The sequence below is a fragment of the Xenopus tropicalis genome, chromosome 5 (genome assembly GCF_000004195.4).
Source record: "Xenopus tropicalis strain Nigerian chromosome 5, UCB_Xtro_10.0, whole genome shotgun sequence".
Lineage (NCBI taxonomy): Eukaryota > Metazoa > Chordata > Amphibia > Anura > Pipidae > Xenopus > Xenopus tropicalis.
Window position 1 is genome coordinate 16,393,647 of NC_030681.2, and position 144,179 is coordinate 16,537,825.

The 144,179-nt window shown below is 40.5% G+C and overlaps 1 protein-coding gene across 2 annotated transcripts; it reads left to right on the forward strand.

The window, feature by feature from the left end:
- Positions 1-22,797: 22,797 nt before the first annotated feature.
- Positions 22,798-69,546, forward strand: pkdcc.2 (protein kinase domain containing, cytoplasmic). Of its 2 annotated transcripts, NM_001127116.1 has the most exon segments (8): positions 23,053-23,583; positions 49,458-49,580; positions 51,107-51,378; positions 54,578-54,657; positions 55,811-55,918; positions 66,097-66,270; positions 67,712-68,712; positions 69,197-69,546. In NM_001127116.1, coding segments are annotated over 7 exon segments (885 nt in total). In that variant the 5' UTR covers positions 23,053-23,541; the 3' UTR covers positions 67,798-68,712; positions 69,197-69,546.
- The last annotated feature ends 74,633 nt before the right edge of the window (positions 69,547-144,179 follow it).

Genomic DNA, 144,179 nt, shown 5'->3' on the forward strand with positions numbered 1-144,179 from the left:
TCTCCATTGAATTGGAAAATTTGACCAACAGCGATGAGGTTAATATTTAAAAACAGGGACAATATTTGCTCCAGCTCCAATAATAGTTGGCTTCGTTGCTTTGTTATTTGAAGGCAAACGTCCCATTGGCTACTGAAGGTTGCTTGGCCTGGAACAGAGTGTGTAGCTATGTTTTATCACATCTGGGATTTTGTGATATTATTGGAAGGGTTATAAATAAGAAATGTATTGAGAGAATGTCAATAACGTGCAAAGTTCAGAGGCTTCTTGTTCTAATAGGAACATGCCAAGCCCAAGCTTAGCTGTCATCAGTTTCTGTGTGGGCCTATCAGCCCCTGACATTAGCCTATGTGCTCTTTGCCCTGGCAACTATTTGCCTACATGTCAGTCTGTTCTTTGCACACCAGTCTTTGCTTGCATCAAACCTTACCATTCTCCAATAATGTCAGTCATTATGTCAGTCACTGGCATGTCCATCTGTGCACACAAACCTACATGGCCAGTCTTTGTGCAGCGGCTCATACACTGCCAGTAGCCACATGCATTTGCCTGGCAATCCCTTGCACAAACATGAGGCACAGTGATTGTGTTCCACAGCCTTTAATATGTACAACCAAGCAACAGACCCCCCTCCCCATAGGGTTCTCAATGCATAACTTGGGGGGTAACAAGAAAGCTAGTTAGGGTGAAATACAGGGTGATTTATTTACTACCTTTAATATCCTTGGAACTACAGCAGATGTTATGTCCATATTTCGGTAGCCATGTTATGAGCTAACAGTCTTTCTTAGCAAACTTTTTTCCTCATACAGCCCCTCTGTAGGTTTTGGGGCCTATTTTCTAAATGATCAGGTTTGTAATATTAAAGTTAAGCTAATTCTTTAGCAAGCGTATGGAGGAGAGCCAACTCAACAAACAACCTGAGAATAACATTAGTCTAAACCAGGGGTCCCCAACCACCGGGGTGGTGACTGGTGCTGGGCCGTAGGCTGTGCAGAACCAGGCCACCTCTGGTCCCAATTACAACAACAACAGCTATGCGAGGCCCTAGAAGCTATCTTCTGATCGTGACTAGTGATGAGCGAATCTGTCCCAAAATGTGAAATATCCATGAAATGTGTTTGTGGTGCAAATTTTTTGTCACGCAACAAACTCTCTGGTCTCCCACTGATTTTGTATTATGATGAGCCGTATTATATTGCTAATGTTATTTCAACGCCATATGCTGGAAGTGACAAAATGTCCAATCCAAAAATGTTAGCTACAACTTCCACCCAATTTGTGAAAACGTTCTCAACTAATTGTGTTTATTTTGACATATCAGCCATAATAGTAGCAGGTACAACTTTCTGCACAACTGCAATTACACAAGAATTCTGGGGAAAATGCTGCATTGTGGGTAAATAAACAATTTATTGTTTTGCCCTAGGTAGGCATATCAGGAGAAAGATCTGTTTGTGTGGTGACCTTGCCAAATGAGCGAATCTTATGCTATAATTAAGTCTTCTGTGGACGTCAACCAGCTCTCCCATATCTTGTGTAAGCTCCCCGGGACCTTGTACATATGCTCAGAAGTCTTTGGGAGCTTTTTTTTTTTTTTTCTACAGTTGTTTCCATTTTATCCATTTTAAGGTGAGGAAGAAGCTATCAAACATTTCTCTTTTAGTCACAGCTCCTATAATGATCCTGCTGGAGTCACTGGTCCTTCAGATGTGGGTAGTTAAGATGATGGAACCTGCTATTGTTATTAACCATTAGCGATGAGCAAATTTTTTCGCCAGGCATGGATTCGCAGTGAAATTCCACATTTTGCCATTGGCCAATAGGACATGAGAATTTTTGTAGGTTGGTGCCCTTTCAGATGAAATTTATATAACCCTCCCTATTCCGGAACCGACCAATATCCATGTTCTATGGATATTGGTTGGGCTCAGTGGGGCACCATACATGTACCAATAATTGTACTTTTTGTCATGAAACTTCTGCAAAATTTTGCTGCAGAAAATTTGCAGTCGCATCAAAAAAGGCGCAGGTGTGTCACAAAATGGAGTGCATGCATCAAAAAAGGCATGGGCATGTCAAAAAAGGGTGCGGCCGCATAAAAAAGGGCGTGGTCATATAAAAAAAGAGGGGCAGGTTGTGGCAAAAAAAGGCAGAGTCACATCACAAATGTTGTGCCCATCAAAAAAGTCACAAGGTATCTGCATTTCGCAAATTTTTTGCCATTTTGGAAATTTTGCCAGCAAACTGGGACAGATTCCCTCATCACTATTGACCATCTATAGATGCCATTAAGGTCCCCATACACGGGCCGATTGTAGCTGCCAATATCGGTCCCTTAGACAGATTCGGCAGCTTATTGGCCTGTGTATGGGCAGGAACGAGGGGCCTGTCCAACCGATATCTGGCCTGAAATCGGCCAGATATCGATCGGGCAGGTTAAAAGATTTGGTCGGATCGGGGATCGCATCGGCTCGTTGATACGGTCCCCGAACCAATTGCCGCCAATATAATTCGATCTTTTGGCCCCAGGGCCCAACGATCGAATTAGCCTACATTTTCCCCAATATCGCCAAGCGAGCGGATCTTCGCGTGTATGGCCAAACTTTTACCAGGTATCAAAACATGGTATGAGTTCTCTTTCAAGACACATGTGGATCTTCTTAAATGTTAGTTCCTGCCACTTGTAATTATAATTAAATACTGCTTCAGACAAGACGTATATTTTGTTAACGCTTAAAGTCAAATCTATATCGTGAGATAATTTACTCTTCTACATAAAAACAGAGCCCTGTGCTATGTGGCTAAATTCTTCAATGTCCATAGAGGTTAGTGAGATAGATGAACTCACGTTATGCACAACCTCTTCTTACGGAAACACAACCTCTGGTTTGAGGATCAGGTTAACTGACTCCTATAATCAGGTTACCTAATGTTTTTCTGTCATATTTTCTTGTTTACGCATGAAGCCAAATCTAATCCAGGGCTGACAAGGTCAGGAAAATTAAGCTACTTTCTAAGATCTAGAGACTTCAAACAAAAATGCCTGACAAATGTTTGCCTATGGTAAGGGCTTCATTGTGTGCTCAGCGTAAGGAACACAAGCTTATCTACGATTAATGCTAGAAGAAACCAGGGAAACAGCTATCAGAAACCACACGATTTGTCTTAGCTGCTTCATGTAAACTTGATGAATTCAAAAAGGTGATTGGGTTAATCCCGTTATGGTGTAGTTTGCTTAGTAACCTTGAGAGATAAGTATGTTTCTAATGGGAATTCAGCATACTGTTTAGAAACAAATAAATATTCAAGTCATTGTTTGTCCATCCGGGCCTACTGTCGCATCTCTAGACCCCCCAGTAGCTTGGGTTGTGCAAAGAAAACAACAAAGTGTTGAAAATAATATTGTGGTTGTCAGTGAAGAGTTGGAGAAAAGTTGGGAGATTCTATGCTCTATTAATTTATACAGGTATGGGATCGCTTATCCGGAAACCCGTTATCCGGAAAGCTCCGAATTACGGAAAGCCTGTCTCCCATAGACTCCATTTTAATCAAATAATTCAGAATTTTAAAACTGATTCCCTTTTCTCTGTAATAATAAAACAGTACCTGTACTTGATCCCAACTAAGATATAATTACCCCTTATTGGGGGCAGAACAGCCCTATTGGGTTTATTTCATGGTTAAATGATTCCCTTTTCTCTGTAATAATAAAACAGTACCTGTACTTGATCCCAACTAAGATATAATTACCCCTTATTGGGGCAGAACAGCCCTATTGGGTTTATTTAATGGTTAAATGATTCCCTTTTCTCTGTAATAATAAAACAGTACCTGTACTTGATCCCAACTAAGATGTAAATAATTCTTAACTGATGCAAAACAATCCTATTGGGTTTAATTAATGTTTTATTGATTTTTTAGTAGACTTAAGGTATGGAAATCCAAACTATGGAAAGACCCCTTATCCGGAATACCCTTGGTCCCGAGCATTCTGGATAATGGGTCCTATACCTGTACTTGTAACTGTAATTTTTCATTAAATTTTTCATTTATCCAAATTAACGTAACATTACACTGTGTAATAGTTCATGCCCAGTTAAACCTGCCATGCACATACCAATAATATCGCACATAAAAAGTACAATTACTGGTACATGTATAGTGCCCCACCGAGCCCAACCAATATCCATAGAACATGGATATTGGTCGGTTCTGGAATAGGGACGGTTATACAAATTTAATCTGAAAGGGCACGGACCAACAAAAATTCTCATGTCCTATTGGTTTAGATGACCATGGATGTGCCCATACATATGGCTTCTCATGCTGCCATCCAAGGTGGCCATTGTATGGAGCCAAAGCTGTATGATATCTGACTCAATTGGATGCAAAATTTATTTTGATTGACGTGTTTACATAGGACCCCTGTTTTTTGGCTTAAACCAAACAATCAAATCAACCCTACCCGGTCCTTTACTTGGTCCAACTTGGTCAAGCTGAGCAAAGATCAACTAAGTGGACATCCTTCTTTCATCTCCTGTCAAGAAAATGCGTTCAGGTGGTTGCCATCCAAACTCAATGGGGGCATTCTTTCTTCCACCCATTGAGTTACCGAATGCTCTAACGACAAAATACTCAAGATCAATCCATGTGCCATTGCACTAAAGCAACAGTAATTGCGCTGAGTCCTGTCTGGGACATTGCTACCATTTTCTTTTCAAGCTCCTGTTTCAGCAATGCGTCCGCTGGGGAAATACCATTTACGGTCACTTTTCTTTTAATTCTAAACAGTGATGTGTTAGTCACAGATCAAATGTCAAAGAGGCAGAGAGCAATGGAAACGACAGTGGTGCAGCCATCTAAGCGTAGCTTTTTAAATTGGATTTCCCATTTGCAACCGCTGAAACACAAGTTTGTCTTACTCCGGCAGCTACCAAGGAAAGCTTTGATTCATGAAGCACTGGAGATATCCCCAAAGGAGCAGTCAGGAGTTTGCCACAATCTTTATCTTGTTTAGGGAAGAAGCATGGTTTTAATACATCTTTGTTTGATCTTCTTCCACCTCCTTTTCCATGAAATGTCTAGAACTACTGACAGCAGGAACATGGGTCAGATAGATTTCTTTTACATAGCTGGTAATATCCACCTTGTTTCCATTACACAGAGGTGATTTAAAGCAGCTTTGTATGTGACAGGAGCATGGATGATCCCAAACAGTCACAAGAAAAAGTGTTTGTGGTTTTAGTCCCGTGAATTCCATATATTGTAGAATTCCGTCTATTTTTATTTTCCTCCTCCTCCTCCACCTCTTTCACTCTCTCTCTCAGGTGAAGAAAGCTTGGAGGGGAAAAGAAAATTGCTAAGAGAATGGAAAGAGGTTAATAATACCTCGAATGAGTAGAAGGGTGGCCAGCATTAAATAGGTATATCATGGCTGACACTGAACAGTGACAAACATCTACCAAGTTAAAGCTTTTGCTCTAATAACTACTGGCTAGCTTTAAGCTGATCCAGAGGCAGGCGAAATACCCCAGTTTGAAGCTGTTTCCAATTTGCCTAAAATCCTGCTTGTGCAATGACTGAACTAGTCCCTGGATGAACGCTGTATTGTGGAGTGTTATTATTAGTAGCCTTGCATTGTCACTTGCCAAAAAGCCATCCAACCCTTGCCTCCTGTACCTGCCAATAATGGTGAGCGAATCTGTTCCGTTTCGCTTCGCCGAAAAAATTGCGAATCTTTCAAAAGATCTGTGAAACGGCGAAAAATTCGCGAAACGTCGAAAATGTTGTGTGACAAAAAAAATTGTCGCATGCGGCTATTATTTTGTCACGCGGCTATTCTTTCCTAGCCCGCGGCTATTATTTAGTCGCGCGGCTATTGATTCGTCGCCCTTGGCTATTATTTCGTTGCGCGGCTATTGTTTTGTCGCCCGCGGCTATTGTTTCGTCGCCCGCGGCTATTATTTTGTCGCGCGGCTATTGTTTCGTCGCCTGCGGCTATTATTTTGTCGTGCGGCTATTCTTTTGACGCCGCTACTATTCTTTTTAGACGCCGGCGACAATTTTTGGACGTGCAGCGAATTTTTCCGCTGCGAATTTTTTCATCCGTTTCGCAAAACAATCCGCTAATGGCGAAACGCGGAAATTCGCCGCAAATCCATGCCTGCCGCAACATTTCGCCCATCACTACCTGCCAATAGAACCAAAAAAGGGAAAGTTGTGCTCACCACTAAATTTTAAACCACAGGAGGGGGGGGGGGTGTGCAATGGGGCTGTAACAACATTCTTACACAGACAAGAGGCCCTCTGCATTCACTCATTATCAATATATGTATTAATAAGACATTCTGTGCATTAAGCTACTAAAAAACGCCCTGCCTTTTAAAGAGCAAGGAAAGGCTTCTACTATAGCCCCTAATATATTGTAGAGCCCCCTTCCCTGTAGCAAATCGCCACCTTTATTTTTTAAAATAATGCAAACTTCTCCCCCAAATTGCCTTTACAGTATTTGCAGTCTGACACGGCCACCATCTTGGATTTCCCCCGCTCGGTTCTACTGTCCAGTCAGTTGCCTTCCCACCCTGTGCCAGCCTCGTACTGCTCTGTCACTCTGTGTTACTCGGTGTCACCCCCCCGCGCCGCTACCCGCAGCGCTCGCCTGTTGTTCTTCGGCTACTGCTTCCTCCATGTCACAGGGGCCAGTGAAGAGGAGGGGAGAAGAGGGGAGAAGAGGGGAGCACGCTTGCTTCTCTTCTGTCTCTAAAAATGAGCATTGCGCATGGGCCGCCTACAGTCCCAAGTTGCCAAGTCTGGGAAGGAGCGTTGCATTATGGGAATCTTCTCTACCCAGCTCAGCGTTTTTTCTCTGTGTTTGGCTTCAGATCTTCTGAACAGGTGAAATATGGGGAGACTTAAGGGCACTATTGAGAGAACTGAAGGCATGACTGCAGCTTGAGATTAACTCTTTATTAGCCTTTCCTTCTCCTTTAAAGAACAGGCATTATTAGTCTATAGTTTGTAATATATACAAGCTGGCCAATACGCCAAAATCATCTCTGGTCTGGCTAGTCCTACACTCAATTTTACTCAATTTATTAGGAATTCTACTGTGGCTTAATGCACAAAATGTCTTAATGTCCTATATGTATTGATAATGGGTGAGTGCAGAGGGGCTCTTGTCTCTGTATGCAGCTCTAGAAGAGAATTCTGTTACCATCACAGTTATCAGTATGATCGGTGGAACCCTTTCCAGAAGGTGAAACCTCCTTCTTTTCTAATCTTAAGGGATACCCTCATATATATGAGAATTGCCAATTTTATTATGAATAGAGATCAGATCCCCTATCTGGTTTCCAACCAGAGGTGCAGATAAACAGGGCCCACACTTCTTCAAAAATACCATGGTTTACCCCATCTGGAGTTGTGTAACCAACCTGGCCAGCCAAACAGCAATTCTCCATATCCTTTATTTACTCATTTAAATAATTCTTTAGGGTTTTATCAAGGTTCTTCTTGCATCAATACTTTTAGGAGCTCAGCAAGGCAACATGTGTACCCTTGTGGCGCTTTATAAATAAAGTTATACATACATACATACAGTACATACTATGAACATGTATAATTTCAGTCATTAATTTAACATTGTCTATACTCCACGTCAGGGAACCCCAACCTTTTTTATTTGTGAGCCACACTCAGATGTAAAATGTGTTGTTGGGGAGCCACACAAGCATGAAAAAAGTTCTTTGGGGATGACAAAAGTGCTGTGATTGGCTATTTGGTAGCCCCATGGGGACTGCTGGCCTGCAGGAGGCTCTACTTGGAGTAAAACTGTGTCTCTGGGCTTCCAAAACTTGCCTCCAAGCCAGAAATGTAAAAATGGCACCTACTTTGAGATCAGTGGGAGCAACATCCAAGGGGTTGGTGAGCAACATGTTGCCACCGAGCCACTGGTTGGGGATCACTGCTCTACGTGATCCAACCCAAACAAAAAGCTTTATTTTTTGTCTGCCATTTAAGCAGGATGGGTTTTAGCACCCTCCTCTAGATCAGTGCTGTCCAACATCATACATGTAATGGTCCAATTATGTCCCATAGAGCATGTTTGAGGGCTCGATTAAATTAAAATCATCATATAGTGAAGTCTATGGAGCCTCCGAGCAGACTTGGATCCATAAAAACCCTTTGAAGGGCCACATTTGGTCTCCACTTGGACAGCCCTACTCTAAATCAACTACTGTAGTTTTCACTTGGACAAACATGTTGAACAATATGGATATGGAGTCTTTTTTTTCAACCTTATCTACATTGTTCTAAGTAAAGCTGGCCATACACGGGCAGATCCGCTCGCTTGGCAATGTTGCCAAGTGAGTGGATCTTCACCCGATACCCCCACCTACGGGTGGGCGATATCGGGGAGGTATGGAGGCGAATTCGATCGTTTGGTCCTGGGGCCAAACGATCTAATTCTACATGTGGCAATGGGGCAGTCGGTTCGGGGACCTCATCAATGAGCCGATGCGGTCCCCAATCCGACTGGATTTTCTAAAAGTCCCCATACACGGGCCGATTATAGCTGCCGATATCGGTCCCTTGGACCGATTCGGCAGCTTATCGCCCCGTGTAGGGGCAGAACTGAGGGGCCTGGCCGACCAATATCTGGCCTGAAATTGGCCAGATATCGATCAGCCAGGTTAGAAAATCTAGTCGGATCAGGGACCGCATTGACTCGTTGATGATGTCCCCGAACCGACTGCCCCATTGCCGCGTGTAGAATTTGATTGTTTGGCCCCAGGGCCAAACGATCGAATTCGCCTACATGCCTCCCCAATATCGCCCACCTGTAGGTGGGGATATCGGGTGAAGATCCGCTCGCTTGGCGACATCGCCCGTGTATGGACAGCTTAACCTGGCCGATAGATATCTGGCCAATTTCAGGCCAGATATCGGTCGGCAAGACCCCTCGGTTCTGCCCCTACACGGGCCAATAAGCTGCTGAATTGCTCCAAGGGACCAATATCGGCAGCTATAATCGGCCCGTGTATGGGGACTTTAACACTGATCATGCTTAGTTTTCTTCTATAGAATTTTCTCCTAAATTCCTAAACCCATAGAATGAATGTACATAGGCAAATAGAAAAGGCGGCTTATGTATACCTTTATTTGGAACCAATATAAAAATGTCAACTATTTCCAAGGATGGCAGCCTCTTAATTGTGTTTAAAATAGTATTATTCTCATAAATTCTAATTTTTAGGTTGATCTTGGATGAAAATGTGATGAATAAACCTCGCTGTGTGAGAATGAGTGTTGCTAGTGAGTAATGATGTTGTTGTACATACAATGGCTTTGCAAATGACACGTCCCCCATCAATCACAGGGGGAGTGGATCCTATCATTCAGTCTTTAGCTTTACTGTTTACAAAATGTGACCTTTACCACAACATCAATTTAGGGAAGGATCTAACCCAATTTAGTGATGCCTTGCTGAGGGGAATGGTTTAATCTTCCAGGGGCGCAGTACAGTGAAAACTTCCTGATTAAATTAGGCTTCATTAAATTGCACAATTGTGAGTACCACAGGCTTCGGATTTGTGCTGCACTCATTTAGATTTGCTCATATGGAGCAACCATTAAAGCTATGATATGATTTTTGGACGTATAATGTATCGGATGATATTCTTGGGTGACCTACAGTGCATTTGCGAGACGTCACTTTCGTACCACTGGTGTCTCCCAATAATTTTATGCTCAGAACATCCTCCAATGTGTTATTCCCAGAGGCTATTATCCCCTCACTGCTACTATAGGCACCATCTCTCCCTACTATACCTGCTATCCCACAGCCCCAGTCCCTTCCCAGAGGCTATTATCCCCTGACTGCTACTATAGGCACCATCTCTCCCTACTATACCTGCTATCCCACAGCCCCAGTCCCTTCCCAGAGGCTATTATCCCCCCACTGCTACTATAGGCACCATCTCTCCCTACTATACCTGCTATCCCACAGCCCCAGTCCCTTCCCAGAGGCTATTATCCCCCCACTGCTACTATAGGCACCATCTCTCCCTACTATACCTGCTATCCCACAGCCCCAGTCCCTTCCCAGAGGCTATTATCCCCCACTGCTACTATAGGCACCATCTCTCCCTACTATACCTGCTATCCCAAACCCCCAGTCCCTTCCCAGAGGCTATTATCCCCCCACTGTTACTATAGGCACCATCTCTCCCTACTATACCTGCTATACCACAGCCCCAGTCCCTTCCCAGAGGCTATTATCCCCTGACTGCTACTATAGGCACCATCTCTCCCTACTATACCTGCTATCCCACAGCCCCAGTCCCTTCCCAGAGGCTATTATCCCACTGCTACTATAGGCACCATCTCCTCCTACTACGCCTACTATTGCACAGCCACAATCCATTCCCAGAGGTTAGTTCCTAGGATAGTGGCCTTTGCTATAGCCCCAAAGGTGTTATGAGCATAGGATCCCAAACAGAGATGTTGCACCCCAGAGATCCCCAAAGCAAAACCCATCTCACTAAATAAAATTCTTGCCTTGTACCCAAACTCTACAGCTCTACACGGTAGCCATCAGAAACTTCCACTGGGGAACAGTATAAATGTAACATTTGAAGCCAATATACTAAATGTTAGGGCGGGACCCTACAACTGTATCCCCTGCACCCCTACTTGCTGCTATGTGCAACAATATACTGTATCACCATTTAACTCTGTGATGACCAATGAGGATAGAAAGTTGGGAAAGTGGTCATGGGTAATGTAAGGTAGCACAGTCTTTGTGGATCCACTGAGCCATGAATGAAACATTTACGGGGCACAAAAACACACACATCTGTTCTTCCACCGCTGTCAAACAGTGAGTGATTGGGGACTTTACTGGATGGATCCTGTCCTCTGTCTCCCAGGGCTTCTCAGTAAGAATTCACAGAAATGCAGGAAACAAAACAACAAAATAAACAAAAAACAACCTGAAAAAAAGTCTTTATTTATAGGATGGCCCGGTGAGATATATATATACTGTATATCTCATTAGCACTGATAGAGAAAAGAAAGACTCATTTTCTACACCCGGCGGGGGGGAGAGCGAACACATCAGACTTTTCACAGAACTAGCTGTTTGGCATTCCTCAAAGTCTAATCCCAAACCACCCACAGGTAAAATTGTAATGTAAAGTACCTGTGTTAATTGAAGTGCCTCTTGACTTTCTTTCTCTTAAATACAGTACGGCTTTGGGCTATTGTCTGACAAAGCCCTCCAGAGGGGAGGCTACACAGAGAGGCCTGCATTGTATTGGTCCCTTGCCATAGACAATAATCCCCTGCTAATGACTTCCAAAATGAAATTGTTGAAATGTAAACAGTAGTTAGATGGCGGTAAACAAAGACTTATCCAGTAGGGTGCAAAGCCTTCAGTTTTAATTACAGCCTCGGGAAAAAGTTAAATTAAAGTGATTATTAGGCAGCATTGTTCTTCTCTTTTATCCTTGAAAGGATGTTATAATTAATAAACAAAAATCAAAAGTCTGCAAATCATTTGGTAAAAATGTATCTATTTTCTTCTTTTTCAGTAAAATAACTACAGGTATGGGATCAGTTATCCGGAAACCAGATATCCAGAAAGTTCCGACTTGCGGAAAGCCTGTGTCCCATAGACTCCATTGTAATCAATTAATTCAGATTTTTAAAATTGATTTCCTTTTTCTCTGTAAAAATAAAACACTGCTTTGTATTTAATCCCAACTAAGATATAATTAATCCTTTCTGGATGCAAAATAATCCTATTGGGTTTAATTCATGTTTTATTGATTTTTTAGTAGACTTAAGGTAGGAGATCCAAATTATCTGGCATACCCTTGGTCCCGAGCATTCTGGATAATGGGTCCTATACCTGTATTGGTTTTATTTTCTCATTTGTATGTTGTTTTATGTGACCCAACTACCAGTGCATAGAGCCAGATTAGTGGATAATAGTAGTCATAAGTGGGGGGCTTTGGTGTTTGTGGGGTTGTTGGGGGGCAGGAAACTGCCCACTCCAAAGCTCCAGTTTTATGACCTTTTCACAACTGTGGGACTATGGATTGATAAGTTGGGCCTCGACTGTCAAAAAAAATTGTTCTATCATATTTGGTTGAAATATCTGCTAATAATGGTTACAGATTGCATTTATTAATAATAATAATAATAATAATATATATAAAGAAAGATAGGAGGGAGAAAGAGTATTGAACCTGAATTTAAATGGGACTAAAAGCAAAAATCTTTAATTTTCCCACTACCAACACATAAAAATGATTTTAAAATGTACATACCCCATAAAAACAAAGCAGCAATAGTAAAAGGAGGGGGCCCCTCCATGTTGTATTAATAAGCAGTGTAATATGCATATATATCCTTGTAGATTGTAAGCTCTTTTGGGCAGGGCTCTCTTCACCTCTTGTATCGTTTATTGATTGCTTTATATGTTACTCTGTATGTCCAATGTATGAAACCCACTTATTGTACAGCGCTGCGGAATATGTTGGCGCTTTATAAATAAATGTTAATGTAATGTAATGTAATAGCACATCAGTAAACATGTATAACGTATAATTATAACAAGATAACATGCCCCAAATTATAGCATATGTATATGATAGTTACTTATGGTGTTAGACTGGGCAAAGTATCAAAAATGTCCAAAGAAAAAAAGATGTGTATCAGTGCCGAAATCTAAATGGGCTATAATTTGTCCATAAAGAGGTTATTGTTGTATTAGACACCCAATATGGTGCCTGTCCGTCTTAATTATTTCAAATGTTAATAAAAGTTCCAAAGCAGTTTTTTTCCCACAATTCAATGGAACAATGAGTTAGGGCTCTGGCACACGGGGGAGATTAGTCGCCCGCGACAAAACTCCGTTCGTGGGCGACTAATCTCCCTGAGTTGCCATGACCCGCCATCCCGCCGGCGAACATGTAAGTCGCCGGCGGGATGGCACACGCGGCGGGGCGATTTGCACGAAATCGCGCCGCCGCGTCTGCCATCCCGCCGGCGACTTACATGTTCGCTGGTGGGATGGCAGGGGTAGGCAACTCAGGGAGATTAGTCACCCGCGAACAGGGAGTTTTGTCGCGGGCGACTAATCTCCCCCGTGTGCCAGAGCCCTTAATAGTATCATGTGGCTGCTCCATAAGCGCTATTGCAATCCGATTGCTTGAGATTATTATTATATCCTCTCAGTATCAACATACATACATGTCCAATCAAGGATATGCAATATAAATCTCAGATTGGGGATTGAAGAATTATTTGTGCATTTATATTTATACAACAATTATACTTATAATTTCCACTTCTAAAGTCAATGTAGATGACCACCATTTTAGGTATCCACTATGCAATCACACGTGGGTTTGTTTGGAACTGGTACGGAATATCCAAATGAATCATCGTACTGCACACAGCGCCAGCAAGACACCGGGACGGACCAGGACCAGAAAAGCGAGTGTCTTCAAAGAAGGAGGCCTCCAACCTTCAGGACTTGCCACCAAACACCTCGAAGACTGTTTCGACCGAGGGAGAAGGAGTGTAACGTTCTAGTTAGATAGGAACAAGGTACTTGAACCAATGACAGAAATCTGACTCTTCCATAAGTAGGGGATACCCAACCAATCCCAGTGTTCACCGCCCTTTAAATGTTGGTGGGCCGCCATACATGGGGCATCCTTTTGGGCCACCATACATTGGGCATTCCTTTGCTTAATCATTAACTTTTGGGAGTTACAGATCATCGCTTAAGGTGGCCATACACGGGCCTATTGTAGCTGCCGATTCGACAGCTTATCGGCCCGTGTAGGGGAAGCAACGACTGGCCTGCCCGACCAATATCTGGCCTAAAATTGCCCAGATATCGATGGGGCAGGTTAAAAGATTTAGGCGGATCAGGGACCGCATTGGCTCGTTGATGTGGCCCCTGAACCGACTGCGCCCTTAACAGTCGTTCTAATTCGATTGTTTGACCCCAGGACCAAACGACTGAATTAGCCTAACCCGTAGGTGGGGATATCGGGAGAAGATCCACTCGCTTGGTGACCTCGCCAACCTTTAGGGTTAATGGCAGACACATTGGATCCTTCGCATTTTCTGCCATCGGAGAAACTTCAGTGGTTGCCAGATACTTCCCCCGCCTCCCGCCATTCGTCAGAGTTCCCACACTTTTGGGAAATTGAACAAAAAAATCTGTATACAAAGCTCATAATACTCTGGAAAGAAACCAGTTCTTTATGCTGAATGTTGTGGGGTCTGTTATTTATCAGGGGTTTCTGGATGCGGAGATTACGGGACGAAATAACGTTACATTTAGCAAAGGATGGAACTTATTTGCCTTAAATTAGATTCAATTTTGCCAGTAAATTGGATACTATTTTGTGCAAAGGTTTGGGAGCCAAGGGGCTTTGATAAAAGCAGAACCCTAGAGCCTCATTGCGAATTGTACAAATTTACCTTTATAAGTATGTACACACACGCTATAACATAATATGCCTGAGGTTTCCGAGCCCGCGCAAAACTGGTACTGGTACAAAAAAGCAGCTACTTTATTTGATCTTTTTATGATTGCTCCAAAATGTATATTTTTCTTGTTGGAAAAAAAAACATTTAGCCTTAGCTTACCCTTTAATTAGTCTTAGCAAGCAAATATGAAAAGTATTGCATAAAAACACATATAGACGAAATGTTGCCAGCCAAACCCCCACTTGTTTGTTCTATCCCCGGCCCCTGCTTACTCGCTGGAAGAGATCAGGAGTTGAAACTCCAAACTGCCCCCAGGTCATCCCCGATTTTTACAACTGGAGAGTAAATAATAGCTACTCATTAAGCCGCCCCTGTCATAAAATGTAATTAATAACGGGTCATAAATAGGCTGTAAATAAATGCTTATCTCTTCTGGGGAAGCTGTGAAAGACCTGCTGTGTATTTGGTGGTATTTGGTGTAGAGCGGTGTGCGTTGGGGGTGGAAGGGTCGCCAAGACCTGTAAATCAGCAGAATCAGCTTTACAGCGTATAAAGGGTCATTTTCAAAAGTAAAGTGCAAAGTACAGTTTTTGGATGCAAACCGCCATAATCCAGAGTTTTCCCCTAGAATTCATAGTGTAATTATGGCTATGAAGGAGTTGCGCCCCCGGCAACCGCGCCCAACGCGTGACTGCGCAGTTATGTGTTTGTGGGGGGGAATGCGCCATTTCTGGTGCGCTGCCCTAAAACACATTCATATGATTACCATAAGGTACTGCTAACGAATAGGATCGAAAGCACAACATTTTTGCCAACTTTAGTGCGACTGGGTCATTTGTGAGAGCAGCTACAAGCGGGGTTGTGATAAAATAGGTGCATTTATTAAGGCAAGTGTACAATTTAGGATGCAAATTGACATATATTTTTACCTATAATGCATTGTTTTCCCCATATTTCTAGCATAATGTAGGACATATAGGGTACCAACCCTGATAATTTCATAAGAAAGTTATGTAATGCCTTATATATTTGTATTATTTGTGAAGGGCAAATAGCACTTAGTTTATAAAAATACATGTATGGGATCTGTTATCCGGAAAACTGTTATCCAGAATGCTCCAAATTACAGGAAGGCGATCTCCCACAGACTCCATTTTAATCAAATAATTCATATTTTTAAAAAGGATTTCCTTTTTCTCTGTAATAATAAAACAGAACCTTGTACTTGATCCCAACTAAGATATAATTACCCCTTATTGGGGGCAGAACAGTCCTATTGGGTTTATTTAATGTTTACATTATTTTTTAGTAGACATACAGATATGGGACCTGTTATCCAGAATGCTCAGGACCCGGGGTTTTCCGAATAAGGGACCTTTCCATAATTTGGATCTCCATAACTTAGGACTGTTCGTAATTATATCTTAGTTGGGATCAAGTACAGGTACTGTTTTATTATTACAGAGAAAAGGGAATCATTTAACCATGAAATAAACCCAATAGGGCTGTTCTGCCCCCAATAAGGGGTAATTATATCTTAGTTGGGATCAAGTACAGGTACTGTTTTATTATTACAGAGAAAAGGGAATCATTTAACCATGAAATAAACCCAATAGGGCTGTTCTGCCCCCAATAAGGGGTAATTATATCTTAGTTGGGATCAAGTACAGGTACTGTTTTATTATTACAGAGAAAAGGGAATCATTTAACCATTAAATAAACCCAATAGGGCTGTTCTGCCCCCAATAAGGGGTAATTATATCTTAGTTGGGATCAAGTACAGGTAATGTTTTATTATTACAGAGAAAAGGGAATCATTTAACCATTAAATAAACCAAATAGGACTGTTCTGCCCCCAATAAGGGGTAATTATATCATAAGGTGGCCATACACGTGGCGATCCGACGATGTTTCGTACGACCATCGGTCGCACGAAACATCGTAAGATCCGCCACACACCATTCAGGGCTGAATCGGCAGGTAAGGAGGTAGAAACAATAGGATTTCTACCTCCTTCTGCCGATTCAGCTCTGAAGGGAGAATTTTGGTCAGGCGCCTTCTATGGCGCCCGATCAAAATTTTCAAACTTGTCCGATCGGCGAGTCGTCCGATATCGGCAGCTTCCTGCGATATCGGTCGACTCGCCGACATGCCATACACGCACCGATAATATCGGTGCGTGTATGGCCACCTTTAGTTGGGATCAAGTACAGGTACTGTTTTATTATTACAGAGAAAGGGAATCATTTAACCATTAAATAAACCCAATAGGGCTGTTCTGCCCCCAATAAAGGGTAATTATATCTTAGTTGGGATCAAGTACAGGTACTGTTTTATTATTACAGAGAAAGGGAATCATTTAACCATTAAATAAACCCAATAGGGTTGTTCTGCCCCCAATAAAGGGTAATTATATCTTAGTTGGGATCAAGTACAGGTACTGTTTTATTATTACAGAGAAAAGGGAATCATTTAACCATGAAATAAACCCAATAGGGCTGTTCTGCCCCCAATAAGGGGTAATTATATCTTAGTTGGGATCAAGTACAAGGTACTGTTTCGTTATTACAGAGGAAAAGAAAATAATTTTTAAAAACTAAAATGAGTTGCTTATAATGGAGTTTATGGGAGATGGGCTTTCCGTAATTTGGAACTTTCTGTATAACGGGTTTCCGGAAAAGGGATCCTATACCTGTAGTATGGAGATCCAAATTACTGAAAGATCCGGGAAACCCCAGGCCCTGAGCATTCTGGATAACAGGTCCCATATTTGTACCATGCTATGCAAATAGTACAGTACAGAGTTAGGCGTTTACTGGCCAGATCTGATGGCCCAACTGGGCCCAGAGCTGCCATTGGATTCTACTTTCCAAGGCATGTGGGGTAGACAAAGAGGGCAGGCTAGGGGCCCCCAGAGACAGTTTAGCTCCCCTTAGATTAAAGCCCCGGCATTTTAGCGATGCATGTTGATCTGTGGTCTCCCCGGCTTGGTCAGCGCCAACTGATTTCCCACCTATTCCATGATGCCATCCTAATAGATTGCCCCATTACATTACATTACATTACATTAACATTTATTTATAAAGCGCCAACATATTCCGCAGCGCTGTACAATAAGTGGGTTACATACATTGGACATACAGAGTAACATATAAAGCAATCAATAACCGATACAAGAGGTGAAGGGAGCCCTGCCCAAAAGAGCTTACAATCTACAAGGAGAAAGGGTTGAGACACAAGGTGTGGGAATGGGCATGACCAGAGTTGTGAGAGGTGGGGCACAGGGTATTGCTAAACTAGATTAGGGTAAGCCTCTCTAAATAAATGTGTTTTTAGAGATTTCTTGAAGGCAGAGAGATTGGGAGAAAGTCTGACAGTTTGTGGGAGCGAATTCCAGAGAAGCGGGGCAGCCCTTGCAAAGTCTTGAATGCGAGCGTGTGAGGAGGGAATGAGAGAGGAGTTGAGGAGCAGGTCAGTAGAGGAGCGTAACAAGCGGGTTGGATGGTACCTAGAGATGAGTTCAGAGATGTAGGGTGGGGCAGAGTTATGGACTGCTTTAAATGTGAGGGTCAATAGCTTGAATTTTATCCTGGATGGTAGGGGATTTTATCCTGGATGGTAGGGGCCCCACCCCCATAGCCTTATCTTCCCTCAGTTTGCCCTGTGATGTGTATTCCATAATGTGTATTACTGCTTTGTGTATTGCCTTCCATTTCCTAATGGGCTCCATTTGCATAGACAGGCACAAGGAAGGCATTCATCAAAGGAAAACTACACCTCATAACAATGTATCAATAAAAATGTATCACATAAAATAGCTTATATATGAAACCCTGCTTCATATAAATACAAAACTTTCATAAAAATATACTTTTTTAGTATTATGTGCCATTGGGTAATCCTAAATGGAAAACTGCCATTTTAAGAATTAAGGGCCGCCCCCTGGGATCATAGGATTCACAGTGCACACAAACAAGCCAAGCAGGGCCGGAACTAGGGGTAGGCAGAAGAGGCAGCGGCCTAGGGCGCAACGATTGAGCCTCTCCTGCCTACCCCTAGTGCTATTTTGTCATTGTCTCTGCCGCTTGTCATTAGCGGCAGAGGCAATGACCGATGTATTTGCACCGCCCCCCCCACCGCACCTCCTCCTGTACTTTGGCACGCATGCGCCATTGGGGGGGCAGGGAGGTGGGCGGAGTTGGCTGACCGGGTTGCCTAGGGCACCCGGTCGGCTTGACCCGCCCCTGAAGCCAAGGCACACATACTGCTAGGTCATGTGAGCCAATTAATGGGCAAAGTTATGTCTTTTGCCTATTACAGTTAGAGCTGCATTACTTCCTGTCAGCTGATCTCTGAGGGAGCACACAGCCCATTACAAAATGGCGGCTCAGGGTAAAAGATGCAAAAGGGCAATATTTACTGATATTTATATACCAGTTTGGTAAAATTCTTTAATAGGTCACTTAATGTGGTATAGTTTTGCTTTAATACACAAACTCATCTGATTCAGTCAGAAACTGGCGCCTGATGTACCCATTGTCTGCCATGTTGACATTTGGTAGCCGGATGGCTGGGTCCCTGGTGTTTCCCTATAAATCCCGATGCAATGTGTATTCACCCGACGGCTTGTAGTCTAAATGCTCGCCAGTGGATTCCGCCACCTTCCATTCACAAGGATGAACTTTAGCTGGGAATTCTCCTAAGGGCTTTTATTGCTTTCTCTGGTCGATGGTCTTTCTTTGTGAAGTCCCAGGGCTGATTGTATTTGTTAATTAGTTGCTAACAGCATCATAATGTGGTCTTGATGGATAAGCATGTCATTAGCACTCACCCCAGCAATTCACATCTCCAGCAGGGTGGGGGGGGGTAGGTCCTACCCCATGTTGAGTCCATGATTTGTAGATTTAGCCTAAAGAGAGCAGATGTACTCTCACAGACAGCTGAGTTCAGCGGCCCCTGGACTCCTCTCTCTCCATTGAAGTACATTAATTTCACTTTAGCCGTGGCCGACATTTAACCCATTCACAGCAGGGCACGGGCAGAACAATGCAACGTTTTCTGCTTAGAAGGGACTGAGGTCACAGCGTTCTGCATTGTCTGTCTCTATTAGTTTACATGAAATTCAACTGCTTCCAGAGCTGGAGGGGGTGCAGCTGCCCTGGGGACTGTACATATTGGGGCCCACTAAGCAGTCACTGAAGGTGTGGGGGATGGGAAATAGAGTAGGGCAAAATGGAGCAATGGCACCCCAGGGCCCCCCCATCCAACAGGACCCCCGTACTGTAGCTTAGGCAGCACTAATGCACTGGCATTTTAATACAGGTATGGGATCCGTTATCCAGAAACCCGATATCCAGAAAGCTCCGAATTACAGAAAGCCTGTCTCCCATAGACTCTATTTTAATCAAATAATTCCGATTTTTAAAACTGATTCCCTTTTTCTCTGTAAAAATAAAACAGTGCCTGTACTTGATCCCAACTAAGATATAATTACCCCTTATTGGGGGCAGAACAGCCCTATTGGGTTTATTTAATGGTTAAATGATTCCCTTTTCTCTGTAATAATAAAACAGTACCTGTACTTGATCCCAACTAAGATATAATTACCCCTTATTGGGGGCAGAACAGCCCTATTGGGTTTATTTCATGGTTAAATGATTCCCTTTTCTCTGTAATAATAAAACAGTACCTGTACTTGATCCCAACTAAGATATAATTACCCCTTATTGGGGGCAGAACAACCCTATTGGGTTTATTTAATGGTTAGATGATTCCCTTTTCTCTGTAATAATAAAACAGTACCTGTATTTGATCCCAATTAAGATATAATTACCCATTATTGGGGGCAGAACAGCCCTATTGGGTTTATTTAATGGTTAGATGATTCCCTTTTCTCTGTAATAATAAAACAGTACCTGTACTTGATCCCAACTAAGATATAATTACCCCTTATTGGGGCAGAACAGCCCTATTGGGTTTATTTCATGGTTAAATGATTCCCTTTTCTCTGTAATAATAAAACAGTACCTGTATTTGATCCCAATTAAGATATAATTACCCCTTATTGGGGGGAAAAATAATCCTATTGGGTTTAATTACTGTTTCATTGATTTCTTAGTAGACTTAAGGTATGAAGATCCAAATTACGGAAAGACCCCTTATCTGGAATACCCTTGGTCCAGAGCATTCTGAATAACAGGTCCTATACCTGCACCTAGAACTTGTATTCAAAATGCCCCTGGCATACATCTGATTGGCAGCCCCACGGGAATTCCTACATATGGGTGCCCACTATCCTACCCATTTAGGCAGTGCAATAAGGCCCCCTGTGTGAGGTGGCAATGTGCCAGAATCTGCTCTATAAGGGTGAAGACACACAGAGCTACTAGTAGCAGCTACTTGTCGTGGCTACTAAAAAAGACTATGCTGATCATTTACTGATAATTGTCTCTATGTGTGTTTTAGCAGAGGCAATTCTCAGTATTGTCTATGGCAGGGGATTTTCTGGAGTTTAGTAGCCTTGAAAAAGTAGCTGCTACTAGTAGCTCCGTGTGTCTTCACCCTTAGTGTATGGCACAATTAGTACAACACCAGCTCGCGTAAAGCTCTAATTGTATTTGAAATTGCAGGAAAACATTATATCTCCTATTATATAGACATAAAGCAATCAGTTTCTGCCCTTTCCTGGGGGCTTAAATAAATCACCCCCTTAATGACATCAGATAATCATCACACCAAAGGATGAACAAGTGTAAACAGACCTCACTGCCCCTTCTGTTTACACAACAATTAGGCATATAAAATAACACCCTCCGTAATTACCTCCATCATTGGTGTCAAATTTACAGCTCCCCCTCCCTCCCGCTGCTGCTGTCACTGGGCTACAGCTCCCATCATCCTCTGCCAGACTCCGAGGAGAGTGAAAGTTGCTGTTTAGCAACTTTTTTTAGCACATTTTTGTCCAAGGTCCACTATCCACCATCTGTGTGTGTGACATGTCCCATTGGCCTAACATGGGTGCTTTGGGCTGGAGCCTGAGGCTCTCTAGCACCACATGATGTCCCACCACCCCCCATAATCCTTCACTTCTGGAAGACTGTCACTAATAACTTTAGGTCAATAACAGATGGAGGTTTCCAGGCTTGATATGAAATATATCTATCAATTATTACTCCATGTCATAATAATAAACACCCCAACCACTAAATGATTCCACTAAACTAGGGGGATTAATGCATAAAGACTTTCTTACCCCTTGGGTGTCTATGACAGGCCCAGACTGGCAATCTGTGGGTTCTGGCAACCGCCAGGGGGCTGCGGTAAGATGCCATAAACAGTCACTATTTATTGGGCTGCTGGGGGGCTGTTTGGGCCTCTGTGTACTTGAAATGCCAGGGCCTATTTTGAATCCCAGTCCAGACCTGGTCTATGACATCATGAAAATGTATGATGTCACCTGTATCCGTGCCAATGACACCTGTGTGCGTGCCAATCACTTCATCGATGATCTTTATATATATACTCAGAGCTCCAAACCTTAACCCTGGGCTATGTAAAGTGCCACTTCAGTGCTGCAACTCCCAGCAACCCCTGTCACTAGATTGAAAGCTCTTGTGAACAGAGCTGTCTTTCTCTAACGAACAGGTTAACAAATCTATTTTTGTGCTTTATATGGCAGCGCAGAGACTACAGGTGCATCTTAAATAGCCCGCTGCGGCCACTGTCAGCTCGACTTACCCCTACCTACGCCATAAACAGCGCTTCAGCTTTGTAACTACTCTTCCTTTCATCTTCATTCTTGTTTTCCACTTTTCTAGAGTGCAAGCTCCTGGGAACAGAGCCACTTTACCTTATGAAGCACCTAGTATACAAATCTGCCTGATGCCCATTAGCCCTATCTGCAGGATTTAATCTTCAGTATTTTTTGTTTATTATGATCACTGAAGGAAGCCATATAGAATGAGAAACGTTGTGCATTGCTGCAGGGGAATGATGGGACCTCATGGATGTGCTGAGAAGCCAAGCAGCCCCACACACTCCATCGCTTATTTATTCCAAGCTGCTGGATCGATCAGCTGTGGGTATCCCAGCGTTTAGCGCAGGCGATAGAATTACACACAGCTCCCCCTCCAGCCAGGAACTACAACTCCCACACGCCTTTGCGCCAGACTCAGGAGTCAGGAGGGGGGGTGTCTGTTGAACTGCCCATCAAGTGACGTTAGGGGGTGGGATGAGAGCAGGGAAAGGGGGGGCTTTGCTCTGGGTGGGTTCTGCTTATGGCTAATAAGCGCTTTAGTCGTTTAAAAGCGCAGAGGCAAGTGTCAGGCGAGTGTTCCTTATATGGGTGAGGTCCAGCAGTGTGAGGGAGTACGATGTGAGCGGCCCCCATCCTTCCATCTGGACGCAAGCTGTAGCTGCGACAGGCTGATCATGAGACGCAGGAAGATCGCAGTGGCGGCTGGCTTCTGTCTGTCCTTCTTTATCGCCACTTTGCTCAACTTGCTCTGCGCTCCCGGCTTCGATCACCATCAGCAGCATCCGCGACTCCAGGATGGGACCGACGCGTCTTTGCGCGCAATTGCGCCGGATTTGCTCCAGCAGCTGCGGGAAAGGTACGCGGAGGTTCTGCGCTACAGGCAGCACCGGGTTACCCCTCCGACCTCAGCCTCGGCCAGGCTGCTCCGACCCTTGGAGAGACGCTTAATGGACCTGCAGAAATGGGACTACGACAAGGTGCCCGGGTCGGACAGCGACACCTTATCCCTATCGCAGCCAGGCTCAAAAATAGACGTGTCACTGCGCTCACCCCGGCTGGGCTGCCAGGACATCAGGAATGGCACCGATGTGCGCTACTTGGGCTCCGGTTACACCAAAGCGGTCTATAAATCGCTGCTGAATGGCAGCCTGTCAGTGGCGATGAAATCGGTCGATTTTGGGGGGCACGACATCCAGAATTGCGTCAGGCACTATGGGACCCTAGAGGACTGCTACAGGCTGGCTGCCTTCAAGATCGTCAAAGAAATGATCTTACTGCAAAGGCTTCAGCACCCCAATATATTGCAGGTAACCCAGGGGCACATGGGGGGGGGGGCATTTACCACCCTTTATGTTTGGCAGCAACTTTTTGGGTGCATTTTGTATTAATTCACAGGTTTTGCTGATATAGTATTTTCACTCATGGTGGTGAGTTAATATTCCTGTATTGCCTTAGGCCCCATGTTTGCTAGAACCCAAAAATCAGGCCCCCCTGCAGCCCCCCAGCACCAACTAAACCCAGTCTGGGGATACCCACTGTTTTACATTGAATACCAACTAAACCCAGTCTGGGGATGCCCATAATACCAACTAAACCCAGTCTGGGGATGCCCATAATACCAACTAAACCCAGTCTGGGGATGCCCATAATACCAACTAAACCCAGTCTGGGGATACCCACTGTTTTACATTGAATACCAACTAAACCCAGTCTGGGGATACCCATAATACCAACTAAACCCAGTCTGGGGATACCCACTGTTTTACATTGAATACCAACTAAACCCAGTCTGGGGATGCCTATAATACCAACTAAACCCAGTCTGGGGATGCCTATAATACCAACTAAACCCAGTCTGGGGATACCCATAATACCAACTAAACCCAGTCTGGGGATACCCACTGTTTTACATTGAATACCAACTAAACCCAGTCTGGGGATACCCATAATACCAACTAAACCCAGTCTGGGGATACCCACTGTTTTACATTGAATACCAACTAAACCCAGTCTGGGGATGCCTATAATACCAACTAAACCCAGTCTGGGGATGCCTATAATACCAACTAAACCCAGTCTGGGGATACCCATAATACCAACTAAACCCAGTCTGGGGATACCCACTGTTTTACATTGAATACCAACTAAACCCAGTCTGGGGATGCCTATAATACCAACTAAACCCAGTCTGGGGATGCCTATAATACCAACTAAACCCAGTCTGGGGATGCCCATAATACCAACTAAACCCAGTCTGGGGATACCCACTGTTTTACATTGAATACCAACTAAACCCAGTCTGGGGATGCCCATAATACCAACTAAACCCAGTCTGGGGATACCCACTGTTTTACATTGAATACCAACTAAACCCAGTCTGGGGATGCCTAGAATACCAACTAAACCCAGTCTGGGGATACCCACTGTTTTACATTGAATACCAACTAAACCCAGTCTGGGGATGCCCATAATACCAACTAAACCCAGTCTGGGTATGCCCATAATACCAACTAAACCCATCCTGGGCATGCCCATAATACCAACTAAACCCATTCTGGGGATGCCCATAATACTAACTAAACATAGTCTGGGGATGCCCACTCTTTTACATTGAATACCAGTTGGCACAACCTTTGCTTACCTTCCCCATTCTGGCAGATACAAGTTAAAATAAACTGGAGGGCATCAAATTGCTCATTGAACTTAATTATGTTTGTTTAGTTACCCAAAAGATATTTCTATGTTGCAAATGGGGCTATTGCTGTATATTATGGCACATCAAAATATGTACATTTATCTGTTTTTTATGATTCAAGCCATGGCTCTAAATATATAGATATTATATATAATATTCTACCCACCAGTACAGTTTAGGGACCCCAATAACCCTTTCCATCTATATAAGCACATTGTGCATTAGATTTCAGTCTGACACTTCATATTCCTTTATAAATAGGGTTCATGGTGCCATGATACAGAACAGTCCCGGTGCTGCGGGCAATATAATGGGATTGTTCCTTGGATAGGAACCACATTGGGAACATTACTGACCCATAGTGCAGGGGACTCACCTTTCTTTGGAGCTGGATAATGGGGGCTACTTTTCCTTATTGAAATGTCTATTAGTTTCTTTGCCAGTCGTTACGTGCAGGGGGTGATTTCCAGCAGGGTCGTGCACACTCGGTGACCTGGTACCGTTTACCATAGACAAATGTAACACAAACCAGTGCTTAAATAATCAGCCCTAAGTGAGTTAATGCTCAAGCCCAAAGGGATTCCCTCTGGGCCTACTCTCACTACAGTGATTATTTGGGGATTTATTTACCTATAAATAGAGCTGAAACCCAGATATTGTAGCATCGTTACTCCCAATAATAATTCTATAAATATTGCCTAATTATCTCTTCCCTGGGCGGAAACAATTGCGTCATTGTTGAGGCTTTCCTCCCAGCCCAATGTGATTAATATTACGCACGACGCATTTCAGCGCATAATTTGTCTCTCAAAACGACTCCTTCACACCCTCAACTGTATCTTTTTAATAAAATATAATGCAAATATTCACGTAGTTATTCCACCAATACAATAATTCAGTAGTGAGAGACCACTAATTTACCATTTAAATCAATCTATGAGGATTTTTATAGAATTCCAAAAAAATGTGAATTTTTTTTACCTAAAATCTGGACTTTATGTTTTCTATTAACTCTCAGTGTCTGCCTATCGTTTCTAATTTGTGAATATTAGTAAGTAACTCATGTTTGGAATTATCAGTCTGGGTCAGGCCCAGTGACACAGCCACAGAACGTGGATTTTGGGGGTCGTTCTATCACATAAAATGATTTCCATTCATTCTGGCAAAGCAAAAAACTGCGCAGAGGAATAGTTCCTACCGCGTCCGATCGTCAGACAAGCTTGTTAATATGTCATTGCTGTAAGGCAACAATGGCTCCTAACAGAAAACAGACAGATAAACACAATTTTATGATAGCCATCTACAACCAGCATTGAAAAACATCACTGTGCTGCGGGCTGAGGGGGGGCCCCGCGTCGCTTCCCCCCCATTTGCTTCTGCATTCTCTGCTGTAGCCAATAGAAGGAGGAGAGGTTCATTAGAAACAGATTATTGTTCATGAACTCAGTGCTGAGCAATTATGTCATAAATTAGCAGTTGCAAATAGCACGTTGTCTCCGTGTATAGAACCCGGTGGCCCTGCTACGGCCGAGCAAACATTAGGCTTTCAGAATTAAGGAGGGGGGTTTCCCCAGTTTTTTTTTTTTTTAAAAATGTTGTTTTCAAATCGGAATTTTATTTTTTCCCGCTTTGCTTTCTTAATGATTAACACTGATTTATCTAAGCAGCTGCACACAGGATAAACAAGATAAACAAGATATTATGCTCAGTGATAGTACAGTTCAGCCCGAGGCCAGTTCCTAAGCTTTTTACTGTACTGGGCTAGTAGCTGACGTTTGCCCTGGGACAATGTTGCACATCCCTTCTATTTACATTTATTATGGTTTCTGCACAGGTAGAGAAAGTAGGTATTCAATAACCTTCTGCCGGGATCCATATAGATAGAGAAAGCAGCTTATTACAGCTCTGGGACCCGTTATCCAGAATGCTCAGAACCCCTGGGGTTTTTCCGAATGAAAAATGTAACTATTTAAATTTAAACTGTTTGATTAGAATGGAGTCTGTGGGAGATGGCCTTACTGTAACTTGGAGCTTTCTGGATAATGTGTTTCTGGATAAAGGATCCTGTAATTTTATTAGCCTTTATAGAGTATAGACATATTCCACATCACTTTACAGCTCAGTGTTGGAGATTTTATATTAACAGCTCTAATCTTTTCAGGATCCATTTATATTATATATTTATACAGGTATAGGACCCATTATGCAGAATGCTCGGGACCAAGGGTATTCCGGATAAGGGGTCTTTCCGTAATTTGGATCTCCATACCTTAAGTCTACTAAAAAATCAATAAAACATTAATTAAACCCCATAGGATTGTTTTGCATTCAATAAGGATTATTTGTATTTTAGTTGGGATTAAGTACAAGGTACTGTTTTATTATTACAGAGAAAAAGGAAATCAGTTTGAAAATTCTAAATTATTTGATTAAAATGGAGTCTATGGGAGACGGGCTTTCCGTAATTCGGAGCTTTCTGGATAATGGGTTTCCGGATAAGGGATCCCATACCTGTATATATATATATATATATATATATATATATATAGAGAGAGAGAGAGAGAGAACAGAGGACTCACACAGATCTAGGTGAAAAAAACTAAATATTCTTTAATGTGCAAAAATCAACTTTTTGGTTACAAATTAGGACCTTGATTTTGGCACATTAAAGAATATTTTGTTTTTTTTTTCACCTAGACCTGTGAGTGCCGAGTCCTCTGTTTTCTGTATTTCTAACGTTTTACCCGGCACCCATTGTACCCATTGTGGTATGTGCCCTCCTTCTACCATGTATATATATATATATATAGTCTAGGGAGGGTGCACACAAAAAAATACCACATCTCCCTAGGGGCTGTAGAAAATATTAGAATATAACAAACAAAAAGTCCAGTGCTCGCAGGACTTAGTGAAAAAAAGAAAAACCCTTTATTCTGAATAAGTCCTGAGAGTGCTGGACTTTTTGTTTGTTATATATAAATATATATCTATACTATATAACTTCTTAAGTCTCTGGAGAAAATCTCACTATAGAAATCTCACTATATATATATATTCATGGATACAAGAAGTGTCTTTATGCAGCAGAGGACTGACACAGATAGTAAGTGAGAAACACCTTGGGGGCTACGAGCACAGCCCTGTCTTTTTTTATTTTTTTCCTTTCTGGTTTTTGCCGGAAGCCATTGGCCCCTCTCATGGGATAATTTATGCATTTGGGTTAAAGAGATCTGTTTGTATCTAAATCCCCAGTTAATGAGCTGGCATGCATTGGGCGACATGCAAGGCAGGAATTGCTGGCTTACTTATCCCTATGGCCCTACAGCCCTAGCCAGACTCGGGGTATAGAATGTATTTCTCTCCAGTTTTTACTGGATGAACTTGTACAATAAACCTGTAAAGTTCTTTATATGGGATTGTATGGACTTTGTTGCAACCATATTCATATCCATTATCAAGTCTTATTCATTTCAGACCTTCATTTTCCTTTTTGCATTGGGGAGACAAACGGTGCTGCACTTACAGGGTTAACCAGCCGCCTCGGTACCTTTTTCAGAATCCCTGTGCTTCCTTTTAAATGTCCGAGCTTGTCTGCATTGCTCTGCTTTCCTACATTCCTTTCTAGAGGGGGTATTGTGATAGGCAGGTGCACGGCCATTAACATGGAAATGTATTTGCTTGGGAGGTTGGTTCATTAAAGCAGATTTAATAATGAGGGGCATTTGGGAAGAGGGGGGATTTGGGTCAGTGATTTATTGTTACGCGAGGCTTAGCAGGCCGCTAATTGCCTTCCAGTTGTTCTGTATCAAATAGTCAGGGATGGGCCACTCTGTCAGGCTGCACCCAGGTCTCTTAGGTTGGATGGGAGCCCTTCACTTTTACTCCTGCGTTCCTCTGGGAATAAGGGGGTGAGAGAGGGAGATGCTTGCCTTTCCTGCTTCTACAATCACTAGCCCTGCTGCAGCCCCCAGCTATGGTGTAAGGGGTGCACAATAAAAAAATTATATATATATATTTATTTATTTATTTTATACTGTCGATGCACCAAGTAAGTTTTGGATTAAAAAAGTTAAAAAAAAATTCTTAACCAAACCCCCAACTTTCATATTCAGTGCTGAGTTCATTTTCGCTGGTCAGCCCCTGATATTCGACCGAATAACTATGAATGTGGCTGAATCCGAGGGGCTGATTTATCATCGTATGGTCATTTTTACTAACAGTAGTTACCGCTTTGTTAATATATCAACTGTGCTTGTTTTTAAGATTTCACAATTTATTTGAACAATATAAATTGTTAAATCTAAAAGTTTCCGAATCACATGGGAATAAGGGTTGGAATGGGCGACTTTGCTCGGGGAAGCTGCGTTCGACTGGCAACTTCTGCCATATTCACACAGGTATCAGCTTTAGTGGATTAATTGAAAAAAGTTTCCTAACAATCGGGGATGTTTTGATAAACCCTCCAAAAATTCCTTCTGGACTCCCCATTTTGACCTTCATATGTCCCTGCATTTTTTAGTGAATTCTATATGTCTATCCTATGCAGATATGAGATTATATATAATATGTATAAAAGCGGGTGACCTAATATATATATATAAATAATCAAAGATCCACAGTATCCATTCGGCGGGGTCTAAAGCCTTTTTTGAAGCAAAAAGCCGGGGATCCAGAATAATGTAAGTAAATTTCATTTGATGCCTCATAAGCCCCAATGGGTGTGGATCGTTTTTTATATTGGACATCTTCAGTATTTATATTATATATATATATATACTCTGCACCCAGGCTCCTATATGGTTACTAAGCTGGTGTGCCTACACTTACTCTGTATATAAATATATATAATGGGGATGGACTGAATCCAGAATTCGGTGCAGGATTTGGCAAAATCCTATGCGTTGAACTAAGTGGCTAAGGCTTGAGCGAACTGAATCCAAACCTTTAAAGTCATAAAGCTCTGGAAAGCTGAACATGACAATTTCAAGTTTTTTCATAATGTGAATAAGCAAATTAGGTTTCGGATTCCGTTTGGGGTTTCAGACAAATACTAAAATATTCTGTGCCGGACACGGTATTGGGCCGAAAAGCCGCAGTGTTTTGGGTTTTTTTTGCTCAGCATTGGTGCAATAATTATTTTTCTCAAACATAAATATGGATATTAGGGTTTAGATGTGGTTTGGAGTTGGGACGAATGTGTTGAGGAGTATTTGGCTGAATCCAAGGATCGTCGTGCTTAATTTATTGTGTCAGTAGGGCATCAAACCAATTGGCCATCAGCATTTCCATACAGTGGGTGCAGTGTCTGTTAAAATTATAACTAAATGAACATTTGATACGTTTTATATCAAGGCCTTGAGAAAGGCCCGATGGGGACCGAAATGTAAAGTTGGCTGTTCATGCGTTTTTAATACACAATTGATTGTTTTTGGAATATAACTCGGTGTTGCTGGTCTTTTTTGGATATTTAAATCATTTACCTTGCACCCAAGCTAAGAGCTGAAGCAGTGTGCCACCCTGGGTTCGCTGCTATATATATATATATATATGTGTGTGTGTGTGTAGATGTATATAGTGGTATTATAGAATATATAATATCACAAATTTTATTGTTTAACATATACTGAGTACATACCTGGGCAGCCCAGGGAAACCGATTTAGCAGTAACAGGGTGGCTAGCAAGAGGTTTTACAAGGCTTTTCCTTTCATAGCAGCAGCGTGGGTAGCGCAGGAAAGGATAGAATGAGAGGATAGAATGACACCAGTCTGTGTTCTCTTCCCTGGGCAGTGCATGATGAAGAACATTCACCTTAGATTTATGGCACTTAATTACAGTGTTTGTGTAAACTGGATGTGATCTGTGCTGTAAATCTGTTCTCCCTGAGAGTGTGCTGAGAATCCTGTTTAAATGAGGGAGCCATAAATTACAGCATGGTAAACGGGTTGGAAATAGCAGCATTTGAATTGAAAATGGCAATAAAATGAGAGCAACTGTTGTTTCCTAGGGATTCCCCTATAGTAAAATGCCAGTGAGTTTGTACTGTATCCCGGTCAGGTACTGAGCGCAGAAACCAATCCAAACCTTCCGTCCTTTGGCACCCAGTCAGTTTGTACCCTTGGAAAATACATGATACTTTTTACCTTATAAAAAAAAGATGAGACTATTATTTGATTATAAATCAAATATTTTATTTTAACCATAGGCACTCTAATATATAGTAACCTGTTATTTATTTGCCGTTGACCCACAAAAGTTAATTCATGCTCCTTTCTGATTGTCCGATCTAAGTGGAAATAAAACGAAACCTCTCTGACACATGTAAAAATTCAGCAGTGTCATCATATCTGGATCTGGCGCCGGGACAGGCAGGGCTAGCAGGATACCAAGGGTTTTGGGGTTGGGTATTTAATCGTCTAACGGTGTCATTGTGCATAGGGCCTGCCCACGTGTTCCCCCACAATGGTGCCCTTTTTGCCTTCATTTAATATAGGAATCATGGGATACTTTATAAAGTTATCGTATCTTCGTATCTGGGGTACCAGTTACCCTTGAGGTTCGGCTGAGGGGTTCTAGTTTGAAGGTCTGGCCCCCCAGCATTATAGGAGGTAATTGTACAAAGAGCATGTTATGCCGTGACCCTTACACCACTATAAAACTTTAAAGTGATACTGACACTAAAAAAAAATTACTTTTCAAAATATTAATGTCCATAAAAACTTACCTATAGGTCATATTGATCATTTTTCTCCGATAGAGCTGCTTTTGTGAGTAATTGTTCCTTGAAGTTCCTAAACCTGACTGTTTTGCCAACCTGACTGTCCCTTCTCAGCCTGTCAGTTATAGTTGGATAAGAAATCCGGCGCTGGGGATCAGATAGGTAATGTAAAAGCGTTGGGAAAATACTTTTAAGACAAAATTATAAATAGCATGCAAAGACAGTGTTATGATAGATGTAAAAAAAAGTTTATTTCTGGTTCTTTAAAGGCTATAGACCCAAGGGACCGATTTAAGACATTTTGCCCACTGTATTGGCACATAGCAGAATACCGAAATCTCCCCTTGTTGCATCCCATAGAGTTAAATGGCAATAGCCTTAAACCACCAAGACTGACTGCAGCCTAATAATATCCAACATGTACAGGTAATGGCCAGTTATCTCTAGGGGAGGCTGTAGGGGTAGTTGTGCCATGTCCAGTAAACCTGGTGGGCAAAATGCTGCACATTAATACAGGTATGGGACCTGTTATCCAGAATGCTCGGGACCTGGGGTTTTCCGGATAAGGCATCTTTCCGTAATTTGGATCTCCATAACTTAAGTCTGCTAAAAATCATTTAACCATTAAATAAACCCAATAGGATGGTTTTGCCTCCAAAAAGGATTAATTATATCTTAGTTGGGATCAAGTACAGGTACTGTTTTATTATTACAGAGAAAAGGGAATCATTTAACCATTAAATAAACCCAATAGGGCTGTTCTGCCCCCAATAAGGGGTAATTATATCTTAGTTGGGATCAAGTACAGGTACTGTTTTATTATTACAGAGAAAAGGGAATCATTTAACCATGAAATAAACCCAATAGGACTGTTCTGCCCCAATAAGGGGTAATTATATCTTAGTTGGGATTAAGTACAGGTACTGTTTTATTATTACAGAGGAAAAGGAAATCATTTTTAAAAATAAGAATTATTTGCTTATAATGGAGTCTATGGGAGATGGCCTTTTCGTAATTGGGAACTTTCTGGATAATGGGTTTCCGGATAAGGGATCCCATACCTGTACCATGTGCCACAGACCTGAGGGAAAACTACAGTTTTCAATATTCACTTAATTGCCAAAAGTGAGCATTTATCGACAGTATTTGCTTCACTCCAGGGAGGGCCCGTACTCATGTGTCTGATTAGTCTAACAGCACAGAGTATTCAGAGCACCAGTGGTCTTATTTGAAACCCAAAGTAGGATTTTGATATCTTTAGAGCATTGGCACATGGGGCAGTACCAGAGTGCAGGAAACCATCACTTTAGACTTGTGCCAGTGCCCGTGGGCCATTTGTTGCCAGGAACATATCAGGTTTATTATAGCTAATGTCACACAATGTGATCACTTGCTGGATCTGTTGGGAAATGCTCTTGTGAGCTTTCATGGACTGCAAAGTGCTAACACTTGTACTGCCGGGCATTTCAGATTCAAATGAATGGAATTGGCAGGGGGTGATTGAAAATAATTGGCTGAAATACTCTGGGCTGAAAAGCTCCCCATGTGCCATTAGCCTCAGGCCAATTCTGACTAAAACCCGAGAAAAATCTGCAATGTAAATGAATCCTTAGTCTCTGTATGTATAAGCATTTGAAAATATTAGCAATGGCTTACTTTTCTAAAAGAAAAAATGTGTAGATAGACTAAATGAGAAATGTAATATATAAAAGTCTGTACATTTGAATGTATGATTTTCACTTGGACACATGCTTAGCTGTCAGTTTGATCTGCATTTCAGGAATCATGTTTATAACTAAAGCATAGCTCCAAGTACAGTGAGTACACTATGTATACTTCTCAAAGCAAAGTTGTATGGGTTTTGCAACAAGGAAAATATCATGCTTTATAAAAATGTATAGTAGCAGTTAAGATGAGAAAGTGGCTGCCGGGATATAGTAGCAGTGGGGGGGATAATAGGATAGTAGGGAGAGATGGTGCCTATAGTAGCAGTGGGGGATAATAGCCTCTGGGAAGGGACTGGGGCTGTGGGATAGCAGGTATAGTAGGGAGAGATGGTGCCTATAGTAGCAGTGGGGGATAATAGCCTCTGGGAAGGGACTGGGGCTGTGGGATAGCAGGTATAGTAGGGAGAGATGGTGCCTATAGTAGCAGTGGGGGGATAATAGCCTCTGGGAAGGGACTGGGGCTGTGGGATAGCAGGTATAGTAGGGAGAGATGGTGCCTATAGTAGCAGTGGGGGGATAATAGCCTCTGGGAAGGGACTGGGGCTGTGGGATAGCAGGTATAGTAGGGAGAGATGGTGCCTATAGTAGCAGTGGGGGGATAATAGCCTCTGGGAAGGGACTGTGGCTGTGGGATAGCAGGTATAGTAGGGAGAGATGGTGCCTATAGTAGCAGTGGGGGGGATAATAGCCTCTGGGAAGGGACTGGGGCTGTGGGATAGCAGGTATAGTAGGGAGAGATGGTGCCTATAGTAGCAGTGGGGGATAATAGCCTCTGGGAAGGGACTGGGGCTGTGGGATAGCAGGTATAGTAGGGAGAGATGGTGCCTATAGTAGCAGTGGGGGGATAATAGCCTCTGGGAAGGGACTGGGGCTGTGGGATAGCAGGTATAGTAGGGAGAGATGGTGCCTATAGTAGCAGTGGGGGGATAATAGCCTCTGGGAAGGGACTGGGGCTGTGGGATAGCAGGTATAGTAGGAAGAGATGGTGCCTATAGTAGCAGTGGGGGATAATAGCCTCTGGGAAGGGACTGGGGCTGTGGGATAGCAGGTATAGTAGGGAGAGATGGTGCCTATAGTAGCAGTGGGGGGATAATAGCCTCTGGGAAGGGACTGGGGCTGTGGGATAGCAGGTATAGTAGGGAGAGATGGTGCCTATAGTAGCAGTGGGGGGATAATAGCCTCTGGGAAGGGACTGGGGCTGTGGGATAGCAGGTATAGTAGGGAGAGATGGTGCCTATAGTAGCAGTGGGGGGATAATAGCCTCTGGGAAGGGACTGTGGCTGTGGGATAGCAGGTATAGTAGGGAGAGATGGTGCCTATAGTAGCAGTGGGATAATAGCCTCTGGGAAGGGACTGGGGCTGTGGGATAGCAGGTATAGTAGGGAGAGATGGTGCCTATAGTAGCAGTGGGGGGATAATAGCCTCTGGGAAGGGACTGGGGCTGTGGGATAGCAGGTATAGTAGGGAGAGATGGTGCCTATAGTAGCAGTGGGGGGATAATAGCCTCTGGGAAGGGACTGTGGCTGTGGGATAGCAGGTATAGTAGGGAGAGATGGTGCCTATAGTAGCAGTGGGGGGATAATAGCCTCTGGGAAGGGACTGGGGCTGTGGGATAGCAGGTATAGTAGGGAGATGGTGCCTATAGTAGCAGTGGCGGGATAATAGCCTCTGGGAAGGGACTGGGGCTGTGGGATAGCAGGTATAGTAGGGAGAGATGGTGCCTATAGTAGCAGTGGGGGGATAATAGCCTCTGGGAAGGGACTGGGGCTGTGGGATAGCAGGTATAGTAGGGAGAGATGGTGCCTATAGTAGCAGTGGCGGGATAATAGCCTCTGGGAAGGGACTGGGGCTGTGGGATAGCAGGTATAGTAGGGAGAGATGGTGCCTATAGTAGCAGTGGGGGGATAATAGCCTCTGGGAAGGGACTGGGGCTGTGGGATAGCAGGTATAGTAGGGAGAGATGGTGCCTATAGTAGCAGTGGGGGGATAATAGCCTCTGGGAAGGGACTGGGGCTGTGGGATAGCAGGTATAGTAGGGAGAGATGGTGCCTATAGTAGCAGTGGGATAATAGCCTCTGGGAAGGGACTGTGGCTGTGGGATAGCAGGTATAGTAGGGAGAGATGGTGCCTATAGTAGCAGTGGGGGGATAATAGCCTCTGGGAAGGGACTGGGGCTGTGGGATAGCAGGTATAGTAGGGAGAGATGGTGCCTATAGTAGCAGTGGGGGATAATAGCCTCTGGGAAGGGACTGGGGCTGTGGGATAGCAGGTATAGTAGGGAGAGATGGTGCCTATAGTAGCAGTGGGATAATAGCCTCTGGGAAGGGACTGGGGCTGTGGGATAGCAGGTATAGTAGGGAGAGATGGTGCCTATAGTAGCAGTGGGGGGATAATAGCCTCTGGGAAGGGACTGGGGCTGTGGGATAGCAGGTATAGTAGGGAGAGATGGTGCCTATAGTAGCAGTGGGGGGATAATAGCCTCTGGGAAGGGACTGGGGCTGTGGGATAGCAGGTATAGTAGGGAGAGATGGTGCCTATAGTAGCAGTGGGATAATAGCCTCTGGGAAGGGACTGTGGCTGTGGGATAGCAGGTATAGTAGGGAGAGATGGTGCCTATAGTAGCAGTGGGGGGATAATAGCCTCTGGGAAGGGACTGGGGCTGTGGGATAGCAGGTATAGTAGGGAGAGATGGTGCCTATAGTAGCAGTGGGGGATAATAGCCTCTGGGAAGGGACTGGGGCTGTGGGATAGCAGGTATAGTAGGGAGAGATGGTGCCTATAGTAGCAGTGGGATAATAGCCTCTGGGAAGGGACTGGGGCTGTGGGATAGCAGGTATAGTAGGGAGAGATGGTGCCTATAGTAGCAGTGGGGGGATAATAGCCTCTGGGAAGGGACTGGGGCTGTGGGATAGCAGGTATAGTAGGGAGAGATGGTGCCTATAGTAGCAGTGGGATAATAGCCTCTGGGAAGGGACTGGGGCTGTGGGATAGTAGGTATAGTAGGGAGAGATGGTGCCTATAGTAGCAGTGGGGGGATTAATAGCCTCTGGGAAGGGACTGGGGCTGTGGGATAGCAGGTATAGTAGGGAGAGATGGTGCCTATAGTAGCAGTGGGGGATAATAGCCTCTGGGAAGGGACTGTGGCTGTGGATAGCAGGTATAGTAGGAGAGATGGTGCCTATAGTAGCAGTGGGGGGATAATAGCCTCTGGGAAGGACTGGGGCTGTGGGATAGCAGGTATAGTAGGGAGATGGTGCCTATAGTAGCAGTGGGGGATAATAGCCTCTGGGAAGGGACTGGGGCTGTGGGATAGCAGGTATAGTAGGGAGAGTGGTGCCTATAGTAGCAGTGGGGGATAATAGCCTCTGGGAAGGGACTGGGGCTGTGGGATAGCAGGTATAGTAGGGAGAGATGGTGCCTATAGTAGCAGTGCGGGAATAATAACCCCTGGGAAGGGACTGGGGCTGTGGGATAGCAGGTATAGTAGGGAGAGATGGTGCCTATAGTAGCAGTGGGGGGATAATAGCCTCTGGAAGGGACTGGGGCTGTGGGATAGCAGTATAGAGGGAGAGATGGTGCCTATAGTAGCAGTGGGGGATAATAGCCTCTGGGAAGGGACTGGGGCTGTGGGATAGCAGGTATAGTAGGGAGAGATGGTGCCTATAGTAGCAGTGGGGATAATAAGGGATAGGAGGGATAGAGCCTATAGTAGCAGTGGGATAATAGCCTCTGGGAGGGCTGGGGTGTGGATAGCAGTAGTAGCAGTGGGCTGGTGCCCTAGGGACTGGGGCTGGTGAGATAGCCTCTGGGAAGGGACTGGGGCTGTGGGATAGCAGGTATAGTAGGGAGAGAAGAGGGGATAGAAATAAAGCTGTAAAGTGGGTGTTTGAGTTTCCCAGTAATTGCCCATCAGATGTTATGACATAAATAAAAAATGGAATGTTAGCAGATTGATCTGTGCAGTGATTATGTTAGTAAAACATGCCTACATCCCTTACATATCTGCCCTTCACCACTTTGTTGCCGCCTCTCCGCTGGCCTCGGCCCTGCAGTTTCCCAGCCGACAGTCTCTGGAACAAGAGGAGACTGAGGGAGGTGAAGTAATGAAATAGCCTTACCGTGTCTAACACGATCAGCGAATTATTGACCGTGATCATATTTGACATTTACTGCATTCTTCGTCCTTCGGGTTTTGCAGATTCCATATTTCGAACATATTTTGATTCTTTGCATTTTATAATGGCATCTAATAGTTATATATATATATATATATATATATATATTTTATTTTTTTTTTGTCTGTTCATAAGAATTTGGTAGAGATGTATGAGAAAGCAGTCTGGGGATCAATAATTTGGGTTACACTGTGCTCTACAATCATATTCGGAGGACCCTGTTTACAAGAGCTTACACTCTTCTCCAACAGTTATAAGGATAAGGCTTTAATTAAAGTGGGCAATTGAGTAAAAAGGGAAAGTCAACCTAAAACTGACTTTTTACTTTGAACTTTGGCTTCTACATGAACTGGCTAGATTTTATTTGGCCAATTTTTATATCTGTTCTTTGCTCTTATAGGGTTAACTTTTAGTATGATGCAGTGCATGCTATTCTGAGACAATTTGCAATTGGTCTTCATTTTTTACAGTTGGTCGTTTTTTAGTTATTTTATTTTTTTGTTCCACAGCTCTCCAGTTTGGGTTTTTAGCAGTTATCTGGTTGCTAGGGTCCAATTTACCTTAGTAACCAGGGAGTGGTTTGATAAAGCGGCTGATGTATGAATAGGAGAGGGGCTGAATAGAAACATAAGTAATAAAAAGTTACAAAGAGCAATAGGTTTTGGCTGCCGGGGTCAGTGACCCCCCATTTGAAATCTGGAAAGAGTCAGAAGAAGAGGACAAATAATTCAAAATCTATAAAAAATAAATATTGAAGACCAATTGAAAAGCTGGCCATTAAAAAAAAAATGAATTTTAAAGTGAATAAAACAGGAAAAAATAACTAAAAAGAACAAATACAGGGAACTTTGCAACTTTTCTACATTTTATGCACAATCTTTCAATTGATGGGGAGGTTTATTATCTTATAGCAGGAGAAACCACAAAAACCTGGTGATTTTGCTTTACTGATCTTGTTGAAAAATGTCTCAAATAAATAAAAATGTATAATAAAGCCCAATACAGTTCTTGCCCTTTTCATAGTATCTAGGGATTGTGAGTTGTGACAGAACTGTAGCTCTCAGCAACCTATTGACAATGACAACCACAACCCGATAACTCCACCCCCCAACTCTACTGTTCTACTTATGACCCCTTTCTTTTAAATCCTGACCTCTGACTCCTCAAATAAAACAGAAACTCTGAACCTAAAACCAGGCCAATTACCTATATGGGGCATATTTATCAAAAGCTGAAGTTTTTGAAGTAGCCGCTATTCTCATCAATCTCCCTGCCATATTCCCATAATTACTATCTGCCTGGCAGACTCCATGCACCATTTAACCATTTAATTCTGGCATGAGAAATCAATGGAATTCTTTGTGATACGGAGGATCTGGCTAAACTTAACCTGGGGAACTAGGGGTCCTGCTAAATCTTTAAAAAGGCACAGACATGCATGGAACAGACCTACTGGCATATTTCCTTCAGCAAAAATAGATAAAATGGTTAGTTTTTGTCATAAATACGACCCTTTTATTTATCATTTTAATATTGCAAAATGTATTTTTTACAAGTGTTCCAACCCCAAACCCGTTATCCAGAAAGTTCCGAATTAAAGGAAAGCCATCTCCCATAGAATCCATTATAAGCAAATAATTCTAATTTTTAAAAATTATTTCCTTTTTCTCTGTAATAATAAAACAGTACCTGTACTTGATCCCAACTAAGATATAATTACCCCTTATTGGGGCAGAACAGCCCTATTGGGTTTATTTAATGGTTAAATGATTCCCTTTTCTCTGTAATAATAAAACAGTACCTGTACTTGATCCCAACTAAGATATAATTACCCCTTATTGGGGCAGAACAGCCCTATTGGGTTTATTTAATGGTTAAATGATTCCCTTTTCTCTGTAATAATAAAACAGTACCTGTACTTGATCCCAACTAAGATATAATTACCCCTTATTGGGGGCAGAACAGCCCTATTGGGTTTATTTAATGGTTAAATGATTCCATTTTCTCTGTAATAATAAAACAATACCTGTACTTGATCCCAACTAAGATATAATTACCCCTTATTGGGGCAGAACAGCCCTATTGGGTTTATTTAATGGTTAAATGATTCCCTTTTCTCTGTAATAATAAAACAGTACCTGTACTTGATCCCAACTAAGATATAATTACCCCTTATTGGGGGCAGAACAGCCCTATTGGGTTTATTTAATGGTTAAATGATTCCCTTTTCTCTGTAATAATAAAACAGTACCTGTACTTGATCCCAACTAAGATATAATTACCCCTTATTGGGGGCAGAACAGCCCTATTGGGTTTATTTAATGGTTAAATGATAATGAATGTATCAATATAAATAACAAAAATATATATATACATATATTTTAAAATAATAAATATAATAAAAACAATAAAATAATATATCTATTATGTTTTATATATATATATATATATATATATATATATAGTTACTATATTTTTAACCCAAACATGAAAAAATACTGCTTGTGTAAAGCTAATTACGGCTCCATTTAAGTGATATAATGCCAATTTCGCAGTTCATCGGCTTTTGTTAATTAGACCTGGAATTAAAAAGCCTCATTATATAATGAAAAATGATGTGGGCGACACTTTTACCTCAGTATCTCTTATAATAAATACTGTGCCAATAACAAGGCTACACTGTTTTCACTAATACACGTGGAAAGTCGCTTTAGTTAAAAATAGAAGGTATTTTGGTTTAAGAAAAAATGTGTATTTATAGAGCATAATACTTACACTGTGTGCGATGGAGGAATAGAATTTTGGGGAGGCCTTTTTGTCACAATTATAAATCGCATTTTCTTTGTGGGCAGTGGGGGACGGAATTTCTGATTGCTCAAGCCTTTCAGCTCAAGTTATTAAGTAATTAAGCAATTATAAATCTGCCTCTTAAACTTACCAAAATGTTTTGTTTATTTATTTATTTACCATTTTCAATTCAAAACTCCAATTGAAAAACTGATTATTTTCTGCTAGGACAACTCCCATTGAGTTCTACATGAACTTGTGAGCTTTTAGATGCCACAGTTTTGTATTTGAGTTTTTTTTGCACTTAATGAATATCGTACAATAGAGTTATGGAAACCCTTTTGTGAGTTTTAGGGCAAAACAAATTTAAATCACATTTTTATATTGATAAATCAGCCCCATAGTGTTGTTGAGTGTTGTACCATTGTTAGCCAGAAATTTGCACCTTTAGGCTAATGGCACTGCCCACAGTTATGCCTGCCCTCCAGCCATCACTCGTAATGGTATTTAAAGGAAAACTAAACCCCATGTAGGTCTCTATAGAAATGAATTGCATAAACAGCTCATACGTAAAACCCTGATTCATCAAAATAAACCATTTTCATAAAAATATACTTATTTAGTAGTATGTGCTATTGGGTAATCTAAATCTAAATAGAAAACTGCCAAGGCACACATACATGCTAGGCCCCATCAGCCAATTAATGGACAGAGTTCTGCCTTTTGCTCCCACACTACTTCCTGTTACAGTTAGAAATGGCGGCTCAAGTGGAAGGATGTAAAATGACAATATTTACTGATACATATATTCCAGTTTGCCGAGATTCTTTAATGGGGCACTTAATATAATATAAGCTATCTGTTGGTTAAGTATTCATTCTGGGGGTATAGTTTTCCTTTACTGGGAATCATCCTTACTGAAGGCATTGACAAGCAGGGGCGGGCCAAGCCGACCGGGCACCCTAGGCAACCCGGTCCGCAACCCGGACGACCACCGCTGCCCCCCCCCCGTGTGTGTTGGCGCGCATGCACCGTTTTCGCGCTGGGGGGGCGGGTGGGAGAGGGTGGTTTGGGGGTGCAATACTGATAGCAACGGCGCACAGACTACAGAGGTAGGCAGGAGAGGCTACTGCCTGGCGCCCCCCCCCCCAATCGTTGCGCCCTAGGCAGCTGCCTCTTTTGCCTACCTCTAGTTCTGGCCCTGTTGACAAGTGGACCAGAGTCTGCCAGTCACTGCCACATGTGCCCCAGCCGGGGGGAGGGGTTTCTATTAAATTACATTACAAGGAGTGACAGGCAAGATGGGGCATTTTTATCGCAGCTGGACAACAGCAACAGTCCAAATGCCCCATGTGCCATAGGTCTTAGAATATGTTTCTCTGTGTACAACTGAAAAAGAATAGTAGATGTAGCAATTGGGCTGCCTTCTTGGCAACAGTTGGCCCTGTTGTTTCGCCTGTTAGTCTGGGGGCTGCACTTTGCAACTCCGTGGGGAAAATCCCCAAACTGCTCTGTGCTGCTGTGAAAGTGTCTCTTTAAAATTCCAGAAGATCAGATAAAAACGCGTTTCGTGTGGGCAGCCCTGCAGCGTGCTTGCTCCAATACATTGTTTTTCTTTTTCTAAAAGCGAAAGCTGCTAAATGCTGTTTGGGTGAAGTGCAAATTCAATTAAAGAGGACAAAGTAAGTGCTGCTCATGTGTTTCACATCAAGCGGGGACTGAGAGCCTTTATGGTCACAGCGTTGGAGAAAAGGATATTTTTTGGGGCAATTGAGGAGAACGATACATTTAGTTCTGGTTCAGAATTCTGTCAGACTGGGCCTGTTAAAGGCCAATAAAATCTGGGGGTCCACTTTATGTGTACAGGTATGGAACCTGTTATCCAGAATGCACAGGACCTGGGGTTTTCCAGATAAGGGATCTTTCCATAATTTGGATCTCCATAACTTAAGTCTGCTAAAAATAATTTAAATATCAAATAAACCCAATAGGATTGTTTTGCCCCCAATAAGGGGTAATTATATCTTAGTTGGGATCAAGTACAGGTACTGTTTTATTATTACAGAGAAAAGGCAATCATTTAACCATGAAATAAACCCAATAGGGCTGTTCTGCCCCCAATAAGGGGTAATTATATCTTAGTTGGGATCAAGTACAGGTACTGTTTTATTATTACAGAGAAAAGGGAATCATTTAACCATTAAATAAACCCAATAGGGCTGTTCTGCCCCCAAGAAGGGGTAATTATATCTTAGTTGGGATCAAGTACAGGTACTGTTTTATTATTACAGAGAAAAGGGAATCATTTAACCATTAAATAAACCCAATAGGGCTGTTCTGCCCCAATAAGGGGTAATTATATCTTAGTTGGGATCAAGTACAGGTTCTGTTTTATTATTACAGAGAAAAGGGAAATCAATTTTAAAATTATAATTATTTGCTTATAATGGAGTCTATGGGAGATGGCCTTTCCGTAATTCGGAACTTTCTGGATAAGGGATCCCATGCCTGTACTAAAAGCTGAAACTAAACTAACCTCGGGCCTCCATTTTGAACAGCGCCACTCTCATCAAGAATATGTTATCGGTGACATTTTTTGTATAAACATATATTTGAGTTTAGTATTGTCTGCCGTTTCCCAGCTGCTGTTAAAGTACATGTTGGGAGTTGTAATTCAACAACTTAGGTTTTAGAGTTAGGACATTCCTGATTTGTATTTAAATTATTATTATTATTATTAATATTTATTTATAAAGCGCCAACATATGCCACAGCGCTGTACAATAAGTGGGTTACATACATTGGACATACAGAGTAACATATAAAGCAATCAATAACCGATACAAGAGGTGAAGAGAGCCCTGCCCAAAAGAGCTTACACTCTACAAGGAGTAACATATAAAGCAATCAATAACCGATACAAGAGGGGAAGAGAGCCCTGCCCAAAAGAGCTTACACTCTACAAATTTGTATGGTCATATTCTCAGAATTGGGCCCCTCTGTTACCCTTTATTGACAAGGACCCCCCCCCCCCCCAGTTCTATAACTCAAGTTCTTACAGTTTATTGTAGGCCATGTCGCCAGGGCCAGGGGGAGCGATTGTCGCGTTGATGTTTTCACAACTAGTGGTTTTCTGTTGAGCCCTTTGGATAGAGAGAAAGTGCAGTGTAAATACGTGTGTGTGCCTTAGGATTCCCGCGTGGCGACAAGTCCAACCCGACAGTTAGCAGAGCTTTCTATCATTTCGGCGCATCGCTAAGCTCTGTAAATATGTCAGTCACCGCCAGCGAATCCTTTTGTAACTTTGCATTAGTAACTGTCCTGGAGCGATAAGGGGGCCTGCCGTTTGTATCTCCTCACACACACACATACACACTCACACACATACACACTCACACACTGTACAGCACTGCGTACATAAGTAGCGCTTTATAAATAAAGATATACATACATACATTAGACTGTAAGCTCTACGGGGCAGAGACCTCCTTCCTACTGTGTCTCATACCACATGGCACTTACTCCCTGTGCATTTATATATATTTATTGTATTTATTATAACACTTGTCCTCCCTGTGTGTAATTGTGTATATTGTAAGATTGTACAGCGCTGCGTACCCTTGTGGCGCTTTATAAATAAAGTTATACATACATACATACACACACACATACACACAGACACACACACACTGATGACAGCTTAATAAGGTCTTTTATTTCGTGTTTTTGTTCTGCAGTCTTGTCGGCCTTTGTGCAGAATGTGACCTCTGCTTTTTTGCCTCTGAAAAGGGGGCAGCTGTGTCACTTTCATTTGTGGTCGTGTGGAATGCCGAGCTGACATGAAGTGACTGGCTCTGGGGGCTTGTAGACATATTCAGGAACAACCGGGGCCCCTATTGTTACCTAGGATATGAATGCGCATTTACAAATTTGTATTATGTGGCGCGGGCCGGGAATGCAACCTTCACAAACACTGGCTGAGTACACAATCCAAGCACACACAGTGCGGTCGCACATAGCAGACAAGAATGCAGGATTTGCGCGCCCACCCAAAGAATGTGACACACTGCCGAGCGTTTATGTACTCAGCAACTGCTTATGGGGCTGAACTGCAACTACCAACATCCCACTATGAATCCATGTACAGCTATGGGATCCAGAATGCTCAGGGGTTTTCTGGATAAGGGGATCATTATAACTTGGATCTCCATACTCCAGTCTCCAGGTATGGGACCTGTTATCCAAAATGCTGGGGACCTGGGGTTTTCCAGATAAGAGATCATTCTGTAATTTGGATCCACATACCTTAATTCTGCTATAAATCATTTAAATATTGAATATTAAATACTGTTCTGCCCCCAATAAGGGGTAATTATATCTTAGTTGGGATCAAGTACAGGTACTGTTTTATTATTACAGAGAAAAGGGAATCATTTAACCATTAAATAAACTCAATAGGGCTGTTCTGCCCCCAATAAGGGGTAATTATATCTTAGTTGGGATCAAGTACAGGTACTGTTTTATTATTACAGAGAAAAGGGAATCATTTAACCATGAAATAAACCCAATAGGGCTGTTCTGCCCCCAATAAGGGGTAATTATATCTTAGTTGGGATCAAGTACAGGTACTGTTTTATTATTACAGAGAAAAGGGAATCATTTAACCATGAAATAAACCCAATAGGGCTGTTCTGCCCCCAATAAGGGGTAATTATATCTTAGTTGGGATCAAGTACAGGTACTGTTTTATTATTACAGAGAAAAGGGAATCATTTAACCATGAAATAAACCCAATAGGGGTGTTCTGCCCCCAATAAGGGGTAATTATATCTTAGTTGGGATCAAGTACAGGTACTGTTTTATTATTACAGAGAAAAGGGAATCATTTAACCATGAAATAAACCCAAAAGGATTGTTCTGCCCCCAATAAGGGGTAATTACAGTATATCTTAGTTGGGATCAAGTACAGGTACTGTTTTATTATTACAGAGAAAAGGGAATCATTTAACCATTAAATAAACCCAATAGGGCTGTTCTGCCCCCAATAAGGGGTAATTATATCTTAGTTGGGATCAAGTACAGGTACTGTTTTATTATTACAGAGAAAAGGGAATCATTTAACCATTAAATAAACCCAATAGGGCTGTTCTGCCCCAATAAGGGGTAATTATATCTTAGTTGGGATCAAGTACAGGTACTGTTTTATTATTACAGAGAAAAGGGAATCATTTAACCATGAAATAAACCCAATAGGGCTGTTCTGCCCCCAATAAGGGGTAATTATATCTTAGTTGGGATCAAGTGCAGGTACCGTTTTATTATTTCAGAGAAAAAGGAAATCATTTTTAAAACTTAGAATTATTTGCTTATAATGGAGTTTATGGGAGATGGCCTTTCCGTAATTCCGAACTTTCTGGGATAAGGAATCCCATACCTGTACTAAAAAAATCATTTAAACACACATTCAGAAATACAATCATAATAGTGCCCCCTTGTGCATTTATAGGGTCACCTTATTGATAATAATGATATCTTGTATTTTACTTTACAGTAACGTCACATTCATGCCATAAAAATGTTTGTTATGTGAAAAATTTCAGCAAAATGTGTTGAATTTTTATTTATTTATTTTTTTAATTTTTTTCATTCTGAATTATAAAAAAGTTCTGCTTGGTTAGTCTATGGGGCATTTATGTACAGAAGAATGTTATTTATAAAGCGCTACAAGGATATGCAGCGCTATAGAAAGCCCTGGTCGTACCATGTTTTATGTAGGAAATGCAAATCTCCGTCGCGCCAGCTAGGGGGTCTGCGCAGCAGGGAACAGGGTCAGGAGTTTAATGCACACAGACCTTCCCATAGCCAAGCTTGCATGCCGAGATGCGCCTTCTGGAGATGTGCATCTATGCAGGAAACTGTGGCGGAACGGAACAAAAGAACGTTTAGTTCCACTGCTATATTATTCCTAGTTCCGCTGAACTCTGGAATGTATACTTGAAAAAAAATCTATCCAATTATGTAAGGTTTATTTATACTTTATTTTTTCTCTTGATGTTTAGTAAAATCAAATTCTGGTCTTGGTGTCTTATCTGCATATGGAGCTGCCATGCTGGTTGTTCCAGTATATACAGTATGAAATCTCATTCATAAATCCAACTGAAAGAGTGCTGACTCCATAGTGGGCACCCCCTTGTAGGGCATTGCTATTGTTATTATTGTGTTCATAGAAGTGCAGTTAGATTTTGTAATTGGTTTGGAAAGTCTCAAAGCAAAGGATCCAAAGAGGGGTGGGACTAGAAAGTGGGAGGGTTAGGGTAGATAGGGGCATTTCTGGACATAAGTTGGTGTCGGTTTGGGAACCCATTGGGAGGTCTGGAATTTTTAAATACAGAATGATATTCCCTGGAGAGGAGATTTTGTTGTGACTTTCCCAAGAAAATACGGATTGTCCTGTCATTGTTTGGATAAAGTGTCGTTTAAAGTAACCAAGATACTGAGCTGAATCTGAGTCCTATAGAAGGCTTCCAAAGCCAGTAATGGAAGGCATCAAAGACAGAATTGTTTTTGTGGCGTTTACGAACTTTACGGTCCGAAAATTTTGCGACTTTCGGAACACAATTGCGATATTTTAGTACGAGCGATAAAACCATTGTCGAGACATTTTAGAACTACAGAAATTATCATGGTTACTTCGAAATTATACCATATCGTGTTGTATGTGTGTGGAAGGGGTATATTTTATACGATTTGAAATGGTTTTTTTTTCCATGATTCGGGAAAAACGTGATTGCAGTTTTTTTCAAATTTGAGTTGAAATTAAAAGATTCAGCAACTTAAACCTGGGGAAGTCAATGTGATTTTTATTTTGATCATTTCTTTTCTGTGTCTTCATGAGTTTTTTCTATCCAAGTTTTTGGACAATTTTGTAGCAGATAAAAAAAAAATACAATTTATTTGAAAATGAATAGTTCTACCAAACCTGCACCATTCATAAATAACCAAATCCTGAATTTCGTCCATCCTTGGTAGTTGCCAAATTTGAAGTCAAAATGTCGAGATCCCAGTCAATATTTCAATTCACTTCGGTCCGAAACATAATCGTTTTTGCTTGAGATTCAAGAGATTTACATTCCTATTTCATTCAGAACTTCAGAAGTTGAATTTAACGCTGAACATGCCCGGCTAATGTTACAAGGTGTCATGCATCATTTATAAGCTTTAAACGTTTCCGCTTGATTTGTAGGGACCTCTTATGCCGGCAGAGACTTCCTTTTTTGGATGCGAGGCCTCGCGAGCGTCTGTGATTGCTTTAGCATTACATAAAGGAAATCTTTAGTAGCGTTACATAAAGGAAATCTTTACTAAAGAGCTGGGGGGGGGGGGGTCTTTTCTTTCAGTAGAGTCGTTAAATAATTTTCCTTTCATTGGAGTAACTGGATGGTTTCAAGCCCCCTAAACAATATGGTTTTAAAGTCCACCGAGCCTCCAGGTAGATATTAGGTAAAAAAAAAATTTGGAGTGAAATACCTGTACAACTAAGCCCCTTACAACTGCTGGGTCTGCTGTTTCTATGGGTTAGGGTCGGGTTCCTTAATAGAAATAATATTTGCAAAGTGCACCTGGGTGTAATGATTTGGAACAGATGGTGTGCATAATCTAAAATCCTTTTAAAATTGGTCCAGGTATGGAGTCCGTTATCCGGAAACCCGTTATCCAGAAAGCTGTGAATTATGGGAAGGTCATCTCCTATAGACTCCATTTCAATCAAATAATTCACATTTGTAAAAATGGTTTCCTTTTTCTCTGTAATAATAAAACAGTACCTGTACTTGATCCCAACTAAGATATAATTAACCCTTATTGGGGGCAGAACAGCCCTATTGAGTTTATTTCATGGTTAAATGATTCCCTTTTCTCTGTAATAATAAAACAGTACCTGTACTTGATCCCAACTAAGATATAATTACCCCTTATTGGGGCAGAACAGCCCTATTGGGTTTATTTAATGGTTAAATGATTCCCTTTTCTCTGTAATAATAAAACAGTACCTGTACTTGATCCCAGCTAAGATATAATTACCCCTTATTGGGGGCAGAACAGCCCTATTGGGTTTATTTAATGGTTAAATGATTCCCTTTTCTCTGTAATAATAAAACAGTACCTGTACTTGATCCCAACTAAGATATAATTACCCCTTATTGGGGCAGAACAGCCCTATTGGGTTTATTTCATGGTTAAATGATTCCCTTTTCTCTGTAATAATAAAACAGTACCTGTACTTGATCCCAACTAAGATATAATTACCCCTTATTGGGGGCAGAACAGCCCTATTGGGTTTATTTAATGGTTAAATGATTCCCTTTCCTCTGTAATAATAAAACAGTACCTGTACTTGATCCCAACTAAGATATAATTAATCCTTATTGGGGGCAGAACAGTCCTATTGGGTTTATTTAATGGTTAAATGATTCCCTTTTCTCTGTAATAATAAAACAGTACCTGTACTTGATCCCAACTAATATATAATTACCCCTTATTGGGGGCAGAACAGTCCTATTGGGTTTATTTAATGGTTAAATGATTCCCTTTTCTCTGTAATAATAAAACAGTACCTGTACTTGATCCCAACTAAGATATAATTACCCCTTATTGGGGGCAGAACAGCCCTATTGGGTTTATTTCATGGTTAAATGATTCCCTTTTCTCTGTAATAATAAAACAGTACCTGTACTTGATCCCAACTAAGATATAATTACCCCTTATTGGGGGCAGAACAGCCCTATTGGGTTTATTTCATGGTTAAATGATTCCCTTTTCTCTGTAGTAATAAAACAGTACCTGTACTTGATCCCAACTAAGATATAATTACCCCTTATTGGGGGCAGAACAGCCCTATTGGGTTTATTTAATGGTTAAATGATTCCCTTTTCTCTGTAATAATAAAACAGTAACTGTACTTGATCCCAACTAAGATATAATTACCCCTTATTGGGGGCAGAACAATCCTATTGGGTTTATTTCATGTTTAAATGTTTACATGTTTACAATTGACTAATTCTATTTTTTTTATTTTATTTCAGCTTTATGGTTATTGTTACCAGGACAGCAATGATATTTCAGATACACTGACCACTATCACTGAACTGGGTTCCCCATTGGAGATGATTCAGCTGTTACAGTCCCCTTGGGAGGACAGATTTCGAGTAAGTGCTGCTTTAATAAAGATTGGGGGGGGGGGGGACAAGGAGATACATTGAGGGTGCTTGATTCTAGTTATCATCAAAATATGATTTCCATATTGTATCTCTTCGAATTTGTGCATTATGCAGCTCTTTTTCAATTCAGATAATTTCAAAATTTTACCAAACTCAAATGTTTGCTTATTTATGCAAAATTTGAATCTAAAAAACTTTATCGAGTACAACCGTAGAAAAATATTTAAAAGCATTGAATGTTTATTCTCCTCGCCATTTTCAATGGGGCTACAAACATCTAACTTTTTCTAATTTAGAAATTAAGTTGACATATTTTTCTTTAATTGCTATGTAATGCTAATTCTTCTTGGTTATATAAAATCAGTCAAATTTGGGGACACTGCGCAGATATTCAGAAGTGCTTTTTTTCAGCTCTGGAGTTATCCCAGACTTTTATCATGAAAACTATTTGAGTTCATAATTGTAGCTGAATTGTATATGATAAAGGCATTTATTTGGGGTTTAATGGGGTGCAAGTGCCTATTGCTTTTTAAATGGTGTACAGGTATGGGAAAATCCATATCTAGAAAGTTCCAAATTACGGGAAGGCCATCTCCCATAGACTCCATTATAAGCAAATAATTCTAATTTTTATAAATGATTTCCTTTTTCTCTGTAATAATAAAACAGTACCTGTACTTGATCCCAACTAAGATATAATTACCCCTTATTGGGGGCAGAACAGCCCTATTGGGTTTATTTAATGGTTAAATGATTCCCTTTTCTCTGTAATAATAAAACAGTACCTGTACTTGATCCCAACTAAGATATAATTACCCCTTATTGGGGGCAGAACAGCCCTATTGGGTTTATTTAATGGTTAAATGATTCCCTTTCCTCTGTAATAATAAAACAGTACCTGTACTTGATCCCAACTAAGATATAATTACCCCTTATTGGGGTAGAACAGCCCTATTGGGTTTATTTAATGGTTAAATGAATCCCTTTTCTCTGTAATAATAAAACAGTACCTGTACTTGATCCCAACTAAGATATAATTACCCCTTATTGGGGGCAGAACAGCCCTATTGGGTTTATTTCATGGTTAAATGATTCCCTTTTCTCTGTAATAATAAAACAGTACCTGTACTTGATCCCAACTAAGATATAATTACCCCTTATTGGGGGCAGAACAGCCCTATTGGGTTTATTTAATGGTTAAATGATTCCCTTTCCTCTGTAATAATAAAACAGTACCTGTACTTGATCCCAACTAAGATATAATTAATCCTTTTTGGAGGCAAAAGAAGCCTATTTGGTTTATTCAGTATTTAAATGATTTTTAGCAGACGTAAGATATGGAGATCCAAATTACAGAAAGATCCCTTATCCGGAAAACCCTAGGTCCCAAGCATTCTGGATAACAGGTCCCATACCTGTATAACTAACTGTGTGTTGGACAGGGCTAGGACACTGCCTCAATAAAAACATTGAAATATCTAACTTTTCCCTAAGTCACTGTCCTTCCGTTCCAGATATGCCTGAGCTTAGTTCGCCTTCTGCATTACCTGGCGCATTCTCCCCTCGGCTCCATTACGCTGCTGGATTTTCGGCCTCGCCAGTTTGTGGTTGTTGACGGCGAACTAAAAGTCACCGACCTAGACGATGCAAGCATGGAAGAGACCCCTTGTTTCAGCCACAGTGACTGCTTTTTGGAGTTCCCGGCAAGAAATTTTACCCTTCAGTGCTCGGTGGAGGGCAAATGTCAAAATATGAACGAGAAGCGGAACCTCTACAACGCCTACAGGTAAGTCTCGTTCATCAATACTGATATTTGAAAGAAATTTGGCAAAGTCACCTATAAAACAATCCTCTGTTTATAATTGGGAAAACGTGATCAGATTTATTTCTTTCTACCCAAGACCCAATGAACTCTCTCTTTCTGTTTTTCCCATAAGCCGACTTGTTTTTCCAAATCCCGTTAGAACAAACAGAAGCTTTTCTTGTTCCCCGGGAATCCGTTCTTCACGAAAAGCAAGGAAAACTAAACTGTTTGTAGCTATGAATATCCTCCTGGCTTTCAGCAGACAGCGAGTGTGCGATGATTTATGACAGTCAGGCCGGGTTTGATGATTTCAACAAAGTAAAGAGGCCCAGTTGAAAATGAACAGCTTTAAATAGGCTGCTCCTGGAAGCCCTCTATTCATCTCAACCCAAGCGCTAGTAAATAGATTATAGGGGTACTTGGCTGGTAATAACATTTGAGAACTTCTGGGCAACAAATAAGACTGAAAAAATAAAAGCTCAGACATGAACTCGAAAAAAAATGCAGTTTATTATTTTACTTTACATCCGTTATTCAGTTACAGCCCTGCTGTCAAGTGGTGCGTGTTACCGACAGACTCATTTGTCAAAGTGGGAACTTTTTGGAGAAGTCATTATTCTGGGTTTCACATCAATTTGTCTGGCAAATTTTCATATTTACTGACTAGCAAACAGGCTCGGTGCTTTACTGATACGGAAAGTTATGCTGAGGGGACCATTTACTAAACAATTTTGAGATATATTCGTATTTTTTCTAAATTATAGAGCATTTCGAAATGTATACGAAAAGTTTGTTAAAATTCCACAAGTTTTTCGGTAAATTTCCACAAAAAAGTTGTACTTTGCGCAAAGAATACGAACATTTTGGAATTCGTTAACCCCTTTGGTTACACTTTACTCGGGACTATGTTTTCGCCAGGTTTGATCTGTCGAGTGCCATTGATTCCTATGGAAGGCATCAAAGCCAGAAAGGTTTTCGTGGCGTTAACAAACTTTTCGGAACGAAAATTTTGGGACTTTCGGAACGCAATTGTGATATTTTCGTACAAACGATAAAAACATTATGGAGATATTTTAGAACTACAGAAATTATTGTGGTTACTTCAAAGTTCAAGCCCAGAAAAAAATGCATTTTAGTAAATGTGCCCCTGAATGTAGGCTTTTTTTGTTTTACTATTTTTTTAATCTACAAATCATAGAAATCGACATAAAAGTGTTGCAATATAATGTTCACTTCCTTCTGTTTGGACGGGGGGGGAAGGTAAATGACTTCTATTCATGGTGACTGTGATACAGAAGTGATTTCACTGGAATATTTTTAAGAAGGTTTGACATGGTCTGTTTTCTTTATATATTTAAATAGGGGTTTATTTATATATATACATTTTTTTTTTTGTTAAATCTTAGAAATTACGGTATAATGGGGGAGGGAGTTCAGGTAAAAGACTGGCGTTTTTTGATAAATAAATCTGTTTATATTATGGGGAGGGGAGGTCAGGTAAATGACTGGCTATTTGTCATAGTGACTGTGATACAAAGGGGATTTGGTGGGAGATTATTAAGAACATTTTACATGGCTTTTTTTTAAATAGGGGGGTTATTTATTATTTTTTCCAACGAATCTGTAAAACCTAAAATGACCAAATAACAAGCGGGGCAGGTTAAAGACTGGCTTCTTTTGATGGTGACTGGTATAGTATATTTTATTTATCTAATAACACCTAGAAATCACCATATAACAATTTAGCAATCTAATTCTGAGTTTCTTCTGATTGGTAGCAGCTCTGACTATATTCAAAAATATTTGAATTTACCAAACTTGCGGTTGAAATGGTTAAGGACACATTGGTATATAATTATAAAAGGAAGACAAGAAGATATCAAAATCCAAAAAACCATAAAGGTTATAGATTATTGTGTATACAGAACGTACAGTTTCTTTATCTTTGCCTTTATAGATAAGAGATGTTGCTCCCATTGGCTGGGATACTGAGAGTTGCAGTACATCTATAGCGTGAGTGCCAGATTGGCAGGGATAAACTAAATCCACAATTTCACCTGCTATAAATCTAGAACAGTGTATAGGTATTGGACCCCTTATCCGGAAACCCGTTATCCAGAAAGCTCTGAATTACGGAATGCCCGTCTCCCATAGACTCCATTTTAATCAAATAATTCAGAATTTTAAAACTGATTTCCTTTTTCTATGTAGAAATAAAACAGAACCTTGTAATTGATTCCAACTAAGATATAATTAATCCTTATTGGATGCAAAACAATCCTATTGGGTTTAATAAATGTTTTATTGATTTTTTAGTAGACTTAAGGTATTGAGATCCAAATTACGGAAAGACCCCTTATCCGGAATACCCTTGGTCCCGAGCATTCTGGATAATGGGTCCTATACCTGTATAAGAATTTTTTTTAACAATTTATATCCCCTTCCAATGGGTAATGGACACAGATTGGGACACGGAAAGCATGAAGATGAGAAGACAGAACTTTATTTTCTGTTTTCTATAGGAAATCATGCAGAAGCCCCATACAGATTTTAAAGGCTTAAGTTGTCCTTTAATGAAATTCTTTGTAGACCAACATGTTACCCTTTTTGCCAGATCCCAATTGAGCCCTACAGGAGTGTAAGACCCCCCCCCCCACCCCACACTCAAGGCACCGGGAAACAGGGGAAGTGTTGAGTTTATTTAAGTGTCTAGATTGTATTTTACATGTAGTTATTTCTCTATTGCTGTTTTATTTACTTATTATAGTTTCCACGTTCTGTTCCAAACTCTCCGGTGGAGAGGCCTGAAATACTTGTGGAACACACCCAAAATTATGAAGTTTCCCCCCACCGGTGATAAAAAAGCAATAAATTTTATCCAAGTACCAGACATCCTTACAAATAGCCGCAATCCACTAAGCTTCGCAGCAAGCTGCTGTGTTAATGGAGCATTTACAGGTGATTACAAGGCAGCCTTGTGTCTGAAAGCCCCGTCTCCCTGTGCCAGACACATGGCTTGGGGTCACTTATGGATTTTCTGATTATGATATATGGTTATGTTTCCTGAATGGTATAACAACCTATTGCTTATTAATTCTGTTTGAATTCGGCTATTTGCTTTTACAAGGCACTTGAAAAATGATTTTTCATACAGGTCTTTTTTTTCCCCACCATCTCGTAGGTTTTTTTTCACGTATCTTCTGCCACACAGCGCGCCATCTTCCCTGCGGCCACTTCTGGATACTATAGTCAACGCGACAGGTAATTTTTTTTAAAAAAAAACATTGCTAATCTCATGTATGAAAATAGAGAGGCCTACTTTTAAAACAGACCGCCTATTTTACAACATAATAAGCTGGCAGTGGGGCTTATTTAGTGTTTTGAATGCAGGTTGGCAAGTCAGCAGATTGTGAGTCATGGGGGCCCATTCATTAAAGCACGATTGACTGTGATTGAGAAAAATTCGTATTTTTTCTAACTTACAGAACATTTTGCAATATCCACGATAATTTCGTTAAAATTTCACGACTTTTTCGTGGTACGTTCATTATTCCACGAAAAAGTCGTACTTTTCGCAATTTAGTTATTCATTCAAGCTTTGGTATCGTTTGGCCAGGTTGGAGTTGCAGAGTGCCATTGAGTCCTATGGAAAGCTTCCAACATCATACATTTTGTTTCAAAGGTTTTTGTGCCCTTTACGATTGTTTGGATACGAAATATTTTCGTACGACCAAGAATTTTCCAATCGTGCTTTTTAGTAGCGCAAATTTGTGCTTTGATGAATGAGCACCATGGTCTCAATATAAGCAAATTTTGCCCCTTAACTCCTTATTTTCCTGTTTTTTACACTTTCCAGACTACTGACAATGTTATTTCTAGTTTGTGTTGACCTCACTGCTGGTTCTATGGTGGCCAGCATGAAGCATTTTGGGTCGTAGATAAGGCAGTTGCCTTAAAAATGATGGTCCAGTGTGGGTCGGGGTATCATAAATTAGACCTATGCTGGACTCTGTGAGGAGCAATGGCAAAAAAAGATCCCGCTCCAGCGAAGATCTTAATGCCAACTTTGAACTGCATGTGAAATAAAGATTTGAAGAAGTGTTAGTGCCCAGTGCTGCTTCTCAGCTCTAACACCCCATAGAACCGAATGGTGTTTAATGAAACACCTCTTGACAAATTGGCAGAATAATCTGCTTTAAAACGTTTGTCAGTCCAATAAACACTTTCCAGACTGTTAGGAAACCTTTCTAAGCTTGTAGGAAAGTGTTCATTTCCATGGTACAATTGAATTTCTGGGAATTGTTTAGCATGGTCTTCACTCAGGAATTACTCTTTTTATTCCTTTGTTTGGTAACTGTCTGCGAAATGCAGCCTTTTTTTCTACATGTGTTGTTAAACGAAAGGCATTTTTCAGGTGAATTGCGGTGGGGTGTCGACGAGGCTCTCGTCCAGCTGGAAAAAGTGTTTTACCTCTATCGGAACGGATTATACCTGCCAAACATTACAGATACTCCTAAAGGGGGTAAGTGATGGTTTCTGTAGTAAATTTTCATTACGTTCAGTGGCGAGTGATAAATGTCATCACAGAATGGTTATTTGCAGCCAGGCAATCGCCAGGACAAGTGCTCCTTTGTGGAGACCTCCTGACATTGGACATTTAAGGACAGCAGTGTGCAAAACTGTGCTTCTTCCCTTGCTAAACTACAATTCATATCAAACGACGACTGCCTCAAACCAATGGAGCTATTATAGTCAGGGAAACTGCTTGTGAGATAATACACAAAGGAACATTTTCCTGCTACACAAATAGGAATGTCAGAACGTCAGACCTTTCATTTAAACTCGAGCAGAAGAAATAGATTTAATTTAAAAAAAAAAACCTTTACCTTTTGTTGTGCCTGTTTTGGCTTATAGAGTAACAGAAGTCCATTATTCAGGGAGAAAATAACAAAAAACATAAATTTGTTGTCATTAAAAGAATAGGCAAGAAGCATGCTGAGCAAAAGCCCTACTCATTTAACATATTAGAGTAAGGGGGTATACTACTTCTTTAAAGGTACAGTATACCACTTTTTCCAGTTGGATGTGGCCTTGGTGGATTAATGGCATAACCTAAGTGTACATTTTTTAATATTCAGGCCTAGTTTTCATTCTGTACTCAAAGGAGACTTATTGTGTGAAAAACAAGAATGTTCCGGTGCATTATACTCCTCTAAATGTAGAAAGAATGTCATTAAAAAAAGATTAGGGCTAATTTATTGAAAGTTGCTGCAAAAAATAGACCCTGGCATTTTCAAATTCAACAATTTTAGTTTATGGCAATTTTTATAGTGGTTCAGCTCAGATCCAGTATTAAAGATGAGTAGATTTTGGAGGATCCATTTGTAATTTGTTTAACCTAGGGGGGCTTGTGGGCTATGCATTACAGGAAGCTCCACTTGACTTCCTGTTAGACAACTTAGATCACTTCTCTTTTGCACAGGGTTGTTACCGGCCAGGCCAGAAATGATACTTGATGCCAGTGTTATTTATAGGGATGAAAGACAACATACATATTGGACTGTTAATTCTTCTGAGGAAGTGGCGTGATGCCACGAAACGCGTAAAGCGTAGGTCCTATGGATGTACATGTGGGCATTTTATACATGATCGGATAAAGACTGCTTTTTAATTCAGTTCCTTTTGGTGCTCCACTATTTTTTCTATTTTTGTAAGACAATATACATAGTAAGGATGATATTTTCCCCCTGAAAAGATGGCAACCCTAAAGGAAACTCCTTTTGTCTTCCTTTTATACAGCTAAATGCATAACCTGTTGTTTAGAACAGGAAGCACTTCTTAGTTTCCTGTTATAAAATTGTAATCACTTCCTGTTCTACACAAGAGGGAACTGTTCTTTGCGTTTTACTATAAACCACTGTTTTCTTACTGTTTTTTAGAACAGGTGAAGCTGTTCTCTTTGCATAATACAGATCCATCTACTTCCTTTTCCACAGGATAGGAGGCTGGTTCTGTTATAAAGCCTCTTTACTTCCTCTTCTTCAGAACAGGAAGTTGTTAGTGCACATGATAGCAGCACTAATGAAAGTGGCTATAACTACAGAAGAGTGTTCTTTATAAATGTAAAGGATATTTTTCCCCAGAAAAGATGGCAAGCCTACAGGAAACTCCTCTAGACTTCCTGTTACACATCCTATTGTATAACCTGCTTTTTAATTCAGTTCCTTTTGGTGCTCCACTATTTTTTCTATTTTTGTAAGACAATATACATAGTAAGGATGATATTTTCCCCCTGAAAAGATGGCAACCCTAAAGGAAACTCCTTTTGTCTTCCTTTTATACAGCTAAATGCATAACCTGTTGTTTAGAACAGGAAGCACTTCTTAGTTTCCTGTTCTAAAATTGTAGTCACTTCCTGTTCTACACAAGAGGGAACTGTTCTTTGCCTTTTACTATAAACCACTGTTTTCTTCCTGTTCTTTGGAACAGGTGATGCTGTTCTCTTTGCATAATACAGATCCCTCTACTTCCTTTTCCACAGGATAGGAGGCTGCTTCTGTTATACAGCTTTCTTTACTTCCTGTTCTTCAGAACAGGAAGTTGTTAGTGCACATGATAGCAGCACTAATGAAAGTGGCTACAACTACAGAAGGGTGTTCTTTATAAATGTAAAGGATACTTTTCCCCAGAAAAGATGGCAAGCCTACAGGAAACTCCTCACTTCTTAGTTTCCTGTTCTAAAATTGTAGTCACTTCCTGTTCTACACAAGAGGGAACTGTTCTTTGCCTTTTACTATAAACAGCTGTTTTCTTCCTGTTCTTTGGAACAGGTGATGCTGTTCTTTTTGCATAATACAGATCCATCTACTTCCTTTTCCACAGGATAGGAGGCTGCTTCTGTTATACAGCTTTCTTTACTTCCTGTTCTTCAGAACAGGAAGTTGTTAGTGCACATGATAGCAGCACTAATGAAAGTGGCTATAACTACAGAAGGGCGTTCTTTATAAATGTAAAGTTACCAGTGCAAAATAAGCCTGGTGCTTCCAGATCTCATGGGTTTCACAAGTAATAATAATAAACATTGTAAAGCAATGAAAATATTCCTTTCCAATAGAGGCAATATGTACCTAAGCCGCCTAGTATTTTTTTATTTTAAGTAAACATATTAATGTGGAACCTCGGGGTAAATTAGTATGTTCAAATGATTAATATCCCATATCTAGCTCTGCTTGAAAGACTTAATAAACTGTTTGCAGTACCAATAAAGAACATATGGGACGGCTGCCTCGGAATATGGCACCAACTGTTTTCGATAGGGAGAGAGAGGGGGGGAAAGAAAAAAATCTCTTTGAACAACAGCAAGTGTGAAAAGTGATATTAACAATTACTATGGAAATCCAGTGAAACAGCACGTCAAGCCGAGCTCTCACATAAAACAGGCTTTAACAAGGTGAACCGGGATCAGGTTACAAAAAAATGTAGGGCTTAAGCTTTTAAAAATGTTGGAGTTGTAAAACATTTATAGCGCTTTAAATTATAATGTACTCTGACCTGTGTTTTAGCAACTCCGGGGCACTGTACGGAGAGAGCTGGAAAGCCGCTCATGTGTAGAACAAAATCACCAGCAGGAGAAAAACTTGACGGCTAATGTGAATGGCAACCTTTGGTTTCCTTTTGTGTTTTATATGTTGCAGTGTTACAGGGAGGGGGGGATAAACATCTGTCGAGAGGAATGGCTGTTGGTTACGGAAGTCAGACTTAAGGCCCCACATCTCGCTGGGAACTACAGAAGTAATGCTTATGATTCCGTATGGAGCCAAATGACTCTCATTTTTCATTTTATCTTTGTATTTGTCTAATAATTACATAGACGTGGGAGTATTAGGAGTGTATAATTACCGGCTATGACAGTGTATCTGCCTAAGCTTAGCATTTTACTCTTTGCCTAAGCCTCATTTCCTTTTTATGTTGGCTGGCAGAGCCTCCCCTATCAACTCCCATAGTTTTCCTACTCAGCTTGAATACTCCACCAAGCCAAATACGCTGAACATCGATGCTTTTTACACCAGAATTTCTTTCCCACCTGAATTTGACACACTGACGGTTTATGTCTGGTCTGAAGTCTATATATTGATAGAAATTAGGGGGATACATTGACATAAATGCAATTTAGCTGGTCACACATGGGCCAATATAAGCTACCAACTCAACTTGTCAGCTTTTATCATCTCATGTATAGTAGGGATGCACTAAGCCCACTTTTTTGAGTTTGGGCGAACCCACCTAGCAGGATTCGGCCGAATCCCGAACCGAATCCGAATCCTAATTAGCATCGGGACCGCAGATCCGGCCGAAACTGAATCCTTAAAAAATGCCAGGATTCAGCCGAATCCCGAACTGAATCCGGGATTTGGTGCATCCCTAATCTATGGTCAATTTATTTGACCTATGTAGGATGGCTCTTCAATCAGCCTGCCTAATAAATATCTGACCTAAAGTTGGCTATTGGACAGGTATAAAATTCCATGGCCAAAAAACAGTCCTTGTCCATCAGATCTCTGAAGGCCCTGCTGTATAAAGTGATCATTGGAAATCTGGGTGGCAAAATCAGACTGAGATCTATTTGTTTGGTGACCTTTTTGGATAATAGGTTTCTAGAAACCAAACCCCATAGCTGTACATCATTTTATATACGCCACTTCTTACACAGCTTTAAAGATATGCCCAAGATTGTCTTGTAAGGGTCACTGACCCCTAGAACATGTGATCTATAGAAATGAACCTTGGGCAGGTTTCCAATTGGTAGCGAGTGTTGGTAGTAGAATGCAGTTAGCCATGCTAGAGCTAACTGGTCATTAACAGTGATTAAAATCAGATTTAAAGAAAATTCTAACAATTTCAAGCAATGCAAATCTGGTCACAAGGGTTTTTGATCTGTAGACAAATCCTCATTAGTGAACATGCTGAACATAAAATGAATGCAGTTTTAAGGCATCAGTTTTTTTCTAATTTCATAGGATTTCCCTGTATTACAGCTGATCTGCTATGGTTTGTTCTGTCCATTCTCTGGATCCGAGCTTATTTGAAGGGTATTTGTTGAAAAAGAAATCAAGGGCTTTAGAAGTTGGTTTAAATAATTTGGGAGTGAACATTTATATTACTAGCATGGTTGCAAGGTCCTAGTGATGAGCGAATCTGTCCTGTTTCGAAAAATTAGCGAAACGCGTTTGTCACACAACTTTTTTTTTTTCCACTTATGTCTTTTTTGGGGGAAATTTCTGCAAAAATTTGCCGTGGAAAAATTCTGTGCACGTCAAAAAAACCCGTGGTCGTGTCAAAGTGGGCGTGACCATGGCACCCATTTTGCCATGACCGCGCCCACTTTGACGCACACAGAATTTTTGCAGAAGTTTCGTAAAACAATTCCATTTACTTAATTTACAAATTCTTTATTTAAATAAAGTCAATGGCAAAATGCGGAAATTCGCTGCGAATCCATGCCTGGTGAAAAAATTTCTATTCAGTTCTATTTGATCACAGAAATTTGGCTTTAGTTGTTTTCCCAACTTATTCCAAAATCTAAAATATTGAAAAAATATATAACATGGATTGGCTGATTTATCAGTTTTTGAATTTGTGAATTTTCAGTTCAAATAAACTCGAAATTATCCCCAAATTAACTCAAATGTTTGCTTCTTTGAATTCAACTGTGAAAATTTGTTTTGAAAGCATCAAATTCCTGTTCTAGCCATTGTTTTCAATGGGTCTACAAACAGCATACATTTTGCCTAGGGCAACTCCCATTAACTTCTAAACGGACTTGTAAACATTTTGATTTGGAGTTTTTTGGATTTCTTGCAATAAATATCAAACATTTTGGAAACCGTTTGAATTTGGACGTTTTTGCACAAAAAAGAAATAGAATTCAAACAGAGATAAATCACCGCCTTAGTCGCTGTTCTGTAAATTTCCTGTGACTTTCAGAAAACATTAATATTGCGTTATTAGAAAAAAAAAAACTCAATTTATGATTAAAAATAGCAGTTGAAATGTTAGTGATTTAACTAGAGATCTTTTGTTCCAATTTGCCTAGTTTGTTCTTTCAAATGACTGTACCCCTGAATGTAGGTAAGATGATATTGAAACCTTGCTTTGGAGCATATTGTTTTTCTTTCTCAGTTCTGTGCTTTCATTATGATGTATGTAAGTTTAAAATTTATGGCTGGCTTTCTTGTAATAGGCAAGTATTTATTTGTTTTAAACATCATTAGTCTGGAAATTGACCAGAACTTTGACCTTTTGATGATGTGATTTACTGGTGAAAGACTTCAAATTCCATTGACTTCATTTAAGTAAGCTTCCTTTTTACTAAGACAAACCTCCCGATCCAGTATTAACAGATAATAAAGAGTTTTGGTATGTTGCACGAAGAAGGGAATAATGGGGCATATTCAGTGTATCCAGTTTTATAGGAAAGATAGTGAGAGTGAAACAAAATTAACCCCAATATTTGCCTCTGTTTGGTATGTTTAGGGACATTTTAGAAAGTTATTCAGCGAAACTGTCAGTTGTTATTATTGGGGGTTGGGATGTTTTTTAAACAAAGCTGGTTAAATTAGCTGGAAACAGGAAAATAAACAGGAAAATATTAAATAATGAAAAAAATAAACAGGAAAATATTAAATAATGAAAAAAATAAACAGGAAAATATTAAATAATGAAAAAAATAAACAGGAAAATATTAAATAGTTTAAAAAAAAAGTCTATTTTATTATAGTTATGTGTTCTTGGTATTTTGGAGTGTTTTTATGGCTATAATACAAGCATACAAGGTAATAAAAAATGAAAGTACTATGCAAAATAATGTATTTGATTTTGATAGATATATTTGATGCCATAAAATGTTTGATTTTTGACATATGTGGTGTCGATAAAAAAGTTTCCTTAGGGCAAAATGAGAAGATAAATATTTTGCTAATTTATATCAATTACCAAGTTTTTGCTTTACTGGGAAAACAAAAAACAGACACAACAGAAAAGCAAAAATAGACTGCTGCTTGCATTGGTAGTAAATAACCGAGTAATAATATGTAAGAATATGATAAGATTGTAGGAACAGGGTTACCCCACAACTGATAATTATAGCAGTTATGTTTGTATTGCGTATTTGTATAGCATAGATTCAGACTTTCAGCTAAGGAGAGAGAAAGACTAGACTGGCACTCCAATAACACCAACAAACAGATGCCATCAAAAGGAAAAGTCTTTATTTAATTAACATAACATTAAAAAGCCCCCCTAGGCTGTTTTTGGACATTCTAGTCAAGGCTTACCTAGACTTTTTGGATTTTATACATCCATTGGAGTTTTTGGAGTGCGGTGTAGTCCATAGCACAGTTCCACTTCCCTTGGCTGAAAGTTTGGGACTTGCCACCCAAAGACGACATTTCTACTGAGGAGTTTGTCTACTGCACAATTGGGGTTTGTTTACTATAGGCTTCCTTATTTAGGAACACATTTTGCTCAGCAAAACTCAACTGTTGCATAGGTGCCTCCATGTGTGCCGCCTACACAGCAAGAGGGAAGGTGGTAGAGATAGGCATACTAAAATTGTTGAATATTATCATCAATGTGAGTAAGTTTATATCACCTTGAAGTATGGAGTGATGGGGGGGGGGGTGGTTATGTTGCATGTGTAAAGGGCTATGATGTGATATCTAACAGAATTTCAGTTGTCATAGGACCAAGGTTTATTCAATATTTCAGTCCATTTTGCTTATTAACCATTATTTTTGCCATCCTGGTATGGTCTAGGACAGGGATCCCCAACCTTTCTTACTCGTGAGCCACATTCAAATGTAAAAAGACTTGGAGAGCAACACAAGCACCATAAAAGTTTATGGAGGAGCCAAATAAGGGCTGTGATTGGCTATTAGGGGCCTCTATGCACCCTATCAGCTTACAGGGGGCTTTATTTGGTAGGAAATCGTGTTTTTATTCAACCAAAACTTGCCCCCAAGTCAGGAATTCAAAAATAACTACCTGGTTTGGGGGGGGACTGAGATTTTTTGTAAATGTAGACTTATCTTTTATTTCACGACACATCCATTTGTTACTGTCCCTCTATAAGTTTTACATGCCCTCACTGGGAACACTACATACTAATGAACTTGCTGGATATAGACTGCCCTCTTCGCTACCATAGGGAGAGTAATAATGTCATTTACATGAGCTCCTTGTGAGAACCAATTGTTCATTTAGGCCTAGCAGAACCAATGCCATGTGGACCTTCTCCTACACAGAACATGGAATAAAAATATGAGTATTTTCTTGAATTATTACATCCAAATGATGTATTTAGAATTGAGCTAACTGTAATATCTAAAGGTGATTAATTTTGTGGTGGTTTAGCCATAAAGAGAGCTCAGTGATGGCTGAGAAATAGAGGAGCTGAGAACAGAGAACAAGAGTGTGGTTTGTAGAGCAAAGAGAGACTGAATGGCAGCCAAAGTAGCCTAGTGATGTATTAGTCAATGCAGAGGAGCTGAGTGAAAACAAGTGACATATTCCTTGTACTGAATTTAATTAGCTATTAAGGGGGAAGGCTTATTAAGTAGTCTAATCAAACTGGGTAATAAGCCAATTCACTTTTTGTAAAATGCGTTGCCAAGCTTTGTGGTGTTCCGGGGATTAAATGCAAAATTCAGAGTAAGCTCTTTTGCTTCTATTATCTACGAGATCAAAAATACCTGATCATTTTAGTTTATTCATTAGCTCTTCTTTTATCAGATGTTGTAGTGAAAGTACCTATCATGTAGTGAAAACAAATGACAGTATAATTTGCCCAAGAGCTATTTTAGAAGGCATTAAAATATCTGTTTCAAATGTCAACACTCCGACTAATTCATAGCATGTGGCAGTTCATTACGCCTGCGTCGAGAGTGATTATGGCTAGAATGCAGAACGGTTTTATATAATACTGAGTTGGGAATAGCTACTAAAATGGGGCCATGGATGTGAATCTCCAGAAACAATCGTTTATTGATTTTGCTCTTCATAAATCTTATGGGTGAATTTGTTAAAGACTGAACTGGAGACTATTGGGTTTATTTCATGGTTAAATGATTCCCTTTTCTCTGTAATAATAAAACAGTACCTGTACTTGATCCCAACTAAGATATAATTACCCCTTATTGGGGGCAGAACAGCCCTATTGGGTTTATTTAATGGTTAAATGATTCCCTTTTCTCTGTAATAATAAAACAGTACCTGTACTTGATCCCAACTAAGATATAATTACCCCTTATTGGGGGCAGAACAGTCCTATTGGGTTTATTTAATGGTTAAATGATTCCCTTTTCTCTGTAATAATAAAACAGTACCTGTACTTGATCCCAACTAAGATATAATTACCCCTTATTGGGGGCAGAACAGTCCTATTGGGTTTATTTAATGGTTAAATGATTCCCTTTTCTCTGTAATAATAAAACAGTACCTGTACTTGATCCCAACTAAGATATAATTACCCCTTATTGGGGCAGAACAGCCCTATTGGGTTTATTTAATGGTTAAATGATTCCCTTTTCTCTGTAATAATAAAACAGTACCTGTACTTGATCCCAACTAAGATATAATTACCCCTTATTGGGGGCAGAACAGTCCTATTGGGTTTATTTAATGGTTAAATGATTCCCTTTTCTCTGTAATAATAAAACAGTACCTGTACTTGATCCCAACTAAGATATAATTACCCCTTATTGGGGGCAGAACAGTCCTATTGGGTTTATTTAATGGTTAAATGATTCCCTTTTCTCTGTAATAATAAAACAGTACCTGTACTTGATCCCAACTAAGATATAATTACCCCTTATTGGGGCAGAACAGCCCTATTGGGTTTATTTAATGGTTAAATGATTCCCTTTTCTCTGTAATAATAAAACAGTACCTGTACTTGATCCCAACTAAGATATAATTACCCCTTATTGGGGGCAGAACAGACCTATTGGGTTTATTTCATGGTTAAATGATTCCCTTTTCTCTGTAATAATAAAACAGTACCTGTACTTGATCCCAACTAAGATATAATTATCCCTTATTGGGGGCAGAACAGCCCTATTGGGTTTATTTAATGGTTAAATGATTCCCTTTTCTCTGTAATAATAAAACAGTACCTGTACTTGATCCCAACTAAGATATAATTACCCCTTATTGGGGCAGAACAGCCCTATTGGGTTTATTTAATGGTTAAATGATTCCCTTTTTTCTGTAATAATAAAACAGTACCAGTACTTGATCCCAACTAAGATATAATTACCCCTTATTGGAGGCAGAACAGCCCTATTGGGTTTAATTACTATTTAAATAATTTTTTTAGTAGACTTAAGGTAGGAGATCCAAATTACGGAAAGACCCCTTATCCGGAAAACCCCAGGTCCCGAGCATTCTGGATAATGAGTCTCATACCTGTACAAAGAAAAACGTAATCATTTCAAACACATTTTTTATCCGTCTTTTAATATAATAATGAATGCACACCAAGATGTTAGTACTTATATATTTTTTATAAATATAATATAAATGTAATTAAATATTTAGGCAAAGATACTTAATAAATCCATCTGTCCAGTCTGCGTGTAGTATAATAAATTCCTGTAATATATTTTGTCCAAATGGTGACCAATATCCTCATTATTGTTTCAGAATACAGAGAAGTGGCCCATACGGTTGTTGCAGAAGAGGATTATAGATGCTGGCCATCCTATCACCACAGTGGATGTCTTCTCTCAGTTTTTGATTTAAACGAAGCCAAAGATGTGTGCAGCAGCCATTCACAGTGTCAGGCCTTTGTCTGGACAAATCAGACAACTTGGACAGGTAATTAACCTTGAATATAGTAATATATTATTTTTGTGACAGTATTATGTGTTGATATAGGCTTACTGTTAAATGGAAAATAAGTACAGGTATGGGACCTGTTATCCAGAATGCTCGGGAACTGGGGTTTTCCGGATAAGGGATCTTTCCGTAATTTGGATCTCCATAACTTAAGTCTGCTAAAAATAATTTAAACCCAAAAGGCTTGTTTTGCCTCCAATAAGGGGTAATTATATCTTAGTTGGGATCAAGTACAGGTACTGTTTTATTATTACAGAGAAAAGGGAATCATTTAACCATTAAATAAACCCAATAGGGCTGTTCTGCCCCAATAAGGGGTAATTATATCTTAGTTGGGATCAAGTACAGGTACTGTTTTATTATTACAGAGAAAAGGGAATCATTTAACCATTAAATAAACCCAATAGGGCTGTTCTGCCCCCAATAAGGGGTAATTATATCTTAGTTGGGATCAAGTACAGGTACTGTTTTATTATTACAGAGAAAAGGGAATCATTTAACTATTAAATAAATCCAATAGGGCTGTTCTGCCCCCAATAAGGGGTAATTATATCTTAGCTGGGATTAAGGACAAGGTACTGTTTTATTATTACAGAGAAAAGGGAATCATTTAACCATTAAATAAACCCAATAGGGCTGTTCTGCCCCCAATAAGGGGTAATTATATCTTAGTTGGGATCAAGTACAGGTACTGTTTTATTATTACAGAGAAAAGGGAATCATTTAACCATTAAATAAACCCAATAGGGCTGTTCTGCCCCCAATAAGGGGTAATTATATCTTAGTTGGGATTAAGGACAAGGTACTGTTTTATTATTACATAGAAAAAGGAAATCATTTTTAAAAATTTGAATTATTTGTTTATAATGGAGTCTATGGGAGATGGGCTTTCCGTAATTCAGAACTTTCTTGATAGTGGGTTTCCGGATAAGGGATCTCATACCTGTAGTATGTGTAGTATAGATAGCATACAGCTTTCTGCATAATAACAGACCATATAACCTGCCACCATGTAAAGAATGTGTGGGGTAATTTTTGTTTTGGGGGGTTAGTACGAGCTGACCAGTTCAGTGCATTCATTATAATTTTAAGAAAATTTGAGGGTATTTCTTAGTGCTTCTTCAGATCAGCTGACTGGTATGCGAAGTCCTCAGCATTTGGACTCTTTACCAATCACAATGGCACATTGTAACTGTTTAGAGAGGTGCCATTGTGATTGGATTAGTGGAAGAGTATATATGCTGAGGACTTCCCATACCAGTCAGTTGAACTGAAGAAGCTACTTGGATGAGTAGTGAAACATCTTCACTGATTACCAAACAAGTCCAGTTGCTTTAAATTTATTTATACTAGATATCTTTTTTTATAGACATGTTAAATATATATATATTAATTATATATCGTATCTATCTTTTTCTAGGTCGACAGCTTGTCTTCTTCAAAACTGGTTCACGAACACTTGTTTCAGATCCCGACAAGACGACGTACGTGAAGCTGACAGACTGAGGCACAGGAAGGCGCTGTGTGGCTTTATTTGGTGGAAAAATGCACTAATATTCATTCTAATTATTAGAGTGCTTTAATTCGTACAATTTACCTGAATTGCCAGGATGAATGTGCAATAATTGAGAACATTGTAACAATGCTTAAGACGATAATGTGATACACTGTTGGAAATAAGGATGAGAGACTGGGTTCAAAGCATCCAGAGAATTTCTGTCTTGAGGTTTAAGCAAGAAGAAGAGCTTGGAGCTCATAAAAGCGTCAGCCTTTACAAAATGATTACCTAATGGTGATGTGATCTAATGTTTTTCTCCTTACGTGAGCGAGAAAGCAGCCAGCATTGATTTGACATGCCTATTAAGGTTCAGTTCTACGGTCGTAATTATGGAACATCTTCAAGATGTTACTGTACTTCTTATGCATTTTTCTTGATCTCAGAGGACCCCTCTGCAGATGTTCTTCAAAAGTTTTAGACTTGGTGGCTTCAAGCCCCTGTTGAGTTTCATCATGTGATCAGGTCCTCCTTAATGAATTCCAGGGACCCAGATAGATGAAATGATGGTTGACACCAACGATGGCATAGCTTATTTCTCAAACTGTTTTTGCCTTTAGGCTGGGCACTCTCATCAAATTCAATAAGCCTGAAACACACCTCTGTGTAGGTGGTGTAACAAATACCTGGATCATACCAACTGACTCCAGTCAAAGGGGCAACCTGAATGCTAAGCGATAACTTCTGCCAAAGACTCATGGCCCAAGTAGTGTATTCTCCACTGGCATTTTCAGCCGGTAGTAAAGTCCCCACTGATACACACTAATGCATAATATTCCTGAATGAACAAACCTGAATACTTCTTTGGTCAGCATCTTAACTTCTTATAAGAACTTTGCTATGAACCAAAGAATATTCCATTCATACGGTGAACGAACAAGTTTATTTTAGGAAATATATGGAATGATGAGAAAAGAAAGATATTGAGGGAACCATTTTATCCACCGGTATTAATTGGCAATATCTCTGCATATCAAGTTAAATAGAAACATAGTCATGAGTCAGTCCATATCATTATACACGTATCGGACCCCTTATCCGGAAACCCATTATAGAAGACCTGTGGCCAAAGCATGGGGATCTGCCTTCCCTGACCCAGAAAAAAATCCAATCTGCCCTGTAATATAAGACAATGAGCTTCTTGGACTCTCTAGTATGCTGTTAAATGCATAAATGTAATAAGCTATGAGAAGAAGGTTTCTTGTGTCGTAGGGGCGTGTTTACTAAGATTGGAGATAAATATCTCCGGTGATGTTGCCCATAGCAGCCAATCAGCAATAAGATTTGAACAGTCACCTACAAGGTAGAAATCAAAGCAAAGACCTAATTGGTTGCTACAGGCAACATCACCGGTGATATTTATCTCCATTCTTAGTAAACACACCCCGTAGTGTCTAAAGAAGTGTCACTGGAATTAGGTTCTCAACCTCAAGTAGTAAAAAATGAAGGGATTGTGAATTTCCATGCCAACAGCAGTAAAAAAATGGTTTAATAGTACAAATGAGTGGCCAATCACTACTTGAGTTCAAGCATTTGCTGTGTGATGATATTTTATAGGTACATGCAGTATCTGGATTATTTGCTTTCAATGAAAGCTGCAACTGAAAATTGCCATATTGATTTGCAATTTGTACAGATCATTTTTGTACTTTGTGTTTAAATATGTTTATTTTTCTAAAAAATAAATTTGTTCAAAATCAGTGGTGGTTAATTTTTTCAAAATGTTTTTTAAAGTGTTTTTAAGTGGTTGGAAGCAATTAAGGGCAATGGGGTTTCGGACACTTTGAGAGCCATGATTTTAAGTAGCCCAATGAACCCAAGAATGTAGCTGCATGGCACCCCAAACCTCATCCATTGACTTATGGATATAATGAGATGGGTTTTTGGGCATCTCATTATCGGGGCAGCTCTCAAAGTGCCCCAAATTACCCCACGTGCCATTGTCCTAAAGGTACCTTTCAGAAGCTCAAGGAGATTCTCCATGGGGCACATGGTGGATGAGTATTATCAGGCTGAAGCTCAAGGATCTATCAGCCTTTCAATCCATAGTATCAAGATCAACACTACATAACTGGGCCATCTATATAGTAAATGAAACAGTGGCCCACATATATGTGCATTTGATAGAACTTTTTTAATCAGAAGTGCACAGTACCATAGACATTATTCTGTATTATTGTAAACTACTGTAGCTACACCCAATATGGTTCCTGTTCAGTCCAAAACTTAGACTTAGAAGTCAAACGCACAGACAGGCAAATTGCACTGGTAGAGGATTCTGGTCCCTGCCACTTTGCTCTCACCAATTACCCCTTTGAGTTTCAACCTTTGGTCCGGGCTCCAATTAGCTCATAGCAGAATAAGTCCTCTCTCCTCTGTTCCAAGTTCTAAGGGTCATGATTTTGCTCCCCTAACTGCTTTTGCACTTGCATTTGGGGTCCTTAATGTCAAACATATGTCAGTAATTCAGAAAGCATGATAAATTACTGTATATTCTTTATTTAATCTCCATGGTTTGAAGCTCCCAAGCTTTAAGATCAAGGTGCCTTTACACTCAAGGAGTCAATTCATAGATATAATGCCCCTCTCTGTCACATTTTCTAGGTCTGTGTCTTCCCTGTAATGCAGGGATCCCCAACCTGTCTTACACGTGAATGGTGCCAAATAAAGGCTCAGATTGGCTATTAGACAGCCTCTATGCACACTATCAGCTTACAGGGGGCTTTATTTGGTAGGAAATCTTGTTTTTATTCAACCTAAACTTGCCCCCAAGTCAGGAATTCAAAAATAACTCCCTGGTTTGGGGGCACTGAGAGCAACATCCAAGGGGTTGGGGAGCAACATGTTGCCCCTGAGCCACTGGTTGGGGATCACTGCTATAATGTATGGGCATTGCAGCATATAAATAACATTGTGGGTGTCACATGTAAAGTAATTCTGAGCATAATCTATTTGCCATGAGTGAGATGGTCGATGTATCCACCCCATACAGTGGCTTGCAAAAGTATTCAGCCCCTTGAACTTTTCCACATTTTGTCACATTACAGCCACAAGCATGAATCAATTTTATTGGAATTCCACGTGAAAGACCAATACAAAGTGGTGTACACGTGAGAAGTGGAACGAAAATCATACATGATTCCAAACATTTTTTACAAATAAATAACTGCAAAGTGGGGTGTGCGTAAATATTCAGCCCCCTTTGGTCTGAGTGCAGTCAGTTGCCCATAGACATTGCCTGATGAGTGCTAATGACTAAATAGAGTGCACCTGTGTGTAATCTAATGTCAGTACAAATACAGCTGCTCTGTGACGGCCTCAGAGGTTGTCTAAGAGAATATTGGGAGCAACAACACCATGAAGTCCAAAGAACACACCAGACAGGTCAGGGATAAAATTATTGAGAAATTTAAAGCAGGCTTAGGCTACAAAAAGATTTCCAAAGCCTTGAACATCCCACGGAGCACTGTTCAAGCGATCATTCAGAAATGGAAGGAGTATGGCACAACTGTAAACCTACCAAGACAAGGCCGTCCCCCTAAACTCACAGGCCGAACAAGGAGAGCGCTGATCAGAAATGCAGCCAAGAGGCCCATGGTGACTCTGGGGGAGCTGCAGAGATCTACAGCTCAGGTGGGGGAATCTGTCCATAGGACAATGCACTGCACAAAGTTGGCCTTTATGGAAGAGTGGCAAGAAGAAAGCCATTGTTAACAGAAAACCATAAGAAGTCCCTTTTGCAGTTTGCCACAAGCCATGTGGGGGACACAGCAAACATGTGGAAGAAGGTGCTCTGGTCAGATGAAACCAAAATGGAACTTTTTGGCCAAAATGCAAAACGCTATGTGTGGCGGAAAACTAACACTGCACATCACTCTGAACACACCATCCCCACTGTCACATATGGTGGTGGCAGCATCATGCTCTGGGGGGGCTTCTCTTCAGCAGGGACAGGGAAGCTGGTCAGAGTTGATGGGAAGATGGATGGAGCCAAATACAGGGCAATCTTGGAAGAAAACCTCTTGGAGTCTGCAAAAGACTTGAGACTGGGGCGGAGGTTCACCTTCCAGCAGGACAACGACCCTAAACATAAAGTCAGGGCAACAATGGAATGGTTTAAACCAAAACATATCCATGTGTTAGAATGGCCCAGTCACAGTCCAGATCTAAATCCAATGGAGAATCTGTGGCAAGATCTGAAAACTGCTGTTCCCAAACGCTGTCCATCTAATCTGACTGAGCTGGAGCTGTTTTGCAAAGAAGAATGGGCAAGGATTTCAGTCTGTAGATGTGCAAAGCTGGTAGAGACATACCCTAAAAGCCTGGCAGCTGGAATTGCAGCAAAAGGTGGTTTTACAAAGTATTGACTCAGGGGGCTGAATAATTACGCACACCCCACTTTGCAGTTATTTATTTGTAAAAAATGTTTGGAATCATGTATGATTTTCCTTCCACTTCTCACGTGTACCCCACTTTGTATTGGTCTTTCACGTGGAATTCCAATAACATTGATTCATGTTTGTGGCTGTAATGTGACAAAATGTGGAAACGTTCAAGGGGGCCGAATACTTTTGCAAACCACTGTATTATCCTACTACAGTTGGGGCAATCTAAACAAAGAAAGGTGCCTTTGGGCCCGAACCTGCTGTCAGTTTGTACCATATTGCATTAACCTCTTTATACAAAGGAAGTGAATGAAAAATAAAAAGTCTGCCATTCTTTGGGTCACGGTAAAATGAGAATTTTTTAAAAACAATTTGGCAAATTATTATTATTAGATTTTATCTCAAACGTGAAAACAAACTCTATTCTTGTAGCCTTATTAAACAGGGTGCTGTTAGAGTTTTTTCTCTGGGAATTAGGTTTAATTCATTACTAACCTTTTGAAACTCTTCCGGGGAATATCTCTTTCCCATAAACCGATCAGTCATCTTGATAGCTTCCTTCTTATATACAATGTCATTAGTATTTTCTCAAAAAACTCAAAGAATGCTCTTGAATACCTGCAGGAAACTATCCCTTGTAATAATCTATTATTAAAGAGATACTGACACCAACATTGTAGTCATTTTTACATCATAATGTATTATTTATAATTTTGCCTTATAAGTATTTGCCCAATGATATTACATTACCTATCTGATCCCCCATGTTCCTCTATGAGGGGGCGGCCATATTTGTGCAGCAGGAGTCTGTTAGCATTAGAAGCTGTAACTGACAGGCTGAGAAGGGACAGGTCAGGTAAGTTTAAGTAGCCCACATGTTCAGTGAACCTGTATATCTGATATATAAGGAGGCAATTACTAATGTTCATTTCACAATTTTTTTATTTTTTGCACAAAAATACAGTTTTTTATGTGACAAATCTGCGACAAATCAGAATTAAAAATGTGCAGCCTTTTCATGATTTTTAATGGAATAATATGATTTGGAACAGTTCCCTAAGCCCCGCCCCCTGTTCCCCTGCTGATCTGGCTCAGCAAATAAAATGTAACAGTAGTCACCTGTCCTCAACTTGCCTTCAGCCTGCATCCTCCCAATCCCACAATTCCCTGCACATGTGATGTCAATAAGAAAAGGAACATCACAGTGCAATGCATTGTGGGTTATGTAGTTCCTGCATGCTGCCTATAAGCTGTGGAGAAGTTGTTACAATTTGTAACATCAGTGTTTTAGTCCAGGGATCCCCAACGTTTTATACCCATGAGTAGTGATGAGCGAATCTGTCCCGTTTCGCCGAAAAATTCGCAAATCTTTCAAAAGATTCACAAAACAGTGAAAATGTCACGCGTCAAAAAAAAATTGTCGCCCGTGGCTATTCTTTTGTCGCCCGGGGCTATTCTTTTGTCGCCCGGGGCTATTCTTTTGTCGCCCGCGCTATTCTTTTTCACACGGAGCTATTCTTTTGTCGCCCGGGGCTATTCTTTTGTCGCCCGCGGCTATTATTTTGTCGCACGGCTATTATTTTGTCGCCCACGGCTATTATTTTGACGCCAGCGACTATTCTTTTGACACGAAAGGCCAATTTTTGGACACGCAGCAAATTTTTCCGAATCCATGCCTGACTAAACATTTCGCCCATCACTACCCATGAGCCACATTTAAATGGAAAAAGTGTTGGGGAGCAACACAAGCATGAAAATGGTACCTGGGGGTGCCAATAAGAGCTATAATTGGCTACTTAATAACCCCTGTGTGGACTGGCAGCCTACAAGAGGCTTCGTTTGCCATCATACTTGGTTTTTATGCAACCATAACTTGCCTCCAAGTCAATGATTCAAAAATAGCACCTGCTTTGAGGCCACTGGGAGCAACAATCAAGGGGTTGGGGAGCAACATGTTGCTCACGAGTCACTGGTTAGGCATCACTGTTTTAGTCCCTCCTCCCCAGCCAGGATTTCAAATGATGCAGAAAGAGAAGTTGTTGAAGAGAAGAACTGTTTTGCAGCTGGATTTCAGCATATAAAAATGGTATTTATTCATACTTTATGAAGGAACAGATTACAGTGATAGGGATATTAGGGGTTTCTGGGTTGTGTGGGGCTCTTTAACTAATTTTGGTTCAGAAGCCGGAGGTCCCCTTTTATGGACAACTCCTCAGTGTTCTGTAATTTCCCAATATTTGTAATAAAGGATATTTTTTCCCTATCTCAATACAGGGTTTCTGCAGCAGAATATCTCTATCTCCAGCCTGATGCTTCTCACCCCTGACTGTAAAGCGCACACTCGCACAGCAATTGTTTCTTCCCCCATCTGTTCTTTATTTTTAGGATTTTCCAAATAAACTCTTTCCTTGAATGATGTTGAAAAATCAAAGAATCGTCTGAAGGTTTTTTCACATTTGCTGAGAAACCATGCTGTTGGCAGTTAGTTGCAGCAGGACTGCAGAAAGGTTGTTACAAAACCTAAGAGTGATGAATTACATGCTCGATTTTGGTTCATTTATTCTTTTTTTAGTTTTCGTAACGTTTCAAGCCGACTTAAACCTCCCTTGGATCCGCACAAGGAGAACATTGAGGCCAAGGAACGAAAGAAGACACCAGATATTATTTGGAGAGAAGACCCAAGAGATCAAACAAGAATGAATTGGAATCGGTGATCAGTAATATTCATTCTTTAAAAGCCAACAGGCCCCAAAAGAAAAGCTCTGAAACAATATGAAAAACGCATCGTAAAATGAATCCGCTAAATGCACCTTTAACAGCGTGATGAAATAGCCAGTAGTTGATAAAGTCGACACTTAGGCATAGGAAGTCTTAGAGAGGAGATGAGCAAACTAAAGTCCTCCAGATGTTAAACCTGTTGACGCTGTGAGTTGTAGTTCAGAACTTTAGAATAAAAAAGTACCCTGCAGTGTCCAATGTATCAGTATCGGATGAATCTCACTCCATTACTGTAAGTGAGAAATCTGAGCCAGGCCCAGTAACTCAAAGCAACCAATCAGATGTTTACATTCATACAGTGGGCCAGTAAATGCTTCTTGCTGGTTGGCAGCTGTATGTTATTAGATTTGGCACTTTACTGCATTACCTTATTGTCCTAAATGCTGCTCTCTGGGACAGAGTCAATAGCGGTTATTTAATACCCCAGGGGGTGCTAGAGCAATAAATAAAATATTCAAGACAAAGTGACAGCACTCGCGGGATTTCTCAAAAAGAAGTAAAACATAACAAAGAAGTAGAGTTGCAGTGAGGTGAGGTTTTATTGATCCTACGTTTCGGTTTCTTACTGAATCCCTGACGAAGGTTCCAGTAAGAAACCGAAACATAGGATCAATAAAACCTCACCTCACTGCAACTCTACTTCTTTATTATTTTTTACTTATTTTTGAGAAATCCCGCGAGTGCTGTCACTTTGTCTTGAATTATTATTATTATATGGATACTAATATTAATATAGTTACATAGTTACATATGGTTGAAAAAAGACCAGTGTCCATCAAGTTCAACCCATCCAAGTAAACCCAGCACACCTAACCCACACCTACCAATCTATACACTCACATACATAAACTATAAATACAACCACTAATACTAACTGTAGATATTAGTATCACAATAGCCTTGGATATTCTGCTTGTTCAAGAACTCATCCATCCATTAACAATATCAATTGTTAATATCATTAATATTATATTACAATATATATGTTTTGCCACAACAAACAGTCCCGTGAAAGAAAGGCAGTGCAATGTAAAGAGCAATAACGGTAGGGGGTTTGCTTAGCAGGCGTGGTTATTTGTTAACAGAAGATGGAAACTTGATGGAATATTTCCCAGCATGCTCCATGATTGTTAAACTTGGGTATGTTTTGCCAGATTATAGTGGGAAATGGTGGAACAATTACATTTCCTAGCATGCTCTATAAATCCGGATACAACTGAAAGAACTAAAACAAGTCTCCCAGCAAACTCTATAAACCAAAACAAAGGAAAAAAATGGACTACATTTCCCAACATACTTTATAAATCAGAATTTAACTACACCACATAAAGTTGACTGACTATAGCAGGTATAAAAGTGGCTACATGTTACCATTGTTACCGCACATGTAATGCCCGAATGTATAGTGTAGAGTTACTGGCATGGAAGTATTCTACTATTTTTTCAAAAAATGTGGCCCATAAAGGGCACTGTATCTTTATAGTCCCTGGATGAGGTTTATAATAATCAGGATATAAAAATTAAATAAAGATCCATGAACAGAACAACCCATACCCCATATTACACTGAACATTTCCCCTCCCCAGTAGAGCTTACAATCTAATCTCCACTCCACACTGCTCCCCAAACTATCGTTAACATTCAAACACTCAGCCTTTACTTTAGTTCTTAATACAGAACTAGTAAATGGTTCCATAAATGGATATGTCACCGTCATACGGTCAATGGTTTAAAAATTGAATGTCTAATTACAGATATATATTTTTTATTTTTATATATCCTGCTGTAATTAGGAGTGTTTTCTAAATGAATTCAAACTGTTTATTATTATATGGGAACCGTGTAACTTGAATCATTATTCCCATATGGCTGCACTGTATGTGATTTAATGTTCCAGCGTGTGAGATGCTGTCTCCGCTTGGTTATGTAGAATGTCATGCCCGGTTACATGAATATAAATATGCTTCATATCAGGGATGTAACGTGTGCGCTTAGAAAGTAAATACACATTTCCACGGAGCCCTTTGACTGGATAATTTAGAAGTAGCTGAAAATGTTTGTGTTATAGTGCATATTACTTTATAGTTAGCATAAATACAATGGTGTAAGGCAGCGATCCCCAACCAGTGGCACGGGGGCAACATGTTGCTCCCCAACCCCTTGGATGTTGCTCTCAGTGCCCCCAAACCAGGGAGTTATTTTTGAATTCCTGACTTGGGGGCAAGTTTTGGTTGAATAAAAACAAGATTTCCTACCAAATAAAGCCCCTGTAAGCTGATAGGGTGCATAGAGGCTGCCTAATAGCCAATCACAGCCCTTATTTGGCACCTCCATGAACTTTTATGGTGCTTGTGTTGCTCCCCAAGTCTTTTTATATTTGACTGTGGCTCACGAGTCAGAAAGGTTGGGGACCCCTGGTGTAAGGTAAGGCTAGGAAGAGGGCCAGAGCCACATAGATAATACTAGGGCCGGTGAAGCAACTGCATCACAAAACATGACCCTATCCGATGTAGATACCTCCATTTATTATTTAATTATATCATTTTCTGATCCAGCTACTAGTGTAGTGAAGCACAAGTGAGGCACAACTGTATTCCATATATTGGGCATGAATACAAGGAGGAGAATGTGACCCATCTGCCCCCAAGCATAGCTGCAGCCATAGGGGGACAATGCAGAGCAATATCATGAAGCACCCCAGTTGGACAGACAGGCTTATAGAAAGTCAATGGAGCCCTGCCCATCACATTTCAAATACTGCCCCATGTGTCCAGCTTCTGCCTACCAACAAAACAGTTGACTAAACTAAGGCTTCTTGTGTTATAGACTTTCCATGTCAGACCTTTTGACCCACTGTGTAATATTGTTATCCTGTTCCCATGGTACATTGCTGTGGAAGTCAGACAACATTAACTGGGGACAGTCCTAGAAATAGTGGGATTGCAATTTCACCAATAGGGAACTTTTTACATGTAAGTGACCAATTATTTTTTATATGGCATGTTACAGGGCAAAATAATCTTAAACTGATGTTGCCATGCAGAGAAGTCTGTCCCTTGAGCAGGCCAACAAAACCCTTGGAGAGCCATATCTGGTCTGTGGGCCTCCAGTAGGGCAGCTGTGCTCTAGTGAATAAATAAGTGGACCCTGCTTTCATTTATTAAATCACATTGTGGCATCTCAGTGCACACCAAGGATATATAAATGCACACTAGTACCTGCAGAAAACAGCAACAAGTTTAGTGTCATTGAACCATTGTTAACTGTAGGCTTATGTACAGTAAAGTACAGCTAAAGGCCATGGAGGTGGGAGCAAAATAACTTTTTTTGCCATGTTTGGGTGATAAATGGGTATCTATACAGTAGTAGGTCTAAGATATTCTTTTTTCTGCCACTTTTTCATGGCAGCAAAAAAGAATATCTTAGACCTACTACTGTATACCACTCAGTGTTTCTTTCTTGGCAACATATATGAGCTACTTGTCCTTCTACCTTCTAAGAATGTTTGCTTTCTACTATGACTTTATGCCCAAGAAGAATGCTCTAGACCAGAGGCTCCCAACCTTTTTTACCCATGGAAAAACATGTTTTTTTCAAAACTCATCAATTAATAGAGCTTCTCCAGCAGAATCCTGCATTGTAATCTGTTTTTTAAGAGAACAAACAGACTTTTTTAAATTTATTTTGACACATGTCACATGCGGCTAGCCATATTCTTAATTTCCCAGGGTGCCACAGCCCCGTGACCTGTGCTCTGATAAACTTCAGTCACACTTTACTGCTGCGCTACAAGTTGGAGTGATATCCCCTCCCCCCTCCCAGTAGCCAATCAGCCGAACAATGGGAAGGGAGCAAGATAGCAGCTCCCAGTTGGTATCAGAATAGCACTCAATAGTAAGAAATCCAAGTCCGGCTTGGGACTCCTCCAGTTACATCTGAGTAGGAGAAACAATAGTTTAGCTTAAAGCAGTTCTAATGTGTAGCGCTGGCTCCTTCTGAAAGCTCAGACTCAGGCACACTTTACTGCTGCGCTGCAAGTTGGAGTGATATCCCCCCCCCCTCCCAGCAGCCAATCAGCAGAACAATGGGAAGGGAGCAAGATAGCAGCTCCCAGTAGGTATCAGAATAGCACTCAATAGTAAGAAATCCAAGTCCGGCTTGGGACTCCTCCAGTTACATGGGAGTAGGAGAAACAATAGGTTAGCTGAAAGCAGTTCTAATGTGTAGCGCTGGCTGAAAGCTCAGACTCAGGCACAAGGCACTGAGATGGCGCCTACACACCAATATTACAGCTACAAATACATTTGTTGGTTCAAGAATAATATTTGAAATGGTAGAGCGAATTATTTGCTATGTAAACAGTGTAATTTAGAAATATAAAGTACCCCATAAAAATCATGACAGTATCCATTTAAGGCATAAGAAGGCTAAATAGAACAGTCTACATCTCTAGATGTACCATCTTAGTTGAGTATATAAATTAGGCAAAACACATGCATAATTGTCTTTATTTATCCATCATATTCAGAACATATAGAGGACAATATCCATCCAAGTAACTTAACTTTAACTTTATCCTTCAGTTGGATAATATTTACTTTACTGGCTGTCAACACAGACAGTCACTTTTCAACTTCTCTAATAGAGTTTTATATTGCACTAAGAATTTATAGAGAGAAATGTCTTGTATATTGGGATTTGTAAAGAAAAAAGGGCTTTTTGCAAGTGACTGAAGAATGCTGCTTCTCTATAATAATGTTATAGCTGGTTACTGTTTTACAGAACTTTGCCTCGATGTTAAGGAAAGGAAATTCTCAGGTATCCGAAAACAGAAGCTGGAAGAATTGATTTCAGTTTTATTGCTGCGTTCAAGGCTCTTTGCATCAAATCTGTCAATATTTGCACTTTAGCTCGGAGCGCGAGATCTTTTAGATGTCCCTCTATGCCTCTGCCCAATGTAACAATAATTTGCACTGACAGTCGAGAAGCGGGACTTTTAAGAGGAACAGTTAACATTAACAACCATATTTAGGGTGCAAATTGCTTCAAGAAAATGTGAAGACAGGGTCGACGTGAAGAGGCCTATTTGATAAACTGCGGAGAGCAGTCGATTGTGTCTTATTTCAAGGGGTAACGATGGAATATGCACATCTGTAAAATATTTTTGCAGCTGTAGGAAACATTAGGGCTCCTATAATATCAAACCTGGGATATTTAGCTTTGAACTACAGCATTTATCAGGGGCTAGCTAAGGATTATGGGAGTTTGCTGACAGCTGAAACTGTTTAGAGCAGAGTTTGACACCATTATAAGCAAATAATTCTAATTTTTATAAATGATTTCATTTTTCTCTGTAATAATAAAACAGTACCTGTACTTGATCCCAACTAAGATATAATTACCCCTTATTGGAGGCAGAACAGCCCTATTGGGTTTATTTAATGGTTAAATGATTCCCTTTTCTCTGTAATAATAAAACAGTACCTGTACTTGATCCCAACTAAGATATAATTACCCCTTATTGGGGGCAGAACAGCCCTATTGGGTTTATTTAATGGTTAAATAATTCCCTTTTCTCTGTAATAATAAAACAGTACCTGTACTTGATCCCAACTAAGATATAATTACCCCTTATTGGGGGCAGAACAGCCCTATTGGGTTTATTTAATGGTTAAATAATTCCCTTTTCTCTGTAATAATAAAACAGTACCTGTACTTGATCCCAACTAAGATATAATTACCCCTTATTGGGGGCAGAACAGCCCTATTGGGTTTATTTAATGGTTAAATAATTCCCTTTTCTCTGTAATAATAAAACAGTACCTGTACTTGATCCCAACTAAGATATAATTACCCCTTATTGGGGGCAGAACAGCCCTATTGGGTTTATTTCATGGTTAAATGATTCCCTTTTCTCTGTAATAATAAAACAGTACCTGTACTTGATCCCAACTAAGATATAATTAATCCTTATTGGAGCCAAAACAATCCTATTGGGTTTAATTACAGTTTAAATTATTTTAAGGTAGGAGTTTCGAATTACGGAAAGACCCCTTATCCGGAACACCCCAGGTTCCAAGCATTCTCGATAACAGGTCCCATACCTGTACTATTTTTATTTCCAAAGGTGTCTTTTTCAAAATATTTCTTGTATTATTATATAATATATACTGTATATAATTGCACAATTTACATTTGAAAAACTTGGTAAACTTCCATGTTTTGCTTATTAATCCCATCAAGGGGGAGATTTATCAACATTCGAATTTTTTCCACAATTCAAGTTTTTTTGCACTAAACTCCCAATATTTGACTTATGGTTCAAAAACGTGACTGTCTGATATTTATTAAGTGCAATAAAACCTGAAACTGTAAGACTTTATTACTACAGAGAAAAAGCAAATCAGTTTTAAAATTCTGAATTATTTGATTCAAATGGAGTCTATGGGAGACGGGCTTTCCGTAATTTGGAGCTTTCTGGATAATGGGTTTCCGGATAATGGATCCCATACCTGTATTACCTCACAAAACAGGTGAAAATATCATCTATCCCAGGGATCCCCAACCTTTTAGCCACATTTAAATGGAAAAAGTGTTGGGGAGCAACACAAGCATGGAAAAAGTTCCTGGGGGTGCCAACAAGAGCTATAATTGGCTATTTGGTAGCCCTTATGTGGACTGGCAGCCTACAGGAGGCTCTTTTTGGCATTATACTTGGTTTGGTACTTGCCCCCAAGTCAGGAATTCAAAAATAACTCCCTGGTTTGGGGGCACTGAGAGCAACATCCAAGGGGTTGGGGAGCAACATGTTGCCCCTGAGCCACTGGTTGGGGATCACTGATCTATCCTGAAAGTATTGGTCCTATTACCATCATTGTAATTCGATTTACAATTGTTTATAAGGAAAATATATAAATATGTTCATATAAATAGAAAATAAAGATACGTTTATTGCTAATAATTATTGTACGAATACAATATCTGTTATAAATTAACGTTTCTGTTTGATGCAAAATGTAAAAGGTTCCGTATCAGGGTATAGAAGCCACTCTAGGGAAAGAAAATAGACGTGGAACATGTACTGTGCTCAATCCCCATCTGTATTTTATTCATATTGGGAGCTATATATCTATTTTCTTTTTAAACATAACCCAGCCTTATGAGTCAATGTGCATGGCAGTTAATACAGTAGAAGCCTGTAATGGAAAACATGTTTGTCGCTGGACGTTACCAGTCAAGCTAAGATTTTTGCTCGCGCTGGAGTCAGAGAAATATAAAATATGGCTAACTTTGCATCTTTCCAAGCCAAGAAGCATAAATCTTCATTTGAGGAAAAGGAACACACCAAGGTCTTGGCTGTAATATTCATTTTCCTGGCCTTAAATAAAATTCCGCACAAGATGATAATTTAGGCAGCGTTGTCAATAATGAATGATGGGTTCCACAGACACTAATGGCTTGGCCTGAAACTTTCTGCACGGGGTTGTGGAGATTACTGTATAATGATTGTTCCATGCCAAGGTTGTAATAACATTGCGATTTTTATTTACTTTCCAAAATATATTCATTAAATATTTTCAATGGTTTTTCTCTGTGAAAGTAATTTCAATTGAAAGCTGTGCCCGACTGACCCTTTCCGACACAACCCAGTTAATTGGCTCCTGATGAAAATGCCCATAGACATGACTTTAGATTGTAAGCTCCGCTGGCACAAGGACTAATGTGAATGATGAACAATTTTTATTGAAGCATTGTGTCACAAGCTAGTAGTGATGAGCAAATGTTTTGGCCAAGCATGGATTCGCAGCAAATTTCTGCATTTCCCCATTGGCGAATTGTTACATAGTTACATAGTTACATAGGGTTGAAAAAAGACATTAACAGAATCTGCCATTACAGCATCACTAGGAAGGGCATTCCCCAACCTCACTGCCCTCACATGGGCAACAAAAAAAGATGCGGAAGACCAAAAAAAAGACATGGGCAACAAAAAAAGATGCGGGCAACAAAAAAAAGACACGGGCAACAAAAAACAGATGCGGACGACAAAAAAAGACGCGGGTGACAAAAAAGTCACACGATAAATGGGCAACAACAACAAAACATGGGCGACAAAAAAAAGACATGGGTGACAAAAAAAAGACATGGGCAACAAAAAAAAGACATGGGCGACAAAAAAAAGACATGGGCGTCAAAAAAAAGACATGGGCAACAAAAAAAAAACCATGGGCAACAAAAAAAAGACATGGGCAACAAAAAAAAGACATGGGCAACAAAAAAAGACATGGGCGACAAAAAAAGATGCGGACAACCAAAAAAAAAAGACATGGGCAACAAAAAAAGACATGGGCAACAAAAAAAGACATGGGCAACAAAAAAAAGACATGGGCAACAAAAAAAAAACCATGGGCAACAAAAAAAGACATGGGCAACAAAAAAAGACATGGGCAACAAAAAAAAGACATGGGCGACAAAAAAAGATGCGGACAACCAAAAAAAAAAGACATGGGCAACAAAAAAAGATGCGTGCAACAAAAAAAAGACATGGGCGACAAAAAAAGATGCGGGCAACCAAAAAAAAAGACATGGGCAACCAAAACAGATGTGGATGACCAAAGAAAAGACATCGATGACCAAAAAAAAGACATGGGCGACAAAAAAAGATGCGGGCAACCAAAAAAAAAGACATGGGCAACAAAAACAGATGTGGATGACCAAAAAAAAGACATGGATGACCAAAAAAAAGACATGGGTGACAAAAAAAGATGCGGGCAACAAAAAAGAGATACGGGCGACAAAAAAAAGATGCGGACGACAAAAAAAGACGCGGTTGACAAAAAAGTCACACGATAAATGCATTTCGCTGATTTTTCGCTGTTTTGCACATTTTCTGACGAAGCAAAATGGGACAGATTCGCTTATCACTACAAGCTAATGCTATATTTATATTCTCTAGTATGTACCGCGCGAAAAAATCTGCCAATGGCGAAACACAGAAATTTGCCGCGAATCCATGCCTGCCAAAAAATGTCGCCCATCACTAGTCATAGACATAAACAAACTACAACAACACTGAAAATGCACCCACAGAGCTCAGAAAGGCAATCTTTTTTTCTGTTAAGGTTACTGCTTTTACACTGTAAATTACCACAATATTAATTTACACAATACCATGGATTTTACAGCTACATGCATTGTAATGATAGAACATTGGCAGTAACATAGATATGCAACAGCAAAGCATTGTTGTAAATTTCTTCAGTTACCATGGACGCTGAGGAAGGTAGGGCATTGTCATAATAAAGTTGTTATGGTTCTTTGGCTGGGACCTACAATAATTCTATGTGAAGTCCCCAAGGAAGCCATAATTCCTCAGGTTCAGTGGAATTTGGTTGTGTGTGAAATTTTAGATGTACTATTGTTCTGATCCAGTTTTCTTTTCTGGCAATATCTAAAGCCGGCCATACACACACAGATAATATCGCACAAAACCTCGTTACGTACGATATTCGGTGCGTGTATGGCAAGTTGGCGAGTCGACTTATATCGCAGGAGGCTGCTGATATCGGACGACTCGCCGATCGGGCCAGTTAAAAGATTTTGATTGGGCGCCATAGAAGGCGCCTGACCAAAATCTGCCGTCAGCGCTGAATCGGCAGAAGGAGGAAGAAATCCTATTGTTTCTACCTCCTTATCTGCCGTTTCAGCCCTGAACAGTTTGTGGCTGATTGTACGATCTTGTAAGATCGCAAATCACCATGTGTGTGGCCACCTTTAAGCTGGCCATACACGCACCAATATTATTGTACAAAACCTTGTTTCATATGATATTCGGTGCATGTATGGCGGCTCAACGTGTCGACCGATATCGCAAAGGCTGCAGATATCGTTGTCTCCTTGATCGGGCAGGTTATAAGATTTTGATTGGGTGCTGTTGAAGGCACACAAGCAAAATCTACATTTAGGGCTGAATCGGCAGGTGGAAGTAGAATTCCTATTGTTTCTACCTCCATATCTGACGATTCAGCCCTGAAGATCAGTGGGGAAACGAACAACCAGTGGTCGAAGGAAAGATCATAATTGTTACGTGTATGGCCACCTTAAGTGTAAGCTAGCATTGTTCTCACTGCCATCTGTTTGTTGCTAATCGTCGTGATTGCAGATGTTTAATAGGACCTTCTTTCATGGCCTGAAGAAGGAACTAGGGATTTGGTGGAACTCTTGTGTGGAGGACATTCAATAACATATTTAGATATCATTAGCTAGAAATGTCTTGCTTCTGGGCATGTCCTCCGCACATGACAGCAGTCCCCACCTCAAAGTGAGGAGGATGAGTGTAAGAAGATGTTGGATAGTCATTTGAGGGCATATACCATATGAGTACATTTGTACATTCTTTTATAGTTGCACACATTGAGTTTTTCCTGACTTCTTCCCATACTGGGCACAAACTTTAATTGGTTACACTGCTTTCCTCACTGATGAAAGATGATTGGTTTCCATATTATCATCACTAATAACCCTGTAACCCTGTACACTCTAACTGCCTGTGACCCAATGCTCATGTTCAGTTGTGTGTATATATATTGCTATTATTGTAGGACACTTGTGCTTGTGTGGCCAGCATTAGTGATGATGATTTATATATCCATTGGAAGAGTTTGTAATTGGATCACATATGGGAGGATGTAAAATACAAAAGCAGAGCTAGAATTCTCCCTTCTGGAACCTTGTGTAAGCTGGACTAGAATGTTAGTGTTATGGCACCTACATATGTATTTGATTGATAAACCCAATGTGTTTCTTTACTTAAAAGTAAATTACCTAAATTATCTCCTCTGATGTTATTATAATGCCTGTCTGTTCTTTTTGAAAAAAAATGACACAATAAAGACCTATTCATGATTTTATAAAAGTGTCCAACCCCTACAACCTCATTTCTTCTATTTATATTTTAAAGGTGGTCATAAATTTTCCTCCTAAGAAGTTTGAGAATTTCCCCTTTGTATCTTACATCATAATGACATATTAACAAATAGATTGTGTTTGATGTGGAACAGTTTCCTAAGATGTTTCATTTGTTAAATCCTTTCCTTCTGTCTCTTTGAAGAATTGGGGCTAAAAAAAAAAGAATTACAGAATGTACAACGGCCACACTGTTTTTACATGAATTCTATTATCTCTATGTAAAGTAGAATGGAAATACAGGTATGGGATCCCTTATCCAGAAACCCGTTATCCAGAAAGCTCCAAATTACGGAAAGCCCGTCTCCCATAGACTCCATTTTAATCAAATAATTCAGAATTTTAAAACTGATTTCCTTTTTCTCTGTAATAATAAAACAGTACCTGTACTTGATCCCAACTAAGATATAATTACCCCTTATTGGGGGCAGAACAGCCCTATTGGGTTTATTTAATGGTTAAATGATTCCCTTTTCTCTGTAATAATAAAACAGTACCTGTACTTGATCCCAACTAAGATATAATTACCCCTTATTGGGGGCAGAACAGCCCTATTGGGTTTATTTAATGGTTAAATGATTCCCTTTTCTCTGTAATAATAAAACAGTACCTGTACTTGATCCCAACTAAGATATAATTACCCCTTATTGGGGGCAGAACAGCCCTATTGGGTTTATTTAATGGTTAAATGATTTCCTTTTCTCTGTAATAATAAAACAGTACCTGTACTTGATCCCAACTAAGATATAAATAATCCTTATTGGATGCAAAACAATCCTTATGGGTTTAATTAATGTTTTATTGATTTTTTAGTAGACTTAAGGTATGGAGATCTAAATTATGGACCCCTTCTCCGGAATACCCTTGGTCCTGAGCATTCTGGATAACAGGTCCTATACCTGTAACACAAATTTGAAGAAAATGATTCATCTTTTGCCACATTTTTACTTTCATATATTGTCAGGCCACAGGTGAATGGCTGGCAGGTAGGAGCCTATGTGCTGTATAACATGGGTAAAGCGGGTATTTAACTTGGTAATAAGCCGGGAACATGTTGTTATGTAGAAGGTGATTTTATTAATGATGAAGATGATGATGATGATGATGATGATGATTCAGAGCAAGGTATAGGCCAATAGTCAGAGGCAGGCAGCAAACAATAACCAAGTCTGTGATGCAGGCAAAGATCTGGGCTGGCAGCAAACAAGGAGAGTCCAGTAAACAGGCCGAGGTCTGGGCAGGCTGAAGACAAGGAGAAATCCAAGGAACAGGCCGAGGTCAGTAACAGGAGATCAGTACGCAAGCAGGCAGGGAACAGGACAAGGACTTCAGGAACAGAGACACTGGGGAACTCTAGAACTAGGGATCAAACCGGCAGGATCTGGCTAGGAGCCTCAATGATCAAACAATGACCCATTGCAAAGAGCAGGCTTATAAATATAGTATAGTATAATGCCCTAATCAGAACTGACCCCAGTCAGGTCCACCTAGAAATGTGGTGATTTTTTTTTTTTTGGCATAAATTCTCTGTGAAAAGTCACTCGTGTATATTCCCCCCATACAACTGATGCGTCTCTAGGGAATTCATGCCACAAAGTAATGATATGTAACATATTAGCATGGAGGAGGTGACATAGATAATGTGATGCAAAGTGGCTGCTCTATCTTTAAAATGGCAGCCAGGAGAAATTCTCTGGGCGAAAATGTATTTTTGTGCTCTTGATAAATTGGTGAATATTCAGTTTCACACTGAAGAAATTTTACCAAAATTTTCAAAAAGATTTAGGGGCACATTTACTAATCCACGAACGGATCGAAAGCGTCCGAATGCGTTTTTTTCGTAATGATTGGTATTTTGCGTTTTTTCTGTCGCGACTTTTTCGTAAATTGTCGCGACAATTTGCGCAAGTCACAACGGCTACGAAAAAGTCGCGACAATTCACGAAAAAGTCGCGACGGTGCCGAAAAATCGCAAAAAATACAAAAAAGTCACAAACTGTTTGTTTCCAATCCGATTTTTTCCCATTCGGGATTTGGATTCGTGGATTAGTAAATCAGCCCCTTAGTGTTCACCAATGCGAAGTATCACCAGTGCAAACTTAATTTACTAAAATTTGTGGCATTCTTCTTTTAGTAAATTGCCAGTGTTGTGGGGAATTTATTTATTTTGAAAATACTCCAAATTTTAACTCTGACATATCTATGACTATTTGGTAGTGATGAGCGAATCTGTCCCTTTTCGCCTCGCAAAACGCATTTGTCGCAACTTGTTTTTGTCACCCGCATCTTTTTTGTCGCTTGCATATATTGTTTTGCCGCTTTGTGCTTTTTTGACACGACTGCACCCGATTTGACGTGCAACAAAAAATTCTGCAAGACGGATTTTTCGGCAGCGAATTTTCACAGAAGTTTCGCAAACCAATTCGCCAATGCCGAAACGCGGAAATTTGCTTCAGATCCATGCCTGGCGAAAAAATTCACTCATCACTACTATTTGGATAATGCATTCTACTTCAAGCATACTATATTTAGCAAAGATACTAAAGGGTTGTTGTTACCTGGAGTTTCCCAATAGCTGCACAGGTTCCTACCCAAGCTAAAGTAGTGTCTTATAAAGGTAATTTAGTTTCTAGAGATGGAGCCACCATGATTCGTGCAAAGTTCACACAGCTGACAATTTATTTCAATGGGAAAACCAAAAAGAAATGTGTCGTCTGACAACACTCTTTGTCAAAATCAATATGTGTCGTGAAAGTAAATGATGAGAAAATATTGTCTAAAAGTAAATACCTTTTCTAATTGGATTTGTGTTGTGGGGAAAGCACAGGCTCTAACAGGATCAACAGCCAAACATACACTGGAAATACAATAGCCGAGACAATCGACTTGTGTTTGCCGAGCATTACCACCCAACATAGCGCTGTTAAACTGCTCAAATTCATTCTAATACATTGGGACGAATTAACACTTAACACTCAAGTATATGTTTTTATAAATCTGTCAATTTCTGACTGTCAGGAATGTTTTGATAAATTGTTAAAGGAGAAGGAAAGTCAAAATCTATTAAGCACACTATTAAATAGTACTACTATTGCTGTGTAAAATCGCTATAGTCCTGGCTTGCCTAATGAAAGATTTACAGAGATACACATACTAGAACCTACATACTTGCTTCAGTGAACGGCGCCGCCATCTTGTTCAGCGTGTCTGTATGGGCTGAAAAGCACAAGCCAGCCCCCCCTCCGCTCCCCGCTCCTGTCACAAAGATTCCTCCACTCCCCGCTCCTGCCACAAACCCCCCCCAAGCTCCCCACTCCTGCCACAAAACCCCCCAAGCTCCCCACTCCTGCCACAAACCCCCCCAAGCTCCCCACTCCTGCCACAAACCCCCCCAAGCTCCCCACTCCTGCCACAAAACCCCCCAAGCTCCCCACTCCTGCCACAAAACCCCCCAAGCTCCCCACTCCTGCCACAAAACCCCCCAAGCTCCCCACTCCTGCCACAAACCCCCCCAAGCTCCACAACCCCCCCTGCTCCCCGCTCCTGCCACAAACCACAAACCCCCCCCAAGCTCCCCGCTCCTGCCACAAACCCCCCCAAGCTCCACAAACCCCCCCCCCCGCTTCCCGCTCCTGCCACAAACCCTCCGCCGCGCACAGCACCTGCCCCCCCCGCTCCCCCCACCTGCTTGTCACAGAGTTCGGCAACGATGCGTTGCCATGGCAACCAGACGCTCTTGCCGTGTGCGCATGCGCCGCCTGCAGTAACAAGTCGCCAAGTCTTGAAGAAGCGATGCATTATGGGAATCTTCTCTACCCAGCTCAGTGTTTTTTCTTCCTGTTTGGCTTCTGATCATCTGAACAGGAGAAATATGGGGGGGACTTAAGGGCACTATTGAGAGAACTGAAGGTATGCCTGCAGCTTGGGATTAACTCTTTATTAGCCTTTCCTTCTCCTTTAAAAAGCTCTAACTGCTGAGAATCTTTCTGGATCCCCCTGTCTGATCTTCAATAATCTGCCCCTTTATATTCTGTGAGACCGCAAAAGTATTTGGCAACTCATCCATGGCTAGAAAAAAATGTGCATATTCCCTAGTTTGCACCGGCGAGTAATGCAATAAAACGTCTTACCGGAAAAGTCTTCATTTTGGGGGGGGGGGGGGGAAATCACACTTACGTCAAGGATGTCTTAAAAAATAAGCTAATAAAAGCAACAGTGCATTAAAGGAGAGAAGTCAAAGATTTGACAATCAAATGCTATTTGTCTAATGCAATATTTTAGCTTTGGGGATCCGCGGTTTGTGAGCTCAGACCGTTTTGCCGTCCGTGTAGAAGTTTAAAGAAAACCGTCCAACCTGAGTCTGCTCTACAGAACATGTGGAAACACCTGCGTGCAAAGTGCCTTTGGCCTTGTGCCGAATAAAACACTGAAACAAGGCATTTGGCTTAATTTATGTGCTATAACGCTTCATATAGAATACGTGAATAATGAATTCAGTCCTTTCAGCACGTTTCCAGGTCCAAAACAGCACATTGTACAAAGCCATATTTCATGTAAGCAGTGTATTTTTTTGGTCCGACACATTTACAACATAAAATGAACGTTTTTCTATGATTTTTTTGGGAACTGGAGGAGATGGACAGAGCTAAAGGGTCATAATACCTCCAAAATTGTGCTTTGTGTAGGCAAATACCCACACTGACTTCATTTTATGGTTTCATTCTGTACAACCTAGGTGATAACCTGCGGAGATGTCCCTATCATAGCTAGTGATGGGCAAAAAATTCAGCAGGCATGGATTCTGGACAAATTTCCGTGGTTCGCCATTGGTGGATTTTTTTCACGAAATGGGCGACAAAATTTGGAGTGGAAAAATTTGCCATGCGTCAAGATAATTGTTGTGCGTGAAAAGAATTGCCGCGTGACAATTTTTTTTGACATGCAACATTTTCGCTGTTTCGCGATTTTTTCGCTATTCCACAAATAGTGAAATTTTGCTGAGTGAGGAAAAAGTTGTGGTTGCGTCAAAAAGGTTGTGGTTAAGTCAAATAAATCACATCAAAAAAGTTGCGGTTAGTGATGAGCGAATCTTTTCGCCAGGCATGGATTTGCAGCGAATTTCCACATTTCGCCATTGGGGAATTGTTTTGCAAAACTTCTGCAAAAATTCGCCATTGGAAATTTTGCTGCGCGTCCAAAAAAGTATCAGTCATGTCAAATCGGGCGGGTCGCATCAAAATAAGCGTGCCCGCGGCGGTCACTGCGATTTCCTGAATTCGGCTGAAGTTTCCTCTCAAGGCAATTGCAGAGACGCGCATGACATCCCACCGGCGATTTACATTCTTGCCGGTGGGATGGCATTGCGGGAGATTACCCGCCCGCGGCAATGAAGATTTTGTTGTCTGCCACTGCCCTAAGAGATTTAACACAAATATCCAATGTCCTTCCTCATAGGTGGAATAGTACCGCCCATGAAAACAATCTAGGTGTAGTGCAGCCTATTGATACTGTGCAGTAACAGCCCAGCAAATGCCATCTGACTTCTGATGCAGGAACAGAGAGCTTGCTGGGAATCACCTGGCCTCAACAGCCGACTGAGCCTTTCCTATCTCAGAGTAGTATCTAAACGCAACAAGCTCACTAGATCAATAGAAGCCTATACATGTGGGGGTTTCAATATCTGACCATATGGCCAATGGCCTTGTGTTGGTCAGTTTTTTATCTGATATAATTACCCCTTATTGGGGGCAGAACAGCCCTATTGGGTCTATTTAATGGTTAAATGATTCCCTTTTCTCTGTAATAATAAAACAGTACCTGTACTTGATCCCAACTAAGATATAATTACCCCTTATTGGGGCAGAACAGCCCTATTGGGTTTATTTAATGGTTAAATGATTTCCCTTTTCTCTGTAATAATAAAACATTACCTGTACTTGATCCCAACTAAGATATAATTACCCCTTATTGGGGCAGAACAGCCCTATTGGGTTTATTTAATGGTTAAATGATTTCCCTTTTCTCTGTAATAATAAAACATTACCTGTACTTGATCCCAACTAAGATATAATTACCCCTTATTGGGGGCAGAACAGCCCTATTGGGTTTATTTAATGGTTAAATGATTCCCTTTTCTCTGTAATAATAAAACAGTACCTGTACTTGATCCCAACTAAGATATAATTACCCCTTATTGGGGGCAGAACAGCCCTATTGGGTTTATTTAATGGTTAAATGATTCCCTTTTCTCTGTAATAATAAAACAGTACCTGTACTTGATCCCAACTAAGATATAATTACCCCTTATTGGGGCAGAACAGTCCTATTGGGTTTATTTAATGGTTAAATGATTCCCTTTTCTCTGTAATAATAAAACAGTACCTGTACTTGATCCCAACTAAGATATAATTACCCCTTATTGGGGGCAGAACAGCCCTATTGGGTTTATTTAATGGTTAAATGATTCCCTTTTCTCTGTAATAATAAAACAGTACCTGTACTTGATCCCAACTAAGATATAATTACCCCTTATTGGGGGCAGAACAGCCCTATTGGGTTTATTTAATGGTTAAATGATTTCCCTTTTCTCTGTAATAATTAAACAGTACCTGTACTTGATCCCAACTAATATATAATTACCCCTTATTGGGGGCAGAACAGCCCTATTGGGTTTATTTAATGGTTAAATGATTCCCTTTTCTCTGTAATAATAAAACAGTACCTGTACTTGATCCCAACTAAGATATAATTACCCCTTATTGGGGGCAGAACAGCCCTATTGGGTTTATTTAATGGTTAAATGATTCCCTTTTCTCTGTAATAATAAAACAGTACCTGTACTTGATCCCAACTAAGATATAATTACCCCTTATTGGGGGGCAGAACAGCCCTATTGGGTTTATTTAATGGTTAAATGATTCCCTTTTCTCTGTAATAATAAAACGGTACCTGTACTTGATCCCAACTAAGATATAATTACCCCTTATTGGGGGCAGAACAGCCCTATTGGGTTTATTTAATGGTTAAATGATTCCCTTTTCTCTGTAATAATAAAACAGTACCGGTACTTGATCCCAACTAAGAAATAATTAATCCTTATTGGGGCAGAACAGCCCTATTGGGTTTAATTACAGTTTAAATATTTTTTTTAGCAGGTAGGAGATCCCAATTACAGAAAGATCCCTTATCCCGAAAACCCCAGGTCCCGAGCATTCTGGATAAGGGGTCCCATACCTGTACTGTTTTATTATTACAGAAAAAAATGGAAATCCTTTTCTAAAAATGTAATTATTTGATCAAAATGATGTCTATGGGAGATGGGAGAATTCAGAACCTTGATAACAAGTTTCTGGGTAATTTTATTACTACATTTCCAATCTGCTGCTGGATGTTGCTGAATGGAGAGGTACACAAATCTAAACCTAAAGGATTAAAATGAGACTCCTGACCCAGTCGACCTATGTTTATGCCTGACTGGGCGCAGTGACATAATTAGTCCATATCAGGTTCTACATGCTTCTCCCAGCAGCCGGTAGGGAATATGCAAAGCCTATAGTAACAAGAAACCGCGGGGCATCTTGGTTCAGCGTAACCTGATTATGTATTCTTAAGGCTTTATTGGTTGGGAATTCTCAGGAGTGTATCCGCATACCTCACACACATTCCCCACCGCCGTGTTTATCCAGTTAGCATTATCATGTAAAAACTTCAGCTTTCAAATCTAAACTCTGGAATTCACTTATAAACCCTGTCACTTTCAGTTCCCTAATGCGCGTCACGGGATCATGGCAATCTGCGCGCCGCCAAAAGCCAAAGTGAGAGCAGTAAGAATAAGGATTTCTAGGAATCCTTGCGTTTATGTTCCCTGGATCGACTCCTTGTGACATCATTGTGTGACCCGTGATGTCACAGCGCTGAGTTACATAGTTACATAGGGTTGAAAAAAGACCAGAGTCCATCAAGTTTAACCCATCCAAGTAAACCCAGCACACCTAACCCACACCTACCAATCTATACACTCACATACATAAACTATAAATACAACCACTAGTACTAACTGTAGATATTAGTATCACAATAGCCTTGGATACTCTGCTTGTTCAAGAACTCATCCAGGCCCCTCTTATAGGCATTAACAGAATCTGCCATTACCCCATCACTAGGAAGGGCATTCCCCAACCCCACTGCCCTCACCGTGAGGAACCCCCTACGCTGCTTCAAATGGAAGCTCCGTTCCTCTAATCTAAAGGGGGGGCCTCTGGTGCGTTGATTGTTTTTATGGGAAAAAAGAACCCCCCCCCTATCTGCCTATAATCCCCTCTAATGTACTTGTACAGAGTAATCATGTCCCCTCGCAAGCGCCTCTTTTCCAGAGGAAACACTAACATTGATACTGATTTCCATTCCATAGAAAAAAAGTCTGTATTTTGACGAGAGCAACATCATTTTCCCAGTCTAATGGTGAAATTAAAAATATTGTCATTGATTGTATATTTCATTTTAGTTCACTTATCATTTCACTGAAGAGGAGCTGCGCCCTGGCCCCTGCGTAAATGCTCGTTATCTAGAGATTTCTTTACATTTCTTGAGCGATTTTTATTTTAAATCAGATTTGAAACAGCCTTCAGTGCTATACGAAAATAAGTAGTGATGCGCGAATCTGTTCCGTTTCCCTTCACTGAAAAGTTTGCAAAAGAACAGGAAAATTTATGAAACAGTGAAAAAATCAGCGAAATGCGTCGCCATGCTACTTTTTTTTGTCTTTTTTTGCCATGACTGCACATATTTTGATGTGACAGAGGCCATTTTAATGGGGCACCTCTATTTTGATGTGACCGCGGCTCTTTTTGATGCGTAACAAATTTTTGTGGAAGTTTCACAAAACAATTCGCCATTGACAAAATGTTAAAATTCGCTGCCAATCCATGCCTGGCAAATACTAAAAATAGGACAATGATTAATTAGGTTTTCAAGGAACACCACAACACGCTATGAAGTTGCTCAGGCTTGGATTTGTGGTGAGGCCACAAAGGCACGGGCCTAGGGGCAGCACGTAAAATTTGTTCACATAAGGAGCACTGGGGATGGGATGCACAAAAAAACTTAACTAAGTCCTGTCCCCAGTGCTCCGTATGTGAGCTAAAAGGATGCGTATGTGCATGAACCTGAAGGGAGGTGGAGAATGGCTGCGGCCTCTGGGTGCCCCCAGAAATCTGGCTCTGAAGCTGTTTGGGTGCATATGTTTAGGGGAAGGGGCTAAAATAATTACTGAGGGTGCTCTTAGGGATAAGATCTACAGGCAAAACATCTTCACCGTCTCATCACTGTTTCCTATTCAAAAAAGTCAAATGTAATGCCAATAGCAGACACTGAAAGTAACAGGGGTGTTCTGACGCTTAACGCCAAAAATAATGTCATGTGACCCATAGAAATAAGGAGCCCACGTGCAGATGACTGTAGGTTGAATGCTGAAGATTTATGAATGTCAATATATATATTAATAATTTCTATTACTGTTTTTACTCCCTCTCTGCATTGGTTCGACTAGAGGGTGGGGCTTATGTGATCCCAGAGGTAGCGTTATGAGACCTTCACTCCGCCCCCTCTCATTAGCAGTGAAGTATTTGCATAAAAATCATTTTAAAAAGTATTGTTGGGTTCTGGCCGAGAGCAAAAAAATAGTAATAGAGGAGCACCTCCCTAATTCCATAGCCTCTCAAAGGGGTAATTTACCACTGCTCAGGTGCAAATGCAAGAGCACTTAGTTCACCCCGGGGAGGCTTATTTAGCAATATTCGAATTTGTGGATTTTAGAGTGTTTTTCAATTTAAATAAACATTAAATTTGACCAAATTCGAATGTTTGCTTATTTTTTAAAAATCGATCAAATTAAACTGCACAAAAGAACTTAAATGCATCAAATTCGCATACTACCCATCATTTTCCATGGATCTACAGAATCTCAAAAAAATCTGTAAAACGCCAAAAAAATGCGAATTGAAAAATTCTGCCTAGGGCAACTCCCACTACGTGAATTTGCAAGATATTAGATGCCAAAGTTTTACATTAGAGTTTTTCTGATTTTTTTGAAGCCATAATTTGAATTTGGGAGTTTTTGTACAAAAAGTTTTTTGAATTGTGGAAAGAATTTGAATTCAGACATTGATATCCACCCCAGAAGTGTAGGGGAGAAGATGTGTGTGGGACATGGGTGCATCAATGTAAAGGTACAAGAGTAAGCACTAGTGATGAGCAAATCTGTCCCGAATCTTTCAAAAGATTTGCGAAACGTCGAAAATGTTGCGCGCCAAAAAAAATTGTTGCCCGCTATTTTTTTGTCACCCGTGGCTATTCTTTTGTCTCCCATGGCTATTCTTTTGTTGTGTGGCTATTGTTTTGTCGCCCACGGCTATTGTTTTGTCGCCCACGGCTATTCTTTTGGGTGCGGCTATTCTTTTGATGCCCGCGACTATTCTTTTTTGACGTGCGACTATTCTTTTGACGCAGGCAACAATTTTTGGACGCGCAGTGAATTTTTCCACAGTGAATTTTTTCAGCCGTTTCACGAAACAATCCGCCAATGGCGAAACGCGGAAATTCACAGCGAATCCATGCCTGGCGAAACATTTTGCCCATCACTAGTGAGCACCTATAGTTGCTCATGTACTCATGTATCTTGTATAAACAATCACAAGTAGACACAAGTGCATTGTCCATGGTATTTTATAGCTCCTATTGGCGCCAACCATTATACATAGAGGTCGTAAATGAATTGTATGGTGTCTATAGGATCATGTTATAAAATAGTGTGATATAATATGAATAATGTGATATATTATGATTGTATAGACTGAGGATAGCTAATATTATCGTACTAAGAAAACCTCTAATAAACACACTGGGAAAAACATGTTCACATAAAAACACTGAACAAATATTCCTATCAAGTAAATACTGTGTGGTCTTTTGGGAAACAGATACCGAGAAGTAAAAGTCACAAACTACGTGGCTTTCCTCCAAGGTAAGCAAAGTACTGGAAAGGTAGAAAAATGTATTTAGGATTTATAAGTCAGAAGGGAGAGAAAAATCATTTACAAACTACGAAGGACTGAAACAAATGCTGTAAAGTTCCAATCAACTGACTTTAAATGGAAAATGAAGAACCGACATGAGTCCAACTCTGTGCCTCCAAATGTGCCCCCAGTAGCTCCCCATCTTGATTATTTGCTTAGCTGTCTGCCTAGAACAGACTGAGCATGTGCAGTGCCACTGACACTCAGTGGATCATTACTGTTATAGAGATGCTGGTGCATTAAGTTCAGTTTAAGTTATTCCTTAAGGAGACCATACATGGGTTGACCGGGTATGATTTCTGTCTGATCAGTTCATAGTGATTGTACAAGGAGGCCACATACAGTATGGGCACCTTTCAATTATTCTGATCTGATTTTGGTCTGGAGTCCAAGTTGGCAGCCTATATCAGCCTATGTATGACCACTTTTAGGTAATACATATTCTTGACCTGCAACCAAAAGTCCTACCTGAAAAACTGCCCATGTGCTTCATTGCAAATTGGGTGCAGTTGTAAAGAATATTGTTAAAGTCTGCCGAGTTCCATTTCTGGTGTTTGCATGATGTGTGCACCCTATTCTTTTAGCGCAACTGAAAGAATGGCAATTGTCACAGAGCACGGGGGAACCCTGGAGCTACTGACTGGTCCAGAAGTGGTGGTAGCACCAGTTCCCCTGCATCAATATGTGCAGCAGCACTCCATTTGTAATGGAAGGCAGGAAGGACTAAGTGGAAAAGTGCAAGGACCGCAGTTGCACTAGTGGATGTACAGGAGCCTTTATATTTCAATGCTTTTAATCTTCACATGAATCTAGCTTTAATCATATCTAATACTACACTTAAAAAAAAAGTGAGATTAAATGGGTGGGTTTAGTGTGGACAATATCTTAAAAAAATCACAAGCGACTAAAAATAAACTCCAGAGGGGTAATTTAATTTGACCTTGGACAGAAGTGCTAGACCACTCAAGGGCTCAGATACCCCATAGTGCTTATTCAGTGCATCTGGGCTCCGGCTGTGCTTTGCACCCATTAACAGACTGGCACCCTCGCTGCAGAATATATTGCATATGGGGGGGAAGGCAGATGTGTCCAGCGGCCATTGGTCAGGCAATAAGTGCAAACAGGGCTCCATTGTGGCCATTGTAACCTACTGTAACTCACATGTCTGAAAGCCTGCAGTTAAGGGCACAGGTAGGATTTGGTCAGTAAAAATGCTCAGATGCAGAAATGCATTTTTAAAGTTGGGTTTGTTTTACTTTGAAGGTAAAAAAAATGTTTGCATTCAGCTCTTTTTGCTCCAGTTTGCTGTGCCTATTGGCGCAACCCACTCAGGGATCCCTGGAACTGGCACTCTTGTGCTCAATTTAGCAGAAAAGAAAATGGCACTTGACTATGAAGAAGTGCAAGGAAAGTGCTTAGGCACAAGCACCTTTAAAGTATCTGTTTATTTTAGCAAGACTACGTTTGCAAACGACCCCTAATATTCTCACTGGATGGTTGGGCTTGGAAGCGGCCTGGGAACTGAATGCACCCAATGAAGAGTAAGTGGTGTGCTGAAGGAACTGTTTTTGCCCCTAATATTCTTGCCATTCACTCTACACAGACAAGCCCAGTCTGTTTATGGCCACTAGGGGCGGCCTTCAATGGAAATGTACTGAGAACCCTTCAGGCGAGACAAGCAATATAGGAACATGACCTCCTATACACTCTTGTTACAAAATAAGCTCTAACCTTATACTTCACCAACGATTTAATGGGAAACAAATGGAAGAAAAACATCATTCTTATAAACAGCTTATAATTTCCCTTAACCGAGTGCATTGCATTTGTCTGTAATTGGGTAAGTGCAGAATAAGGAGAATGGGGTGTTAGAATTACACGAGAAATGTCCGGCACATTCTCAATACAATTGAAATTGCTGACTTGTATGAGGAGATTATAATGAGACTTTGGGGAGGTGTGATATTTCATGCAATTAATATCCTGGCCTCTATCGAGGATTAGTTTGGCTCTGTAGGGACCAGTGATTTATGTTATTATGCTGCACGTACAGTACCTATATGTCTCACACACATTTGGACTTAATCTAAGGCTCCTTTTAACAAAGTGAAGTAAATATGTGTTCTCTCTCCAGTGGAAAAGTGTCACCGAGAAACACATTTTCCAAAAAGGCAACTACTAAAGAGAGTTATATGGCATATGTTTTATTCAGCAATATTTCTTTTATGATTTAAACACCTGTAATATGGCTGGAAAGGCTCTCTAACTGAAATCCCCAGGATAAATAAAGAGATAGTAATTTATGTAAGTAGAGGCCATCTTCAGAAACGCCCCACTGAATGCATGAAAAAGAGGCAAAAACAAATCAAAATGGCCGTGGTGTAACTATATGCGATGGAAAAATAGTTACACAAGCACACCCTTACCTCCTCCAACAGGTTAGCTACTTGGTGCACGGCCCAGAGAGTCGGCACTCTCAGCAAAGTCTAGTAGAAATTATTTCAGCCGGCACAACAAGTAAAGTGCAAGCGGGTATAACCCCTGTGTGTTTATTCAAGGCAACGTTTCGGGGGCGTACCTGACGAAGGGGTATGCCCCTGAAACGTTGCCTTGAATAAACACGCAGGGGTTATACCCCCTTGCACTTTACTTGTTGTGCCGGCTGAAATAATTTCTACGCAACTATATGCGACCCACCCCCCTCACAAAAAAATCTTCGGTGGGGCCCGTCACGTACATCCACCTCTACTCAGCCCCACCCTCATGTCCCCCACTCCCCGCCAACTCCAGGGTAGTACAGTAGCTGGGGAGGAGGGATTTTTATAGAAGGCCCAGACCCCCCCCCCCCCCAGTCTGGGAGGTCTGATTTCTCTATAGTGACGCCACTGCAAAATGGGAGTAATCAATACAGTGTTTAACATTTCTTTATGTACTCTCCTCTAATGTACTTTACTCCTATAATTCATTTGCCTATATTACATGATTAAGTGATAGGGAAGATGCTGCCTGTATATGAATGTTTATTGGTTCCGGATTCTGGAAATTCCTACCTAACAGTGGTGTAACATTAGTATGCCAGGCTCCCCTGCAAAAAAAACTTTGGAGCCCTTTCTCCACCCGCTCTCCTTCTTACAGCTATTTAGGAAGTAGACCCCGGGGTCCAGGACCCCTGTCCACTGGACCCACCCCACGACCTACTTCATCTATAGTAACGCCAATGGTACCTAATTTGGTTCAACCACCTAGAGGGTTTCTTAGGTATAGCACTATACCAGTAGAAAGGAAATGTATACTTATAATCAGTTACCGTATATACTCGAGTAAAAGCCGAGTGTTTCAGCATCCAAAATGTGCTGAAAAATTAACCCTCAGCTTATACTCAAGTCCCTTCAGCTAGCACCCTCTGCTACCTGATTCCCGCTGCTGCTATCGTTGCTCCCGCCAACCCCAGATCCCCTGTGCGATCTTCTGCACTGCTTCCTGAGTCCTTGCTCCTTGCATGCTCCTTCCTGACTCCTTGCTCCGCCCCTGGAGTGACATCACACGCTCCCTGCTTTCAGCTCGGTTGTCTATGAGGGGGAGGGAGAGCCCTTGGAAGCAGACAGGTATGCACCGTAAACCTAAAACTGGCCTGCTATTTATTTCTTTGTGCGAAAAGCAGAGAGGGGGGAGAGCTCTTTGAAGCAGGCAGGCAAGCTATCTAGTTCACTATGTGACGAGGAGGGGAGGAGTGAAGGAGGGAGGGGGAGCTCCTTGAAGAAAAGGCAAACTGAATCCTGTTTCGTAAGATTGATAGATCCTAATTTTATTGGAATTTATTTTGATTATTGAAACTTAGCAGAAGCTTCTGCATTTCCCACCCTAGGCTTATACTCGAGTCAATAGGTTTTTCCAGTTTTCTTAGGTAAAATTAGGTACCTCGCCTTATATTCGGATCGGCTTATACTCGAGTATATACGGTAAACATTTTATCAATAGGGGGTTGGAGATGCTTTTGGGTTGCACCCCTTGAAGTAGAACCTCATTGTTTTTGCGCACTTCCTATTTCAATTTATTTTAAACCACAAGACAACTGAATGTGACGTGTTGTTAGGTGGTGGTTTGGTATTCAGCCACATTTTTTTAAAGATGAATCCAAAAAAAAATGGATTTAGTGAATACCTAAAAACAGAACAATCGTCTCCCAAATGAAGCACTATCTCTCCCATATACCCTTTGGCTTCACAGTCTTGACCTCTGCAATGGCTATCTGCATATTTATAGAACCGCCCCTTTATTTATTGTTCCTGTTGCTCTAAGCACTGCCTTTCTTTCTCACATATTTATTCCCTGGACTCCATATTTATTCCCTGGACTCCATATATATTCCCTGGACTCCATATTTATTCCCTGGACTCCATATATATTCCCTGGACTCCATATGTATTCCCTGGACTCCATATATATTCCCTGGACTCCATATATATTCCCTGGACTCCATATTTATTCCCTGAACTCCATATTTATTCCCTGGACTCCATATACATTCCCTGGACTCCATATTTATTCCCTGGACTCCATATATATTCCCTGGACTCCATATATATTCCCTGGGCTCCGTATTTATTCCCTGGGCTCCGTATTTATTCCCTGGACTCCATATATATTCCCTGGGCTCCGTATTTATTCCCTGGGCTCCATATTTATTCCCTGGACTCCATATTTATTCCCTGGACTCCGTATTTATTCCCTGGACTCCATATTTATTCCCTGGGCTCAATATTTATTCCCTGGACTCCGTATTTATTCCCTGGGCTCCATATTTATTCCCTGGACTCCATATTTATTCCCTGGACTCCATATATATTCCCTGGGCTCCATATTTATTCCCTGGACTCCATATTTATTCCCTGGACTCCATATATATTCCCTGGGCTCCATATTTATTCCCTGGACTCCATATATATTCCCTGGGCTCCATATATATTCCCTGGACTCCATATTTATTCCCGGGACTTCACTGATTCTGCCTTTTTCCCATCTCCTTACGTTTCCCATATACTCGCTCTGTTTCCCAGCTTTTCTTCTGTTTCATAGAAGGTCACAAGGTTTCTTGTCTCTTGTTTTGGTAAATATTCAATATTGCATAATTTTTTCCAGGCACACTAAACCATGAGCTGGTACAAATCTAAATACAGCTTAATTAGTATTAGCCTTAATTAATGCCTCTTGTCTTTAAAGTAAATTCATCTGCATATTTTTCCCACATCGCTACAGACGCAGTGGATTAGTTGTAGTAGAAGTCATCCTGGGCCATATGTATCCTCGTATGACATTATTATGATAGCAATAAATATGATTAGTCTGAGTCGAGCAAGTTTTTCTTTGAACTTGACTATGTTATGTTATTTCATCAAGTTACCCAAACTGAGAATTCAGTGTGGAAATATATATATATATCATATTGATATCTTTCATATAGCTGTGCATGCAGATATTTACAATGCAGTCGACTGGCTATAGTCTGAGAGTCTGCTCTTGTTGCTCTGATCTGTATAATGTATGGACTAAACCAACTGCTGGCTTCCATAATTAGTTTTAGTGCTCAGTGACAGTATAAACCATTGGTGGAGACTCAACAGGAACAACGAGGAGCCCAAATGCACAAGCCCCAGAGTTAGTAGAAGTCTACACTTCTTGAAGACAACTGATTAGCCCTCAAGCTGGACCACTGCTACCAACCTGTGATTAGTTTTAGTGCTCAGTGACAGTATAAAATATTGGTGGAGACTCAACAGGAACAATGAGGAGCCCAAATGCACAAGCCCCAGAGTTAGTAGAACTCTACACTTCTTGAAGACAACTGATTGGCCCTCAAGCTGGACCACTGCTACCAACCTGTGATTAGTTTTAGTGCTCAGTGACAATATAAACTATTGGTGGAGACTCAACAGGAACAACGAGGAGCCCAAATGCACAAGCCCCAGAGTTAGTAGAACTCTACACTTCTTGAAGACAACTGATTGGCCCTCAAGCTGGACCACTGCTACCAACCTGTGATTAGTTTTAGTGCTCAGTGACAGTATAAACCATTGGTGGAGACTCAATTGGAACAACGAGGAGCCCAAATGCACAAGCCCCAGAGTTAGTAGAACTCTACACTTCTTGAAGACAACTGATTGTCCCTCAAACTGGACCACTGCTACCAACCTGTGATTAGTTTTAGTGCTCAGTGACAGTATAAACCATTGGTGGAGACTCAATTGGAACAACGAGGAGCCCAAATGCACAAGCCCCAGAGTTAGTAGAACTCCACACTTCTTGAAGACAACTGATTGTCCCTCAAACTGGACCACTGCTACCAACCCGTACTGTGCATTGCATGCCATAGGGTCCAAGAAAGACCTTTCAACTTCAGAAACTTCCAGTTTCAGTGGACTTTGGTTTGCATGCTGTTGTTTTCTACTGATCATTTTTTAGCTTAGCAACATCAGGTCCTGTCCAAGTCAACACAAGCAAAGTCCATCCTACTCTTCAATGACCGAAGATTCATGTTTCTTCTTTCATATGGTAGGCTTCCATTTGCCGTACAGTTCAACGCTGCTGTTTAGTCTTTTTAATGCTAATTAATCACATGAAAAAATGATTAACCTTTACAGAGGTAATGTAAATGTTTCATCAGTTATTAGCAACATCTTATTTCACGTGTACGTTATTCTTGGGTCTCACTTCAGCTCCCTTTTATATTGCAACGAGTATATACACTTGTAATTCACTGAGACAGCTTGCTGGAAGCACAAAATAATCTGCCTAAGATGTTTGTTTTTAATCAGCATTCGATACACGAATTCTCTACTGACGTGATGGTTTTAGTGCCCCCAACTTTTACAGAAGTAAAGCAAAATGTTTGCGCAGCATTTTTTTCTAGACTAATCTAAAGTTGGTTATGTAAAGCTGATGCTGGCTTCCAGCCTGGGTCTCCCACCTTGCAGACCAGAGCTCTAACCACAAGGCTGTTCCTTCAGCCGTGAATATATAATATATTCATATAAATGTAACTCTAGTTCTCTGTTGAAAAGACCTCTCGTCCAACATCCTTCCACAACAGAAATGTTTCAATACTCAGGTTTAGAAAGATTCCTCTTGAAATGACACCCTTTTTGATACATGGCCACCTCTGAAATGGTAGTGCGTGATGCAGAAAGGGTGAATGTAGTACAGGCATGGGATCCCTTATCCGGAAACCCGTTATCCAGAAAGTTCCGAATTACAGAAAGGCCATCTCCCATAGACTCCATTATAAGCAAATAATTCTAATTTTTAAAACTGATTTCCTTTTTCCCTGTAATAATAAAACAGTACCTGTACTTGATCCCAACTAAGATATAATTACCCCTTATTGGGGCAGAACAGCCCTATTGGGTTTATTTAATGGTTAAATGATTCCCTTTTCTCTGTAATAATAAAACAGTACCTGTACTAGATCCCAACTAAGATATAATTACCCCTTATTGGGGGCAGAACAGCCCTATTGGGTTTATTTCATGGTTAAATGATTCCCTTTTCTCTGTAATAATAAAACAGTACCTGTACTAGATCCCAACTAAGATATAATTACCCCTTATTGGGGGCAGAACAGCCCTATTGGGTTTATTTAATGGTTAAATGATTCCCTTTTCTCTGTAATAATAAAACAGTACCTGTACTAGATCCCAACTAAGATATAATTACCCCTTATTGGGGGCAGAACAGCCCTATTGGGTTTATTTCATGGTTAAATGATTCCCTTTTCTCTGTAATAATAAAACAGTACCTGTACTTGATCCCAACTAAGATATAATTACCCCTTATTGGGGGCAGAACAGCCCTATTGGGTTTATTTAATGGTTAAATGATTCCCTTTTCTCTGTAATAATAAAACAGTACCTGTACTTGATCCCAACTAAGATATAATTACCCCTTATTGGGGCAGAACAGCCCTATTGGGTTTATTTCATGGTTAAATGATTCCCTTTTCTCTGTAATAATAAAACAGTACCTGTACTTGATCCCAACTAAGATATAATTACCCCTTATTGGGGGCAGAACAGCCCTATTGGGTTTATTTCATGGTTAAATGATTCCCTTTTCTCTGTAATAATAAAACAGTACCTGTACTTGATCCCAACTAAGATATAATTACCCCTTATTGGGGCAGAACAGCGCTATTGGGTTTATTTCATGGTTAAATGATTCCCTTTTCTCTGTAATAATAAAACAGTACCTGTACTTGATCCCAACTAAGATATAATTACCCCTTATTGGGGCAGAACAGCCCTATTGGGTTTATTTAATGGTTAAATGATTCCTTTTTCTCTGTAATAATAAAACAGTACCTGTACTTGATCCCAACTAAGATATAATTAATTCTTATTGGAGGCAAAACAAGCCTATTGGGTTTATTCAATATTTAAATGATTTTTAGCAGACTTAAGTTATGGAGATCCAAATTACAGAAAGATCTCTTATCCGGAAAACCCCAGGTCCCGAGCATTCTGGATAACAGGTCCTATACCTCTAATATGATCATGGCTTAATAAAATAAAATAATGATTTGAAACCTCCCAAACCACGTATATATGCTACTGTGAATTGTGTAATAAAGTTCAATCAAGATATCCATACTTTCTACTTATCATTCCAAGAGTTACTTAAATTGATGTAGATGGCAATTGGAATGGGCCACAGTCTCACACAGAATCAGATATGACAAAGCACAGCCCCCTGGTCCTGTACCTTTAGCCACTTATTATTATTATTATTATTAGCAATTATTTATAAAGCGCCAACATATCCCACAGCGCTGTACAATAAGTGGGTTACATACATTGGACATACAGAGTAACATATAAAGCAATCAATAACCGATACAAGAGGTGAAGAGAGTCCTGCCCAAAAGAGCTTACAATCTACAAGGAGAGAGGGTTGAGACACAAGGTGTGGGACTTCCATCCATTTATATAGATTTATGTTTGGTCAACAAATTTGTTTTTAAATAATATTATACATCGGTGAGTGTCAACAAGCAGCCGTCCAGATGTTGCTGTATTACAGCTCCCAGTATCCCTCCTAAGGCAAAAGTCAATTGAAAACCATTGGCTTGACTTATCTGCCCCTACTTCCGATACTAAATCAACCAACTTTCCTAGTATCCGTATTAACCAGATTCCTCCCCAGTAGGGAGCACAACCCTGCTTAACCTTGGACTTACATATCCCATCAGTTTGATTCGACGTTGATTATTTTAAAGCATTTTGTTGAGAAAATGTTCTCATCTTCTCCCTTGGGGAGAGGTGTACAGCCAAGTCCTCTGCTTGTTTGAGAATACATCTTTCATTGATAGCCAGAGGGGGAAAAAGGTTAACACATAAAGGTCTTATTAAATAAGTAATTTATGAAATAGCCATCAAGACGTGGAAAATATTCAGAAATCCTAACACCCCGGCAACCATTCAGTTCTGTGCACAAATGGTGCTGTCAAAAGGAAACTCAATGGTATAGAAGAATCTTTAATAAGTTAATGTGTACGTCTATAGAAAATCTGTCCTTTGCTCTGAATATAGTCTTTTAAATAGGCTTTTGCTTATGACTCTAGTAAGGTTTGATCAGAATTATTCATCCATTTCTACTGGATTTAGTCCCACAGCAATGAAATGATTTCATGCAGGTCTATTCCAACCAGAGGACATCCCCTAACTTGTCAATGTTGGGATAAGAAAAAATGTGATAAGAGCAAAAAAACTAAATGATCTCTTTCTGTTCAATGGGATCAAGTCTTGGAACCCTTATCAGTTCCTACATCAGGGCTGTCCAACTTCTGTGGTAGTGAGGACTGGAATGTTTCTGGCCTATGTGCTGGAGGGCCAATCATAGAAGCCAGTTTTGACCACTCCCTTTTAAATAAAAAGGAATCAGGAACCCCTATTAATATATTGGATTAGATTTTCTTTAATATACATTTTGAGCATATGTTAATAGAAAGTAGGCATTTATTGCTGCTTAATCATGTGACCCAGAACATTTCTTGCATATGGAGGCTAATGCTTTTTTTTATGGCTCATGTGGCCATTTTGTCTGTGTGTCTGGTTGGAAACCATATGTTATAATTGCTGATAGTGTATGTGTGTTTTGTGACACTGCAAAGGTGTTTAATGGTTAAACATTGTGCCAACATTGTGCATTTTTTAGTTTGTGCCCAGGTATTTGGGGCAAAAACCATCTAAAAGAAGTGTTATATGCAATCAGCGTTGGACTGGGGTGTGCAAGACCCACTGGGGCTGCTACACCAGGGACCCCCACACCCCCTCAGGGGCCCTGTCCGCCGACTCATCCACTTTCATCAGTTACAGGCAGCTGGGAGCAGCAGGAGGGGATCACCACAAGGTTTTTTCCCGGTGCCCTGCCAGCCCAGTCTGACCTCTATGCAATTCAAATTTACATTTCAGTATGAGGAAAATATTTCATAACTAAATAAACTTTTTATTCCAATTCATTTCCCCATGTGTAATTTTACTTTTCCAGTTCATCCATGTGAGTACTGAAGGCATGTGTGCAGGTAGTGGGGCCATGGATGTGCTTGAAATGAATAAGAATGAAATGAAGGAAATAAAAGAGAAAACATGGTGGCAGTGAGGAATTTTACTGTAGGAAAAAGTAAAAAAATATTATAATAATGTATGTAGAAAAGGGGCAAAGTTTGGCCCATTCCCAGGGCAAAGTAGCCTGCGTGGAGCATCATTATTTGTATAAAGCATGACTATATAACACCAGCTGTGTTTCGGTTATCCACTTCAGCTTCTTTGGCTGTTGGGGAATGTGGTTCAACTGCAACTAAAGCTTGGACAGCCTTTATATAAAGTTCTTGACACTATCTGGCTTTAAGGTACCCCTACTGGTGGGCGATATTGGGAAAATGTAGGCTAATTCGATCAAATTCTAATGGCGGCAATGGCACAGTCGGTTCGGGGGCCGCATCAATGAGCCAATGCGGTCCCTGATCCGACTAAATCCGATCCAATTTCAGGCCAGATATCTGTCAGGCAGGCCCCTCGTTCCTGCCCCTACATGGGCCGATAAGATGCCGAATCAGTCCAAGGGACCGATATCAGCAGCTACAATCGGCCCGTGTATGGGGACCTTTACTGGAGGACCATCACACAAAACGTACAGAGACCATTCAAAGCCCTTTGTCTTTAGAACTGAACTCTGGACCCCGGCAGTGAGATACAAGGACACTAACCTCCTTATAAACTAGTATCAAAACCAGGTCAGATCGGTGCCATCATCTTTAAATGGGCATATTGGCAGAAACCATTACGATTAGTGCTTTATGGCATTACATATATATTAGTGCTGCTCCAAGTTATTTCTTCAGGATATGAGGGTGGTTCTATTATGAAAGCAAGTAGACAAGCTCATGATATGATTTCCGAGTCATTTATCATGTTTCACCTAAGGTTACATTATATTCAGGGCTCACATAGATAAGCCATGTCCCTCCGTACTCATTAGGCAGATTGGAATTGCACACAGTTGCGTTGGCTTTATCAAGCTGAAGTTTTGCAAGTCAGACTGTTTCTGATAAGTGTCAGAGCCTGGTGCCTGTGTTGCTGGTCAGCCTTTGTGTAAACAAATACTGGAGATAATGGGTGCTGTGCAATCAGCGGTGGGATCATTTATTCACATACCAGGCTTCAGGTCAGTTTGTCAGGTCAGTCCGCCACTGGCATTGAAAACAGGGGAAAAGCGAAGGAAATGATTCTTCTTCTGTACCACTGAGCCTTGTGGGAAGCTTTGTATAAACTAGAAAACAAGCAACACTCACTCTTCACTCTTTGGTATTTATCTTTACAGTACAAGACAATGTGATACTCTCCTAGGGAGGAAGCTTTTATGCATCCAAAACCCTAACCAGATGTCCTCATTCTTTCAATAGTTTCAATTTACAGCCATCTACACTGTCTTTCCTCCAATTTGTCCAACAAGTCAGTACTTCTCTGGCCCCTTTGGATTTGAGATACGAAGATGCCATCATACGGGCCATTAAATCATTTTAGCACCAACGAGCAAGATAACATTAATGAGACCTCACATATTTTATAGCCGAGCACAATCCTAAGTGCTAAGCAAGGATATGTCTGATAAACAGCAAAACGAAGTGATAATGCAAAACATCCCATACATCTAAACAGAGTAAATCTCACACTTTAGATAAAGGGGCTGGGATACATAAAGATAAAAAGACAGTTATCTAATTATCAGTTAAAATGATTGTGCCATGGCATAACTTATGTTTTTATCATTCCTTTGCTTATGTTTTACATAGGTTTATATAGTTCATCGTCAAACATTATCATCCCTGCTCTTTTACTCAATTCTAAAGCTATGCACCAGAAGACTCTGATTTTTTAACAGAGGTTGCCAAAGGAGATGATCCTTAACTAATATGGCAACCTATGCACTGGGCCAAACTGGGGTGATCCAACCAGATCATAATAGTGACCTGTGGACATTGGTCAGTAGAGGGACATATAATCAAGTCGATGAGGTTCTCACCCAATGGAAAGGTCCTCAGGCTAATAACTACAGTGTTGGGAGACCAGTAAATGTCAGCTTGTGTGTGGCCAACTTAATAAGCCACCTCTGTTAATTAATTGTGCAAAGCACTGAAGCATTGTATTAAGGTGGCCATGCAAGCTACAATTACAAATGAATTCTTTACCCCTATCTGACGATTCAGCAATAACCTTATGATATTCGGGCACCTTCAAACGCGACCGATAAAAATTTTCACTGCTGTCTGATCGACAAGGTGACCAATATCCAAGGCTTTTACCAATATCGGCCACCTCGTCTCCCACCATACACTCACCATCACTGATTATTGTATGAAACTTGTGCAGAGCTATTTTATAGACAATAGACTTTTCAAGAAATTTAGCCATTTTTGGGGGCCAGACGTAAACTATTGGATTACTTCTATCACATTGCAGCTGAAGTTCTTTTTCATTCAGTACTTACTATAAAACTGTCCTGGTGTTCCTGGTAACTAAGAACGCGTGGCCTAGCAACAGTGCAAATAATGGCAAGGTACAGAAACTTGGGAGCAGATTTATTATGCTGTGTAAGAAACAGTGGCAAAATTCGGCACACATTGGCAGGCTTCACCACGTAAAAAAGCATAAAATCTGCGTAATTGTTTTACACTTATTTTTTCCACCGGAACTTACATAAGATAACGGTTTAAAATCTGGTGTTTAGATGGCAAACTTCTCCACTTATTTTACACAGCTTTTTACACCATTTTTTCAGAGAATTTCATTTTACACAGCATAATAAGTCCCTATATATATATATATATATATATATATACAGAAAAGAACTGAGCACACCCTAATAGTAATCAAATGCCCCAGGTGCTTGCAAAAACCATGTATATAGCAAGACAATGAGCCGCACACGCAGGGACTTTGTTAGAAAACAAATTGTTTTTTAATGAAAACGATCTTGGATCGTTTTCATTAAAAAAAATTTTGTTTTCTAACAAAGTCCCTGCGTGTGCGGCTCATTGTCTTGCTATATATATATATATATAAATGAAACAGGAACAGTATATAATACCGCATTACAGTCCATATATCCTACACTAAGGGGCTGATTTACTAAGACACGATTTCGAATCCGAATTGGAAAAATTCCGATTGGAAACGAACATTTTGCGACTTTTTCGTATTTTTTGCGACTTTTTTGTATTTTTTGCGATTTTTTCGGCGTCTTTACGATTTTTGCGTAAAAATGCGAGTTTTTCGTAGCCATTACGAAAGTTGCGCAAAGTCGCGATTTTTTCGTAGCGTTAACACTTGCGCGCAAAGTCGCGCCTTTTTCGTAGCGTTAAAACTTAAAAGGTGCGACGTTTTGAGCAAGTTTTAACGCTACGAAAAAATCGCGACTTTGCGCAACTTTCGTAATGGCTACGAAAAACTCGCATTTTTACGCAAAAATCGTAAAGACGCCGAAAAAATCGCAAACATACGAAAAAATCGCAAAAAATACGAAAAAATCGCAAAATTCCCGAACATTACGAAAAAAACGCAATCGGACGCATTCGGCCCGTTCGTGGGTTAGTAAATGTGCCCCTATGTAGACTCAAGAAGTTCTGAAATCCAAGAAAGTTCTTCTCTGAGTGGAATATCTTCTCCCTTTCTCACTATATATGTACATTAATAGCATGGAAAACTTTGCTGCTATTTTCAGTGCCAAACAAACTGTCAATAGATTTGTATCTAAAGCCCAAAAAAGGATATTTTTAATACTATCTCGGAAAATATCTGTTGTCCGGCTCAAACCAAGAACGCTGTATACAAAGCATTACTCTGCCTGAAACTATTTCTAACACAAACAATAATATAAATACAATTATAGCAATTTGGGACAATCTCGTGTTTAGAGAAAGATGTGATGCTAGTAGCGCTACCACAGGGCCGTGATTGCTTCCAGATCTCTCCTCTTGATTTCTTAATGGGATTGTTGACCAAGCACGCTGAACTGTATTTCTTTTATTATATGTCAGGGCATAAGCCTGGTTTAAACAGAGATGTTTCGTTTCATAGACATCCTGAGGGCAATTGAAGGCAAGAATATCTATAATTCACTGACAGTTTATGTCTGTTTTTGACACCCTAAAGTAATCCTGAGGAATGCCTCCAGAGACTGCTTTTGTTGGCCATTCATTTGAGCTTTAGTTGTATAAACTTAACTTCTAGTTTGCTTCGGAAGTGATCTTTTTTTTTTTTGTCTGGATACCCAGCGAAATGTTCCCATGGAGAATATACATTTAAATAGTTTACTATACATATCCAGATGCACATACATTGTAAGCTTCCAGTGACTGGTTAATATCAGCCCCTCGGGGTAGACATGACAGCTAGTCAGCCTCTTGGAATAAAACAAATGACTTTTTGTGGGATTACAATTAAAGCTCTAGTAAACAGCTTTACTGGTTAATCTATAGGAAGGATTACAATCCTTTGCAACTTTAGTTGTTGTGTTCTTTTCTTATAGAAAACTGTTGCACCTTTTGCAGATATTAGAATAATATTGATATTGTTATTAAGGTATGGGATCTATTATCTGGAATGCTTGGGACCAGGGGTTTTCCAGATAAGGCATATTTGGTAATTTGGATTGCCATAATGTAAGTCTTCTAAAAAATCTTAGGGTGAAGACACACAGAGCTACTAGTAGCAGCTACTTGTTGTGGCTACTGAAACAGACAATGCTGATTATTTACGGATAATTGTCTCTACGTGTGTTTAGCAGAGGCTATTCTTAGTATTGTCTATGGCAGGGGATTTTCTGGAGTCTAGTAGCTGTGAAAATGTAGCTGCTACTAGTAGCTCCGTGTGTCTTCATCCTTAGTGGTTTTAGAGGTTTTCAGGGTTTTCAATACAAAAAGGTTTTTTCATTCATGCTTTTTCAATTCAGTTCTGAAAATCAGAATGTTAATACATCTTGCCCTATTTTTACTTGAATAGCTACAATATTATTAATTTTCAAAATTGAGGTTTTGGCACAAAACCTTGCCCTTTAGTTCTTATTTAAACTATATATTATATACGCCCCTGTGCCGTATTACCATTACTTTATTCACTACAGGCTATAGACATAGACCAAGACAATAGCACAAACTATTTTCATGTCCAGAAATAATAGTGGATAATAAGACGTTCTGTATGTGCAATTGCAAATAGGCTGAGATAAAATGTTGTTTGCAAACCCCCCCATGATTTCATACTTTATTGTATGTACGTAAGGGTATCAGAGTGTGATAGGTTTCTGTATTTCATACACACACCTTCCCTGTGCAGCCATTGGGTTTACTTTTTAGGGAATGGTTGAACCACTAGTAGTGGCTGATTTGTAATTGTGGCCCAAACACAGTACCTGGTTCCGATGCTCTCAGTTGCTTCAAGATGTATTTGAATGCAGCAGCTACATGTACTGATTTGGAATGGGCTATGGCATTTACATTTCAGGTGCTTGGACACCCTCTAGTAACGCATTTTACTATGAATCTGTGTACAGAGCCCTTGCGTATAGATCCTCTTCAGGCCAAATTCAAAACTGGCCCTGGCATTTCAACTACATTGAAGCCCCCCAGCAGCCCACTAAATAGTGACTGTCTGTAGCAGGGATCCCCAACCTTTCTTACTCGGGAGCCACAGTCAAATATAAAAAGACTTGGAGAGCAACACAAGCACCATAAAAGTTCATGGAGGAGCCAAATAAGGGCTGTGATTGGCTATTAGGCAGCCTCTATGCACCCTATCAGCTTACAGGGGCTTTATTTGGTAGGAAATCTTGTTTTTATTCAACCAAAACTTGCCCCCAAGTCAGGAATTCAAAAATAACTCTGGTTTGGGGGCACTGAGAGCAACATCCAAGGGGTTGGGGAGCAACATGTCGCCCCTGAGCCACTGGTTGGGAATCACTGGTCTATAGCATCTTACAGCAGCCCCTCTGGCATTTGCCAGAATCCACAGATTGCCTGTCTGGGCCTGGTCCTCTTAGACAAAACAAAATGATGAATAAACAGACAGTACGGCCAGAGTGCATATTTCCTGCTAGAGCTAATGAGCAGATCAAACAATATGTTTCATTTGTGACCAGAACTAGTGGCCTCTTTCTTAATGAAGAAAAATATTTTTCTCTGACAATAAATAAAAACATAAGGCTTAATGAATCACCAATAATGACCAAAGAAAGCCTTAGATGATTTCTACCAGTAAATCGTTCCATACTGAGTCAAAAAAATGAAGGATAACCAATAGCAGGTGTTAATCCCTTCCAGAAGTAATGCAGTGGGAGAAAGAGACAGGCCGTTACATGCATTTAGTGAAAACACAGCGCTGACTTGTACAATCTATATTGTCGGGTTTGGGCAAATGCAAAATAATCTTAAGAGGTAAAAATGGAGAATAAAGGAGCGTCAACATTTTGGGCTAAAATATTTATTTAAAAAGAGATTGTTTGGCTCTGAGATAATAGGATCTAAGATATAAAAGGTGGCTATACGCTATACCAGTGATCCCCAACCATTGGCTCGGGGGCAACATGTTGCTCACCAACCCCTTGGATGTTGCTCTCAGTGCCCCCAAACCAGGTAGTTATTTTTGAATTCCTGACTTGGGGGCAAGTTTTGGTTGAATAAAAACAAGATTTCCTACCAAATAAAGCCCCTGTAAGCTGATAGTGTGCATAGAGGCTGCCTAATAGCCTCTATATATTTGGCACCTCCATGAACTTTTATGGTGTTTGTGTTGCTCCCCAAGTCTTTTTACATTTGACTGTGGCTCACGAGTAAGAAAGGTTGGGGATCCCTGCACTATACAATCTCACCTTATGAGCGGATCTTTCCACCTATATGCCCACCTGGGGCTGAAATCCTAATATACAAGATTCCTGGTCAGTAAGAATTAATAGTTAAAATTACCCATGCTTAGTGATGAGTGGAATCTTTCGGCAGGTATGGATTTGCAGCGAAATTCAGCAGTTTGCCAACATTTTCTGCCCAAGGGCCAAAATAAACCCAAATCAATTCATTCAAGATTGCAACTATCTGGGGCTGGTATTCTAGACCTTGGTGTAGCCAAACTCTTCTAGAAGGCAGGACACCACAAGGGGCAGATTTATAAAAAATAAATAAAATCATGTGATTTACACAAACTCAAATTGGTTATTCATTGTGCAATTCAAAATTGTCTAATAGTTTTTAGGCTAGCTGAAAATTGTGAGAAAATTGGAGAAAAACCTCAAATTTGCTTGAATGTTAAGGTTATAGCACCCCTGGATTTCTGTAACATCTCAGCAGGTAATAGGTGGTGTCTAGTGAAAGGCAAAATGTTTCGCCAGGCATGGATTCGTGGCGAATTTCCGCGTTTCACCATTGGCGGATTGTTTTGCGAAACGGATGAAAAAATTTGCAGCGGAAAAATTCGTCACGCGTCCAAAATAAATAGCCGCGCGACAAAATAATAGCCACGCAAAAAAATAATAGCCGCGGGCGACGAAATAATAGCCGTGCGACAAAATAGTAGCTGCGGGCGACGAAATAATAGCCGTGGGCGACGAAAGAATAGCCGCGGGTGACAATTTTGTTTGACGTGCGACATTATCACAGTTTTGCGAATTTTCCGCAGATTCACTCATCACTAGTGGTGTCTTTTTTATTTGAAACTTTGATAGTATTTATGATAAATCACAACTTATCATGGTAAGAAATAGCAAAATGTCACACTCTTGATTTTTTACCCCAAATATTGACATTGTCCATTTATTATCTCAAAAGCCCTTGTGCTTTTGTATAGACCCTGAACCCATTGTGACACTGGCCAACAGGGGATATATCTGTAACATACTTTTTATATATATATTTATATATAGAAAATGATTATTATAATTACCCATGCTTAGTAATTAGCAACATTTTTTGGTAGGCATGGATTTGCAGCAAAATTCAGCAATATGCCATCAAAAATCTTACTCATCCAAAAAACGCCCATAGACAATGAAAAAGTTGCTGCTGCCAACAAGTCACTGTGGAGATAAAGTTGCCACCAAAAAATACTTATAGACTCTAATGCAAGGGTGGCCAAGACATCGATCACACTCCACCAGTCGATTCCCCATGGATTTCTGGTGGACCGCGACGAGGCCGGGGATGCGGAAGTGTGCCGTAATTGCGTACGTATGCTGTGTCTTGGAGGAGGAGTCATCGTTTGATCGCTGATGGAAAAAGTTTGCCCACCCCTGCTCTAATGTATTTTGAGTGCCAAATGTAGCTGTGAAAAAAGTGGCTACAAGAAAGTCAGCACAAAAGACAAAAACACCTATTGGCTTCAATGCGTTTTGCACATTTTTGGCCAAAAAATTGCGAAACACATTAAAGTCAATGGGCTTTTTTGGGACAATTTCGCTCATTGCTGCCTGTGTTGACAAAGAAAGGAAATCCAATGCTTTAAGATGGCGCTCTTTGGCAATGCTGTGACCGATACGCAGCAATTCCAACCAGTAACGGACTCATCAAAAGGAAAGTTCTATTCTATCACAGAGGAGGCTCAGCGCGGCCTATTTCACCGCCTGACAGGTCCACTTTAATATGTGCATATTTTACTGGTTAGGGAAATTAGGATGTTTAGCCTTAAGGCAGATTCTCTCCGAGTTTCTCTGACTGTCTAACTTCAAAGTGTTGCATAATGCGCCTTCCTTCCCTTTGAAATATGTGTTTCATCTCTTTGTCTCTTGGTTCAAAATTGCAGCCGCAGCCATTGAGAAGAAAATGAAGGAACTGATAGGCGAAAGCTTTAATGTATCTTGTATTAACACATTAATTATTAAGGGTGTTCAGCTCGGAAATGATTACATCCGTCCCCGGTGTGGAATTCATAAGAAATGCGTTTGAAGCATATGGATAACAAAAGTGAGCAGGAATTGGCTTAGAAATCTTTCAAAAAGCAAGTAAATAGTAATTGTAGACGTTATTGTTTGATTCTAGTTGTATATATAAAAATGAGAAGGTTTGTGTTGTATGAAGGAAGCAACACTTGGCACAGAGGCTGTCATTTGGCGCCAGTTCGGTGCGGCCAACGGCCCAGTTTACTGAATTTTCTGGAACTTACAGCTCATTAATTCAGGGCCGAATGTCACTCATTCATGATTACAACTATCTGGGGCTGGTATTCTAGACCTTGGTGGAGCCAAACTCCTCTTAGAAAAGTAAAATCATGTGATTTATTCATGGCATTGGAAGTGCACAATTTTCCAATGATTTTCAGGCAACCTAGAAACTGTGACCGGTGGAAAAATTGTGGAAAAAGCTCAAACCTGCTTGAATACCAAGGTCATAGCTCCCATTGATTTCTATGGCATCTCAGGAGGTTTTAGGTGGTGTCATTTTTCATTTTTATTGGAAACTTGATGATAAATCATCACTAATCATGGGAAGAAATTGCAAAATGTCATTATCTTAAAACCACATTGTGCCTTTGTATATAGTTACATAGTTACATAGTTACACAGGGTTGAAAAAAGACCAGTGTCCATCAAGTTCAACCCATCCAAGTAAACCCAGGACACCTAACCCACACCTACCAATCTATACACTCACATACATAAACTATATATACAAACATTAATACTAACTGTAGATATTAGTATCACAATAGCCTTGGATATTCTGATTGATCAAGAACTCATCCAGGCCCCTCTTATAGGCATTAACAGAATCTGCCATTACCCCATCACTAGGAAGGGCATTCCCCAACCTCACTGCCCTCACCGTGAGGAACCCCCTACCCAACATCCCCCGGCAGGGCATTCCCCAACCCCCTCACTGCCCTCACCGTGAGGAACCCCCTACGCTGCTTCAAATGGAAGCTCCTTTCCTCTAATCTAAAGGGGTGACCTCTGGTGTTTTTATGGGAAAAAAGAACATCCCCCAACTGCCTATAATCCTCTCTAATGTACTTGTACAGAGTAATCATGTCCCCTCGCAAGCGCCTCTTTTCCAGAGAAAACAACCCCAACCTCGACAGTCTCACCTCATAGTTTAACCCTTCCATCCCCTTTACCAGTTTAGTTGCAGTCTCTGCACTCTCTCCAGCTCATTAATATCCTTCTTAAGGACTGGAGCCCAAAACTGCCCCCCATACTCAAGGTGAGGCCTTACCAGGGACCTATAAAGAGACAAAATTATGTTCTCATCCCTTGAGTCAATGCCCTTTTTTATACAAGACAGCACTTTATTTGCTTTAGTAGCCACAGAATGACACTTCCTGGAATTAGACAACTTGTTATCAACAAAAACCCCCAGATCCTTCTCCATTAAGGAAACCCCCAACACACTACCATTCAGTAGATAGTTCGCGTTTATATTATTTCTACCAAAATGCATAACTTTGCACTTATCAACATTGAACCTCATTTTCCAGTTTGCTGCCCAGTTTTCCAATTTTGTCAAATCGCTCTGCAAAGCGGCAGCATCCTGCATGGAACTTATAGTTTTGCACAATTTTGCGTCATCAGCAAAAATAGAAACAGTACTGTCTATGCCCACCTCCAGGTCATTAATAAACAAGTTAAAAAGCAAAGGCCCAAGGACTGACCCCTGCGGTACTCCACTAACCACACTGGTCCAATTAGAAAATGTTCCATTTACAACCACTCTTTGTACTCTATCCTTCAGCCAGTTCTCTATCCAATTACAAATATTATGTTCTAGGCCAATATTCCTTAATTTGATCATTAACCTTCTGTGAGGTACTGTATCAAACGCTTTAGCAAAGTCCAAGTAGATGACATCAACTGCCATTCCAGCATCAAGGTTCCTGCTCGCCTCCTCATAAAAGGCGACTAAATTAGTCTGGCAAGATCTGTTACGCATAAAACCATGCTGGCACAAACTAATAGTATTGTGAACTGCAATGTATTCAACTATCCTTATTACCCCTTCTAAAAGTTTTCCTACTACTGATGTCAGACTAACAGGCCTATAGTTTTCAGGCTGAGAACGGGATCCCTTTTTAAATAATGGCACCACATTAGCAATTCGCCAGTCTCTCGGCACCATGCCAGACCTCAATGAATCCTGAAAAAATTAAGTGAAGAGGCTTGGCAATCACAGCGCTCAGCACATTTAATACCCTGGGATGAATCCCATCCGGCCCTGGACCTTTGTTTACCTTTACATGTTCAAGTCTCTTTTGAATTTCCTCCTGAGTGACCCACACAAGTTCAACCCATCCGAGTAAACTCAGCATACCTAACCCACACCTACCAATCTATACACTCACATACATAAACTATAAATACAACCAGTAATACTAACTGTAGATATTAGTATCACAATAGCCTTGGATATTCTGCTTGTTCAAAAACTCATCCAGGCCCCTCTTATAGGCATTAACAGAATCTGCCATTACCCCATCACTAGGAAGGGCATTCCCCAACATCACTGCCCTCACTGTGAGGAACCCCCTACGCTGCTTCAAATGGAAGCTCCGTTCCTCTAATCTAAAGGGGGGGCCTCTGGTGCGTTGATTGTTTTTATGGGAAAAAAGAACATCCCCCAACTGCCTATAATCCCCTCTAATGTACTTGTACAGAGTAATCATGTCCCCTCGCAAGCGCCTCTTTTCCAGAGAAAACAACCCCAACCTCGACAGTCTCACCTCATAGTTTAACCCTTCCATCCCCTTTACCAGTTTAGTTGCACGTCGCCGTGGGCGACAAAATAATAGCCACGCAACAAAATAATAGCCGCGCGACAAAATAATATCCGCGAGCGACAAAATAATAGCCGAAATAATAGCCGCGCAACAAAATAATAGCCGCAGGCGCCGAAATAATAGCCACGCAATGAAATAATAGCCACGGGCGACGAAATAATAGCCGCGCAAGAAAATAATAGCCGCGGGCGCCGAAATAATAGCCGCGCAACAAAATAATAGCCGCGCAATGAAATAATAGCCGCGCAATGAAATAATAGCCACGCAATTAAATAATAGTTGCGCGACAAAAGAATAGCCACGGGCGACAAATTTTTTTAGCTCACGACATTTTCGGCGTTTGAAAATTTTTCGCTGTTTCACAAATCTTTTGAAAGATTCGCAAATTTTTGGGTAAAGCGAAACAGGACAGATTCGTTCATCACTACTGGCGAATATCAACATTTTGCAATGAACCAATTTGTTTAAAGTGAGTTTACCATTGAATACAACTAACAGATATATATTAAGTGACCTATTAAAGAACCTCACCAAACTGGAATATATATATCAGTAAATATTGCCCTTTTACATCTTTTCCATTAAGCCGCCATTTAGTGATGGGCTGTGTGCTCCCTCAGAGAGATCAGCTGACAGGAAATAATGCAGCTCTGACTGTAACAGGAAGTAGTGTGGGAGCAAAAGGCAGAACTCTGCCCATTCATTGGCTGATGGGGCCTAGCATGTATGTGTGCCTTCATATTCGGAATGCAGCAACCGCAGACCAAGGATATAGCAAACTGCATATTTCAAGTATGTTTTGCATTGTTGTCTAATCATAGCAATTTAATTTAGGATACATTGTACTGATGTTGATCTGGTTTTCCTAATAGATAGTGATGCTATAGAAATCCTGGCTAATTAATCCCAAAGTGATGTACAAATGTGTAATGGGCTGTATTTATGGCAGCAAAGCAGAAACAGATGTTGTTGGAGCATTTCCTTTCCAAGGGAAGCTCTGCAATTATTCTTTTATGTTCTTTAATTTGATCTACTCGCCAATAAAGTTCAAAGTGTTGTCGCTGAATTGGCCATATCATGGGTATTGGGTAAATGAGGCAAGGTACTAAGAGGCGATACCCCAATTCTTACCGAAAACTCAAAGCTCAATTTAAGTTGCATCTTTAGTTCCCTAGAGTCCTGCAGAAGGTCCAATACCCATGGTTTATCCGCAAGAAAAGTGGGTACCCTGCAGATGCGAGTACTACTACTTTAAGTTGCATCTTTAGTTCCCTAGAGTCCTGCAGAAGGTCCAATACCCATGGTTTATCCGCAAGAAAAGTGGGTACCCTGCCGGTAGGACTTTCAGATGCGGGTACTACTACTTTAAGTTGCATCATAAGTTCCCTAGAGTCCTGCAGAAGGTCCAATACCCGTGGTTGATCCGCAAGAAAAGTGGGTACCCTGCAGGTAGGACTTTCAACTTTACTACTTGAAACTTTTTTTAAACATTTTTTTCTACCCCCGCCCACTTCTGATGATGTCACTTTCGGTTTGCAGCAATAGCACCTGATTAACGGTGATCAGTGGGTTACTGGGTGTGGATAAGGCACTTGTGGGTCGGGAAGTGGGTCACAGCAAGTAGAAATGCAATTTGTGAGTTGGCGTTGCAGGTTGTCGGCTGCAGGTCCGGGTCTCAAAAATTGGTTCTGTGCAGGAATCTAGCACAAAGTGGGTTGTGAGCGGCAGTGCTTGTACTTTTGATTAGAACACTACTAGCTGCCATGGATCACTTCCTGGTCCCTTGAATGGGAAGCACTTTGGTTCGGGGATGTTAGTTGGCTTAGGAGTTAATGAAGCCTAATGGGCTTGTATGGTTGGGAAGATTGACTAATACTAAATTACTGAAGAACAAGGGCAAGCACGATATTTAGGGCATAAAATCTTTGAAGAAAATTTCATGCACTAGACTTTATATTACAAAGGATTAAGGCTTTGGCTTTAGTTGGCCAATTATTAAATGTCCGTTATAACCACATTTTTTTTTGGAATTGGGTCTTGTTGATGGAATACCAGTATTGATATATTTATATTAGGGTTGCACCGAACCCAGTTTTTTGGGTTTGGCTGAACCCCCAAATCCATCGCAAGGGATTTGGCCAAATACCGAACCGAATCCCAATTAGCATATGCTAATTAGGATCCGGGAGGGGTAAAAGTCACCGCGTGTATTCACATGGACATTTAACCCTTCCAAATCCTAATTAGCGTATGCTAATTTATGCTAGTTCGGATTTGGTTCGGCCAGGACCATGGATTCGAACCCTGCCGGATACCAAACCGAATCGTGGATTCGGTGCATCCCTAATTTATATATATCTCTATAGGCTATAAGAGAACCTAGAATGGTCACTGCTATGATAAGGTCTATTTTAGGTCCTGTTTACCTGACTATGACTTAACAATGTAAAACTGCTAGGCCAGGGATCCCCAGCCTTTTTTACCTGTGAGCCACATTCAAATGTAAAGTGTTTGGGAACAACACAAGCATGGAAAACTTTCCTTGGTTTACAAATAGGGGCTCTGATTCGTGATTTGGCAGCCCCTATGTGGACTGGCAGCTTACATGAGGCTATGTTTGGTGGTACATCTGGTTTTTATGCAACCAAAAAGGAATTCAAAAATAAGCATCTGCTTTGGGGCCACTCAGAGCAATATCCAAAGGGACTGGTGAGACTAAAGGTGGCCATACACGAGCAGATCCGCTCGCTTGGCGATGTCGCCAAGCGAGCGGATCTTCCCCCGATATCCCCACCTACGGGTGGGCGATATCGGGGACCATTTAGGTAAAAAAAATAATAATCCGATCGTTTGGCCCTGGGGCCAGACGATCGGATTATGTGGGCGGCAATGGGGCAGTCGGATCGGGGACCGCATCAACGAGCCGATGCGGTCCCCGATCCGACCAGATTTTCTAACCTGGCCGATCGAGATCTGGCCAATTTCAGGCCAGATATCGGTCGGCCAGGCCGATCTGCTCTCCCCATACACGGGCCGATTAGCTGCCGAATCGGTCCAAGGGACCGATATCGGCAGCTATAGTCGGCCCGTGTATGGCCACCTTAAGACACAAAGGGGTGAAGCTGCTAAGCTGCTGGGAAAACCAGAGGGAACTGCAGGGTGGAAGAGGTAATGGAAGGCTCCCAAACATCATAACATTAACGCTGATTCGTCAGATATGGGTAAATAATTCCTTCATTTTTACTTGCAAATCTGACGATTCGGTTCTAAACGTTAGTAGAGTGGACAAACAATCTTTCCTATGACCAATGGTCGTGTGAAAGATCATAATTGTAGTGCGCATGGCCACCTTAATGATTCTGCCTAAATGCAGCGTAATGTGAAAGTGCCATGGCCAGGAGAAGAGATCGGCTTTAGAAAGAGAGGAACACACAGTTCCAGACATGCTTACATCTCGTGGGATTCTATGCCGCTGGATGGTGTGGTCTCTCCAGTCGGCTTCCATATGCTGTTTCTTGGCTCTGAGGCCCACGTTGGGTGGGTGTGCTTCTGAAACTGGATGGCTAAACAGCACAGTAATACATTCAGTGGCCTGTCAATTTTATTTGCTGTGTTATTCATGAGATGACTGGAGGAAAGGATTTATTGCATGCACTAGAGTTGGAAAAACCTCTGAGACGAATCAAGATTGAGAAACAGACATGAAACTATTCATCTTAAGCCCTGTTACAGGGGAAGAGAGTTTAAATGTAGTTCTGTATTATGGGCAACAGTTACCTGCAGCAGAGTGTACATTCCCCTTATGTTACTATATATATATGTTCATTATAGATATTGGTACAGGCATGGGATCCATTATCCGGAAACCCGTTAGCTGGAAACTCTTTATGCAGAAAGTTCTGAATTATGGGAAGGCCATCTCCCATAGACTCATAGAAATATATATACAGGTATGGAATCCCTTATCCAGAAACCCGTTATCCAGAAAGTTCCAAATTACGGAAAGGCCCCATAGACTTCATTATAAGAAAATAATTCTAATTTTTAAAAATGATTTCCTTTTTCTCTGTAATTATAAAACAGTACCTGTAACTGATCCCAACTAAGATATAATTACCCCTTATTGGGGGCAGAACAGTCCTATTGGGTTTATTTCATGGTTAAATGATTCCCTTTTCTCTGTAATAATAAAACAGTACCTGTACTTGATCCCAACTAAGATATAATTACCCCTTATTGGGGCAGAACAGCCCTATTGGGTTTATTTCATGGTTAAATGATTCCCTTTTCTCTGTAATAATAAAACAGTACCTGTACTTGATCCCAACTAAGATATAATTACCTCCTTATTGGGGGCAGAACAGCCCTATTGGGTTTATTTAATGGTTAAATGATTCCCTTTTCTCTGTAATAATAAAACAGTACCTGTACTTGTATGTATGTATAACTTTATTTATAAAGCGCCACAAGGGTACGCAGCGCTGTACAATCTTACAGAATACAAAATTACACACAGGGAGGACGAGTGATATAATAAATAAATACAATAAATACATATATGTATATATATATAAGTGCCATGTGGTATGAGACACAGTAGGAAGGAGGTCCCTGCCCCGTAGAGCTTACAATCTAAGTGGTTGGGTAACATACAGGCACAAACTGGAAGGTAAGAGTGCATCAGGTATGGGCATTTGCCCTTAAGCGCAGGACTGGGCAAAATAATGTTTTAGTGCCCCAGAAGGTAACAGCTGAGCTTTTTCTTAAAGAGAGTGAGTGAGTGTTCCCTACGGAGGGATTCAGGGATAGAGTTCCAGAGGGAAGGAGCAGCAAGATAGAAAGGTTTAAGACGAGAGAGCGCAGTGGGTGTGGATGGTGTAAAGAGACGGAGGCTCTGAGAGGAGCGGAGGAGACGACCAGGAACATGTAGGGAGACCAGTGAAGAAATGTAGTGAGGAGCAGAGGAGTGAAGGGCTTTGAATGTGAGCAGAAGGATTTTGTAAGCTATCCTTTGCTTGACAGGCAGCCATGCTAGTGAGCTTAATTGAGGCTGAGTAGGTTCCCTCTTAGGAGAGAGCAGGAGGATCCTGGCGAGGTGGGAGTCTGGGAGGCCGGTTAGTAGGAGAGTAGTTACTTGATCCCAACTAAGATATAATTACCCCTTATTGGGGGCAGAACAGCCCTATTGGGTTTATTTCATGGTTAAATGATTCCCTTTTCTCTGTAATAATAAAACAGTACCTGTACTTGATCCCAACTAAGATATAATTACCCCTTATTGGGGGCAGAACAGCCCTATTGGGTTTATTTAATGGTTAAATGATTCCCTTTTCTCTGTAATAATAAAACAGTACCTGTACTTGATCCCAACTAAGATATAATTACCCCTTATTGGGGGCAGAACAGCCCTATTGGGTTTATTTCATGGTTAAATGATTCCCTTTTCTCTGTAATAATAAAACAGTACCTGTACTTGATCCCAACTAAGATAACAAAAATGACTCTGGGCAGGTATTGTTGCCTTATTTCACTGCAAATAAATAGGATATCCACTTCTGCTTATATGAAAAGGTAACTTTCATCTTAGAAAATGTTCTTTCAAACTGGCCAACAAGGAAAACATATCAAAGGGCAAGCTAAATTCATGTCTATATAAAAATGATGGATTTGTGGATGCCCTGTCTGTTGAAGTACCCTAAGAGTGTTTGCCTAATCCATACATGAAAGAACAATTAAAGAAAAGTCAAATAGGATGAAGCTGTAAAAAATAAACTGCTGATTTATTGGATCGAGTGGCTCTTGCCCATTGATAGAATGTATTCCTAGGGCCTATGGGTGTGGATAAAGGGGTCACAGTAAGTGCACTCAGCTTATCTAATGATTAACAGTAACTTGGGAGATTCACTTTATCTCTGGTTAAAAGGAAATGTCGAATTGCAAATATACCGGTCTGTATCTACGTTGATAAACCAAGAAGTAGCTCTATGTGTTATCTAACTAATGCACAGCAAGCATTTTATTTATCTTCACTTGTTTGCTTCATTGTCTTCCTTTGCAGATTGTGGTATCAGACTGTCCGTTGGCTCATCCGACCGACCTGGGTACTTCCTGCCAAAGCCACTGATCTTCCCCTAAAGGTTGGTTTGGGCAACTGCAAGTCAATAATGGTCAAAATTAGTCCAGTAAATTTGAGGTTCTATTTCTAAATGCTGAAGCTTTGATAAAATGAAACCTAGGAATTTAGCACCCTTTAGGGCAGGGGTCCTCAAACTTCTTAAGGAAGGGGCCATATCAGGGGCCGAACCACTATCACCACGACCACCACCAACCCCCCCCCCCGTCATCAAACAGTGTGGCCCACTACTGCATCCAGCATCCCCCCCCAGTGCTCCGTCCGTCCACCCTCCCATCTCCCACGCTCCGTTCGTCAGACTCCTGCTGACTTCTACCTCTGCCAGTTCCCCCTGGTCTGCCCTCCATCTCTGCATCCTCCCTCTCAACTCCCCCATCATGCTCCCCACTGCGTCCTCTCTCTCCGCTGCCAGGGGTGAGGACGCAGCAGGGGGCTGGGTATATTCCCCTGAGGGCCGGATCCAGCCCGCGGGCCGTAGTTTGAGGACCGCTGCTTTAGGGTAAAAACCCACAGAGGGAGTTACTACCCATGATAGATCTCTGCTACCGAGGGCAAGTAACTGCTCCAAAAAGGCTTTCCACTGGCAACAGCAGAAGTCCAGGTGGAAAGTCTTTTGCATCTCTTATCTCTATTAGTATAATGCTAATATTTTATATATGAAGTTTCCAAGAGCAAATTTTAGGGATGGATGGGGTTATAGCAGGGAAGCTTTGGCAACACTTCATATACTACTGCTAGAACAACTGTCATTTACTATATGAGGGACTTTTATCTCCCTTTTACGTATGTTTATAACAAATAATAATATAAACAGATATTATAAACTCAACAATCCCAGAATAAAATGATCTTTGCTAATACTGATGCTGTAAAACTCATGGTTACGTCCTTTCATGGAAATCTAAAGAGCTTCTGGGGCAATAGGTCATGTTGGCCTTTCTTCTCAGCGCAGCCAGCTCTTCACATTCCAAAAAACAAACAATGAAGAAGCAAAAAAGGCATTAGAAAGGGACAGTCACACTGGAGTAGCCCTTAGATGAAAGGGAATGTGACAACATTCACAGATACATTTGTACTTAACTAGAAGAAAAAGGAGAACAAAAAAAGCTGAAAAGTCGGAAAGCTTGGGCGGACATTTGTTGGTGCTTTGTTCTTCTTCTGTTACATGAACGGTTCAGTGTATTCTTATATTTATAGATGTTTATAGATGTTTAATACGGTCTATGGTGCCCAACATTTGCATTATACATGGATTTCAGGTACCTGCAAACACTGAAGAAGGGGTGACTCTGTGTCAGTCAATCAATTCTGTTTCTTTCAAGGTGGCCTTTAAGTGATCGCTTTAGCTTGGAAGCCATTGGAGCTATTTCTTTACCTTCTCTGATAACAGAGATGAGGGATAAAAAAAAAAAAACACCCACTTAAGTTCCCCATACACGGGTGGGCAATATCGGGAGAATCCAGGACAATTCGATCATTTGGCCCTGGGGCCAAACAATCGAATTATAACGACGGGTATAGGAAAAGTCGGTCCGGTTAGGTTAGAAAATCTAGTCGGATCGGGGACCGCATCGGCTCATTGATGCGGTCCCCGATCCGACTAGATTTTCTAACCTGCCCGATCGAGATCTGGCCGATTTCGGCCCAGATATCGGTCGGGCAGGCCGGTCGGTAGTACCCATACACGGCCGATAAGCTGCCGAATCGGTCTAAAGGATCAATATCGGCAGCTAGAATCGGCCCATGTATGGGGGCCTTTAGAGAATGTTTTCAGTGAAGCAAAAGAGGCAGTTTCGCTCATTGCTAGTGACCAGAATCGAACTGGCCTGCCAGAGAATTACAGGATCTACTGGCCCCTAACCGATGACAATTCCCATCAATCCATTATTATTTTTACTATTGGACAATAAACCACCAATATTATTTAGTATCATTTACATCAAACTGCTAAGAGTGGGTCCTTTGTGTCAGGTTCTCTGGTGGGCCCTAGGAGGCCTGGACTGTCACTACTTGTGGCTGTTCTGATATAACAGCTAGGAGACAGAAGATACAGTAACAGTTTAGTAGAGAAGGAGAACCTATAAAGGTGTCACACATGAAATCCCCAAACCCAGAACAGATGCCAAGATTACAGCCTCTGCTACTCGTTCTTAAAGTGAGAGAACCGAGGCAAGAGTTCTGGGCGAGCAAAGTCTAATACGGAAAAGAGCAGAGCGCAGTCAAGTAAGACAGGCCGGGGTCGATAACCAAACTATCAGCGCAGTACAGAATTGAAATCTAGAAGTGTGGTCAATAACAGGCAAAAGGTTCTCTGGTGGGCCCTAGGAGGCCCAGACTGACAATACTTGTGACTGTTCTTATATAACAGCTAGGAGACAGAAGATACAGTAACAGTTTAGTAGAAAAGAAGGACTTATATAGGTGTCACACATGAAATCCCCAAACCCAGAACAGATGCCAAGATTCCGGTCTCCACTCAGGCTTCTGCCTGTAACACCCACCTGTCACTTTGGGAGGAGCCCTCCGCTACTTGGTCTTAAAGTGAGAGAACCGAGGCAAGAGTTCTAGGCAAGCAAGGGAACTGACGCGTGTCACAGGTGTAATAGGAAAAAGAGCAAAGCGCAGTAGAGTAAGAGAGGCCGGGTCGATAACCAAACTATCAGTGCAGTACAGAAGTCAGTTCAGGCAGCAAAACAGCAATGGTCAGTGAACAGGCAAGGGCAGGGTCAGACTGGGCCACCGGGATACAAGGGGGGGGCCCTGCGGGGTCGCTCAGCGGGGGCCCTGCGGGAAGTGGGGTGCTGGGGATGCGGCTGGCAGGGGCACCTGCAGGGCCACAGCCCCGGTGGGCCCTGCACCCCCCAGTCCGACCCTGGGCAAGGGTCAGGATCACAACAGCAAGGGTCAGGAACACTAGAACAGGTAAACACACCCAGGAATTATATAGGATAGACCTACGTTGGGCGATGAAAAATGGGACAAGGAGTCTTTAAATATTTGAATTTAGCACCAATAGACTAAGGTAGGACAACGCATCAATATAAAGGGTCATGCGTGTTTGACACGAGCCAGAATTCCGTGCCAGAGACAGGAAGAAGCTACGGGCGCCCCCCAATGTGTCACTGGACCCACTAGACCACCAGCTACCATGATAATAGGCCTACAAGTAACCAGTCTATCTGGTGCTCATTATTAAAGACCTGACATTTTCACCCACAATGAAAAGCTTTAAGATCACTGACCCACAGCAAAAGAAAGCACATTCCAGCTTACGTTAATGCTAGGGGTTATTAGCTTTAACACATATCAACTTTCCGAACAGGAAGAAATAAAACATTAGTTGCCAGTATTAACACAGATTTGTAGCCCTAAGGTAAATTTTAGGTTGAGCTTAAAGTGCATAGTTTGTATAATCATGTAGAATCAATGGGATATTTCTATTCCGCGTGTGGAAGGCCAGACAGTTACACTTATACATACGTAAAACACCTCTCATTTTGTATTAAAGTCACTAAATGCTTAAAAAAAAAAAAATTGACATCTATCTAGAAAAAATCTTAGCTAATGGACATGTAATGAATTTCCTGGTTGAACATTTGAGACTCGGGAGCAGACGCATGTTTATGGTTCATTTGTGCTTCAAGTGCAAAGCAGCGAGGGAACCGGTGGGCTCCCAGGAGATCCAGGGCACATACCCATAACCGAGTTCAGCGCCTTCATAATTACTTCCACCCACACATATGTTATGTGACACTAATAAATTAATTGACACAAAATGAGCCCCAAGTACTCACTTCAAATTAAATAATTGGTCGAAACCCCCTTCCCCCACCAATGTGTGTGATTCTTTAAATGAAACCAAGTTACTGTCTTCAATCAGGACAAGGCTGTAGGCAATACTGAGATATATTGGATTTACTTTTTCCTTAACACTTACCCCCTTGTTGCCCAGTAGCTTCTACACTAGACCAAGAGATTCTCCTATTCACTCTATATACAGGTATAGGATCCATTATCCAGAATGCTTGGGACCAAGGGTATTCCGGATAAGGGGTCTTTCCATTATTTGGATCTCCTACCTTAAGTCTGCTAAAAAATCAATAAAACATTAATTAAACCCAATAGGATTGTTTTGCATCCAATAAGGATTATTTATATCTTAGTTGGGATCAAGTACAGGTACTGTTTTATTATTACAGAGAAAAGGGAATCATTTAACCATGAAATAAACCCAATAGGGCTGTTCTGCCCCAATAAGGGGTAATTATATCTTAGTTGGGATCAAGTACAGGTACTGTTTTATTATTACAGAGAAAAGGGAATCATTTAACCATTAAATAAACCCAATAGGGCTGTTCTGCCCCCAATAAGGGGTAATTATATCTTAGTTGGGATCAAGTACAGGTACTGTTTTATTATTACAGAGAAAAAGGAAATCGGTTTTAAAATTCTAAATTATGTGATTTAAATGGAGTCTATGGGAGACGGGCTTTCCGTAATTCGGAGCTTTCTGGATAACAGGTTTCCGGATAAGGGATCCCATACCTGTAGTAGATATGTACATAAATGCAGGAAACATGGATGTGGGCCAATGATTCAGTGATGAACACATTACCGTATATTTTTCATAGGTGTTGCGTGTAATATATAAATACTAGCTTTGTAATCAGCCAGAAATTGTGTTTTTTACCACATCATGCCAACTCCTGTTGTCAGTACAGGTATGGGATCCCTTATCCGAAAAACCCGTTATCCAGAAAGCTCCGAATTATGGAAAGGCCGTCTCCCATAGACTCCATTTTTTTTGTAACTTATATTTTTATTTATTTTTTTTCCAATAACAAAAGCAAGGACAGAGAAACACAAGGTTATATGATACAGAGGCACATTAGTTATCATGAAGCAATGAACTAATGGAGTTGTTGTACCAGTGATAAGTCTTAATTGCTGTGTCTGCTTTTTCTGCAAAAGGATAACCAACAATAAGATAGATTCAAAAGGGAGGGTCCATAGACTCCATTTTAATCAAATAATTCAGAATTTTAAAACTGATTTCTTTTTTCTCTGTAATAATAAAACAGTACCTGTACTTGATCCCAACTAAGATATAATTACCCCTTATTGGGGGCAGAACAGCCCTATTGGGTTTATTTAATGGTTAAATGATTCCCTTTTCTCTGTAATAATAAAACAGTACCTGTACTTGATCCCAACTAAGATATAATTACCCCTTATTGGGGCAGAACAGCCCTATTGGGTTTATTTAATGGTTAAATGATTCCCTTTTCTCTGTAATAATAAAACAGTACCTGTACTTGATCCCAACTAAGATATAATTACCCCTTATTGGGGCAGAACAGCCCTATTGGGTTTATTTAATGGTTAAATGATTCCCTTTTCTCTGTAATAATAAAACAGTACCTGTACTTGATCCCAACTAAGATATAATTACCCCTTATTGGGGCAGAACAGCCCTATTGGGTTTATTTCATGGTTAAATGATTCCCTTTTCTCTGTAATAATAAAACAGTACCTGTACTTGATCCCAACTAAGATATAATTACCCCTTATTGGGGGCAGAACAGCCCTATTGGGTTTATTTAATGGTTAAATGATTCCCTTTTCTCTGTAATAATAAAACAGTACCTGTACTTGATCCCAATTAAGATATAAATAATCCTTATTGGATGCAAAACAATCCTATTGGGTTTAATTAATTTTTTATTGATTTTTTAGTAGACTTAAGGTATGGAGATCCAAATTATGGAAAGACCCCTCATTCGGAATAACTTTGGTCCCAAGCATTCTGGATAATGGGTCCTATACCTGTACTTGATTGGTGCCAACAGTAGAACAGCAACCAAAGCATACAAGACAAAGGAAGCCAGAGTACTGCCTTTAATAGACTGGCATCACTGTAAGGCAGGGGTCCACAGCCTTTTATATGCCTGAGCCACAATCAAATTAAAAAACTGTTGGGGAGAAACACAAGCATGAAAAAAGTTCCAAAGGTTCCAAGTAAGAGCTATTATTGGCTATTTGGTAGCATCTATCAGCCTACAGGAGGCTCTGTTTGATATTACACTAGGTTTTGATGCAACCAAAACGTGCCTCCAAGCCAGGAAATCAAAAATAAGTGCCTGCTTTGAGGCCACTGAGAGCAACATCTAAGGGGTTGGTGAGTAACATGTTGCCCCCAAGCCACTGGTTGGGTATCACTGCTGTAAGGTCAGAAAAAACTGCCCTACCAGCCAGTCATTCCTCTAGATCAGGGATCCCCAACCTTTCTTACTTGTGAGTCTCAGTCAAATGTAAAAAGACTTGGAGAGCAACACAAGCACCATAAAAGTTCATGGAGGAGCCAAATAAGGGCTGTGATTGGCTATTAGGCAGCCTCTATGCACCCTATCAGCTTACAGGGGCTTTATTTGGTAGGAAATCTTGTTTTTATTCAACCAAAACTTGCCCCCAGCTCAGGAATTCAAAAATAACTCCCTGGTTTGGGGGCACTGAGAGCAACATCCAAGGGGTTGGGGAGCAACATGTTGCCCCTGAGCCACTGGTTGGGGATCAATGCTCTAGGAGGAAATTCAAAAGGTGTCAGTTGAATTTTCTCCCGAATATCTTCAAAAACATCTAGAACACCAAAAGTCTAAAGCAGAAATGGCTACAAATGGAGGATTCTCTGATGAATGTAAAGTGTTATTAATAAAACTGCTTGTGAATAATGATGAGCGAATCTGTCCCGTTTCGCCTCACCAAAAAATTCGCTAAATCAAACAGCGAAAATGATGCGCGTCAAAAACAAAATTGTCGCCCGCGGCTATTCTTTTGTCGCCCGCGGCTATTCTTTTGTCGCCCTAGGCTATTCTTTTGTTGCGCGGCTATTCTTTTGTCGCCTGCGGCTATTCTATTGACGTGCAACTATTCTTTTCACACCCGCGACTATCCTTTTTTGACATGCGACTATTCTTTTGACGCGGGTGACAATTTTTGGACGCGCGGCAAATTTTTTCATCTGTTTCGCAAAACAATCCGCCAATGGCGAAACGCGGAAATTCGCTGTGAATCCATGCCTGGCGAAACATCACTACTTGTGAATTTCTGAACAATGTAATGCTACCCTGGCAAATAAAAGCAATTAAAAACGTAAACATTACTGGTTGATTTCAAAAGTTTGAGTTGATTTGCTCTTCTTCAAGGTCTATAGATGTATAGATCAACATGTCCCACCTCCTAAAACCTGGAAAGCCTTTTATCAAAAGAAAAACACAATTCTCTGTTCAAAATGCAGGAAAATAAGCTGCCATTGTAGCGGCAGGAATTTCCCCCATCAGTGGAGGATGGTACAGTCCAGCCGCAGCTGCATCATAAATTCAGATCAGCTCTTACTATTCATCCTCCCCATTGGGTTCCAGAGTAGGGAGACTATTTGACTGCTCGTATCCTGTTGCGAAACAGAGGAGGAAAGAAACCTAAGACAACATTGTATGTGCCGTTATACAGTAGGCTGGAGTCCCTGTTGCTCTATGGAACTACAGCCTCCTCCCTCGGAAGGGAACAGGTCGAAGAAAAACCGATTACCCTGCCTGAGAAACAAAGCCTATCTCAAGCTCCACCAGATCTGGAAACATTTAAAACTCCATCTGCTCATGTTAAAAAACAAGCCCAAAACCAACCTATATTTGAACGCGGCTGTCACTTCTAGCCTTGCATGCATGTAAATAAACAAGTCACACAGATTTCCAGCTCAGAACTAATCGTATATATTCACAAGATCTCCTGAGCCCGGCGCTAGAATGGAATCATTATGGAGTCCGTAACAGCAGGCCTTTGTTCTTTAAACACTTTTAAAACCTTCCTCAAAGATCTACTTGCATAATTTACTGCCTTTTAAACCAGATCTATTTACACACAACTTCTCGGAAAAAAAAAAATTTGCAACGCGGAATTATTGAAACGGGGTCTTACAAAGCCAACACTGAATCTTTTAAACTTCCCTTATCTTCTGATAATTACTTCAAAGGGAAAGTTGACTCACTTGAAAATAAGAGCACTCTGCAGGCATGGCGTGAGGTAGGTCAGTGCAAACTCAATCACAAAACCTTTTCAGTCGCACTCCAACCTTGTCATTTCTTAGCAATTACATATAAATTAATAAATTATTACATTAAGGGGCCATTTACTAACCATTAGTGATGGGCGAGTGATGTTTTGCCAGCCATGGATTCGCGGCGAATTTCCGCATTTCGCCATTGGTGGATTGTTTCGTGAAACGGATGAAAAAATTCGCAGCAGAAAAATTCGCACGTCCAAAAATTGTCGCCGGCGTCAAAAAAAAAGAATAGTCGTGGGCGACAAAATAATAGGCGCGTGACAAAATAATAGACGCGGGCGACAAAAGAATAGACGCGGGCGACAAAATAATAGCCGCAGGCGACAAAAGAATAACCATGTGCGACAAAAGAATAGCCGCAGGCGACAAAAGAAAAGCCACGAGCGACAAAAGAATAGCCACGGGTGACAAAAGAATATTCGCGAGCGATGATTTTTTTTGCCGCACAACATTTTCGCCGCTTCACAAATTTTTCGCCATTACGCGGATCTTTTCAAAGATTTGTGAATTTTTTGGCGAAGCGAAACGGAACAGATTCACTCATCACTACTAACCATCAATTTTTTTTAAAGTTGAATAGAATTTTTAGCACAAAAAGTTGAAGAGAAAAAAGGCACAACTAGTGGTGAAGCATTGGCGAATTGGTTCACGAAACGTTTTGAAAAATTTGATCGCGCGTCAAACAAAATCGCGGTCACATCAAATTGGGCACAGTCATGTAAAAAACCGTGGGCGACAAAAAAAAAGACGGCAAAAAACTGCGCGAATTTTACAGCAAAGCAGATTCGCTCATCACTAGACACAACATTTACTACGTGTCTAAAAGGGTAAAAACCCGAATTCGACAGTTTTCCAGGTTACACTTGCCGAGTTTGTGCAGAAGTCAGTGGCAAACAATTTCTTTCTTTTGTCTTGAAACTTTAGAGATTTCACTGGGTTTTGTCCGAAAACTTGACACTTTTGAATTGCCGCGTCGGGAATTCAATAAAATCAGGATTTTCGCTGCAACATTTGAAAAAAGTTACTTAATTGTTTGTCATGATATGCTGAAAATTGATGATAAATATTTTTAAACATTCTGTTAGTCTTGTCGCAGGCGACTAATCTCCCCGTGTGCCAGAGCCCTAAGAGGATACTGGCATTAGTTTTCTTATCTTACTTTTACAGGGTACACTGCCATCAAATAATAAAGGATGTACCGCAGGGGTCAGTCCTTGGGCCTTTGCTGTTTAACTTGTTTATTAATGACCTGGAGGTGGGCATAGACAGTACTGTTTCTATTTTTGCTGATGACACTAAATTGTGCAAAACTATAAGTTCCATGCAGGATGCTGCCGCTTTGCAGAGCGATTTGACAAAATTAGATAACTGGGCAGCAAACTGGGAAATGAGGTTCAATGTTGATAAGTGCAAAGTTATGCACTTTGGTAGAAATAATATAAACGCAAACTATCTACTGAATGGTAGTGTGTTGGGGGTTTCCTTAATGGAGAAGGATCTAGGGGTTTTTGTTGATAACAAGTTGTCTAATTCCAGGCAGTGTCATTCTGTGGCTACTAAAGCAAATAAAGTGCTGTCTTGTATAAAAAAGGGCATTAACTCAAGGGATGAAACATAATTTTGCCCCTTTATAGGTCCCTGGTAAGGCCTCACCTTGAGTATGCAGTGCAGTTTTGGGCTCCAGTCCTTAAGAAGGATATTAATGAGCTGGAGAGAGTGCAGAGACGTGCAACTAAACTGGTTAAGGGGATGGAAGGGTTAAACTATGAGGTGAGACTGTCGAGGTTGGGGTTGTTTTCTCTGGAAAAGAGGCGCTTGCGAGGGGACATGATTACTCTGTACAAGTACATTAGAGGGGATTATAGGCAGATAGGGGGGGGTCTTTTTTCCCATAAAAACAATCAACGCACCAGAGGCCCCCCCTTTAGATTAGAGGAACGGAGTTTCCATTTGAAGCAGAGTAGGGGGTTCCTCACGGTGAGGGCAGTGAGGTTGGGGAATGCCCTTCCTAGTGATGGGGTAATGGCAGATTCTGTTAATGCCTATAAGAGGGGCCTGGATGAGTTTCTGAACAATCAGAATATCCAAGGCTATTGTGATACTAATATCTACAGTTAGTATTAGTGTTTGTATATATAGTGTATGTATGTGAGTGTATAGATTGGTAGGTGTGGGTTGTGTGGGCTGGGTTTACTTGGAAGGGTTGAACTTGATGGACTTTGGTCTTTTTTCAACCCTATGTAACTATGTAACTATGTAACTATGTAACTATGTAACTATGTAACTATATCTGTAACGGAAAACAAATAAGGGAGGCCAATTTATCAGTTTGTAAATCAGCCGAAAAAATTTGTTATTAAAATTGAAGGAGTTCCTTCTCTCAATCGTTAGTTGACATTTATGAAAACTGTGGGGGAAAACATGGCCCCTTTCATTTTTATGAATTTACTTTTTAAAATGCCTTGAAAAATAAATAAATAGCTTTAATGATAAAAATGCATTTACCGCTGACTTCTATTTAGACTCGTTAGGTTTTAGCTTCCAAATTTTTTTCATTCAAACTTTTTTTTGGAATTTGAGTTCGGAATTCTTTCGCCCTTTTTTTTTCCGAATTCTGGGCAAAACATGAGTGGTGAATTTTAATACATTTTCCCTTTAGTATAGTAGAATAAAAGTTCTTCCATGCTTTATGGCTGCAACATAATTTCTAAAAATAAATATTTATCGGTGTCTTTAGACCGCCAACGTCTCCCCAATATCCAATCCCAAATCACTCTGTATTGGCGTAGAGTTTTGTGCCAAACAAGACAAAGCAATGAGGCTGACATTTTTGTATCCTACAGGTGTGGAGAGAAGAATGCGTAACATTTGACCCCATCTTGTCACCACTCAGGTACTAAGATAATAGTATTCTAAATGTCTAAGCATTGTATTCTAAAGCCCTAGAGCCCCACAACATTGCTCAGATACATTTTGTGACACCTTCTTTCTTCTCTGTAAATTCCAAATACCCAGTGATATACTGAAGATAACTCATTTATAATCTGTGATTCCTGATAACTCCTGATTCATGAACCAAATAAGTCCAGAATCCACTGGCTGAGCCCACCATCTCTAAAAAAAGCCAGTATGGCAGCTTCAGCAGCAACAAATTACCTTTTGTAATATACAGTATTAGTGATGTGCGAATCTGTTCTGTTTCGCTTCGCAGAAAAATTCGCGAATCTTTAAAAAGATCTGCGAAACGGTGAAAAATTTGCGAAACGGCGAAAATGTCGTGCGGGAAAAAAAATTGTCGCCCGCGACTATTCTTTTGTCGCCCGCAGCTATTATTTTGTCGCACGGCTATTCTTTTGTCGCCCGCGGCTATTATTTTGTCGCACGGCTATTCTTTTGTCGCCCGCGGCTATTATTTCGTCGCACGGCTATTCTTTTGACGCCCCCGACTATTCTTTTTTTACGGCAGCGACAATTTTTGGACGTGCGGCGAATTTTTCCGCAGCAAATTTTTTCATCCGTTTTGCGAAACAATCCACCAATGGCGAACCGTGGAAATTTGCTGCGAATCCATGCCATTCGCCCATCACAATACAGTGTATTTTAATGTCTGTCTGTATAAAGTCTGTTCTATTACCCCAACAAAAGTGGCGGGTAGCGATGAATGAATTTTATCGCCAGGCATGGATTCGCAGTGAATTTCTGCATTTCGCCATTGGCTGCGGAAAAATTGGGTGCATGTCAAGAAAAAGTTGCAAATTGCAAATTCGCTAGTCGTCAAATTGGGCATGGTTGCGTCAAAATAGGTGTGGTTGTGTCAAATTGGGTGCGGTTGCATCAAATTGGGCGCAGTTGCGGCAAAATAAGCATAGTCGCGGCAATAAAAGACATGCATGACAAAAAAAAGATGCGGGCAACAAAAAAGTTGCTCACCAAACGCGTTTCGCTTTTTTTTTTTTTGCCATTTCCCAAATGTTTCTGTTTCGCAAATTTTTTTGGCAAAGCGAAATGAGACAGATTTGTTCATCACTTACGGTTAGGAATGCCCTCATACAGCTGGATGAGTTTTTATATATTGAGTTTTCACTTCAGTTTAGTGATAGCTGCATTTCCCAGATTAGTAGTTTAGAGTACTGATGAGCACATTTTTTCACCAGGCATGGATTCGCTGTGAAATTCGGAATTTCGCCATTGGCAATTTTTTCATAAAACTACTGCAAAAATTTGCTGCGACAAAAAATCCCTGAGAAAAAATGCCTATTGATTTTGGAATGAGAAAAAAATGTTGCGGTTGTGTCAAAAAAGTCATGGTCACAGCATAAAAGTTGTGGTTGCATAAAAATAAATTGGGCGTGTCAAAAAAGTTACATGGTGGCCATATTTCACAAATTTTTCGCCGTTTCACAAAATAGCACAGATCACTATACAGGTATTGGACCCATTAACCAGAATGCTCGGGACCAAAGGTATTCCGGATAAGGGGTCTTTCCATAATTTAGATCTCCATACCTTAAGTCTGCTAAAAAATTAATAAAACATTAATTAAACCCAATAGGATTGTTTTGCATCCAATAAGGATTATTTATATCTTAGTTGGGATTAGAGATGTAGCGAACTGTTCGCCATTTTGGGTTCGCTGCGGGTTTTTTTGGCGTTATTTTTTGGCGTTTTTTTTTTTCTTTCATTATTTTTTGGCGTTTTTTTTTTTCTTTCGTTATTTTTTGGCGTTTTTTTTGGCGTTTTTTTTACAAAGTATTTTTCAGAGAAATTTTTGCTTGATCCCCTCCTGCATGCCCCTGTCCGGGTGGTGGCACCCTTTAAACAACTTTAAAATCAGTTTTCTGGCCAGAAATGGCTTTTCTAGGTTTTAAAGTTCGCCTTCCCATTGAAGTCTATGGGGTTCACAAAGTTCGCGAATATTCGCGAGTTTTGACGAAAGTCCGCGAACAGGTCCGCGAACATTTTTGGCGATGTTCGCTACATCCCTAGTTGGGATCAAGTACAGGTACTGTTTTATCATTACAGAAAAAAGGAATCATTTAACCATGAAATAAACCCAATAGGGCTGTTCTGCCCCAATAAGGGGTAATTATATCTTAGTTGGGATCAAGTACAGGTACTGTTTTATTATTACCGAGAAAAGGGAATCATTTAACCATTAAATAAACCCAATAGGGCTGTTCTGCCCCAATAAGGGGTAATTATATCTTAGTTGGGATCAAGTACAGGTACTGTTTCATTATTACAGAGAAAAGGGAATCATTTAACCATTAAATAAACCCAATAGGACTGTTCTGCCCCAATAAGGGGTAATTATATCTTAGTTGGGATCAAGTACAGGTACTGTTTTATTATTACCGAGAAAAGGGAATCATTTAACCATGAAATAAACCCAACAGGACTGTTCTGCCCCAATAAGGGGTAATTATATCTTAGTTGGGATCAAGTACAGGTACTGTTTTATTATTACCGAGAAAAGGGAATCATTTAACCATTAAATAAACCCAATAGGACTGTTCTGCCCCAATAAGGGGTAATTATATCTTAGTTGGGATCAAGTACAGGTACTGTTTTATTATTACCGAGAAAAGGGAATCATTTAACCATGAAATAAACCCAATAGGACTGTTCTGCCCCCAATAAGGGGTAATTATATCTTAGTTGGGATCAAGTGCAGGTACTGTTTTATTATTACAGAGAAAAGGGAATCATTTAACCATTAAATAAACCCAATAGGACTGTTCTGCCCCCAATAAGGGGTAATTATATCTTAGTTGGGATCAAGTACAGGTACTGTTTTATTATTACCGAGAAAAGGGAATCATTTAACCATTAAATAAACCCAATAGGACTGTTCTGCCCCCAATAAGGGGTAATTATATCTTAGTTGGGATCAAGTACAGGTACTGTTTTATTATTACAGAGAAAAGGGAATCATTTAACCATGAAATAAACCCAATAGGACTGTTCTGCCCCCAATAAGGGGTAATTATATCTTAGTTGGGATCAAGTACAGGTACTGTTTTATTATTACAGAGAAAAGGGAATCATTTAACCATGAAATAAACCCAATAGGGCTGTTCTGCCCCAATAAGGGGTAATTATATCTTAGTTGGGATCAAGTACAGGTACTGTTTTATTATTACAGAGAAAAGGGAATCATTTAACCATTAAATAAACCCAATAGGGCTGTTCTGCCCCCAATAAGGGGTAATTATATCTTAGTTGGGATCAATTACAAGGTTCTGTTTTATTTCTACATAAAAAAAGGAAACCAGTTTTAAAATTCTGAATTATTTGCTTATAATGGAGTCTATGGGAGACGGGCTTTCTGTAATTCGGAGCTTTCTGGATAATGGGTTTCCGGATAAGGGGTCCGATACCTGTATATCCTTATATATGCCTGTTCCAGCTGGTATTTTCGCACCTTGACCATTTGCCTGAAGTTTCAAATGCAATTCTTGCCACAGGTCCTAACCCGGTGACCTAGTATTCTGGCTAGCCCTAACCTACAGACATATCTGTCAACCTGCTTCTCTTCCTTTGTGTTATAATGATGCAGAACTCAAAGGTTAGATTTTGATTGTTCCAAATGGACATTGCTTGGGGGCACAACACTCTATTCATATGTTACCCCTATACAGAGGAGAGCCGCCGGGCCATCAGGTCACCATTGAAAAATACTGTATGATTTTACATTTCCTCATTGTTTTAAAGAAGCTAATATGGTTAGGGGCAATTAGTTTTGTCTTGGCCTCTTGCCATCTGGGGTTAATTGAAAGCCTTGACCGTTTGCCTGTAGCTTTACATTCTGTAAAATAATCTCAGGTTTTGTGACCCAGCATTCTGAATGGCCCTAACTCAACGTATCTGTCAACCTGCTTCTCTTTCAATGTGTTATAATCACTTAGGACTCCGATCCCTTGACAATGGTCACTTTTTGATTGATCCATATGGACATTGCTGAGGGCAAAACACCTTCGTTCAGAGGTAACATACAAAACCTGTCAGCAGGTCACCATTGACAAATACTCCATATTTTTACATTTCCTCTCAGTTAGGAAAAATTAGCTTTGCCTTGGCCTTTAGTAACCTGGGGTTAACTGAAAGCTCGACGTGTGTTTTCTAAGTATTCATTTACATTCTATGTAGTTGTTTTATCTGAATTTGTCTACAAAAGCTTTTTTTTTTCCACAAAGGTTCCAAATTAAATCTGAATATTTCTAGCAGTATGCAGATTCTTTGTACTTTTGTTATAATTACAAAATAGTTTGTACATTTAGTTTGTACATATTGGAAAACATTGCATTTTGCTGTCTTATAATATATATACAGTATATATATATAAACACTTCGGTCTCCTTCTAAGACCTTTTTCAAGACCATCAAAGGTCTTAGAAAGAGACTAAAAAGTAAACCTGTGTTTTTTAATGAATTCAATAAAATATATTTTTTTTTGTAAAATGTTCCCAGAGGGTACCTATCTATCTATCTATCTATCTATCTATCTATCATCTATCTGTCTATCTATCATCTATCTATCTATCTATCTATCTATCTATCTATCTATCTATCATCAACCTTTTATTTCAATGCCTTTTAGGTAGCCACTGGGTCAATTGCTTATATTACTGTGTATACAGGTATGGGATCTGTTATCCGGAATGCTTGGGACCTGGGGTTTTCCGGATAAGGGATCTTTCCGTAATTTGGATCTCCATAACTTAAGTCTGCTACAAATCATTTAAATATTAAATAAACCCAATAGGATTGTTCTGCCCCCAATAAGGGGTAATTATATCTTAGTTAGGATCAAGTACAGGTACTGTTTTATTATTACAGAGAAAAGGGAATCATTTAACCATTAAATAAACCCAATAGGGCTGTTCTGCCCCCAATAAGGGGTAATTATATCTTAGTTGGGATCAAGTACAGGTACTGTTTTATTATTACAGAGAAAAGGGAATCATTTAACCATGAAATAAACCCAATAGGGCTGTTCTGCCCCAATAAGGGGTAATTATATCTTAGTTGGGATCAAGTACAGGTACTGTTTTATTATTACAGAGAAAAGGGAATCATTTAACCATTAAATAAACCCAATAGGGCTGTTCTGCCCCCAATAAGGGGTAATTATATCTTAGTTGAGATCAAGTACAGGTACTGTTTTATTATTACAGAGAAAAGGGAATCATTTAACCATTAAATAAACCCAATAGGGCTGTTCTGCCCCCAATAAGGGGTAATTATATCTTAGTTGGGATCAAGTACAGGTACTGTTTTATTATTACAGAGAAAAGGGAATCATTTAACCATTAAATAAACCCAATAGGGCTGTTCTGCCCCCGATAAGGATTAATTATATCTTAGTTGGGATCAAGTACAGGTACTGTTTTATTATTACAGAGAAAAAGAAAACCATTTAAAAAAATTAGAATCATTTTCTTATAATGGAGTCTAAAGGAGATGGCCTTACTATATTTCAGATAACTGGTTTCCAGATAAAGGATCCTATATCTGTATATTCATCTGTGCAAAGTTACAAAAATGCCCCTTTAAAAAGGGATGCCTGCAGGGCTCATTGTATGGATTTCATTACTATGGGTAAATATTGCTCAAGGGGAGAGAATTCTACTGAATTATGACACACATTGGTTGGGAGTAGAGATGTAGCGAACTGTTCGCCGGCGAACTAATGTTCGCGCAAATTCGCGGACTTTTGCCGATGTTCGCCACGGTTTTTTTTTTGGCGCCGCGTTTTTTCTCTTTGGTTTTCCGCCGCGTTTTTTCCGCTTCGTTTTATCGCCTATGCATATACATAGGAATAGCTTGCGGTTTTTTTTTTTGGCGTTATTTTTTGGCGTTTTTTTTTTGGCGCTTTTTTTTGGCGTTTTTTTTACAAGTATTTTTCAGAGAAGTTTTTGCCCTTGATCCCCCTCCTGCATGCCACTGTCCGGGTGGTGGCACCCTTTAAACAACTTTAAAAATCAGTTTTCTGGCCAGAAATGGCTTTTCTAGGTTTTAAAGTTCGCCTTCCCATTGAAGTCTATGGGGTTCGCAAAGTTCGCGAATATTCGCGAGTTTTGGCGAAAGTCCGCGAATGGGTTCGCGAACATTTTTGCACGGGTTCGCTACATCCCTAGTTGGGAGATACTAACGATTTGGCAGACATGGTTCTTCTTGAGGGCACTGGTCATTTCTTCATGTTTTCTCAGGAAGTCAAATCTCCCATCACTAATATTGGAGGCAGAATATTTATTGCATTGTATTTGTATGCAATAAATTGGCATTTGTAGGCTACATGATAAAGCAATATAAAATGGCATTGTGTTATTTTGTCTTTATTTAGAAAACATCCAAAATGAGCATACCAATACATCCAACATAGAAATATGTACAGAATTATGAAGGCCCATTTATCAACTGTCACGGTCGGCACCCAATACCAGAGCAAGTGCCAAGCACCCTGGTCTCGGCTCGTGCTTCACCAGTAGCGTGACCGCCTTTGGCTTCGGGAGGAGCCCTCAGCTACTCGGATGCCACCTGGACTTATACGAGAGGTGCAAAGCAGGAGTTCTGGCTAGCAATGGGGCACGACTGTAGAAAGTCAGTTAGGCCAAAGATCACGGTACAAATAGGGTTAAACAAGGTCATCTTCAGGCAGGCTAGGTCGGGGCGGGCAGCAATCAAGGAGAGTCAGACAGGCAAGGATCAAACCGGGTAATCAATACAGCAGGATGAGACGAAATCGTAGTCAAAGTATAAGCCGAGGTCAGATATGGATGGTCAGAATAGTCAGGAGCAAGCCGGGTCAAAACAGGAGAAATACTATCAGAATTACAGGAACAAGAATGCACAAGGCTCAGGAAGGCACCAGGAATCGAATCCTATCACGGGCAATGAATGTAAACAAAAGTCCCTTTAAATAGTTTAAATTTCGCGCCATTGCGCGATGACGTAATGACGCCAGCGTGCGCGCGCCTTTAAATTGCGAAAAATGCGCGCGCGCGCTCACTAGGAAGGAGCCGGCACAGGAGGAGAACGGCGCGGCGGGCGTCCCCGCCGATGGCAGCGCGGTGGGCGTCCCCGCCGCGCTGGTAAGTGTTTTGTTACATCAACATTCTCATTTTAGTGATTTTGAAGGTTTTTGAAACCATGTATAAACTCATTTTCTCTATTACACATACTAAGTGATTTATTACTATAGCACAAAAACGCAAATATTTTTCGTTTTGTCGCACAAATGAAACCCCTGACTTCTACATGATCTCAGCAGCTATCAAATTGGCGTATTTTTATTTTCGGGTTTGTCACAGTTTTGACGCATAATAAATGAAAAAAAATTAATTTTTTGCGCAAAAAACCCTGAACTTTAGTAAATGCCCCCCGTAGTATATATTTCATTAATAAATAACTGAAGAGACAGTATAATGGACTAAAAAAAAAAAATCTTTCTTTTAAAAGTTTTTACTTTTTCGAGATTTATAATGCGCCAAAACTGTGACAATTAGGGGCACATTTACTAATCCTCGAATCCGAATCCCGAATGGGAAAAAAATCAGATTGGAAATGAAAATTTTGCGTCA

What these genes read in the sequence shown, in the direction of transcription:
- pkdcc.2 (XM_031901535.1), top strand. Translation starts at nt 22,861, where the DNA reads ATGGGTGAGGTCCAGCAGTGTGAGGGAGTACGATGTGAGCGGCCCCCA. An exon ending in TACTATAGTCAACGCGACAG is followed by an intron (nt 54,658 to 55,810) that starts GTAATTTTTTTT and finishes GGCATTTTTCAG; the next exon opens with GTGAATTGCGGTGGGGTGTC. An exon ending in TACAGATACTCCTAAAGGGG is followed by an intron (nt 55,919 to 66,096) that starts GTAAGTGATGGT and finishes TTATTGTTTCAG; the next exon opens with AATACAGAGAAGTGGCCCAT.